The following is a 135871-nucleotide window of genomic DNA, read 5'->3' on the forward strand; positions in this document are numbered from 1 at the left end:
TCAGTAATCATGCAGACACCGGTTCCGTTTTTGTTGAAAGAGAATGTTTTGCCTCTTCGAGGTAAAATGCTAAAGGAGGACAAAGGGAAAGAAGAAGTTGTGAGGGAGCAAGGTGGATTTATGGGGAGACCACAATTCCGGGCCCGTAGGGACCCCATTGAGAAGCATTTGGGGTTCGATGATTTGCAAATCCCCAACGTAATAATTCTTGGTCCTCTTGCGACTTGAGTTATCACTGTGTTTGCCACAGCGTCCGCCTCCACCCAGTTCTTCATAATTTTCTCTCCGTTTTTCGCTTTATCTTTTTGTGATTCGCCATATCCCTATAGCGAAGCGGCCTTCCCCTTCTCCTTGTATAAGTTAGAGGTTTAGCGAAAAGCGAGAAGAACGCGTGGACGGGAGATGCGTTAAATCTGCTAGCCTAGGATGAGATTGTAGAGGGGCAAAGAGAGAAAAGGGGAGGGGGTGGGCTATAGATAGCGAAGCCGAAACAGAAACGTAGCATTGGGCCTGCAGCCCAGCATAGACCTTCTGCTAGAAGACGATGGCTGTCGGCCGCCGGAGAGCTGAAGGCCGACGGCCAGACACAGCTAGATCCGAGAGTCAGAGAGGTTTCAACAGCGGGTATTGCAGGTTTCTGCTGAGGGATAGCTAGTGTGGGCTTAGGCTAAGCCCCTCCGCGACCAGCAGCCAACACCGGCGGATCGGCAACCGACGATGGCTCAGTCAAAGGGAGAAATGGATGTGCGCTATAATGTACAGTGGATAGTAACTGGCTGCTCTCTTTGCTGTCGTTCAATCTAATTTTCCCCTGGTAACAATATAACATTCCTCTATCGGCTCGCCGAACCGACCAGGAGTAACCGCTATTACGTTCAGGCCGACTAGCCACATCTTACTCGTTCCTGTGTGGCCCTATAAGGCCAGCCCAACAACCGTTTCCCTCACTGTTCAGAACCGTAAGAACGAGAGATTCTACAGTGAACCCGGTGTTACGCCGGTCAATAGAATCTAGCCGCGGCAGACATTATCCGGTAGGAGTACGCGCGTTAGATGATAATCTGTAAGGGCGCATATGGCTGAAGTTGCTTGCCAACTTGAAGGCCCCCTTCGCCGAAACGGACCAAGAAAGGATACAGGTGGATTGGAATTGAACACTTTTGGTAGGCCTATCAGCATATCATGAATTCTAGTACTCTGTAACCCAGCGCAGATCAGACAGAGAGAGAAGTAGGGAGAGAATGAGGCAGAGCGCTGTCGAGATCAGCTAGGAAAATTGACTATTGACCTCTTACACAGTACATCGAAATATCGACCCATCCCTTGTATATATATATAAGACAGGGCATTCACAAATAAAATTAATAGAAAACTTAAACCCGCTTTCATCTGCACCCTCTGCAAGGTAGATACATATACCTGAGGGACTTCGCTCTGTTTTACAACATAACGAAAAAGTTTGTATGGAGTGATATACCTTCTGAATTAAAGATGAGAAATTACCTGAAAATAGACACAGGTTTAAAAGGAAATTTTTTTGGTAGTTTTTTTTAATATAATTTTTTAATGCGTTCTTCAACTTTCGATTGTTTGAGTCCCTAATTTGTTAAGTTTGTTTTGTTAGTTCCTCGTGCCGCAGCTACACAATAGATCGACACGTTCTTTCTAATATAAAAAAAATCGCGTACGATATGCGCATTAGAGGGCCTTGGAATTTAATCTTGCCCCTGTGTAAGCTTGGTGAGTAATATATTTGCATGCTGACCTTAGGGATACGTTGTGGTCTAGGTTCGAATCCAGTCAAAGACACGTTTTGCTTCGTGCTGGGAGCCAGTCAGCCGTTTCATGGAACTATGTCTAACGGCAATACCGGACGTAAAACTCAAAATATACAGTGGTCCTACCATAAAGAGTGTGCCGAATCTAAAGCAACGCTTTACGAGACTACTTTATTGACTGTCTTACTCGGCTGTTTGTTATATGTTTTCTATTCCTTGTTGCGCACCTAAAAACTTACATGAGATGGAGTTAGGCACAGGCCAAGAAAACCTCGAATGTTCGGCCTCTCGTATCGGTGTCGCACCGATAGCTTCTGGGCTGACTTCAAATGGAGTGAAAACAATTTGTCGAATAACAAAGACTTGATATATCCGTATTTACGATAGCAGATCGTTGTATTATATGGTGTAGATTTACTTATCTAGGGCCTAAGCATCAATTTCAAATATATCGAAGATATTAGATAAAAGTAAATTATAACAAAAAATATCATTTTCTGCAGTGAGCACAGCTTTATTGATTTGTGACGACATAATAATAATATTTTTTTCGTATCGTTAATCTCTGTCTTTGCGACTTTTCTTCTTTCCTCTTTGTGTATCATAGTCGATTCTCATTCACATGCCTACTTGTAAGTTTTTATTCCACTTATTATGATTATCATCACCTGTTCATTCGTCCATTCGGCTTCATTATCTGGAATTATAATCGGTCCGATTGTAAAGGCTGCTAATATACCTGTACATAACATAAATCACAGTGAACGCTTGTTGTCGATTCTTGCTCACAATTCACAATTTGCCTTTTTCTGCCTCTCTGACTGCCTGTCCCGGACCACCCCACCGCATTATCACCTCCCCCCACCCCACCCCACCCCACCCCCCACCCCACCCTACCCCACATTATGAAGACATACGCCTGGTCACCTACACTAACAGTGTCTGCAAAAGCAGCATTGCCTGTCTCAATGTTTCCTGTCAATTCATCTTTCTGATCGAACCCCATTTTCAACCTAGCACGTGTTTTATTCTCATCGCTATTTCTGTACATGTTTCTGATTTATCAATAGTTTATGCTAAACTTTTAGCGTGCGTTGTAAGTATCAGTTTTGTCACAGCGATGGTCATTTCGTGACGCGTCGAACAGTTTGGCCGCACGCCTGACGAACCTACACGATGAAGCGTTATTGATATCCGGTCATTTCTGCTTCCTTTCCTTTAATAGTGATTCACGTTGAATAAATAGCACGGAGACATTATTCGGTTTGGCACACAAGTCATTGGGCCTCTCCTGAATGACCACGGTCCCATTTATGCTCATCGCACAATCGGTTTGAGGTCTTGAGCCCAGAGCACACTCTGTAGATGCTCACCGGTTTTTGTTGAAGTGGAATTGTTGCCCTCTCTATGCCGGTCCCATCATATATAAATGCTTTCATTCTGGAATCGCTTTGCAGACGCTTTCATTTAGCATCAGTAAATATATCATCTAGCTCACGATGCGAACTACGCTTGTACGGCTATTAAATGAGATCGACGATAACTAAACAGTTTCATCTCAGTGTATATATATACTTATTTATATCAGTCTATCTATCTAGTATATGTTTTCGGTATCCAGTTTATATATGTATATCAATTTGCGTATTTGTCTTCGGTGTTCGCTCCGATATTCTTTGCTTCGCTGGCGAACCTTTCAATGACAATTACCTAGTGCATTGCATCTCTCGCTACCCTGAATTTGCGGACAAGTTCTACCCGCACCACTCACAAATCTTAACGAGCTTCAGTTGTAAGTGGATGTCTAAGATAAGTATTTATAGCTTTCCCTTGTCATTTTTTTTATGTGTCTCAAAGGTTTCTTTCCCTTGCGGGTATTTAATCTCAGCCCAGATTCCACTGATCCTATTAGTTTAATGGCTTTGTGGAAATCCGCTCATTCAACTATACTGTAATATACTATAAGCTATATAGTATAGTACTTCAGCCGTCAGCCCTTCAACATAATCGAATGCTACACACGCAGCTATTGAACCACCTGGTAGCACCGGGTTTCGTAGACGGATTCTGTGAACGTCTTGCTATAAATTTACGTTGTCTTTGCGACGACTATGTTTCTTCGGCTGCTCTTCAGACTATACTTATATGTATGCGGTAACGCGCTAAAATTCAGCAGTGTTTTTTTGCTGTACTTGATACCTCAGTAACACGCCCACGACGTTGTTGCTACTGCCGGTGCTGTTCTAGTTTCTGGAGTACTGCAGATATGATGTCTCTGTTGTGTGGAACAAATCTAGACGATTCCCGGAAGTTGCGGAGGCCGAATGGTGGCTGTAGGAGGGCTCCCTGGCGTGGCTGGTCCATCAGAGTGTGGCGGCGGCGGCGGCGGTGCCTGAGCGGCAGCGAACTGGTGGTAATACAAGGACGCAGGGTATGCAGCGGCAGCTCCAGCCGCCAAGGCAGCGGCCGCACTACCTAACGCCGAGATTGTTGATGGCGCGGTTAGTTGGCCTGTCGGAGGCGGTGAACCCCCGGCGGTCGTCGAACGTGCGGGTGAAGTGCGACCGGGTGCAAGGGCAGCAATAGTCGACGCAGCTTCGGTCAGTGCTAAACTCGCGGATGAGCTAACTGTAGTAACTGCTGAGGTGGGTGCACCCGGAGGAGATGCTGAGCTAGTTGGCATGACACCATTCGAAACGGTACTCGGTGCGGCCCCCTCGTGGTAGAGTAGCGGCACTCGAACCATGCCCTGAGCGGCCTGCGCTGCGGCGGCATGATGCGCCATATTGGCCGCCTCCAGCTCTGCTGCCAGTTGTCGTTTCCATTTATTTCGACGATTCTGGAACCATATCTTAACCTGCGTTTCAGTTAGGTGTAGCGATGCAGCCAGGCCAGCACGCTCACTGCTAGACAAGTAGCGTTTCATGTCGAATGTCGACTCGAGCTGAAATACCTGGCTGCGCGTAAATACGGTGCGCGTCTTTTTTTTGCGGCGTTGAGCGTTTTTGTCATCTACTCCACACTTCATATCGTCCTTGACGTCATCATCTTCGCAGTCCGAATCTAAATGGCTATGCTGATGCAATGAGTGTGTATGCGTAGAAACGGCACTCAGGCCTGGATGGTGAAAAATAGTGCCTGAAGGCCGACCTAAAGGTGATCCTGCAACCATCGATAATGACGTCTATTAGTTCATTGCCCCGCCACAAATATAAAACGAAAATGCGATTCAGAATTTGAGTGATATATAGTCTATACATGGCCCATTATGTTTTTTGGAAGTATGACATTCAGGCCATGCGCGAAACTTCGGGTGGGCTTCCCATATAGGAAATAGTAAACTTGTACTATATTTATTTAGTGCCTGTTTTCGCTGACGCTATTCAACCGTAAACCAAACTATAGCGGTATACATGCGCAAGCCGTACACATCCAACAGCTACAAAGCAATCCAAATTCAGAGCTCGCAAAAGGTAGGTAGTGCGCGATATCGACAAACAATTCGTACGTTTAATAACTATGGTATTTACCAGGAGACGCGGTAGAATTAGGTGGCATAGAAGAGCCTGCAGATACGGAAGCCGTCAGATGATGGCCACCGCTTGTTTGAATGGGTGGACTTGAAGTTGAGGAGGCTCGTGCGCTGTCTGCAGAAGCCGAGCGTTCTGGTCGAGGGTACGTGCTGCTTGGTGAAGCTTCCCGTTTGATCGCCTCCCCACCTAACAAACAGAGATAAATATTTAAATTAAAATAAATATACAATTATTATTGCTTTATTTTGTTACTAGCGCCTTGTTTGGTATTTTTAATCAGCAAATACTATCCCACTTCATAGAAACAGACCAACTGTTTATATTCAAATGAAACTAGGTACAGTGTGAGATCAACATGTCGGATTTTCTCAAGATCATTCTTTCTCTATTGAAGCGGCTGGCTAACTCGAACCCTATATCTTACATATTAACAGCCGAATCGAAAAAATTAGCAAATATTACGAAAGTCATATATATACATTTCCTACACTTATTAGCTTATTTCAACATTATCTCGTAATCGATACCCGTGTAGTCGCCTAGAATTTCGCTGAGATCTGTCGTTCAGCTTGTTGTACACTATTCTGCTTCGGGGAACAATTCGGGCCCTTGTGAGCCGGCCATGCTAGGGGTCTGTCTGCTTGCTGCGTTTCCACTCAGTCGCATATGCAACCGTCCGCAAATCTCTACAAAATCTCCAACCCTCCAAGACATATTGTCACCTCTTCGTCTTCCTACACAGATGCGCTAAAAGCCTAAACGCCCGAGGCAATACAGTGAGAGATTGACAAGGGAGATTTTACCGGAAATTTGCTTCTGATTGCCTGCTTTTTCCTATCTCATAATCGACTCAACGCATTTTCTTCGTCTGATCAGTTTCTGAGTCACACAAAGAGTATCTGTAACTATGCAAGTTCACCGAGACGAAAGAAAAAACATCCCTCACAGAAAAAGCCATAGGACTTCAGTTGGCGTCATAAAATATCTGACTATGGAAATATTTTCCCGATACAAGAACTCGCTTCATTGAAACACCTTTCCTGAAAGGCCTCGTATTCGCACTATCATTATACACTTGGCCATTTGTTTACTATTTGGCCATACATACAGTGCGCCATTCTATCGCACAGTCATTTGTCCTCTTTAGAATTTCATGTTTCGTTCGTGGATGGATATGATCACTTTAATCACGATCATATCCAAAATAATAGATCCATCTTGAACTTGTCTCCTGCGCTAATGCTTCCCAATAGATGATGTGCTTGTTTCCTCTTGTCGTTGAACACACACGCCTTTCTCATCCGGTTTTCCACCTTTGCTGGCCTGCTGTTTCATTGCTTCATCGGCCAGATAGTGTAAACGAGGCACGTGTCCTTATGTGGGTTACCTCGGCAGTCAGCCGGCCTGAGCCAGCCGATCCCGATAAAGTAGCTTTCTTGTTATCGTAGTTGTCGTGTTGTGTGAACTAGAGGGCTCGGCATGTCCATCTCGCAAGGCACGTGCACTTCCTTCAGGCCATTACCCACATACTAAGAGACACAATACACTCATATGTTGCTTGCCACACGTGCACGGAGAAGTAGAGCGTCGGCGGCCGAAAAACCTGGTGCTACAACACCCTACTACACCACTCGTCATCCATTCACGTTTCCAGTCGTCGTATCTGTACACTTACCCTGCAAACATAGGACAAAGGGACAGGGAGATAGACTGCGCAAGAGAAAGCGTGGACATGACCGAATCATCGGCCTATGCGAACTGGCAAAGCACCAGCGCTTCTGTTCAGGTACCAAGTGTACTAGTGAGCGCGCCATGTTCCATATCGTATTATGTCGGGCAAAAAGGAGCCTAATTCGCCAAATGATGGTATTCATTCGACACGTGCCGTTCAAGAGAGAACAACGCGCGGAAAGTGGAGAGAACTTCGGCAAAATCAACAGGAGCCTCGCGTCGCTGATACTTCATAAAGCACACATACATGCACACAGATATGCAGATATCTACCGGTGTTTTACTTGTGCGATGTTATCCTCCATGTGCTCATTGTCCACCAGAGATCATACACAAAGATTCATCCTATTTTCAAACGTTATCAATAGCACGGTACCCATCGCCGACCGTGTCACAGGCACTTACACACTAAGTATCTTTATATAAATATATATAAAGACTATATCGTAAACACGTATAATATATATTGTAGACAATATATTCCATATTCTCGATTGACCTAGCACTATCATAGGTCCCTATCATACCTTACGTTTTCTCCACGAGTGCTTATGGGAAACGTAAAGATGGTATACTTCCTAAACGATATGCGTGCTCTCCATTTGCACCATAGCGTCATAAATGGCATCCGTACAAGCACAAATAGATATTTGAAGTGAGATATATAGGATGTATAAATAGACTTATTAAATTAGAATACAAAGCTCGACACGATAGAAAACGAAGAAGTCAGTACACACAGTGTTAGACATGGTAAGCGACGATGCACCTAATGCGAGCCATTGAGCGCTTTGAGTTGTCGAATGTTGTTGTTGTTGAACTTGTCGAAGTTTTGGCTGTAAAAGCTATCCTTTCAGATTACGTCTGAAGAGTTGAATAATTATATATCACTAATAATAATAATAATACTCTTCTATACATATATGTGCGTTCCATTTCCTCTTTTCACTGAAACATTAGTGGCCAACGCATCAGTGGCCTGCATTCTGTCGACATCAGACGCTTTTCTGATATTATTAGGTGGCTACAGCGTAACTCCGCTCTATCCCACTCCTGCCACAATTTCTACTATACTAGCTTCTTACCTAAATGCTACGATCCTACAAGCAGTCGCAAATCTTTCTCTCGAGCTAAATAAATGATATTTACACCTTGGCAACAAGGGACCTCCTCTTCCATTGCAGCATTGTTCAATGGTGCTCACTGACAAGCGCCAATGGAAGAACATACTGTTGCTGCCCCCGCTTTCCCTTCGTTTTCCCTCTGTCTTCATAAGGACAGGTAGGGTATACGTGTGTGTGCGTCCTTTTTCTAGGAAGTAATCCCATCCAGACCACGGCTGCATTCGGTTGTGTTTATGATCCGACCATCCAACTGACCTCATGATTCTACCACCCATGTCCGCCTTCCTCCACTCCCTTCTATGTATAGACGACGTCTTCGCCCGATGACGGCAGCCAGTCAGCTGCACTCGGCCCGCTGCTGGTTAGTAGAGTCAACCTCGCGATGTATCGAGTGCAGCATGTGATGTCTACCGAGGGAGCCATCCTTATGACTCCTGACATACGACCAATGCTAAACCCATTGCCCGCTACAGAGTTACGTCTCTGGCAGCCTACTTGGTTCACAGCACTAGATGCCCTCGTTGTCAGCCCCCCGTTGCTGCCTTCATAACTCGTGGCTTCTTTCTTGACGGTGTTAAGTAGCTGCTGATGCAGCACAGGCAAGAAACGTTTCTTACCACTCTGACGGTCAGCGGCAAAGGTTGTAGCATTGCTATCGTCGGCAAAGCATCTATGAAAGCGTCTCGTGCATGGACAAATCCCATAAAAACGCTAGCACTTCAATTGTTCAAGATTCTATATGAAATGTTTACACCTATCTGCACATATTTAATGTGAATCTGGCTATCTCAACGTTTTCTGTGTGCCTGAACCGTGCATGTCATCTTCCCAGTGTAACGATTGCATGTTCTTCGCTTTACAGAATGGATAGGCGGTAAAACGGGTTGGTAGCGTACGAGAATGCGAATTGTATGTACATACACTGACAGAGAGCAACGTCACAGCCCAAACGGCGACGGATAAGAGTTGCTGCACTACGCTAGTGATGTTAGTGGTCAAACGCGATTTTCGAATCCGCTTGAACGGGCGTACCCTTTGCAACTGACGGGAACGTGGATGCAAAGCATTTTTAGGAGACGATGTCTGTTTTACCTCAGGGACCGTAAGAAACACTCTAGGACTATTGGCGCACGATGGAAAATACACGCTGAGCGCAGTTTGTAGGACCACCGACATACATATAGAAGTTGACAAGTCACTCTACTCAATCCAACGCACTGCGGACAGTAGGCCTTATGTTTTGAAAACGTTGCTCAAGATGTTAGTTTTATCATCTAGTTACTCTTATTACTATTTCGTATAGTAATGTGTATAAGCTATTAGACTTGATAATATGTCGAAGTAGTAGGTATGAATTCAGTGCGTCGTTCGAGCTTATTTCGCCCATTGCAGTGTACCCATTGGATGCCACTAGTACCCAATGGGTACACTCCAACTGACGACCCATTATCTGTTGCAAAATTCGAGTAATTTAACTGACTGGATATTTCCTTGTAAGTTACTGCAGGAAGTTCTGCATCATCGTCTTTTCCATCGACCACTATCGCTACTACAACAGATAGAAGAAGGAGAAAACGAAGCTGGTTAGATTGGTTTCCGATTGCTACGATTACTGGCATTGATTCAAAATGGCATAGTCCACTATCAGTGCATAAGGCAACAAGGTACCTATTTATCATACGTCTATTTGAGGAATACATTGAAGTCATCTCGGATTTCAGTCAGCCGCTCAATGTGAATGACATACGCGGCTCCACGACTCAACTACGCGATTCGAACTTCAAGCATCAGGATCAGGTCTGAAGGCAGTCACGAGACTTCCCTGACGACACTTGCTTAGCGAAGCGAGTGAAACATCTTCTCAGACGAATCCCTGAGGACGAGCGGCTTCGTGACTCGTCTCCGCTGTTGGGTCTCAGCTCACCGTAAGTGGACTACTGACTGGAGAGTGCTGCATAGCGAAAGATGGCTGTGGTCGGACCCCAGTGCTGCTTCTAGCTACTCGAAAAGACTCTTTTTTTCCGATCAAGACACTCGAATCGAACACGTCGAAGCCCAGAGTTGTTTAAAGACGAACGCGCACAGGGACCTCGAATCGAGGTGACAAAGGCTTTTTAACGAGTATCGCCGTTTGCTGCCAGCTAGTAGCCCATCAGCCACCGCTGCCGACGGACTTCTGAACCCACTTCCTGTCAATCATCGAGGCATTGCTAAATCCTTAAGTTCGACTCCAACTTCATATGAAGTAATGCGAACTCCGCTCGCTGGGCCACATTAAAGCTATCCGAGGAACGACGTTATGTGGACAGAGGATATCAGCAGTGGACATACTGGGCAAGGAAGGATTGATGCAATGCTGTCATGCGTTATCGAACGAGAGCTATCTGTTGAGTATTTCTATGTGTATATATGATTACTGCTATTTGGGACGCCTATCAAAATATGTAGTCTATAAGGTTTGCTATTCTTTTTTTTAGGTGTAATATTTGAAGTAAGTTACCAAAGACTAATTACAATCGTCCTCATCACTAATTTTACGCTAAAATTAAAACGAAGCATTATTATTTTTTAATATAAATGTGTTTCTGAGCATTTCCGGGCTGTTTAAGCGTATTCTGTTCTTGCTCAGACTCTTCTTCAGAAAAGAAAAACTTATGTAGGCACGTATGGAAATTACGTTCTGCTGTACGAAAGACTTGCACTAAAGCTAGATTAACACGAGCTCAATATTTCATTGGGATCACGCGTAGAGTACATGCACCTTTCAGAGTGACGAAAGGCGTAAACTTAATAGTACAACTGTTCCAGTTTGAAAGTTACTTTGAAAATACTGTAAGTTTTACTGTGATCTCTACTATTTGGTTATTGTATCATATGTAAGCAGAGTCTTCATTACTGAAAGCTTTTAGAAACGACAAGTATCCAACATCGGCAGTGTATTACGGCAAACCACGAGATGCTATTCAGTGACCTCGCATTCAATTCATTCCGAGAGGCAGAGCTTGTTATGCTGAATCTTTAGCTGAGGCAAATGCTGGTCACATGACAAGATCTGTCTTGAATGATGGCCGCATGCATCGGGGAAAGACTCCGGAAGTCCGTGCAATTTGAGAGTTTCAGAGAGGCATGATCCGACCGGATGCGATGGCTGTTACATAACTGGCTGATGCTTTCAACACTTCAACTGCGCTTAGATGATGCTTTGAATAGCTATTAGTATATAATACACTACGCCGAAACTGACTATTCTCAAAAGACATATGTTTCCAGCTCGCTTCACGTCGAAAATAGCCGGAGCTAATCGTATTCAAGCGTAAATTTGTAAAATTAAACATGTTGGAATATTGTTTGATGTGTTATTTTTTTCCTTCTAAAAATTTGTCCAAATCCGAATGAGGAAACAATGGGATCCGTTCCTGCTGCTCAGATTATAAAGGGCGTACGTGATGGTTCCGTGCAATGTTAAAAAGCGTACTTCCAATTCGCCTACTATTTTCTATTTACTAACTTATTATTTTTATAGTTGTAGAAAGTGTTATCACTTGTACATGTGTATATGGCGCTCGTATCTGTATATTTTTATAGCACGATTATCTAGGTTTGAGCATGTGTCAGAGCAACTTGATTTTGGCTTGTTTCGAAATACTGCACGTTCGCATCCGGAATAGGTAGGACTAGCTTCGCCAGCTGTGATAAAACCTCGCTAACGAATAAATGATGTATATATGACAATTAATTCACAACCTTTATGACCTACTAGTTGGCGCGCGGTTCCTGCGAATCGTTTTTTGCTTCTGTTAGGTAGGTCTTGCTCAGCCTATACTTGAAAAATTATTCGCTGTAGAAAGAGCATGCCATTGGTTATGTATCAGGTAGCCACGCCTGGCCACGAAGCAAATCGTGTACGATTATGAAGCCAATAGTGCGGGAAGGGGCGGACGCAAGCGCCCTCAACGACAACAAATCGTCAAGAGGGTGAGGAGTCAGAATTCAGCATTACCTCACTTCATTGCGTCTCGCTAAATTTCGACGCTTTACTTAGCCATGGCCAACGCCGGACAAAGCGCACGGTTCAGTAGCCGTTCTGACGTTGGTTTGCCCTATCGTACCCTCATAGGCAGTCTCATTAAGAACTCAGCTCAGAACTCCACGTTCGGGCCCGACTTTTGTTGTCCCCTTCAGCTTTATCCCATTCGGTTGTTTTATTCCACCTCCTCCTTTGGGTAGCTTTAGTGCCTCCGGAGTGTTCGGCCGCGTCCAGTTTCTCTTTTCGGGGAGTCTGAAGCTATTACAAGCGCTTCGCTCGCATCACCCGACGACTCAATTAAGCTGGCACCGAAGGTTAGCTTTGAAATTGAACATTAAATGAATCTTTTCACCAACTCAGTAAGCTAGTTGCTGATCCCGGCCGGCAACTTCAAAGACCACAGCAAAGGCAAGCTTTGAGGCGCGTCCTAACAGAGAGAGAGAGAGAGAGAGAGAGAGAGAGAGAGAAGAAAAGTGGGAGAGGACTGAGTGGGTAAGTGAGAGGGCGAACATTGAGCCAGAAAGGCAAACTTCATTCTTTTTTCGTTGCTTGGGCGATTGGCCGCTGGGTCGGTCGGTCGGTCCGCGATATTGGTCGTCATTCATCGTCGTCGTGTCTCTCGTCCCTCTGTTCATCGGCGTCGTCGTCGTCGTTGCTGCCATTAAGAGCGCTACACAAGAACAGCAAGTGCTATACGTTCACGGAAGGTGAACTTTTTAATGCAGACAAAAAACGACCGAAGCAGATTTTTAAACAAGAAGCATTACAGCCATTCAGAAAGGTACAGTATCGGTAGCTAGTAAACGCTCTGCTTCCTCGAATCACTTCTAATTAACGGCACTAACGCGCTCCATGGCTTGCCACTCTAAGTAATGTGCCACAAAGAGAAAAACAAGAAAATCAAACACGAAATCTATATATTTACTATTTTAGGTATGTCATATAGCAGACAAGCATGTTTACCGATGGACGGAAAAATCTGCTTAGGTTTTAGAGCCACTTCAGCCTTTTACATGCCTACCTAGACGCATGCAAAACCTCACAAAAGATATACAGCAAATATATATTTATTACATAAATCCCGTATGCCTCAGAAAGCGTTGCGCGTTGGAACAGTGGACATTGTCGATAGTGCCGTTTGGAACACTACGAATTTTTAAATGGAGCACAACATAGTAAAAAAAAAAAAACGAAAAGAAAGTGCACTGGATATTGTACAGCGCATTACCACCAGCGGGACCAGCATTACGTATTGTTTTGCGTTCGACTGTCAAGAGATTCTTCACGTACTGGGTCTGAACCATGGTTTAGCTTTTGTGCTAAGTGTTAAGCGCGTGCGACCTACTTCCAGACACTGGTTTACTCCTGCTCCACTTTCCCAATCATAAGAGCTCATCCTGCGCTATTTGTACCAACAATCCCAGAGATATCTCTTAATTGGTTCGAAGCTTCGCTTAGAATTGAATAGGAAGAGCTACAATGGCAGGATTCCCGTCGGGCAGCGATAAAAGCGCGAATCTGCAGTAGCATAGTCAGGATGATTAGAAAGATGCCCAGTGACAGGCATTTTTCCATTCGTTCCGCCGAGCCTTGTCGTGGGCCTTGAGCAATGTGTTTTGCCATTCTCCCATCTTTTCTTCACATATGGAAGCAAGTACGCAGGCTCTGCGTGCAGTCAGTCGACTTCTTCGTTCGCATAAGTCATGCAGCCAGCTGCCGGACATTCGTTTCGAGTTTCAAGATTCTTCTTGCGACGCCCCCACAGCGAGCAACGAACGAGAAGAATCTGAGCTCGTATTAGTGAAAGAGTCTGGGTTGAACTAAGAGCCGAGCTGGAGTTGTGATAACTGCCCATATAGACACGGAAGACCCATTCGACTATCAGTAGTTGTAGAAGTATTTTACTGTGGTAGTGGCTTCTTCACAACACTCATGCTGTCAGCCCCGGACATCCCTACGCTATTCTATTCCAGATAGCGGGAGTCGAAGGGGCAATCCACAGCAGCAGCAAATAGCATGCACACAGTCAGTCGACGGAAGAAGCAGCACATATACTTGTGTATAGTGTAATTATATAGGGGTAGTAGAGTATAGCAGGGCGGCGGCTGACGTGCCGCCAGGGTCGTGAGCCGGTTCTCGAGGGCCCAGAGCAGAACTTGCAAGCTGCGCTCTTACTGCGTCTTTTCTGAACTTCTCAAGCTGCTCTTAGTCCTCTCCCTGCCCTTCGCTCTCAGCTGCAGCTTTCGTATTTAATTAATACAATCACATAATACGCCAGCAAGCAATAGGCAGGGAGAACGAAGGGACGGCGCCGGTGAAACCGCATATACCCACACAGAGCCCTATATCTGGCTATACAATGGCTATAATGCCGCACAAGACGGAGTTGGGCGACGCAATAGAAGAGACGTTAGCAGTAATAGAAGGGACTAAGAACTGAACTTAAAAGCGCCCGTCCACATGTACGTTTATACAATCCCTGCTTTAACTAAAAGAGTAAGATCTGGGGGCGGGGAGGCGGCTAGCTATCTTTAACTGGCGTGAAAGCACTGATATGATTGCCCTGCCACACGAAAGATTGCATCGAGCGGTGGCTGGCCGATCAGGGTCTATTGGACGCCGCTAACGACAAAGATAGCAAAGTGTGCACGGTTTTATGCATATACATGTATGCATTTTATTTTTTTCGGATCTTTGACATGAAAACGCGCAGCTTGTAGTTGATGAACCTAATGAATGCTGAAGACATTCGAGCTATTATTAATCTTCGAATTCTTGATTGAATTCTCGAACCGGGCGGGATAAATTGTTTTTTTTTGCCATACATGGCGTGCTGTGGGGCTCCCTTTCGTAATCTGACGCACGTTACGGCTTTAGCTCTGACAAATCTAAAGTGACACGGTTTACTCTGGTATTCTTACATCCGTATGATGTTTAAAGCGAAGTTCCCAAAAAAGAAAAAAGAAAAACACCTTGAGTATATTTCCGCCATCCAGTAGAGATTTTGCCACCTGCTTCTTGTAAGTCATCACCTACATTTATTCGAAATACACAATGAAGAACATTCAACGCTTAAACCTTAGCTTAACAGATTTGGCCTTGTTTGAATTTTCTCGGTACAACGTTCCATATGCGTGTACACTATATCGTAGCCGATTCGAAAAAAGATGCCTACGTCTCTGCACCTTTTTTCCAACCTCCTATCAATTATGGCAATGAACAAAACTATCTGGACACTTAGAGCCGTTCAAACTTTCGCTACTAATCGACTTTGTTTCGTGGTCGAATGAGGCGTCCTGTCCATCGACAACGTATCTTTCCGGTACTGCTCGAGTTACAGATAGATGAGGGCGTGGTAGTAGTAGTAGCAGTTATAGGTGCAGCAGTAGAAACAGCAGAAGCAGTAGCGGTAGTTATAGTAAGTAGCAGTTAGATTAATCACCCGCTCCACTCGTCACCGCCGGGGGCATCGGGATTCATATGAGAGTTTCCAGCCTGTTTCTATCCGAAATCGCCATTTCATCAAAGACGATAAGCTAGCCTCCGAAAAAATGCTACGCTCATTCGTATGTTTATATGGACATACATAGCTACACAGGCATCTTAATAGGTAATAGAAATGGGGCGGGCGGTAGCTAACGCTGCGAAATCGGTACTTACTTAGCAATATTGATGGCTAACGTGGCAGTACTCCGTAGATGGCATAGAATATATATAAAGGCCATGCCTCGGATAACAGATACGAAAGGGGTGCTCGGGTTACCGGCTAGCGCCGGCTGATCTACTTTCTATGGTTCTATAAGGAAACGATGGCTACATTCATTACGAGTATTGCCATATGTTCAGGGTTATTCAGGTTGATTGTAAGGCAGTCTCCCTTTTCTCCGATGTCACAAGGCTGCTTCCTAGCAATTTGAGCGTGCATATATGTACGTAGAGTTAGTTTGGTGGTTGTCCTTCTAATAGAAGAATCTTTCCAGCATCGCAACTCTTCGAAATTATGATGGCCTGCTTCCTATTTGAAGCTTATTTTGCTAGATAGATAGTTTTTATAAAATGCACATAAAAAAAAATTATGTGGACTTTTGGATTTGAAAAGTTCACGTATCCTCTGGTTGAAGGGAGCTACTTTTTAAAAGCTTTTCAAAAAATGCCATAGAGTACATTTCTGGCGGTATACACAGTACTTTTTCTCTCGCTAAAATGACCAATATATATAACTATATGTATACATAACATCTGTAAAAAATAGCATAACCTGCCGCGAATTGTATTCAAGTTCGATTCCGCATATTCCGGGAAGCGTTGCGTGCGCTTCCATTGGTTGCCACAGCCATTATCATTCTCTCGCCCCATACCGAGGAAGAGGTTTTAATTAAGCTGGCCTTCTACATAAACGACCTCCACTTATCCTCTTTCCTATGCTACAGTTGGCCTAGCTCTCAGTTCAAATAGGCGCAAAGAGGACGTTTAGCTTGCGATGACTTACACTGCCACAGGACAGGGACAGGGATCTGTCATGGATACAGAGAAGCTACAGGAAAGGGCAGACGGCTTCTGCATGTCGGATGAACATGCTTTTGCCACTGTCAGATAATCGAACTCGGATGTTTCTCGGCCTTTGCTTACTCGATCCCAACGTGCTTGCTATCCGCTCCCGAAAAACGAACTGATCCTACTGGCAGTGTCGGCATTACCCGTTACACTTTTGTTTGACAACAACCTTTTGGGTCAAGCTTGCATGCAGCTTAGTCAACCAACAAATGGACGAATGATATACCTTAGTACGAGTGACCTATGATCCGGACTGCAAAGGGGGCCAGGCACTATCCGTCAAGATGGGAGCAATAACAAAGGCTGATATTTGGTAGGCTCCTCCCTTTGCCAGTAGAATCCCACCCCATTGTGCTCTCGATATTCTGATGGTGCTGATGGCACCAATGACGGTACGGCTATGCAGTAGAACAAACGGTTGCTAGCAGAATAGCTCGACCGCTCTTATCCTTGCTATTTGCCGTCGCGGAAGGCTATTATCCAACTGTATTAGCCCTGTCAGGTCGGCGAAACACGGTTACCCCCAACATGGTTGGGAAATTAGGAGAGAGGAATAATGCCTTAGTCACTTGGGCGCTGCTAAAGCGTGACATGCGTGATATTGGCCACCTACGTACCTTGCTTTGCAGGTCCATTCAGAGGACTCTGGCCGGTTTAGATTGCTGGCTGCGCCTGCTGAACGGGCGCTGAGACGAGGGCTCTGCGCCATCTTATTCTATGCGTGCTTCTCGTTGCCCACCTTTCTGTAACTTCTACAGCCCAGGGGGTCGGCCATCGCCCTCCGCTTGGCATGCTAGCCAACTAAGCGAAGAGTAGAAGAGACGAAGCGGAGGGGAAGTCGAACAGCACCAGGTAATTAACACGATCCGATTATCACCTCCATAGACGACAAGACGACAGACCTCCCAACTTCCAGCAAAGCCTAACGGAACCCACCCCAACGACGCGAGTCGGCGGGGCGACGCTACATGAGCACCCGTCTAGTACAATTTGGTCCTATAGTCGCTCTACGATCAGAGCAGGTCAGATCCAGTAGCAATCTTCGTCTCTTCGCCGGGAATACGCAGCCTTCCTGCCAAACCCGCACGTTTACGCTACTGGCAAACAGGAACAGGAGCAGCTGTAGCAGTTACTTAACCCAGCAGATGCTGCTGGTCCAAGGCACTTCCATCCGATCGCCATAGAGGGGCCGCTGCAGGCAGCACATTCAGACATCCTGTACATTAGCGCAGGCGCCCTCTTTGTGCTAAATATCGTAATCCTGTGGTGAGCAAATTATTGGCGACCGGACCGTTCCGGTGCTACACCGGGCGCAGGGAGTAGAGCCCTTCTCGGCTTTGCCTGGCGCATGGCAGCAGCTGAACCGAGCAGCACTAGACTTCCGTGCGGTGAGCAGCAGGCGATCGATCAGCCAGCTATTCTCGAGGATCCGACCGTTTCAACGAGCAATTGGCTTATCTAAGCGACAGGAGAAAGACATCGAGATCCTGGCGGGAAGCTGCCATCGGTACGAAGTGGTGTCATGCGCTCATATGGATGAGATCCGCCAGGATGGACACGGCCAGCCGGTTAAACAGACGATAGCACCAATGACACCCTACTACGCTGCCCTGAGCAAAGCTAACCCCCAGATGCGCCGAAAGCGCTTCAGCGCTGCAGTAAGCGCGTTAACGCACAAGCGTCACTCCTGTGGCGTGTAATGCAGAGAAGGGGGGCGCTGAAGGGCGCTTGAAGTCGAGGTCGAACAGAAAGCAACGAGCAGTAATAGAGTGTAGTCGATTATATTGTGAAATACATTAGATAGCCAATATCTGCGAAGCGGCACCGGTGCTAGCAGACAATGATGAAGCCTTTTATAGGTGCGGAGACCCATTCACAGATACCCCGCCGCGTCACCGGAAGCAAACAAAAATTTAGCTCGTGTTTTGGGAAGCCATCCGGCATTACGACACTCAGTCCGTGGCGCGTGGATAAAAGACACTGAAGGAGCGCGGGAAACAAGAGCCAATTAAGTTACGAATATGCGTTGAGTTGAATCGAGATGATGTATAGGGATTGGTCTAATTTATCCATTATCTGTGTGCCATCCACAACATGGGATGAAGGCATCCGGACATCTGCGGCTGGACCTAGAACATAAATTGGATAAAGAGATCTGGCAAAACCATTTTGGTTCTGATAACCTTCGTGGAAAACCTAAACGTGAAATGCGTATTTCCCAGCTGCTTAATTTGATAGCATTGCCGAGCAAATGTTGATCAAATCGTTTGTATCAGGATCAGAGGTAAGCGAACTGTTTTGTACGAAACGGTTGTCTTCCATACAAAAAACGTAGGCGTTTAGGTTTAAACTCAAAGTCGACTGCTCTGTAATGTACATAGCTATCGCCTGCGTCAGTAATTGCATTATGGGTAAACGAGCTATTCGCTCTGCTTGCATCAGGTATGGCACTTCATTAATCGTCGAACTGTTTTGCACGCTCAATGCTACATACAAAGATGATCGTCTACTTCCAGTGCATAACTTTGGGTGCATCCAAAACCTAGCATAGTTAACTGAAGTTCCACTCGGAACACGTAGTGATGATCGAGCCCCCAAACAACACTTAAGTTCGCTCGCCCAAATGCAGTACACCGGATGAACTAGAACAAACTAGCGTAGAATTAATCGCGTACCCATTTGACAGCTCTGACAACAACAGCTAAATAACTGAAACAGAATTCGAATAGATCTCTCTTTTGATCCACGGTTTTCAATTGAGAGTAGCGGGACATTTCAAACCGTAGTCTCCCACCGTTGTCGGCCCACTAACACAGGCCCATTGATGTCCTATCAAAGCCCGCCAAAGCGGGATGGCTTCTGAATGGCACTCCTTTTTAGCTACAAGTTGAACGTGTACATATATACAGAGAGTCCCATCCTATCATACGAGAGAGCCACCATCAATCAAAACAGCGCAGAGCGCTAGCAATGCAACATATAGCAGTGAAGTTCCTGAAAAGTCACTCCCCCTGACTGGAGTTGGGTGCCATGCGCGCAGAACTAGATTGATCCATTGTTTCGTGTTCGAGTCAGTCTTTGGCCGATGGGTTGACTTTGTTCTTGTGTTGAATAACGTGGGCATCGGAAAGCTAGGAGACTTAATAGGTTCAGAGTTAACGAGGTAGACCGTGGACCATTCCGGCCATTAGTCAACATCTACTAGAGATGCGTGAAAGTCAAAAATGAACGAACACCGCCAACGCTGATTTACTATACTTTAAATTATCCCACAGTTCTTACCTATTCATCTCTTTATATATCGATCCGTGTATCCGTGCTGATCTAATCATGTAGATATACTCGTTGGTTGAAGTGACCAGGCTCCCGAAAACGTAATACGTACATACCCAATCATTGTAATTCCGTAACTGCAACGTATTTGCCATTACTACTTCCACAACTGTTTCACGAACAGAGAAGTAGGTATCATTACACTGAGTCTTTAGTATCTGTAGAAATACAAGAACAAATATGAGATAATATTAGCACTAAGTCAATGTGTTGCGAACACGCTTTCTGATACAGTGTTACCAAGGGCAAATGTGGACACATATGTAGCACATGCACATTCTGCTGAGGCCGAACAGCGGTTGAAGGCTAACTTTTACTGGCTTTGCCTTACTAACCCTCTTTAGCAAATTATCTATAGTAAACTAAGCGTCCAATGTTACCCTCTGACGTTCTTGTTATTATAGCCCATAAAAAGATGGATGTTGTGTTCTTCTGGTGTTCCACCCATTATTGATGCTAGAAACCGTGCATTTTTTGTACACGCATTTCTGCTCTTTAGCCTGATTGATATCCGCTTCTAACCAAACCCCCGTCTGCGCCTCTTGCCGCTTCCCCTCCTGCTGTTTCAGAAACGAGACTTCGCTGCAATGACTGCCCCACCCCATGATGGGGTATACACTGTATTTTAATAATAATAACAATGATCAAATGTGTGGGCATACGCGAGCCACTGTCGCGCCGCTAGCACCAGCCGTTACAGCCGTCTTTGTTGATCTACCTTATTCATATGTCGTCCTGCCTTGACTCTCCGTGCCTGCCTCGTGCGAATATGTTAGACAAAGGCGCACCAGGCAGCAGGACGCGCGGATTGGAGAAGTCGGGAGAAATCGCCCACTCGTCGGGATCGTTTCATGTGGTGCGGCGGGTTCGGACGCACGGGTTGTGACTGTGTGTTTGCACGAACGTGCATTTAGACGAAACGCTACTGCACTTCTGCGTGGAGTAAAATTGCAAAGGTCGGATCGCAGGCGAGGAACGCAACGTTCCTCCACACATACACATACAAACGCTCACATACACACAATACAGGAACACAGAGAGGCTCACCGAAAACGACGTTCATTCGATATGCGTCTTGCGATAAGGGAGAGTGGTGTGCTACACATTGAGAGCAGATTGTACTTCAGAGAATTTATATTTTATGCCATCTACGTTCGCCTTTGCTGTGTATAGGTAAATATCGTTTCGTGTAGAGCAGCGACGAGCGACGGACGATGCAGGTTGATGCCATGAATAGAGAACTACCCTCTGACTCCGAAGCCATCGCCGAGTACCGGGAGGCATCCCGCTGATAGATTGGATCACAGTCTTAGCATGGCTGTATGCAGGCGCGGCTTTCACCGCCACGGGCGCAGCAGTTACCATACGAAGAAAAGCCAGTCCTTACCTGCCACGCAGTCAAGCGCCCTCGACATCCAATCGTATCTATTGTTGCGTCAGCGGCTCTAAATAACCTCCGAAATCCATCCGTTATGTATACGCGCTCCTTCAGTGGGCGTATCTATTCCACACGCATTCCCTTCCTATCAAAGCGTGCACACACACACACACACACACCTACACACAAAGATATAGCCGGATTCGTATAGTACCATAGATACAGGACACTCAATGCAGCGCACTTCGTTGACATATGTATCCTATGGTTGGAGCAGCATTCGAGCCTACTCTACGGGGAGTCCTAATCGTGCGAGTATGTTCATTCAACGTGGGAAGCCATGAGCGTACCTCTGGGTAGTTCATTCCAAATCGCTCTTCTGTCTGTATGGCGGCCCTGCGCGCGGTCCGAGATCCATGGCGCGATGGGGAAATGAAGATGTCCCTATGATATCTGCATCAAAGTACAACCCCCGCACCCTCGATGGGGTATCATGCGGTACTGTGCGGACTTGTTGCTTTATCGTTGCGGAGTGCGGCGATCTCCTAAAACTCATAATCACATCTCGACACTTAGGCTGAAATGCTTGCTTGATTCTACGCGGGGCTTTTAATTCGACAAGATTAGCCTGAGCGCCATGTTAAACAGCATCGTATTGGCACTCTGCAACGTAATAGTAATGATCACCTGTGCCCGTGCGAGCTCTATTTAAACAAATAAGTAATGGAGGTAGATGTCGTAGATGGAGGCAGACGTTACATTTCCTTCGCCTTCATAGTGAAGTCAATTTCATAAGAGCCTCGTCTATATTCTAGCACATTGCGTAGATTGGTTTCTGAGTATCGCACCACGTTTTTCCTCGTTCGCGAGTCAACGCGTAGGACAAATTTTATGTAACCAATATTGCTTGGACGTGCTAAATGTTAAACTCCGTGCGCCTACTGAGTTCCGCAGATGTAAAATGAGGGGAAAAAAGCTATCGATTGAAAGAATAGTTTTGTTGAAAGTGCAACAGAAGAACAATTGATCTCACGCTAAACTTGGAAGCATATGGCAGGTATGAGCTCGATCATATCGTATCGCTAGGTGCCATTAGAGACTTCCTCTTACTTTCATTTACTTGCCAACGAAAATTCCCATCGTATCGAACGGCACGCTTCTGGTAAACAGGAATGCATAGTAACACTGGCACCACATTGGCGACTTCATTTATTCGTAGTGAGGCCATCATATATATGTTCTATGTTTGTGCTACCTCGAATGTCGGTATCCCTGGGATGTTAGCGATGTAAACCGAGGTAAGCCTTTGCTAGCGTGCTACCGACTGGTCAACCAATACATTGGCGTATAGTACAATCAACAAACCGTCAACAGCGAATGGCCACAAGAGAGAAATTAAAGATTTGATATTATAGTTCAAGTTACTAGTCCAGATGTAATGTAGTTCAGGTGTTGATGACGACCACTTATGCACAGCCTTGTCCTGTCGCCTACAAATTCCCTAGTTGATGCCGAGAAAGTGGGGTCTTAAGGGTTAATACATTCATCACATATTGTGCACCTATAGAGCCTGAGCTATATGGGCAGACTAACGATGACTTCATTTCATTGCTTCCACTCTAGCCCGTTCTCTCTATTTTTCACGACCTGTTTTGCGCTCTCCAGCGATTATCAGTCCAACTTTCCCGAGATGCGTTACCGTGTAGGGTCTATTGGTGTGTAAGGACCGTAGTTTCCTCCCCACCCCCTCTCGCAAGCGGAGGCCTCCTTCAGACACTGGTACCGTATAGCGAGCTGACGAAGCTATACACATATACACACACACACTGAAATACAAGCAATGAATCGTCCATCCCCAGACGCGTTCCGGGCTGCGACAGCGCCACCAGCAACAACAATTCACCAGCGTAAAAGAATTTACACTCGTTAACTCTTGGCCCCATCGCATATCGTTAGTATTTCGTATCACGCGCACGCTCGTCCGCTCACGCTTCTCTCTGTTAAACGAATCCCCCAAAGTGCCATAACATCGATCAAGTTCAGTCCGATTTTACAATCTTCTTTGAAGGCGCCAATGGACGCCGAGCGGGTGAGCGGCGCATAGAGGAGACCGGGTGTCTCTTGGCGCGCCAGACAGACATATCGAACGACAGACAAGGAGATTGTTACGCGCTTCAACGAGATGCTGCTGCTGTTACGTTATGTTTCGTGTCATCTCTCGCCTCAGCCTCTTGTTCGACTAGAGAGTTTGCGCCCATTCAAGTTAGAGACGCTAAACGAACGCAACTTGGATGAAGTATAATTGAAGCTGAGCAGAATCGACGGCTACGAGAAGTTCGAAGTCGATGTAATGTTACGGGGACGGGGCCACTTCATGAGGCGCTTAGAAACCAGACGTGAGATAGGCTAGAGTACCACAGACCATGTGCCATTTGAGCATAACACGGCGACGAATGACCATGCTCCGATATCTGTAGGTAAATCTGTACAATGTACTGCCTATATGCGTACATGTGCATACGCGATTACTTGCAATCACATCGGCTTGATTCAAGTCAATAACAATGATAACTGTGTGTAGTTGTATATCGATGCTACCATAGCAGTCGGTGCCTGTCAAGACTGCTAATGGCGACGATGGGTGTACTGTTGTAGAAAAAATAATCATTTTCAAGATCGTTTCGGCGGGGAGAGATGACAATCGACTCCAATCTGCCGCTCGTCCTTTGATCGGGGAAACTGTTTTTCCTGAGTAGGGTGAGATTCTTTTGGGGGAGTAATGGTAGGAGGTCCAATAGATGGCCCTCGCTACAGCGGCCTTATTGCAACGACGGGACCCATTTGATCATAGGTAGAGACCCAGCAACCGACAATCAAAGTTGGAGCCTCCTTCAATCTGCCCGCTTATCCCCCTTCCAACTCTATTGTTCTATGCCAACGAACTGGTCCCCAGAAAACAATAGTAAGCGAATGGAAAAGACGATTAAATGAATTGAGAGCCGATTACGCTCTGATACAAGTTGTCCCTACATAAAGCTAAAAAGTATATACATATGTATATATTTCATGGATCATTGCGTCCACGAAAGCTGTTCTCCGTTCTGGACGGGTGTTTAAATGCGCAAAGCCAAGCATGTTCCACATATATGTGCATATGTGAAACGATTAGTTTTCCCGTGGAGATTAGCATCTGTAAGGAATCCTTTGAAGGAATTAGACCGACTTTCTCTCTATACAGATCTTTCCTCTGAAATTGAATCGGACTCCGCTACTCAATTAAAAAGCGTTTTCGTCGTTGTCAGCGTACTTTGTCGATGCCTTATATAGTCCTTGATCTGAAAGGCTTCCAACTAGACCCAATTAACTACCAAGTACACTTTTACCGAGCTCATATATAAGCTATACTCTCTTCGATACATACAACGGACATAACGTACATAATTGGCGATCGGCACTATTAGGTGGAGTGTATTCGGGAAAGATGTCCATCCCGGGAATACTTTATCGACCTTTGGGCGTAACAAGTGGTTTTCCTGTGGCCAGATAGATTGTCTTTATCTTTTCGTGCTATTTGATGTGTATGCCCATCTCATCACTCGATCGATTTCGTATTGTCCTAGTCTATTATCATCCGCCGTCAGTGACATCTCATGAATGTATTTGCCCACTCGTCCTTTTTGTTACCTACGATTAGACCTGTTCGACTTCAAGCAAAGCTCAAGGTAAAACTTGTTTCAACTTTCGTAAAAGGTACGTTGAGCGAAGTATGGCAACTTAACAGCGGCAAACCATACACAGTAAGATATACACTCATGATTTAAGCAGCCAATTTTAGCTGAATTCAATTAATTTACTAATCGATGTGTGCAATAGTCGAAAACATGTGCTTAGCACCCCCCTGGATAGGGGAGATTGGCCTCGTATACGCAGCATTAACAGGGTCTATCAATTTAGTATCGCTTAATCAATGTGCATGTCAAAATAATCGTGCTCATATCATTTTAACAAGCCCAGCCCAGATAACTTTTTAAGGCTAATAATTAAACCACACGTTGCTGGTAGTTGTATGGTTTGTCCGAGCTCTACGTTCCTCTCTGGAGATAGACAGCAACGGGGCCGTTTCTTCGGCCTGTTTCGTCTGCTCTCATTTGAGACGCTACTGGTATCCAGGCCGACATTCGCAACGTGTTAGTTATTTCTAACTGCGGCTGATGACTGGTTGGGTGAGCTAGCACCGGTAGCAGAAGCTATATAGTACAACAACCTGAGTCGTACCAAGGGGCACCTTTCACCCTGTTTCCCTAATAGGACTACGTCAAGTCGTCTTTCGTCGTCGCATTGCGATCGTCACGGCACTAGAAGCCAGTGGGCGGCTAGACCTTGTCAGGTAGGAGTAGCAGGGAGAAGCTTTCTCCGGAGCAGCAGCAACAGTCAGTTGACTGTTGCTGCTCCAGGTTGATCTGAGACTGCAGCGGGGGGGGGGGGGGGGGGGGGGGGGGGGGGGGGGGGGGGCAAGGGGGTCAGTAGATGGGTGAAGCGGCTGTCGAGCGGTCCTACGGGCTGACGAGCCAGAGGCCAGAGACCGTCGCTTGAGGAGCACTACGGGGTGAGGGAGCGTCCCTAATTAGTGATGCATTATTGACGAGCCTTTTGACGTGCGGGGGTCGCCGGAAAGGGAAACGAAGAAAGAGAGGGCGGCAGGAGACGTCGAATAGTGTCCCCCCCCCCCCCCCTGCCGCCCCGTCGGGCTGACGAACCTCCGGTCGGCTGTCTTCATGCGTGTGGGAAGGTGGAGGGGGTGCGTGGAGGTGGGTCTGTTTAGGGCTACATAGAAAGAAGGACATCGATGACAGCCGAAAATGACCACCCGCTCATATCGGATGGTATTAAGTGGCTCAAATTGGAACAACGAGTTGGGTCAGCTAAGCAGGACATACGCGTCCTGCAGCTGACGCCCAGTTGTTCCCATTAGGGATTCCAAATTTTTCGTGAAGATAACGAGTGTGACTGCTGTGAGTCTGTACGGATTTTGCTAAAATTATTTTCTCGCAGGAATTCCATCTTCTGGTATAGTATTTAACGAAGTGTTACCTGAATTGAGTTTCCTAAGGACTCGATCACAGAAGAGTATCTGCTTCATAGATTAGCACACCTAAGCTCGATATAGGCGACGTCGGCATGTAGTGAAACTTCGTTACAGATACCTGTTACAATCGCAAAGTCAATTGCGGATGCATTCAAGTAAGCACCATTGTACTCATTCGAGGCTATGTAAATGCGTACGCTTATTTGCTGTTTTCACCTAAAACCTATTGTCGCCTCGTTGTTTATTCGCGCTGGGTCACTTTAACGGCTCGATCCCCTCCCGCTAGCTGGCAGCACCTCAAGCCGAAGCCGGCTCAAGCAAGCTCCCGATGCTACTTATCCAGTCGTCGTGTTGTCAGCGCCTACTACAACGTAATTGCAGCTAGTTTGTTCCCCTACTATACGCTGTCAACCAGCGCCTTTGTTAACCTGTCAGAGATCAAAAAACGAGCAGACAGCTGTTACCGCCGATCTAGCGTTGCCTCCGGCAGCTCGTCGCACGGCTGCATATCGCTACAATGTGCTAGTAAAGCTCCTCAATGATTTGAAGTACCTAAGATCTGTCAGGTTCACCGCTACCAATAAACACATCACGCGCAATCAGTATCCAGTTTTTCTATCCGCGCTTACTTTTCGTCTACGAGTCAACCGCACTGGTGCAAGGCAACATCACATCAGAAGCAACTACCCCTCTACCCCGAAAGAGATGATCATTGCACAGAGAGGAGCAGGGGGTACGAGGAGAGTCACAATGAGTGCAATTGGAGCGGCTTGCTTTTTTTTTGCCAATCTGAGTTGAGAACAAAGAAGTCGCCGAATAGCTAAAGGCAGTTTTGATCCAATTGGTGAGCAGCAACCGTTCATTGTGCCCATGATGAGTGCTATTCTAGTAGTACTTAATGCTAGCCAAAATTGGAACAGTACTCATCCGGATGCACAACGCTTGTCTTTTATACGTCCTGCTTTCGCACTTCAACACTCGACAACGCGAGTACGAATGTTTTTATGATGATAATGATGGCAGGATGACGTTGGTGACGGGAATGGTCCTTGCGGGTCACAGGGAAATCTACTGATACACAGAAGTACTATTGCGGTGTTTTTCTACTAATTCTGCGATTAAACCCGGTGATTCTGCCAGCGAGCGGTGCCATTTGCTAAAAAACGTTCGACTATTGTATCGTTACCCATCTTAAATTTTCATCAGACTCGACAACTTGAAAGATAACGTTCGAAAGGCAATACCGTGGGTACTGAAGATAAAAGCGAAAAAAAAAAAAACTTGAGAACGGACTATTGTCGCAATGAGGCCAACCTTCCTAGGTAACAGGCGCACAACAACCCCTGCTGCCGATACTGAATGAATATGATAACGTGACCTTAACCCTAACACTCTATATATAAAGAACAGCATTTTATATCAAAAATAAAATGTCGCGCAAAGCGATTCTGATTGGTAACGAGTGCGCTTGCCAGCTTTCCTCGAGTCTCTCTGCCTTGTTTCGGTTCCCCATAGTCATGACTGTAGTAGATATGAAAGGTCGGGCAATGCATGTTTTGATGCGCAATACATTTCAGGTGATTTCAATGGCGGTGTAATAAAAAGAAAGAAAAAAGGACTCCGCATATTAGTTAAGTCCAATTTATCAGATCTTGGTTACGGCGTTCCAACTCGATCGATACGTGCCAGGATCGATACGGACATATGCTTTCTAGTCTTATACACACTGCTCTAGGTAATGAAGATGAATCATTGATGCCGCACCACTATGACTGTAAACTTACCTTCGAGGTAATATAGGGGTACTTAGATTGAATTGAAAATACTATAACATGTAAAGAAGCACGATCCTCACTTTTATCTAGTTTTTAATGAAAACAATGCAAAACTGATGATTTTTTTTTTTTGAGGCTTGTACCACGGCATGTGTGTCTGTAAGAAAAATCATTAAGTATCTTCTCGATTGCTGGGTAGTGCTGGTACAAATAAACTGTAAAAGGAGTTCGGTAAAGTTGGTTAAGGGAAAAGTTCAAAGGTTCAAGAGATGATTTCGACAAGAATGAACAAGGACTGCAATAGGCCAGCGATCCGTGAAATGTACCCGCGAGGACCACTCAAACAATTTCAGCACAAGAAGTAGATGAGAACGTTTGAAAAAGCTGAAAAAACTCTATAAATAATAACAGAGATATAATAAGGCCACTGGCGTTTGCAAGCAAAAAGGATGAATCCTATAGGTAGCCGACTTTGTGACTGGAGCTTACGTGTAGACAACATTTTACATTAGCATAACTTTGTTCACTATTAACAGGTGCTACTAGTCTGTCTGTAAACAACAGGAACTCAATGAGCCGGGTTCACAGAAAACAATAATGCTTCATGTAGGCACAAGCAAGGCTGAAGCCTAATAAATAGGTAGAGTGTATACCATTACGCTTCATATCTGAACGTAAAAAAAAGTCCTAGAGTGAATAAAACGCATTCAAAGACCGTTTAAATATGTTACCTAATATATAGACAGTCAATGCTGTTCTTTGAGGACGAGAGCGGGTGCTGCATATATGTATATATGTTATACTATATATATATATATATATATACAGTATAACATATGCCGAGAAGAGTAAGGCCAAGTTTGATGACAAACCTCTTAAGCATCGATTATGTCAGCTTTTAACCGTTGAAACGACAGCTTTTATGCTATCAAAGATACAGATTGTGGAAGCCAATGTGTAGCGACGCATACAGCTTTGTCCTTCATTAGCATAAAAGCGATGTTTTTGAGCCCCTGAAGTATTAAGAGGTGGAGGAATGGAGAGTCACTTACTCATGGTTTGCCACAAACCACCTGTTATCAGTAGCACTCGTTAAAGTGAAGACCGAAAATTCGAACTCGGCGAACTATTTGTATTCTCTCTCTAATGACAGGTCCTTACATCTGACAGACCGATGAGGCCTGGCGCGACGAGATCTTTGTCTGGCCGATCGAATTGTTCCCGACGACAAGGCCGACGTGTTCCCGTTGGAGCGCTTGGGGGTCGCGTGCAGGGAAAACGAGGATTCGGGATCTGTGTGTGCGTCGGTAGGGGTTCATCCTTTTCCACCTCGTCTCCCAGCACCAGCCACTAGCCAGCCAACGAAGCGGCCAAAGCCATTGGAAGGTGAATACATTCGGTAAGAGTATGTGCCGGTCGTGTGTTTGCTCTCGTATGGTGATAGCTGTGTATTGGGTTCCGCTAGCGTTTCTAGTAGTTTGCCTTTCTGTCTGTCTTCCTGGATGATGACGGCCGTGGTGTTTCCGCTCACTGATTTCGAGAAGCTAAAACTCTATCCAGTCCGCCCATCCAGCACCCGCCCAAGTAGCGTCAAACTATTGAAGACACCTGCTGTTGCTGCTGCTAAGCGCTACATCCGAACACTGCGCACAGCTGCTGTAGCTGGAGAAAGGCGGGCAGTAGCGAGCGATACATAGAAATCGAAGAAGCAATACCGACCAAACAGAAGGAAAGTCAGACAAGCGCAAGTGAGATTTTGTGAGAAAAAAAGTGAGAGAGAATAAGAGAAAAACCCAGTCCGGCGACGTAGCCCACCTCGACGATAGCAGTACACGATGTAGACAGATAGGCACACACTAGGACAGCGTTTATAGCAGAGGCAGTAGTGCGGACAAGAAGAAGTACCTGCCGCTCAACAAGTTTGCAAACACCTCACATCATCCAGCTCGATGATTCTGCAGGCAATGGAATACACGAACGACCAGCCGAATCGCTAATACGAACAGCTAACTCAGCGTCGTTTGTCGATAGACACTGAGACGCTTTGGTATGTAATGTAAAAAAGCAGCGGCATAGCACGAGAAGAAGATATCTTGGGTGCAAAGCTAATAGGCCCTGGGTACCATTCGTGTTCAGACGAGCTGACTGTGTGAAGTTGATTCCGACCGCACATCAGCTGTTCAACGCGGACATTATTATTCTCCTGCGGGCCAGGCAGGACGAGGACCCTTCAGAGAGTTACACTCCTGACCGCCAACGATGCATCACCAACGATCTACTGTCGTGAATGCAGCTACAGGCCAAACACACAAAGAGATGAATTTGAGGTCGAGGATGATTCGATCTTCATCAAGCGCGGGGAAAATCGAGGTCTCTACCCACGACAAGGTTGTGCGTGGAGATACTGACTATTTATTCTATATGTGCCTATTTTTGTGCATGCATTCGTATATACCATTTACAACGAAAGTTTTGAAAAATTTCAGGGAGAGCATCGTTCATTGTTGGCCCTTGGGAATGGCGCAAAAGTGTCTGTCTATGGCAGACCATACTTGATACTGAATTAAGAGGACTTTACAAATAAATGCAGAACATATTAATGGTACATTGTTCATCTAAAGTTCCTCATTCCTCCTAACGATATGTGTGTGGGGCAAGAACAAATCCCCAAGACAGTATCTAAAATGGGAAATTAGTATTTTTCTTACGAGAACAACTTTACTATTTATTTCTTACCTCATTGTTACTGGTAGTATTAATGTAAAATTTATATGACTATGTGTCTCACACGTTTAGCCTCGAAAGACACCGTCATGTAACACACATGTGTTATACTATATGATTTGCGTAAATGAGAAAAATATTCGAAGCTTCAACTTTCGGTATAGAGTAGTTTGATGAGCTTACATCAGTCAACGTATAGCAATATAGGCAAAGACGTCGTTGTTTTCAATTATGATGATGAGTGATGACTTTTTTTTTTTGTATATTTTTGTAAAGTCCTAAGTCAAGCGATACGTTTTGGTGGACGAAATGTAACGATGTCTATCTAGAAGTACGTGTGTTCGACTGTAGTAACAACAGCAGTAGTTGAAGTTGGTGTATTTGTCGATAGTTGACGCTGGTCTTGCCGGCCAGCAGATAAGTCGACAGATAAGTTGTTCGAGTAGTACTACTACCAGATGGTCCTTTTAAGGTCGAATAGAAATGAAGCAGGGGGCTGCACTGACTTCACATGTCCTCTTATCGCTGCCGATCACATCAGTCTAGAGCAAGCAGAAAAATAAGAAGCCCGGTCCGCTTGAGCTGCATTAGGACAAGGCCTCGTTGGATCAGGTATAGTAATGGCATTTGCTTCAAACTGTACAATTAAACCGATGAGGGAGCTCGCGCAGGTAGCCTCTGCCCGTTTATCATCTACTTAACATGTAGAATTGTTTAACTTGCTAAAGCTGTACGAAAATATATTTTTCGAAGGTAAAGGGCGTTCATTTGCACTCGCGCACTATGTCACACCATATCGAATAAATATGATCTTGTTCTTCTCCATCTTAAAAAAAAAACTCTACTTATTTGGACCATTATATTCCATTTAGGCCAGTAGCCTAAAAATTCCATTCGTATTCCATTACTGCATTCGACCGCGTGCTAGAGAACATGAATCTAGAGTACGAGTCGGCCGTTTTTCCCGCTCCTTGAAACGGTGATCAGGCGGGATGGATAATTTGGTCACGTGCGGGTGTCATCCGCCCACCTACAAGTCATCATCATTATTGTTCGACTTCTCATAGTAAACAGGAAAATAGATGAAGTCATTATTTGAAGGTCGTTGAAAGCGACGCCTCTCTATTGGCCAGGAAAATCGAAGGGATTCACTGAAGATCTGCTTTAGAGCGCTTCATGGGAATCCGCGCGCTGTTATAAACAGCTCAGTAGAGATGGGCTTTCGCTACCTTGGCTCAATAACGAAGAGCAGTGTGAAGTTTTACTAGAAAAAGAGCCATTATGAATTAGTCGGCTGCTCGGATCGGGAGGCTGGTTTGCAAAGCTTAGCAAAGTTGATTTATCGACTCTTATATGCGTAAGAAAACCAAGTCTGCAGACCTGATATCTCCAGTATACATTATAAAAATAGTAAAGCCAGTTTAAATGCGTACTCTAGGCTGGATAGACCTGCCACTGTGGACCTGCCCAAACATATATGAGATCCATTAGAACAGTTCGCATAAGGCAAACGATGAGTTATTAATTATGTGTCTTACTCTTCAATACTAACAAAAACTTGTCGTTTAGAAATTTTCAAGACCTCACATGCGACGATCGCTGACAGACTTCACTATGATTTTTTTTATCAGTATCATGAAGCCCTAAAGATATATAATGTAGGCCAAAAATTGGCATAACATTAGTACCATGTTTCCATTATCATCTTTTTATGCACGTTGGCTAATGTGGTACGAAGTCCATCAGCCATGCACAGGGAAAATTCAGGCCGATCGTTCCATGCTTGAGGATGCTGACTTCGCTAAACAAACAGCGCCTTCTAATTATTAGAAGGATCTAAAGGCATTGAAAGTGCTTCATTTGAGCACCTCATTGACAATTTTGATGGACCGACTTTTCAAGTGTGATGCTATATGACTGTTTCGAGATGTGGTTATCACAATAGCATAAATTTGACTGAATAATAAATATCACGTGATTCTTCCTCTAGCTTCCATTTTTGTATGGTTCCTTTGTCACGATCTGCATAGAAGTTTAAGCCTTTCCCATAATTGGATGTACGGTCATCAAGGAGATAGCACCGAGCGAGGATGTTCTGGCGTTCGTTATCATCTATCGAAGAAGAAGAAGAAGAAATGAATCATGTCTCGTCAGTTTGCGTATCCAATCGGGATTCCCTTTAGATGATAACGGATGTTTAAGTAGAATATGTGGACCAGTTAGGAATTAGGAGTATGTGTCTATACCTGAATATACATTGTATATTTGGTACCAACCATATGACTATGTATACGATCACGAAACGCAGCAAAAGCCCGAGGAAATTCAGCAAGCAACACTATCCGGCAGCCTCTATTGCTCATCTGTACTCTATAGACACATATATACATACTAAGCATTGGCCATCTTTGTACGCGACGTGCAGTGTACTACGAACAGTACGAGTGCTACGAGGTACATTCTACTTTATCTCGACTACAATAATATATAAGATGCGTAGCACGCCCAGACAGAGCTTTTCAGGCACTCTCCGTTGCTGACGCTGCACTTGCTAATCTCTGCTTGCGATCTTCGGCTTTCGAGAGCAGCTTCGGAACACGGAGGCTTTGGTTGACGGGCGATGCCAAATAGCCGCTGCCGTGGATTCTGCTGCTGCCTCTGGAGCGATGCAGAGCTCAAATACATGACAGTACTAGCAGCACCTTCAGATGTTTCCTCTCGTTGATCGGGAAGGCTGGCCGGCCGGTCCGCCGGCCGGCCGGTCGGTCGGTCGGCCGGTCGGTCGGTTGTCGTGCTTTCGAATCCTGAACAAGTCAGTCGAGATTGTCGTCCATCAGGAGAGTGGCGGCAGGCAGGCGCTCAGCCATCATCAGAAGTCCCAGGGGAGAAAAAGCTGCACTGTGCGAGGTTTCCAGTGACAACAGAGCTAGTAGCGACGCTAACAGCAGCAGCGGCGGCAGTAGCAGAACACAAAATGACGATGACGACGATGAAAAAGCGAACTCCTCTGCGTAGCACTGTATTTGCCATCTTCGTCAGATATCTTCCCCTCAAAACTCTCAGTCGTTTCCAAAGCAGCTCAAGGCAGGTTGCAATAGAGGACACGATCTCTTGCTCTTGTTGCAAGCAGCTTTACTCGCGTCAGAATAAAAATATGGTCCGGGGTCGATTTAGCGGCTGGTGCCAAGGCTGCCGGCAAAGTACCACTCACAGCGATAAACGGCCACATCGGCCGATCGCCATATCGTGAGACGACATGCATGTAGGTATGTATGTAGTTCAACGGCGTTCGTCATGCCAACGGGGGGAGAGGGGGAGGGGGGAGGGGGGTACAGGTTTAGTGGTGAGGAACGACACTCTGAGAGCGTTGAGTGCACAGCAAAATTCTCGGGCACTAAGAGTCAGGAATCAAGAGTCACGTTGCCACGCGTACAGGTCAGGAAAGTGGTAGTTGGAAGGAAGCGTGAAGTCGTTCGCAGTTCCAATTCCAGTAGGAACCATCGAATCATTGTCCTACCAGCAGCATTTGAATGGGGACTAGTGAACGGTGAGCATAGTTCGAAAATTAAGGACAAGATTAACGTTCCCTACAGCTCAAACGACAACAATAACAACGCAGGACGAGGTTATTGTCAGAGCGGAAGCACATAAGGTTGGCCTGTTCTTGTTGCCGCCATCAGCAGCGTCAAAAGCATGCATCATCGAAGGTAATAACAAGTGTCGGATTTCCCTCTGCTATCCGGCGCAGAGCTCGACAGATATTTCGTTCCTTTTCCTTGCTTTGTTCCTATCTCTGATCTATCAATGAGAAAAACGTTTTACTTTACGAGAGGAAATCGCTTAATGCGCTTTTTGAGAAATCCGGTGCTTTTCTTTTCGCAAAGAAAATGTTAGAAAAACAAGAAAGTAACAAAAAAAATCAGTTTACTCCAAAGGGAGTGAGTTGGTTGGGAAGATAAGCATTTCAGTGGAGGGGAGCCCAGAAGGCGAAAATACATTTTGAGGCGTACCAGGTCTCAAATTCTGTTTAAGAGTTAATAACTCGTATTTGTACGTTTTAGTCATGCTGATCATTTGATGCTAGATATACAAAGTAGCACGCTAGCTGCTGAAGAACGACACCAGTGTAAATAAATTTAAAATGTCCAAGACGTCTCAAAACAAGCGCTCATTGTCTCTTCGACTGCTTCCAAGCACCTCTCCTGGTCCCCCACGTCGACTATTCTAGTGACTATTTATTATAGAATAAGTATACGACTAATAATCACTAGTTATTTTTGTCCTTTTTTTCCTTTTTCTTGAAACTCCAGTTACGGACATTCTTCGGTCAGGTAGTTGTTAAGCCCTTCTCAATGCACACTGGACAGCCCGAATCGGTTCCATCGCATAACCGCAAAAATTATATGCGCTTCCCAATACGCACATCTACATAAACATTCCAATTTTATATTTAATGTACAATATTATTAAAAACTAGCGTCTAGGCAGAGTAAAGGCAAAGATTTGAACTAAGCATCTGATGCATCAAGTGAAAACGTTCACTTTAAGTTGTTCCTGGACTTTGTATAATCCTCTTTGCCCGCAATAAAAACTCAATTCGATGCAGTGTCCCACGTCTGAGATGTTTCTTACGGATTGTACTGCGGCCATGCTATGGCCCATCTATAATACATGACTTAGTCGCCTTTCGGCCTACCGACATCGCCAAAACATCAAAGCCGATTCGCTGGGAAAAATCGTCCGGCAGTTATTCCATCTAACCGGTCGAACGGTCGCGATTTACTAAGTACATACAATTTATTTATCTGGTTTGCTGTCATTTCCGTGCTCTGAAGCAGGCTGCTTAATGCTGTCAAACTGGTCAAACGGAATGAAACCTTCCAATCCTTTGAAGGTTTCCTTAATGGCCGTCACTGCAATCACCGCTTGTATCTCTGTTGGTTTGCAACAAATCATGAAGCAATAAAATAGTGACAGTAATAACAAGTTCGTTATGTACGTATAGTATTATAGCAAGAACAATGCCCTTAGTGTTAGACAAGGGGCTGTATCATTGTGTATGTGGACCAGTTTGTATATGTGCCCGACGTATGTTTCAGATACTCTATACATTCACCTACCCGAATGTCTAAAGAGACACCCATGCTTCACTTTCGGCTCTCTACATCTCATAGCCAGAGCTCGATCGCTCAGTGAGGTCTGTAAAAATTCTCGACTACACTATGCCGATGCGTTACGTTCGTCCTTAGGAACGAGCGTCACAATAGCCCACAAATACGCATATGAGATTCTTGTGGTTCTATGCCACATTGTGGGGATATGTAATGTTATACAATATGCCTATCTCAATAAAGAAGGACATTTCGAAAGAAAGCACGCGAAATCCAAACACGCGACCTATCCACGCGCCTCTAATTTAGGCCTGGCGGCTCGCCTGAACTATTGAGTGCTGATAAACGCGTACACGCATTGCACGCTAACCCGATGTAGCCGGGTAGGTGTGATACGCCGCTGATCACAGACAGATAGCATCCTCACAGATACTGCTAAATAAATTGCATTGAGGTAACATACAGCTGCGCTTTCAGCTTACTACAATCCCCTAAAAACTGTTCCGTTCGCACCATAAATAAATAAACATGTACTTATTGATTATATGTATATATACATATATATATATATAACTATTGAGTACATATATATTATAGCAGAATGTTATGGTAGCCCATATAATGGTGAACAGAATTCTTGATGTCATGTTCAGGTCCTAAGGTACAGTTGATTTCTTACAGGTCATCCAGGTGTATCGACCCTTTATATATACTTGGGTCCTGCAGAACTCGTCCATGAATGTTTCCCTTCGGAATTAAAAGATGCTGCTGCCACATCTGGTTGATGGTGGTAAATTGCATAGATGGATGCATCGGGTTGATACTTACTATTCAATGTTAGATCGAGTTACTTTATTGAAGTATTCCTGGGCCGGGTCGACTGTAGTCACTATCAGCGCTATCATCGTCGCTGCCGACTAACCAACTAACCTTTCTGTTAGCGTGCGCGTAAGCTTCTAATAAGCACCCGATCGGGAATTAGTCTCGATCTACGACCGTTCTGGGCCCTTGCACGCTTCTGACAGCGGCCTATGCTTTTGCTGCAAAGCAAAGCTTAGTTCGTACCAAGACGCCCTACTTCGCCACTCGAGTAAGCTATAAAATCGTCTATTAACGCTTAGTAGCTAGCCTAGTTGGGTGGCTATTGTGCAAAATTGGCCGCTTTCGCCAAGTGAGACCCTTCTAACTAAATATGCCACCGGGGGCTGGGCGTCGTCTACCCAACTGATGTGGCTAGAGCCACGGTTAATGTCAGAGTGGTCAGTTGGGAAGAAACGCATTTAATCTTTTGCCTTTTGTCAGTCTTCTTTTTTTTTGTTTTTCCGCTTGTCAACACTTTGTTCAGTAGCTGCTTCCTTCCCTCCTAGATAGCCAGTTGTTTGCTCGTGCAGCAACTCCTGGCCGCTTGGTAGGCAAGTGTAGTGAGTCGCACAACTAGCACAAGGAGAATAAGAAGGACTTGTTGGGAACAAGTGATCACATAGTAACAGGGACTGGCAGGGATCATGAGTGTTCCTTCTTTCTGCTACGTTTTTCGTAGGGGTGATACTACGGCTAAGTCTACGGCCGGTCAAGCGCCGGCTGCCCGATTCGTTCGGGAGGCCAAGTCAAAGGTGGCAAGCGAACGAGCAAATCAGATGGAGAAGCCAGTAAGAGGTCAGCTAACCAGCTCTCCTGGGGAATAGGCTTTGCTAAGAGAGTTTCATGCCAATTCTAGCTTAGTAATTTCTACCGCGGCGGTTCCCGCAGCTACATCGGTAAGGGCGGAGCTGCACAGGGTATGGCTGCTGAATGCACTCAGGGTTGATGTCGGCAAGTAACCCCTCACTTCATCTGTCTTTAGCTGTTCTTTGCCCCCTGGAGAACGGATCCAGCATTTTGTCCCTCTTTCTCAACCTCTTGTAGGCTATCTCGCCTTCTCTCTGTTGTGGATGCGTGCGTGTATCTATCTACCCTTTTTTTGCTACACACCAATCCAAGCCAGCCCATGAAGGGCTGAGCTTGCCGGGATAAAGCTGACCGATAATAGCTAGTCTGCACCCTTTTGAGCCACTGATATTTTTATACGAGAAAGTGGAGTACGTGTAGTATAATGCAATAATTTCAGAGAAGATTTCCGCTCTTAATCGACAATTCCGGCTCGGATTTTCAGAGTTGCAATGGCCTGGCTTCTACTGGATTGGAAGCCTGGACCAATTCTATTTTAACGTTGGCTTTCAATACTGAGATATGCATATACCGAAGTGTGGTCCTAAATAGGCTAAAGGCCGAATTTGTTCGTTATTTGAGTCGGACGTGTTTGCTTATCTGATGCGCAAATGATGATGAGCAAACGAAACAATCACAAATCTTAACGTTCATATTCGCGAAGAAAATAATCTCCTAGTGAGATTTTTTGATTAGGCAGATATATATTACGCTGCTAGATGAGCACATTTATAATTATAAATAACAGTAAGTTCATATAGATGGAATGTTACCAATCCGTCTAACATAGTTGCCTCGTATTGGCTTTTCGTTAGCTAGTACTTGCCTTTGCGCTTCTGGTTTGCTCTGTTTCAATGAACAATATGATTCTTTCGCGATGAAATGCCATCATACACGATCGTCGAGATCCATATGGCATACCTCTATATGAGAATATCAGTAAGTGCACTCAAATGAGTGTATCGCGTACGTTTCAACAGTTACGACTGCCTCAGCACGTACCTGCCTCTATTTTTATCCCATAACAGTTACCACTGCGGATCTTTCTCAAGCTGCCTTTGCTTGCCGGCGGATTTGTTGGATAGCCTTTCGAGGGACTATTCCATTCTCCCCTGTCTCCTCGTTGCTGGGCTGTTCACCGAAACCAGTAACCACGAGTCACACAAGTAAAACCAGACGCCCAGACGATTGGATCAAGAGAGGGAATCGAAAAAGACCGGACGGGGCGTGGAAGGGGCGAAGGAGAGAATGTTTGAAGCAGGTAGGCAGGAACCGAATAGGGGACACAGCAATAATAAATAAAATATCCAATTGGGAACAATATACGACACTCGGATAGCTCGCGCAGGATGCGATCGGATCCGATCCGATCCGATCCGATGTCGCCTGTCCCTGGAGACTCCTTCATCGTTACACTTCGAGCATGGACGAGGACGAGAGAGTGGCAGAATCACATACATAAGCAACTACTTAACGTTACCAGAGTTGCTGAAGATGCCCCTGTTGCTGTTATTGCATAGCAACGCATTGACTTGTTATTGCACCGTATAGACAGCTGCGTTTTGTACAGTATCATTCAATCGCTGACCGCTGCTATCACTGGCAGTTAGTCTCCGATAGATCTGGTACCCAGATGCTAAAACGACACTAAGTGTTAGCATCGCAGCAGCGGCAGCTGTCGAAATACACCGTTTAGATAGAATAACTTCCTGCTTCCATTCTGTTACAGTCGGCCCTATTTTCTGTATAGTCGAAAGACTGTCACCTGGGTCAGTACTATAAAATAGTAGAATAGATAGAACGACGCCTACTTCGCCCAATCACAATCATTTATATGATGGATTATTTTTTGTTCTTCTCCGGTTGAACGTTAAATATGTTGGATATATTCCTATCAGTGACAAAAGTAATACGTCAGCTTAAGCTAGAAAAAGCGGACCTAGTTGAAGTCAAGCTACCCCTTATGTACACTCACACAACGTTCTCAACAGCTGTGTAGCTATATCCGATATCATTGCACACGACGAATATTTTATCAGGCAATTACCCGCGTTCAGGAGTGCTTTTCTGTCTACACGAAGTCTACTTTGCAGATCTATAGACTTGTCTCGGTTTAATCTGACCAACAGGGTAACACTAGAACAAGACTCAAACATGATATCACCAAGAATAGCACATCCAAGTAGGATCGCTCTATACTAAGTATAGCGATCAAGTAAGCCGTCGCTCCTCCGAAACAGAAAGGAAACCCCATAGACCGATTCCGTAGATTGTTCCTTGCTTCAGCCCCATCTCCTTCTTTTTCTCCTTTGGTTTATTATCCAGTTAGTCATCTTCTCGTCGTCGACTCATCAAGACACAGCCAATCGTGATCCGCTATCTTGGTCCATATGGGCCTAGGGGATACGCGGGGGAGTATTATGGTTAATTATTCGTCGTACCCTTGAGCTGCAACTCTCAGAATAGGCCCAGTGCTGCTAACTGCGCGCGTTGCCTGTTCTTCCTCCAGCCGATCGGTTTCTTGGTAAGCTGGCAAGCGGAAGCCGTCCACAGGATGAAAACAGTGCGCTGTATGATCCAATGATGGGAACTGAGGCAAGCAGAATAGTCAAGGTACCCTATCAAGAGCACCGATACCCGACTTCATCGGTCGTCTGAACTGAGTCCGTTCGAACAACTATACGGCCTGTACAGTGTCCATCCAGACCCTCGAGCTTCTGATTAGAAATCGAAGGAGTAAGGATTCTGAGTACTTCTTAGTCGCAAAGCAAGCACTCTACAACGCCGTTGTCTAACCCATTGCAAACTCGGTTTACATACGACCTTGGCTTGTTTAGGCCAGGGCTGGAAGCCTTCTATCTGCATTATTTTCGCACCGAGGATGGAAACCCTAGGGAGGGCAGCCGTGTGGTTAATGCACAGCCCGATTAAGCGACCCACGGTTGAAACGGAAAACGGTTAGATCGTTGTAATTGTTTCTGACGACTCTCTCTGTTCCGATCGGCCTTCACGGTACAAAATAATAAGGGTTAGGTTCAGTAGAATCAGAGCACTATACAGTGCGTTTTTCTCCGTACACGTACCAAAGCATACCGTATTACCTACAGTCTCTTGAACTGCTTTAGTGATCTGTTGGCTTTCTTCAGTTGACCACATCAAATGCTAAAGTGAACGTAGTAAGGTAAAAATATGAAAATAGCGTAGAAATACGAGCGTATATAATAAACATTGTATTAAGAGGAGCTCTAGATGTTTCACCCTTGACCGAACGATATATATTTAGTCGAACTTTGAAAAGAAACGAGATACCACATCGCCTGCGAACTGACAGATTTTTAGCGTGAAATACAAGAATCGAAACACGAAATCCAACATCAGTGATCTGAAAGGTGCTAAATCTCAAGATGGCTCAGGTTCATGCGCCACACTAACACCGTACCACGGGACGCTTTATAGAATTAACCGAATAGAAAGCCATTACATTATAAAGGAACCCTTTACACATTATACAGACCTTCATTTGAAAGACTAAACATATTCGCTACTTCCGCTACCGATAGAGGTGCAGCTTTAGTATATATATACATTGTACGCGGGCGAACGTTCATCTAGGGGAGAGGACTATGGGGTACGAATAACGTATTATACTCTATGGGCTTTCTTCCACAATGAGGCCGGGAACTGGTGACTGTCGTCTGGCTACAATAGTCCCGCCATTTGTGAACGTAGCACTTATACGGTGTACAATTGGCTTAAATACATATTTTTTCTATTATCTGCTATGGATTAATATAATCCTCCACTATTGATAGTTGCCATGTTGACAGAACAGTGCTTACAACACAAAGCAGGAGCAGTAAAAAATATCACCTACTTCTTTCTCTCGTGATTAAGTACATACTTAATGGTGCACATACACAAACAAGAAAGATTATCACAGTATAAAACGTGTTTGTACCGTAAACAAAAAAAAAAAAAAAAAAAACTGCCAAGTTTGTAGTGTTCCCGTCTGATTGATTTCTATTTCATAGAAAACTGCATATGAGATTAGTGCAAAGGTGATTGATTTCGATGTGGGTATGTTTAAATCATGGAAATATATTTTTTACAGTTGGCATACTGTTGAACTCACCCGAAAAAGGGCCACAATCCCTTGGCGAGAGTTGACCCTGGAGCCATGGATACCACGGTGTTGGTTTTCTTGGCTGTTGTTGAAGAAGACCCACCATTGTCGGAAAGAGGCTAGCTGCCTGAAGAGCCCCTGCGGCTTGGGGCCGAAGCGCCGCCAACTGAGCATCCCAGTAGAGTCGTGCCGCAGCCGCCTGCTGTTCGGGGTCGGCAGTTGCGCTTGCAGTTGCGCTGACTGCCGCCGCATTGAGAAATAGAGCAGCTGCTGCTGCAGCAGCCTGTTGCTGAGCAGCTACCGCGAGACTAGCACCGTCCGCTTTCGTCGGACTCGTCGACGACAGCAGTGAGCTAATGGAGAACGCCGAAGATTTTACTGGGGCCGGCGAGGGCTTCACCGAGTTCGAGTCGTCGTCGTCGTCAACGGTCACTTCCGGCTCTTCTGGCTCAGATGCCGCCGGCGACGGCGCCTCACTTTTGGTCTGCGGTGGGGCGCCGGCGGCAGTGGGGTTCGCGCCTGGATTCGTACCCATTAGCAGCATCTTCAGTACTAGTGTCGTCGCTATCGTTGCAACTGTAGTATCTTTCACTGTTTCTCTGGCCAATTGTTGATACTAATCAACCGATGCTGGCGTCAGAGGTGAAGCTAACATTTGCTAACTAACAAACCGTCGCGTATAAAACGTGCCAATTCTCGTGGGAGACAGTACAACCGGCAGCGGCAACGAAAAGCTTATGTCGTAAAGTTTACAGCAACAAAACTATGAAGACTGTCATCGATCCCAGCCTGTTGGCAGAAGAGACGATAAAAAAAAACTGTGCTTTACCTCTTTCACAATTTCACTGTTCCCCGCTGCCAGAGTCTTCAGCCCAAGTACGTGCTTGATCCAAATACGCGTATAACACCTGTTTAAAAATACGGTCGGCTGGTTATGCTGCTTAATCACTGCTCACAAAGGTTTCTTCCTAGTTGTTTGCCATTCATTGACGAGGAATAGCGACGAACGATAGACACTATGATCATTTCACAAAATCACATACTGCGCACTTTTTAATGTAGCTGTTGTTGATACAATCGATTAGCTCGATAAGTCATCATCGTCAGAGAATCAGTGTCACCGGCATTCTGGCACTTCACAATCAGACTAGATGCGTTAATACTCAATAGCAGTATCACTCGTCAGACAATAACAGTCCGATAGCTTTCTTCGACGGTCATCGATTACCGAAATGAAAACGAGTGGACATCAAAAGCTTGTCAGCTGATGATTTCCGGCAAGGTACGCACTACACGATATCGTTGCGGTTCAGCTTGCGGCTGTAGCTGCTTGGCGCGCGTGTGCTGCGACGCGAACCGGGTAGCACAGATCTGCCGCGATGCGAGCCGACGGAGGAATTCGTCGTGTTGAGGTTTCACTAACCATGCAACTATCTGTCGCTAGCGAAAGATATATACCTGCAGCCGTATTCAGCTCTATGTGACTATCGGTCTGTTCCCGTCGCCGACTCAAACTGACTCTGAGCGAACGGTTGGCGGCGACTGACACTAAGTGTTGTGCTGGTAGGGGGCTGCTCTCCCGAAGCGGCAGTTAGCAAGCGCAGGACCAACAGGACCGTGGCTAGGACGGTTGAAGACTAGGACATCATGAACAAGAGAGGCTCTAGGACTTGCTGCTGCTGTGAGCGCGGAGCGGCAGCAAGTGGAGAGTAGTAGCAGCAAAAGTACATGATCGCTGCAGCAGCTGCCGCCGCTGCTTCTGTCGCTTCGGCTGGCGCAGCAGCGGCGGCCACCGAGGCGGCGGCCAAGGTGCCAGCAAACTGGAGGAGTGCTACTTTCCGCTCAGCTCACCCAGACCCACACGCAGGCATTTACAGATACAGACGCACACAGCCGGCCCGTCACAACCACATGCATACAGACCATTACACAGCGGTCCGATGACCGGGAGTTTCGCCTTGGGTGGCGACAGGCGGACGCGCACACTCACGAAAGCGACCGGCGAACGAGAACAAGAGGGAGACAACCGAACGCAGGAAGTCGCACGCACAGACGGCCAAACGACCAAGCAAGCGGGGTTAGGGAACGAACGCTTTGAGTCCGCCGCCGCGGCCGCCGTCGCCGTCGCCGTCGTCGTTCAACTCAATTCCACCACGACTCCCACCACAGATAACGTTGTCGCTAGCGTCATGATCACTGACGCCATCATAGTACTACAAAATTGGCATTGCCATCAACCTGCTAGCCAAGAAAGAACCCGCTGCTTCTCTAACATAATAATAATCGAATCGAATAGCTCTGCTGCGGCCGCCGCTGCAGTTGAAGCGCTGACTATTTGACTGCAGCGCCGCGATCGGCTGCTTTCTGCTCGGCTGCTCCGTCGTTTCGGCTGCCCTGGAGAGCTCGATGGGCGGACGAACTCGCACCGCCACTTGCTCTCGATCTTTGGACCCGCCCCTTTTTGAGGGAGCAGGCTCCACCCACTCGAGAGTTCCTCGAGAACGGCCTCCACGGTGTCACCGCCGGCGGCGCGAATGCACACACACGCCCACACACGGACTCAGTTTCACACAGGCACTCACAGACCGCACGCATTAACTTATAAAGAAACAGCCACACTAGCAGGCTGAGGCAAACGGATAGGGAAGCAGCGCTTGCCAGCAGAGCAGCGGGCCAAAGCCAGGTCAGGCCAGAGGAGGCCAGTCATACACGCAGCGCATCTGCGTGGCGTCCCCTTCTACTTCCACTTCTAGTGGCGCCGCCACCATCGTGATCATCATCACTATCATCGCCGACCCACTCACTTTAGTACTACTTCTACCGAAGAAGGGCAAAACAAGAAGCAGGAGAAACGAGGCAGTCCGTCGCACACTCTGAAATCAACCTCCGCCTCTTTCATTCGTTTATCCTCTCCTTCTCGATCGTGCGTATCTGACGGCCATTATTCTCTTGGACTTGAAACTTACATCGGTAGCCACGGTGGCAGTGAGTCCGGGACGGTGGCTGTCCTCGCCTGCCGATATCATCAACACCATTGCGGACTGGACCACCAGGACCAGCGTCGACACAGCGAAGCGGGTACCGTCGAACAGTTGACGGCAAGGCCTTACCTCCATTGTCCCCCCCCCCCCCCCAAGGGATGCTGTGTTGCCCGTGGAGCAGCTGCAGGAATCGGAGGAGACAGAAGCAGAAGTCTTTTGAGCGACAGCGGACAGAGTGAGCAGAGTAAGGGGATCAAAAATAAGGGGGTGAAAAGAAAACTGAATGAGCGCTGGGTACATTGTATTGTACAACTATGACAAAGGAGAAAAGAAAAATAGAGGAAGATCTCAGAGAAGAGCGTTAGTGCCAACAAGCTCTTTCTGTCTCCGACTTCTTTCTGCTGCTTCATCTGTTGGCCAAATAGCTTTGTATGTGCGTCCCGAGTATGGCGAGAACAGCCAGCTTAAATTCGTTTTGCCCAGGGCATTGGACTATGGTGGCAATCAGAATGCACACTGTCGTGGTGATGCTTACCGGAGAAGTATATTATTATTGTTATTATAAGCGCACGGGAAGCGAATATGGCAACCTTAATAGTAGTCTGTGTTTTCCCTACCGCCTGCTGGCAGTGCTATAGCGGGAGCGCTCTCTATTCCTCGAGATCAGAGAGCTGCTCTTGCTGCTTCGGCCGCTTCATCGACTTCTGCTCTTTCAAGCTTACGCAGAGGCTACGATGGGTCATGCGAGTAGCTCAGGGCCTGCCCGCTGAACTGTTAGAAAGGGAGGGTAGCCCTTAGCAAAGGAGGAGGAGGAGGAGGAGGGGGAGGAGGAGGAGGATGGGGATGGGGTATAAAGTCGGGAAACGTCAGGGCTTTGGGGAGTTCCAGCTCGCTCAACTCTCGAAGGTCGTTAAAGGAACATTACACAAATGTCTCCCCCGTTGTTGTCACCAGCAGCGATAGCAGCTGCTGTCCGTGTGTTCACTATGCCTAGCCCCTTTGCTTGTATTCGAACCATCAAAGTTCGTGGGGAGAGACAACATACACACACACACAAGGCACTATGTTTGTGTGTGTTTGTCTGAGAGGATCGTTCTTTTGCAAAGAAGAACGCGCAAAGACTACAGTCGCTGGAACGGGTGGGGGCTAAGTCCTTTGCCCCTGTGGGTTGAGATGTCGCAAAAGAGATCACTATCAAGCAAACCCGCCCAGATGGGACGTATTTGCCCTGCGTCCGTGTGAACTCCAGCAGGAAAACAGACAGAAGCTAGCTGGAATGATGATCTGCCGCTTCGGCTACGCCGCACAAACAAGACTCATACACTAACACTGATGATACGAAGCAATGCCAATGTCTTTCTCTAGTTTTTGCCTGTCTGCACTGATTGTTAGTAGCTAACATCGTTGGAATATCGTATGTACACATCTCTGTGTGAACACAAAAGCGCCTTTGCGTGAGCACGCCAGCTATCGCCAATGTTCCATTTGCTGTATTCGTTTGGACTTTTTCCTCGATTTTTCCCCGCTGTCTATCGACGATGATGTCTTTTGTCTCCTCCATTTTATGCTCCATGTTCTTTTTGTTTGTCACGGCTCGACACCATTGTATTGCTACCCGATATAGCGTTGTTGCAGACGGCACCGTCAAGTAAGTAAGAATTGCGTTTTTGCCCCTAGTACAGTGCTAGTTGCAAAAGATCATTCGCTGTTTCCATCTTAGACACACTCACACACAAGTATATGTGTATTCATATGCTGTCCGTTAGAGTGTATACAGGACATAAGTTGTCGATGCTGGCGGCGTCTTACCGAGCGACTGATAGATGATCTCGATGGCCTGGTTACCCGGTCGGCTTCCTGCTCTCGCCTTTCGCCGCTTACTGCATCAGCACGAAACTACCTCGTTATCACGCTGTTTTGCTACGGCAGACACTCCCGCTGCCGATGGCTATCCTAAGAGAGTCGGGAAGAATCACTTCCCCAATTGTAATGTATAATATTATAGCGGTAAGATAAGAATCTCTATCGCGGCGGCTACGTGATTTGTTCCTATATAATAGACACCCAAAGACACATAAACACGAGCACGTTGCTCTCCACACAGATCTGGTCGTGTGGCAGCAATTCTCGCGGGAACCCGCTTGGCTGCCCCGCGGAGGGCTTTTTTCCAGGAACTACTTTACTTTTCGTCTCGCAACGAAACAGAACGACGGACGTCAGTGGTGCCCTCTGTTACAAGACCGCAAGGTACTTGATAGCACGTTGATGTACTCATCCCACACACATATATATATATATGAACTATTAAGGCTGTGCTGGCGCTCAAGTCACGTCTTTCACCTCTTCTACCCCCGAGCTGGCAAGAACCAATGACACGACGGCTGGCAACCCCTCGTTGTTCCTGTAGTATCGAGAACGGCAGAACACGACGGCAGCTCAACAGATGTGAACCTCTATGACACAATGTGTCTGCATCTATACCAAGAATAGCAGATGCAGACGGAAGTACATGCGTAGATAGCTCATCAGCAACGGTAACTACACACTCAGACATGGGGCAGTCATAAATGAATGTGGGGTTTAGACAGATAAAGAGAATCAACCCATCTACGTACCCATAAAAAGAAGACACATATCCATTTCAACCTAAGATAGCGTTATTAGCGAGAGCGACAAGAGGAATCACTGTCCATGTACCTAGACATAGTCGAATGGAATGGGACTGTAATTAACTTATGTTTTATGAAGAATTCTTAGAAAGTTGCCAACCCACTCTGCCCCTTGCCAAATGACGGCAGCGATTGATGATCGATATGTCGCATTTGCTTTGTCTCGAAAGACCAATAAACGGTAAGAAAATAGTGTCTAAAAGGTATGAAAGTGAGCTGTTGTGTGCCTAACTATCTGACTTTTGTGGAAAAGCGTCGCTCAAACTGGGAGCCAAACTTCCAAGTTCTAATAGTTCAACTCAAGGCTTGGTGTCGCCTGGCATGACAGGGATCGTTAAGCAGACGGGGTGTGATTGTATTTGTGCTGGCCAAACATGGTAAAACACAGAAGACGAAATGATGTAAAGAACTTAAGAAGTGATTAAAAATTTCTAATGACTGTGAATCGGGCACATTTAGACTAATAGTTTTGTTATTGGGCCTTGTAATATTTCACATAAAAATCTATGAAAAAAATCGTCATCCGATAAACTCTTTCAATTGTACATAAAAATGTCTTTATCTTGCAAATCTATCCAGTGATTCTTATAACTTACTGGAGAGATTTAAATTTGCGTTATGGATGTTAAGTACAAGTCGAAATTACCTTCGCTACAAGTCCTGATTTAGGTCCTTGTCCACAAACTAGAGGTAAACATTTTTGTGTCATACATAAAAACGATATATACGAAAGCTTACTCTAAAAAGCCGACAACATTATCGTCCGTAGGTCATGAAAGAACTGCACCTGGAAAGGTCATGGCTACCCTAGGCATAGGTGTAAATAGAAATGTCTGATACATAATTTTTTTTTCACTCTTATCAAATGATTACGCGCCTGCGTCATCGGAAGCTCCTTCATAATTTGGATCTTCAAACCAGCAGATAAGCGTCTAGCTATATAAGTAAGCAGTAGCGAATTAATAGAACGATGCGAAAGAAGATGGCGATCACTTGTCGAAATAAAAAAAAACACAAGCTTTAGCATCTATGTGTCCCAAAGCGTTTTCGAAACTCTTCGGGGGACTCTTACCATTTAGTAGCTGCTTATATGGCATAATTGATCAATCGCCGAGAGTTGCTGCCTAATTTAGTGAAGTCAGCGCTCGCGACAAAGTCTCACGGCTTATGAAACAGGGAGTAAAACCCTACGTTCTTTTAAGCTTTGATCTTTGTTTGGTTTTGACCAAGATAAATTTCGCCGAAGGAGACGCACCGTTCGCTGTGTGATGCGTTTCAATGGTCGTGATGAGACTATGCTCCAAGTTGTCGGCTGGTACGTGTGCAACAGAACTTCGACTTTGTTTGGAGCTTCTTCCTCGAAATCAGGCAATTTGAAAGCGACTACTATTTGAGGCTTTGGCATCTTTTTGGACACCACTGGAAGAAGTTATCGAGAGCTCGCTTTCGACCTTGTTTGAGCCTATTCAAGAATTTCCATACCGAACCACACTGGGTGGTTCCTTAAGAATCCACTTTGTTTTGTTAAAAGTAGAATAGGCTACACGATCTGTAAGTATGCCTTTAGTTATTTCTTATTTCTCTAGTATGTGCATAGTTGAAAATTTCCGCGGTAGACCTAATGCCTCTGGCTAAGTACGAACCAATATTATATAGATTAGCCGGTAAAACGTAATGATACAGTGCTCTAATATTGATGAATTAAACTATTAAAAAAAAAAACATTTAATGGGAATCGAGCATTACAAGATTACGAGTAGATAGACTTTACGGTGGAATCTTTATTGGTTTTCGCTGATCATTAAATCTACTTGACTCTGAATTGCAAGATACTCGTTTCAGGTTTTACTCAGGTTTTACTGATTACCGGTACTATCATTGAATATTACTTCGGATGGCTGGTTCCCGGCATGACGCAGAATGTATCTACGCCAGGGTTCAAACTTAGACCACCAATTGGTTGGCTGAGACTTGGATCCGTTCAAATCTATTGGAAATATGATGGACCCTGTAAAAAGGACACTTAGAGCATCTCTCGGTTCACTCTCTACGTATCAGATAAAAGTGTACAACTCGAAGGGTCGACCTTGCGCGAGTGGAAACGCCTGAAGTGCTCACTATGTTATTTATTTATTATAGAGAGATCTTATTTACATAACTACAGCATTTTCGCACTATGTCAGTATTTGAGACTGAATCTCAGTTGCTGCTTCAAAAGCTTTCTTCAAGCGATAATGATCGTCTGAAATCGCAGTAACATGAGAGCATCAGCGATAGCAAAAATAGCTGAGCCTTCCGGAACACGTCGTTACGATGTCCTGTTTCGGACCACCGCTCCAGGTATCACGGGCTTGGCAGCCAACAATAGTATCAGTGCCTACACGACACCTATGATGTATTATATTAGATTACTTCTGTTAATCTTTAGAAATATGGGAAGTTTCTGGCGAAACCTGGGTTTATTTATCTACATACATATACTCGACGAGATGCGATACAGGCCAGGCGCAGAAAATTAATTGCATCATCTATTCTATTTCGCTTCAGCGTACCGGACCGCTTCGGAAAGATGCGTCTGTTGATGGATATGCTTGAGCGATTACCGATTGTATATAACTTTATACTACGGCGGTTCTATGGCTATGTATGGACTGCGTACGTAGTTGTCTGAGCGTGTCAGGCGGTCTGGTAAGTGGGGATAAGAAGAATACAAGACATTATTTAGGTTCATATATGACGGACGGATCCGAACCGCCGATGGGAGCAGGGAACGAATTGCGAAAAACAAGCTGGCCCCAATGAGAAAAGCATCATAGGGCCTTCTATGTATGTTTCTCTCTTTTTGTCCTTTACTTCCTTTCCCTTGTCCACTGGTGATAGGCAGCCGATACTTGGGCTTCATACACCTCTCAATCGAGTAGAGCCCTGGAGCTGCTACTTTACTCTGGTCTATTGCAGCTCCTTTGTCTGTCCGGAGCCGCGCAATCTTCTTGGGCTTCTTGCTATTACGGCAACGTACATAAGCACCAGATGCCAGACCCATGCACACGTATGGACACACTAGACGCAGACAAACAGATAGACGAAAATACAAAACCAGTCACACGTGGCTCACGTGGACTCACTGCATACACCGCCGTCGTATGCGCGGGCAGAGCCGTTTTGCCACTAGGCGGCTGTCGAACCGACCATCATTCTTCGTACCGATGGGGCAAACACAGAGGAAGGCTCGTCCCACCGATGAGGCAACGTTAGAGTCAACAGCCTTTGCTTCTGTTACGACTGTTCGGGCCTGATCCAATGGCGTGGAGCAGGCGACCGAGAAACGGTGAGAAAGAATCTAGGGAAGCTGGCCGACTGGACAGCTCGTTCGCGCGGTGGCTTCCAGGGGCAGTGAGGAGCAGTAGCCTGTCCGTTCAGGCAAAAAACGGACTCCCTTGGGGAACCAATCCAGGGAGTGGAGGATGTGAAGCATGGAGGGTGAAAACAGTCACGGGGCCGCACACCAAGATGGCGAGAAATTATTCGGCCAGAAAATAAGACAACGACCGGATCACATCGAAGCACAACAGGGCACACACAACGAGGCAGGGACGGTGGCGGAATGGACAGCCAAACAAATACAGACATAGACGGAGCAGAACCCCACACCAACAAACAGCCCGACAGAATAGTGACTCGTACTATCCGCTCGGATTAACTTTGGTTCGGCTGTCGCTCTCATCACATTGATACTTGATGGTTCAAGCACTTGAACCCACAATAGTTCCAATTTCCTATAAGAATTCCCAATACTCATTGTCATATGCAGCTACATAAAAACCATAGAGGCCAGGTTTCAAGATGCTGCGCACGCGCTATCGAGGCACGTAGAACTGTTTTGATCCATGCATACGTACGTAGTTCAATCAAAGGATTTTCAGTGTTTAGCCAAAAGCTGTAAAGTTCCAAAGAATTCTTAGCAGACGCTAATGAACGCAAACAGGGCCTTGAACTCGGAGTGAATTCTAGCAGGCTGTGGCGTAGCGGGCATGCGTTAATCTGCTATTCTTAGCACCAAATGGAAGCCACTTTTTTCTTCAAAAAAAACTTCGTTATGGCGAAAAACAGAGTATTGCTCTCAAAACTTAAGGGAAGGTTAGATCTTTTCCAATTCTTCCGCGATGGACGAACTCCCCATAAAGCTTCTTTTTTGTCCGAAATTGGCGGTTTACATCATTGAGTTTCCATGTCGCCTCTGCAAGATACGCGAAAGACTAAAATGAGGCAAATTGGAAAATTCTCAATAGGGTTTAGATCGAAAGGGTTTGGACATTAGTCAAAATAACCTAAAAATCTTTTTGATTCACCTAGATTTTCAATATAAAAAATATCGGTCTTCCTAAAGCGGAGGATATCAACTGGTAGACGAGCTATAACGGTTCCTTTTTTTTTAGAATTCCCGCGCCTCTTTTCAACTTCTGATGTTGTTAGCATTGTGAACCTTCGCACTTTTAGGACCTTTGGCCAGCTGTCAGGCCGAAATTTAATTCCGTTGAAACTTTTTGTGTGTAGCGTACTTGAACAATACTTTAACACTTAGCTTAACTTTTACACCTGCTCAAATTTCTCAATGCACAATAACCATTGAAACTTATTTTTACATGTAAAAAAAGGAGTATTCTAAAAAGACCTAGTTAGTGGTTTAGGTCCCGAATTGAAAGTGTAATCACGACAAACAAATACTACTATCAGAATTGACACTTCTAACAAACGAAAAAAAAATGTTGAGATTTTTGTTTGACGCCCAAGCTAAAATTCGGTCGTACTTAATTAGAATATAATGATAATAATTAGAATATAAATATCCAACAATAATAGGTAGAGAAATCATAATATTGTAAAATGAAGGTAATAAGTCCTTTATGAAACCGAGCCCAAAATCTATCCTCGTATTGGGGTTTTTATAGTTGAGGTATTTCTACTTCATCCCTATTGATGAGTCTTCGGCTAGAGTCCGATTTTGAGACCATGCCATACAATGACACTTGCATTGGGTGACTGTAACCTGTGTGCGGCTGTTGTAGTTGAAGTAACATTTCATAAAAATAGTGAAAGTTAGGATTTAATATGGCCAACAATGATTATTTCATATATCTGGATTGGCCCTATCGATCCGTTGTAATTTTCAGATACGTGCATGCATAAGAAGTTCTTCGAGATACAGATCCGTTGCAAGTGTTACGTAGCTCGACTTTGTTGAAAATGACAACAGTTGTACCAGGTAAATGATCACGATTTCGAACGTAAGAAAGGAGTAGGATATCTGCCGAACGGGTAAGTCCCGCGTTTCGCCTATTTGTCCTCCTATTATGCTTTCAACGTTGCGCTTTATCGACAAGCCAACCACAGCTTCATCTTGGTTATCTATCTTATTCTAAGCAATGGCAGAGCAACTACGGCGAGAAATACAAATAAGGTAGGTCACTTCTTTTTGGCAGAGGGGCGACGGATACAGACCGAGGGGGGGGGGGGGGGATCAAATCGATATAGTGCGTAAAAATGGCTAAACTATTGCCAAGTTGTTATTGGGCTGGGTTTGTGTTCTTTATTGTCCTTCTTGGCCGCTATAGTTGTTACTTCGTCTGGCTGTTGTATTCGTTCTGTTTAGTGGCAACTTCTGTCGCGAGGCATTTCAAGAAATTACTGCATCTCTCGAGGAGAGCTGCGATGTAGCCAAGAGCAAGATAATACTGGCAGCTTTCCGTAGTGTCGAACCAGCGTTCACCGTACTTCGACAGAACGAACTGCGACAACGCTATAATAGTCATCGAAGCGGGACGGCTGTCGTTGGTGCTGTGGAAGAAACTGCGCTCCTCAGAAGCGAGCTCTATCGAGCACTCGGTAACAATAGGGTCCGATGGCGAAGAAGAAGGCCAAGTCGGGCCGCCATCTCGCTGGCAAGAACACAGACAGTGTCTCAGTTGCAAAAGGGGAACGGGGTTCACTGTAGATGGGGTAGCCGTGGTCTGAGCTCGGCTGTAATAGACACAAGATAGTAGCAGCTGCAAGACAAATGGGCGGACTTTAGGGTTGGGGCTAAAGTCGCCGGAGTGGAAGGAAATGCCGCAAAAAGCGCCGAAACGAACAGGAGAGAAGGGATGAAAATCGAGGGAAGAAGCAACAACAGGAGAGAAAAGAAAAAACACGGCAGAGCTAAGGAGAACGATAATTTGCAATTTATAAGCAACTCGAATCTTGATAATGTGTTTGATTTTTGGCGGCGCAAGTGAAGATGGGGGGGGGGCTGCTTTCTCGCGCCACCTAGCGTATTTGTTTTGCTGTTGTGACAGCAGTGTTAGTGCACTCCTGCTCGGTACGATTGAAGGGAATTGTGAATGACAGAGATATTTCGGGCGTTTTCAACGCTTGTCGGCTGGGTGTTTCTTAGCCCTTACGTCCATTTTGCCTTGTCCGGTCTTTTGAGTTATGACAGCTGGCAGGGTGTGAGGCAGGCTTAAACAACTGTGTTTGCCTGAAATGGATAGATGAAGCTGAATAGGTGAACCTGTTTTATTTTATGGATTCGATTCACAGTTGTTTACCTGATTTATCGTCGCATCTAGCTCAAACGTAGGGCTTTGCATTGAGAGACTTTATTATTGTATTAAGCATTGTATAAGTACCAAGCGTCTTTTTCTTTACAAATATGCCAGGAATTAATTGCATTACATTAATGCTACCATGATATATTTAGCGTTATATTGATTTAATTTAATCTGTAAGGTCATCAACGTAAAGTTCTAAACCGTTTGTTCTAGAAAACGCCTGTGACGTCTTTTCCACACACGAAAACTTTCGGTGTTTTTTTAGTAAACTTCCTTTATATTTAAATACTAGATTCTACTTGGTTTCTATCTGGCTATTTTTTCCCATTTTCAATAACGTCTACCTCATCGTTGAACATGCGCAGTTGCCATAAAACGTGTGCTTTTTTTATACCTAAGCTTCACGTCATAGATTCCTCCATACCTAGCTTCTATATCTTGGTCATGATCCGCGTGTCCATCCAGAGTGTCTCGTTGAAAATTGTTCCCATTTGTACGATAGCCCGCCTCTTGACATTGTTTGTTTTCATGCTCGTACATCTTTTCAATTACACAAATTTCGACTGCCGACTTACTCGTGCCGATCTCCACTATAAAGGCTTCAACGACCAATGCAGTGAAAATATTCATCATTAGGGTGATACAGCTCATGTGAAAAGAACTCGCCCGTTACCATCGCGAAGCCTTCAGGCAGAACATGCTACTGGCGCACAACCATAAATGAAAACAGAAAAATAAATGCGGATATCGCATCACTGAAGTTATTCCCACAATAGCGACTCGTCAAAAACGACGAACTTTTAAGGTTTTCGTTTTATTATCGCAAATCTTACCGGTAAAAAGTTCCATACCAGTTATGGCAAATGCGCAAGAGGCGTCTTGTTGTCCTTAGAATGATTCGGAAACGCTTGATCGAGCTCATGATCTTCACTAATCGTAGACACCGTATGACGAGAACCATACCTTTGAACAAGCTTCTCAGCTTGTTCAAATCATATCCGTGACGCTGCACACTAAAATAGTGTCAGCAGTGATAAAGTCGAATATGTTCCGCGCTTTCCGAAAGTAGTTGATGCAGGCAAACGTGTACAGCTTAGCAATAACCTTTAGGATGAATGCTGTAATAGACAGAAATTCGAGCTGGTTTGTATTGTTCCCCGCTAGGAGGATAGCGTCGAGGACGACCAAGAGGTCGTCCTCGACGCTATCCTCCTACTACTTTCCTTGAACCGCTTTACGGAATGCAACCGACGGAGCGGAATTGTATACGTAAGGGAGTCGAACCTCGAGGATATTCGACCGTATTACGTCCTGCGTAAAGGATTTCGGTGATATTGGTAAAATGGTGCAGTATATCTTATTCGTTCCCGAACTGTCCAAGACTGAGCACCGTAACGGTTGCCCCTTTACGTATACCTATATGGTTTAGGATATTCTGAAACGTCTCGAATGTGATGTATTTCTTTGACTTATTAACTTGTTGGGGAATCGTTAGGTGGTGACAAGCTTTGCAGAGATTTTTCCGCCATCGAGCATACTTCGTTTCGTAGATGCTCCTTGTAGCTGTTGTCGACAACAGTAAGAATGCAATATATATATGCAGTGATATCAGGATTATTAGCCAATGTGACTAGAACATAAAGTGGAAAGAAGTTCTCGAAAAAACCCTTTGTAGGGTATGATTTACCGACAAAATCCGTTTTATTTTTGTTTTCGAAGAACCTGAGTGAGATTAGCGCGATTGTCGACATCGTTGAAAAACAAAATGAGGACATTGACGACCTTTGATAGGGTTGTCGAATGTTGCGTACAACACGACGGGTATGTTTGCTTTATGTCATGTTAACAACGAACAGCGGTCGTAATGCACGCGTGTACCGATGAGCATATCCGCCCACTTTTGTTGGCAATGGCGCACTGAACAAGATCAATTACAATTAGTCCTATGAAGTCAATGTTCATACGTATCTTCGTGTCTGATAGAAAGCGCCATCGGCCGACGAACGTCGGGTACCGAGCCAGCCGGAACGCAACAACATCGTTGTAACATAATCAGGCAACGTGGGACCATTGCCGACCGAGCTCTCGAACGAAATCAAAGCTTGATGCACGCAGATAAAGAAGTATCTCAGCATACATAGGACGACCTGACTGCAAATTGTGTGACCCCTCACCTGAAAGACAAAACGGCAGATTCATTACATCAGCTAAGTTAACGGCTTACGGCTATATATGCACACATAGATATTTATAATAGGTTAATACAATTGTATAATAAGTAATACGTCGCTAATACGCAAAAGACGTATTCTTTGATCCTGAAACAATATTCCATACTTATGTTTAGCGATGATCGTTTAATGACAGCGAAGCCATTGTTCACGTGAAGGCAGGCAAAGGATTGGCTGCACTGAATGTTGTCAGTGAAGCAAGCATGTGAAATATGGGCGTCCTTTTTTGTTCCAATCATTGCCTCGACCCAAGATTGGATGAGGTCGATATTCAGTGCACTTCAATCAATGAAAGTTAAACTTAGCCGCGAACGTTGATGGCAGGATACTCAACAAACATATTATGATACGAAGCTTTTGTTCGCAACGGCTTACACTGAACAAGCCACAATATTACATTGACATCATCCTTTGTGTTTATGGGTTCAGGTGATTCCCGATGCAAAGAGGTCCACGCCTATTCCACTATAGTAACTCCGCTTCTCTACAACATTCGAACGCGTAGGAGGCCATCCGCCGGAGCTATTTGACGGGTGACCTGGTTAGGAACACACGCTCGCGTATTGTCTAATGATGATATGGCACACAGACATATCGTATCTGTAATATTCTTATTGGAGAATGAATGAGATATTGCGATGACCGTCAGCAGATTTCAATACAAAGGGTGGCTACTGCGTAGAAATAACGTTATGTCAATTTTCTCAGTCAAACAGTAATGTTTCATGCATAAAGAAATTTGCTAATGGAACATCCGCTGAGCTAAAATAGATTTAATAGAGCTTTTTCCAAGATTGTCGCTCTGAAACGTTAAGTCTATGTGTGTAGATAGCTACGGTGACCTGTGACCACTTTTCTGAGCCTATATTTTGCTCTGCACAAAGAGCTAGCCGAGTATTCTATTTACTCTAGCAGCGAATATAAGAAATAGGAAAAGTCCTCATGACGAGAACGGGAAGTGTTTCATTCGTCACTTAAGAGTTACACGTGACTGGCATCCGTTGCGTTTCATTTCTGATCAGCGTTAATGTAACTGGTTAAGTTACAACTTGAAACGTACTCCGAAATTCGTTAGACGTGTTCTGACGCAGTCGTCGCTCGTAGGGAATTCCAACTTTGGTTAATCGGGAAAGTTTCCCTATTGCTTTATTAACCCCAGTACAATCCAGAAGAAGAAGAAGAACAGACTTGTTTCAGAAACAAAATGCACCGATTAAAGCTTCATCTTGAATTCGCTCTGAATTCCCTTGTGCGCGCCATCGACGAACACGACCGCTAAATTCATGGTGATCTCATCCCTTATTGCCGGGACCTCCTCCGCTAGACAGTTTCCCGCAGATGGCGATACAGGTGAGTCGACCTGTAGCCTCTCTAGTGAATCGTTGCCACTAGCCCTAAAACGCGTTTCACTTGCTAATGAATACAGTCAATATTGATTCTATGAAGATCCACAATTGGGATTTATCTAGGTTACTTTTACCTACTTACACGATGTCTGTCTTCAGGGGAAATAAAGAGCCGTTACTGAACCCGGCAGCCCGAATGTCGTCGATAGCACAAATGGTTCTTCAATGTTGTGCATCACTGAAGCTTCGATTTTTCAAAACGTTCAGCCCTAACTTTTTGAAAAAGTGCCGCCAAATGATCGTTACTGGCGTACCGAAAAATTCATACATCGAAAGATTATATTATCTTCAACCTATCGCTCTCTTTTCAACATAGTCCGCTGTATTCGTACATTTTGTTGTTAGATTTTATGCAGTCAATAATTCAGTAGCCCGATTCGATGTTTTAACTTTATTTCTCTGAAAATTGAACGCAAGAACTCACGCATGTGTTAACCCATTACGATCGTATTCCTAGTCAGCTTCACGCGGTACTAAACTACGCGTCCGGCGTGCACCTCGTTCAACAAAAGCCTTCAGATCAACCGCCGAGACCCTTTGCCCGAAATGAGCATCGTGAAGTTCAGATGAAGTTATTATTTTTGGCAGGATTTCTCAAGACAGGGTTTCTTGGTAGACATTCGACACCTTGTCGTCTGGATTTAGTTCCGATGGGTTAATTTTCTTCTAAAACGAAAAATCCGTGGGCAGAAAAGATAAAGCTATACTGTCCAATACCATTTGTTCGGTGGCAATATACTGAGGTGAAGGTAACATTGTGTTGTTCGCAGCTTAAGAAACAACGTCATATTTCATCGTAACGAACTACCGAGGGCTTACCATATTTCAGCAAAGATGAGATTACTATCAAGTACAAATTTCAATTAAATATGTATTAAAATGAGGAATCAACGTGCTTACGTAAGTTCTTTCTTCTTCGCAATCTTTTCCTTCAGACAGTGGTAGACGTTGCTGCTTCTAAGAGACTATCTCACATGATTACGGATTCCCTCCTTGCTAAAAGTGTAGTCAGCTGTATACCATGGATTGGTAAGTTATGAGCTATTCTATAATAGTTGTAAAGCGTTTTTAGTCTTAGTCATTGATCATTTGAGTCTGACGAGTTTTTCTGACAATGTCTGAATGTTTCGTGTATGAAACGTAAGGTTTTTTTTCGAGCTTACATTTAATACACGAAATATCGGCAATCGTACGAAGCGCTGCGGGTAGACTCTGATCGTTCGGTTCCCGTCAGAACCCGAATAATGCATTCAACGATCAACAAATCTTTGCACTGGCCGCATTTACTAAAGGATAATTTAGCTATGTTACACTTAACCGCACAGTGTCCTGAAAGGACCTGTGTATAATAGAGATATCCATTTTGTCTGGACCCTTTACAAGCTCGTACAACGGACGATCATTTTATTGATCTCTGCTCAAGTACCTAATTCTATTCTGAATGCGACAGCATCGCCCGATCTTACTCCTAATGAACCTAACGGCACAAGGGCGCTGAAAAAAATTATAATCCTCAGGCGAAAAATGCCTCTTTACGACCAAATTTAAATTTAAGAAGCTTTTCAACTATCCGTTATCAATTGTACGTTTTTTTTTTACGATTCAAATTCAATATTGCGTTACGATGATGAAACCAATATAGAGCCGATGGCTTTTATGACATCGCCTAGCTACTTAAACGTTTTCGCCTTAAAGAGCCACTGGTACACTCAGATAGCTTAAGAATTTTGCCATATACACCTATTAATAGAACTGAAATATTAAAATTTTACTCGGCCGTTGTTTTCTTAACGCTTACAGAACTAAATTGATCCCGTTCATTCATTACTGGTGCTTTATTAACTTGAGTTGAAGCCTTTGGACAAACATATTGAAAAACAAAATAACTAAATGCATTGCTATCACAGGATGTCGATAGAAAAAATTGTTCAATATCCTGCCATTGAGCTAGGCAGAAAATAGGGTGCGCTTCACTGGCCGCCGGAACTAGTCCCAATGATGAGTATGAGGCGAAGTCGTAAATACACCTATAGAGGATCAGCAGGAGCATACGGACTGCAGCAGAAAATTGATTTTCCTGGCTTTTTCTGCGTTTATATAACATCGATAGTAACCATCTCACATGCGTTGGCCTCGTAAGTTGCGGACTTCTTCACTTAGTAACTGCTCGACAGTCTATTGCTGAATTTAATATTATAATAGCGCGTAACATCTACAAGTTCACGTCACTATCGTTTATTTTACGCGATGCATGAGCATCAGATAAACACGTCAATGTAGTTGTACCAATAGCGTCAAGTGGAATAAAAGCTCTTCTTTTGATTGAAAATTAAATAGATAGAACCGATGTGATTAAACCAATCGTTCCTGTTGAAGCCTCGTGATAAATGTTCTAGGCAGAGCCTGAATAAAGCAGGAAAACATGAGAAGGTTCCAGGAAGGCGGAAGGAGGTGCAGACACAATTGAATTTCCGCTTAATAAGTTATTTAGAGTGCTCCCTTTATTAAATGTTAATAGTTGCCATTTTCACATCAATATCTAAGGATAATCAATAACTGGTAATTGAAAAAAACGTAGATGCAAACTAGTATTTAGTAAATTGTCAGATTTATCAAGTGCCAATTATGAAGTCGGAGAGACTGGCATTAACGCTCGTCTCTGAGATCTTCCGCTATTTTTTTTTCGCCCTTGTCATCGTTGTACGGTACAGTGTACGATGGGAGCCTGTTTCAGACAAAAAAAAAAAAAGGTAAACAGAAAACGAAGTAGCAACTGAGATACAGAATTTTGTTAACGGACTCTCAGTTCAATAGGTCGTGTCAGCCCAATATGCACACACCCTTACTCGGCATAGACAGCACAGACTACCGAACGTCAACGTTCAATCAAATAGTCCCAACTTTTAAAGTCAATTGCGCAGCACCAGAACGAGATCTTTCCAAGCGCTTTTTTCACGTATGAAGGCGGATTTCTTTTGTTTCACGCTAGTATCCCACATGTCTGTCAGGACATTGGCAAACTGCTTACAGGCAATGTGATCCAGTTGCAGACATCAGTATTTTGTGGCACGGCCTACTGCAGCAATAACTACCACCGCTTTTTTTGGTGGGGGAGGGAGGGGAGGGGAGGGGGGCATACTTCTCCTGTGGTCTTTTTCTGTCTCAGTCACGGGCAGGTCCTGTTGTCACATATGAGTGATTTTCCATGGAGAACTGGGACACTTTACCTCCTGTTCTTCCCAAACCCTTAATTTTACTATTTCCTCAACGTTCTCTATGACGTTAAGGTCTGCCGAATTAGTAGACCACCGCTGCACCTAAGTGTTATTGGCAGTGAGTGGCCTAGGGAGCTCTGTGGATGAAGGCGTAGTTATCGTCAGGAAAACATTCCGCTAGCTGAAGCAGCATCCTGTTAACCTTTGTATATTCCAGCTGCCCAAATATCCCCTGTGCGAGACGGATCATCCAGTGCCTTTGCCAGAGTACATCATACTCACGATTTTTGGCATGACGCAGTTTTCGTAAACTGGGTCGTCAACGTGTCTGAAAGCATAATGGGCATTTTTTCTCAGAATCTCAAAATGAGATTCGTCTGAGAAGCGGATTTTTTGCCAGTTCTCAGTTTTTGACTTGGCTTACTCAATAAAGATGGGCTCGTTTTATTTGAGCGTACAGCTGAGGTTTGTCTGGCAGGTCTACTGCCTTTGAATACAGCATCTCAAGCTTGACGACGAAACGTCATTTTAGGCACAACGAGTCCATGGTATCTTAATCTAGTCGGGAAGACATTATACAAGATAAACCTATTTTTCAAAACTCGCAAATAATGACACAGATCTCCCCTTAGCAGAAGTATTGTTTTTTTTTTGTTTATTCTTGCTACCGATCTTCCGTGTCAACAACAAGAGGTTTTCCCTCAGCTTACATGCTGGGAATTATGGAACACTCGCGTTGTGTACATTTATATAGACGAAGCAATGTTTTCTGCTCATCAGTGACATCTGCTTTCCTTCCTATACAAAAAATGATCAGAAAAAGCTCAGGCTAATTAATCTCACTTAACTATCACCACCTTAACATAGCTATCTCGACATTGTTCCTGTGTGCTCAAATTTGTTTAGTACCGATGACTGCTAGGTTAGTAAAGAGCATGAAATGTAAATACTGAATCCGTTAAAATTCGATTATAGAGATCTATCATGCCGGCGATCGTTGTTATTTATCGAACTATCATTAGTATTAAAGTTGCGTTTTTGTTAATAATGGGTACACAAACATCTTAAATCTTGAATAGACATACTTCTCAGTCTTCCACTAACTCGGTCGTATTGTTGTCATAAAAATCCTCCAGTGGGCTTATCCATAACACAAGATATCGTGTATAAAGATTAGCAAACGTCACTGGATTATTTTATAGCTGTTTTCGTATAATCAAGAGTAAAATCATGTGTTTTTTTTCTCTGTCTAGCCCAGCGCCAAATGTACAGTTAACCAAAGCATGTGTTGGGTATCTGACCTTTCTTTTTCGTTCACTCCTATAAACTTAATATCATCATCTAGTACGTACGTGTTAATACTGCGTAGATCCCTTGATGCAATGCATCCGAATGACAGAACTGAAGAGTAGGTAACTTGGGCCTCTTGCTTGCATGTTACCACTGCTAATATTAGCTCGGCATTAGGAAACGAATTGAAACCTGCTTAAGGCCCAGACCCGAAACCAGAGGAAAAGCTTCTTCGTACGAATGGGTGAGTTAGAAGGCCCGCCGTTCCGATAGACACGTACGTAGCTTAGCTTGTCATGGGGTCATCTGGTCGGCAGCGCGTGCTGCCATTATTGGTCCACAGAAAGCGCGGTTTTCACTGCTGATTTCCTCTGCCGTGACCGCCGCGATAGTAACAAAGGTTTACCGTACTGTTGCTTCAGCTACCGACGTCGCTGACGCGTCCCATAAGAACTAGGCTCATTACGGTAATACGCCAGGCAGTTGAGAGTTTCTTTTATCTAAGACAAATAACCTTCTACTTTATACGTATAATTTCAGAAAAAGATAGACTGATTTATGATTCTACGAGGGACATGACGTGGGACATGAAATCGACGTCGCCCGTTGTGAGGAGCGTATATTTAAGCTAGGTTAGAAGTTCGCGAGTGACCTGTATATGGATGGCCCTGCTTAAAAAGCATGTTCTCAGACCTCAACCCTGAGGCAGTTTTTATATTGCTTTTATTCAGGAAACGCCTAAGGGAAAACCATTTCTGTGGCTTAAGCCACTATATACAAGTCTATGTACTCAAACGTTATGAACATTTATCTAGTGTTTTCAAGTAGCATATTTGATACTATTATATATTGTTAGAGTTTTTTTTTTTAGCAGTTTCCAATGTGCTCAGATGGGAAATTTACATTTACAAGCGCTTCAGTCGATCAGCAATTGTACTGCTTTATGATAGATCAGTATTAGCCGCTGTTTTACGGAGCGAATCCTTCGGAGACGGCTTTAATCTACCACTTATATAGCTAGCATAGATTTAATCATGGCCATACCTGATAATTCTGTGGCTTTAATCAATGCCCCCCGTTTAGCAGTAATAATGGTCGAGTGAGCTGCAAAAATAGTCACACTTTGCACTGGTTACCTTCTAAAGAAGTCCATTTTCGAATTCTATTGGTTCACTATTGAGCTTTGCCACCGACCCACTATACTACACTGGTACCAAATACGGTAGCATGTTCGTCCTGGTCCCACATATTATGCATTAGGGATTATGCAGTTACAATCGATATCTTTCTGGGTTAGAAAAAATTCAATCTGTATAAGTGTATTTCGTAAGTTTTCCCGATACGCTGGTTTAGATGCGCGGGTTCTATGAACGACAACCAATGCATTATTTTCTGCGAACCCAATTCAATGGCTTGCTTATCTTAATCTTATAATATTAGTCGATATAGTGCGGTTTCTCTAACCATTATTACCGCGTGTTTTTTTCCACAACTAACTTAAATAGCGAACGATTCCACTAACATTCTGCTAGCCTAGTTTTTTTTTCTCCATATATTTTCTAGCTAATTTTAATAACTCTCTTGCTTTCAAATACAATCACAAAAACTACAGAAGACGTCTGTGACTGATTGAAGTCAACTGTAGTGATCAGGACTGGAGTGATGAAGTCGACTATATATAACTTCTCCTATTTACACAAATATGCTGTGATTCTATATGCGAAGTAATTTTTTGTTGTCTGTTTTTTTCGGATTTTTTGGCTTCTTCAACTTCTATCACTCTCTACTTCTTCAGCTAATATCTTCATTTAGATTTTTGAACGCGTGCGCTCTGTTTCAGTATATTGTAGGCTTATGTTATAGACAGTGGTGCTCTTCTGGAATCTACAAGCATATATTCTTCATCTGGAATTGAAAACGCACGGACTACTAAGGTCTACATTATTATTATAGTTTAATTTAATAACAGGAAAGAGTTGCCTTATCGACTAGATAAGCGAGCCTACATATTGTAGAATGCCACCTTTTCTTTTTTCTCTAATCTGTCTAACAAAACATAGACCAGCTTAACTACTTTGCAGCAAATCATGACATTTATACCGTGATTACCTTTGAACACTTGACGCTGTACCCGACCATTCAGCTGTATTCCTTAATGTAATGACTATGTTTTTAATAATCATGTTGTTTTTCTATCAGCTGTATATGACTGATACCGCTTCATAAGTCGCTATTATATCTTCGAACATTTACCAGGACCGATGGGTACACGGCTGCTAATCGGATTCTCACAACGACCCTCAGCGTTGTAGAATCGTACGCTGCCTTCACTTCATCAACTCACTACCTGTTAAGTAGTCCTAACACGGTAACGATTTCAGTCTGCAAAAACGCTGAAAAACACCGGGACAAATAGACAGGAGACGCTTGTTCTCTTCTTGTCGCTCCAACGGGTAGCCCAGTTCAATTTCGAGCGGCATTTTTCAGTTCGAACGCACCAGTGTTTGACATACAAAAACACACATTTCACTCTGTTCGTGAAGAACAATCAACATCTGGGTGTACTTGAGTAGTAGCAATCATCGCACCCGAACTGGGCGAGTGTGCTTGTGCAGATTCGGTAACCCTTCGGCAGGTATTGCATGTGTCTTCTGTGACTGGCCTGGCGGACGCACTGGCGTTCGTCCCAACCCTAAAATAGACACAAGGCTTTACGTTGTTGTACGTGAAAAGACGTGATATAATGCGATGTAATTGTATGCGACGACTACGGGCTAGCTTGACGGGACGCTGGTAAGCAGGAGCTGATCACGGTAGCCGCTACTGTCACTCTTACGGTCATAAACGCTTTTCTGACAGCTCTCACATTAAGGGATCGTTCGTTTGTGCTTGCTTGGTCCATCTTCTGCTAGTAAGTTCAACCAATAGCGAGGAAGATTTAACCGAGCAGAAGTCATTCGGCAACGGTAGCGCCGATAGGAACATTCGCTGGAAGGAGCTCTAGACAGTTACCAACTATGTTGCCCCACGAAAAAGCTTCACTCTGACAACGATAGCTCTAGCACCATTGATTGCACAGCCAAAGTTATAAAGGGCAGAATTTGATACGTTTTGCGCGGCGCTTCGCTCTAGTGTGGTTGCTGGGTTTATGACGATCGTCTTTCGGCTAGCGGCTGTTACCCTGCAAAGAAAGCCACTGAGATCCTGGGCCGTCTGAACCACCACCGGACATTCACGACTAATCGCGAAACACCTAAATGATTCAGGGAAAACAATGTCCTAGTTGCATGAGCTATCAAACTCGGAAAATTTAAAATTAGAGCATACACAAATTATATGTATCCCATATCCCAGTCCGATTTTACAATAAGACTACACCACATACATGTGAACCGCAACGAGTAAAACATAACGCCCACTAAACTGACCGTCTGCTTAAAGGCTCACAAATGTTCTTGTTATTTTCCGATGCTCATATCAATAAAGGAAAACGTACACTATCCCACGTAGATATCTAGAAAGGCGCACAGTCAATAGAAATAGATATTTATCAATTTAGAGGCTTCCATTGCGAAATTTTCGATGACAGTAATACTCGATATGACCGTATCAGCAGCAAATCGTTTTACTAGTTTCAGCATTAAAGCGTTTTGATACGTGCGATAAATTCTACAGCCAAAATTTGCACTCGCTCGGTGTTACATCCACGAGGAAACCTAAGCAATACTGAGATAAGACGACGCAGATTTTTCAACATTTTGTATTGAAATTAAAAAAAAATTTGACTAAGAAATTGAGGGTGTCAAGCCTTTCTTCGGGGGATTTCACACCCTCTAAACTGGAGGTAAAACCTGCAAGCAGAGTGGTTTCAACCCCTTTGAGGGGTGTTTAACTTGCTTACGAGCTATATCGGCTCATGATAAATTGTATAGTTGTTTTAGTTACTCTCAATGTATACAGCTGCCTCTGATTACATTGTGTGTAGTCAAGCTAACAAGAGTCAGCAGTGTGACGTGGGAATATAGCGGAATTAGCTAACAGATCTATATTTCAAGTATACTCTTCGACGAAACGCCTTCCACACGCCTCCGTTCGTGTCCGCTTAGCTAGATTACGTCACTATAAGACAGAATTGTTTAAACAATTTACAAAACTAAATGTTCAATACGTTTCCAAAGTTATTAAGAACTGAAAAAACATTATTACGAATTGAAAGATTTTTATAAGCACTTCGCGGGTCCGCTGATCGGGCCATTTGGCTTACGTTAGACCAGGTGAGATATACCGATGTTACTTGCGACAATTTCGATTTAATCAGCAGTTGAATTATTTCGAATTTCTAAAGTGCCGTTCACGGCAGTGAATTATAAGGCCCTAGGTTGGGATTGTTGCACGCTAGCTCCTTCCTTGGCATTATCGTACGCAAAATGTAATCTTCACATCATTGAAGCTCGATTATGCAACAAAAAGAAAAATATTAGTTTTTGACTAACCTTGTTCGTTGTTATATTTGAAATAGTTCCTCACGACTGGACTATTGATAGCATCGTCTACGGCAAATCGAATCATAATAAGTATATATCAGTCTGAATGGAAAGTAGCGGCGTCTCATAATAGCTCATTCCACAAAACGCCATATTTCATTAGAAATAATTAAATTTTTTCTTTCTTTACTATCGGTCTCGTTTGTTGACACAATCATAACTTTGAATGTTTAGACCTGGTAACTGAGAAACCCGTCAAGCCAAATTCTGAGACCCTTTTCACTGTCTACGCGTTTCATTTGCCAACAGTCAGCGCGAAGACTATGAAATATGCTGCGATCGAAGCAAACATCCGCTCAGATTCTAGCGGGGCGCCTTTACGAGAAGGACGACCTTCCGTTCTTTACCAGGTCCTTTCTCTTAAATAGAATAACTTACACCAGTTCTGCATATATTATTATCTACCATCTTGTTTGCCTTCTTAGCGTACAAAACCATTCCAGTCCCGCCATGGCCTTAATCAAATGGACTAACTCTAAACTAAGTCGTTGTTTTTGGAGTTATCGATTAATTTCTCTACTTCGTAACAACGTAAGAAATATAATCTTTAGTCACTTGTAAAAATTTTGGGCGAAATCGAAGGTCTTCTTTACTTTTGTAATCTGTTCGAACGGAGTGTTGTCAGACAATGAGAAACAGTACTTCTCTGTATGGTCCTTTGTAGGGCTTACGGGACACCTATGCTTTTTATTTTTGAGTGAATCTTATCGAATGAAGACGAATGATGATAGATCGAAGAAGATTCCAAATTTTCCCAACGACAGTTCTTTTCGTCCGTGAGAAGTACCCGGTTAGCGTTAGGCCCACGCCGAGTCGTCCAGAAGGTATAATTCTACGGTAGCTCTTTTTTGTAACAACTCAGAGGTGTACATATTATCCTTTAACTGCACTTGTCGTAAAAATACAGGGACATTATATAAAAATATGGCCTAGATTCGCCAAACAACGTAGCAGCTTACTACTGCAATATATTCGAAAATTAAAAAATGTGCCATTTCATATTTTTGAAATCCCAGTCATATATCTTCCATTAGAGGACTCAACCTAACACATACACGGTTGGTTATAAACTGTGGTGGTCTAAAGGTTAGAAATTGTTAATTAAAGTGTGCCAAAGATGCAACAGAAACAGTTCACTACGTAATACGCAACTTGATTTTACGCTTGAAAGATCCAGCTTGTATAATAAGCCGCAAACACTTTCGGCCGTTTATGGCGTATGTGGAATCTATATAGTACTTGAGGTAGAAACAAGGTAATTCAAAAAATGAAGGATATATAGAGAAAACGCGCTGTTCTTAAATGTCGATGTGAGGAATATAAGATAAAACTTCTATTAGTTCATTAACTTGGCCAATTTACAACTTGTATCTAGGCCGCCTTCTTCTTTGAAGAGTACTTTCAAGTAGGCTTTATCGATACCTGATGGTTAACAGGGACGAGATGCGTCCTGAAGATCCAAGATGCTATCATTACACTTAGCAAATAACTCTTGAGCGTGATATTTATATTATATTATTATCTCGGCAAATACAGTAGGAGTGGAAAATGCTTTCTGCTGTCAAGGACATCTAGCTCGGGAGCCTGAATTCGTTCAGCATGCAATATAACTATAGTAGACTATAGTTGACTATAGACGAAAAAAACGTATATAGAAGAAAATGTATATAAAAATCGTATATAGAAGTAAAGAAGTAGCGAGGTGATAAAAAGGAAACTAGCCATTTCATTGAAACTACTTCGTGGCCCCCTAAATACTTGTTTTGTCTCCAACTATACTTAGCAGTCGCAGATAAATAAAAGCGAACGATGTACGCAGAACTATACAATGCTATTTGGTGGATCCGATTGTCTGTATAAACGTTATCTATACACCTTAATATCAATATTAAATACAGCTATTAATGTTGCTTATAAATACCTGCTTCTTTGAAATTTTTTCAGAAAGCGGTATTTTCCAGTCGGAGCAAGCAATATGTCTGGTAGCCTCGTGTGCGTATCGATGTCCTCCATAAGTCACTCGAGCATTGCTAATTAATTCTGATGATTCTGCTTTGGTCGTATAGCATTCGTGAAGTCTTAAGATTCTACATGGACATAGAAAGCACTGGGTCCTCTTGTGAAACACATGCCGAAATCGATGTTTTTACAATAGTACTATCGTAGATACCTGTACATGATCCTTCCGCAACATCAAAAAACATATGTGTTTTTTTTTTACTATAAAAGCATCGTTAAGCGTTGATTCGTCGTATCTACATTTTGGTTATGGATACCATAACAAAAGGCTGAGTGTCCAGACACCTCACAGCCATATATATTACTCAAACCTGATCGCCACTGATAGTGGCAATGGCTAAGAAAGCTGCTAAAAGAATAAGTTACATTCATTACATATTCCATATTATACATCTATATTTTGAAAAAAAAATAGTTACCTGTTTGCCAGGTGCTGTGCTAGCTTGTAACGTTTTTATAACAAAAGACTAATTAAAAAAAAACTATGTGCGTTTCAATGACACACGGCCATGGGAATTCAGTGGATGGAGGAGGAATGACCGTGAAGGTGACACTTTCGCTAGCGCATATGAGTCACTACGTTTGCCCGAGCGTGTTTTTACAAACGTTAAGATGAGTCAGGGCAGAGTAATCGCCTTAACGGCATGTTAGATCAGAATCAACTATTAGGTAAAATCATCTGGTGACAAGCTGGCACTTCCATATCTACGTAAAATGTTACACCGAAAAATCAGCTGGATCAATTTATCTTAAGCTAAGTTTCTATTACCACTAGAAAAGGGGCGTATTTGCGAGATTGTGTTCTATTGTTTGATTACATTGGGCCAATTCAGAACGGTATAAGGAGTGGACTTTGATACGATTCTCTCATGTTCTAAGCAGCTTTTAATAATTTATTTACGATAACGATTGCGTACTGCCTCCTATTTGTGATACTCGCTCCCCTCTGGGGTGTCTCCAATACTGTGATGTGCCCAAAACAGCGTTAGTATAGTGAAAAAGATGGGACGAACTTTCCAGGAACTCTGTTGACACGGGAGCACGGCTTAAAATGTTTGCAGGTGATTGATTTAGATTGGAAAAAGCAGCAAATTCGATCAAAAATTAAGTCGAAATTCAAACTATATCCTTGAGACAATACGTCAGCCTAATCAAAGTTAAGAAAGATTTGCTCCATGACCGTGTGCTCTCGAATTCTAAAGAAAAGCAAAACATTATAAATAATTAGAATGAATGGTTCGTTCAATATGAGCGAGATTCTAGCAACTATTTGATTTCAACTCGTGTGGCTAAATAAGACCCAGAAGTGTTTAACAACAACAACAGCTGACAAAGGGAGCATTTCGAAAAAACGAAGAGACTATTTTCGAATCGAGCTGTCCGCAACAATACTTGAGTCTTGAAGATAGAGTTATAAATTCGAAATAGAAAGGCGTCGTTATGACTGCCAGACAACAGTTAAGAAATACGATATATTTACATAGACGTATATGAACCATACGACTGAAAACCTTCGACTCCTTTATTCTCAAATACACCGTTCTGTGTATCGAGGTCTGCGGATGATCCAACATATAAAAAGGCGTTATATAGTACAGCGATTGAATTGTATGGAGCGATGTTTTATGTAAACTGCTAGCTGATAACATCGATTTCCGACTCCATCTTAGGCTTTCAGTCACCAATGCGTTGTAAACGTTTGTGCACGGGTTCTGTTAAAATGCACCCATAGGTATCATATATTTAGGCTAACGACATTTTCCGAGTTCTACACTACCGATCAACATAAACTGAGATAGATGTTGGGCGAGAACGTATGGTGTTTGCTTCATTGAGGCAAACCATAGATACACAAACATCATTCAGCTTTTTTTGGATTGCTTATACTAGTTTGACAGAGTTCTTAAATGCCGCTGGTGAAAGATCGCGCGAAAAGGATATCATCCTGCGTCCCAAGCTGCCTTACTGATTGCTAAATTCTGCCGCATGTTACCCAGTTCCTTTCCAAAATGTCGGCGTATACCGCGATACGTAGATTGATAAATGATGCATGGGTCGAAGAAATCATTCGCAATTACACTAACTTACTTTTAGCTTTTCCCGATTAAGATACCCCTTCGATTCTTTCTATTTGGGATACATTTATTAATATAGGATTATATGCAAGCCGATATTTTTCGTCTCGTTGAAGTTTATAGATTAAAATTATCAGATATTAGTTAATTTTGCTTAGTTGTTTTCAATGGGCCATATATGTACTCGGTACACGCAATTCAACATTAAATTGCTAGCTTCAAATTAAGGAGAATTAAACTAATCGCACTTCAATTCAATTCAACTTAATTCGAGAGAAAGTTTCATAAGTTACACCTACCATTGTGTATCCTTTTGGGAGTAAATGGCTGTTTCAGAAGAGGAAAATATTTTAACGTGTTCCCTAATCTCTACCGAAACCATTTGTCGATTGTGTATACAAATAGATGTCCACCGGTTTAATAAGTTGCCAATGGTAAGTAAACGATATACTGTACTGTAAAAATACTTCGGAACTGATTAATACAAAACATTCAGTGCCTGCGGTGATCTTGTCGTACTCCACTTCACTTCATAGTAGTCAGTGACCGTATAAGCAAAAGCGATTTTTCATCACTGCACGAAACTTCAGAAATGAAAGCCTATTATCGTACCAATTACAGATTACGATTTAGCATTGGACTATAGCGTAGGCCTATCGTTGCCGTAAAATGCTTGCTCATCACTAATAAAGCATAGGGTAGGCCGAGTTGGACTGTATAGGCGTTGTTTCGCGTTGGCTTTTTATAGTCACACTATGATCACGACAATTGGAAACAGTCATGCTTTTACGAATTACAACTCCCTTAAGGCCGCGCGTCCCACATCACCGGGTAACCTCGTAGGCCAATTTATAGTAGTCCCGGGTGACAACGAACTCTTAAACAAAGTAACACACATTCGAAAATCACTTTCGTGATCAGTCTGCAATTTACTGCCGATGAGAGCATTGGCATAGCACGGATGGCCTTAAATCGTGCCTGTTCATTAGGCTAATGAGTAATCGAGGTTTTTTAGTACATCCAGATCCAATCAAACGTGACAAAACTGTGTCTTTAAAGTAAAGTTGTACTACCCGTGTTCCATCAAAAAGCGGCTATTTATTACTAAATAATAAATAGGAGGGAGAATGCTGGTACAAAGGTACGACAAGTTGTTTACTTAGCTAGGAAAAAATCAGTCTCCAATAAACAAAAATGTAGCTCATGCAGTACAGTTAAATCTCAATAACACTGACATTGAGGTTTTTATTTTTTCGTCCGTCTGGATGAACCTCTTACACCTTTGTAAACTACATACATTTTTGTTAAAAGTTTAATTCAGGAGGTAGCGCAAAATTTTAAATAAAGTTCAACCTCATTTTCTACGTTAACGTTGAATAATTTCTTTCGACGCGGATTGCTTTTTACAACTACGGATAATTAAGTTCGAATCTGTACCACTATTCAGCTTATCTCCGATCCAGGCTGGAGACCGATCTGACTATATATCTATCGATATCTGACTAAAAACAAGAAGATCCGCTAGATTCAACAAATGCCTTGATATTGCGCGTCTGATACCTCAAGTCACCTTAGAACCTATCTAGCCTGTCAAAGCAATGATTAAGCCATAAAAACTACGCTGTTTGAACTATCTGCCATCGAAGTCGTCCTGTTTAATTTCTGCAGAGTACTTACTCCGACTTGACATTTCTGCAACTCTGCACACTGCCTTCTGACCTATGTGCTGTCTCAGGATACCTAATAACAATTCTTACGATAAGGCTCAAATCGGCCAGCATCCAAGCCCTGCTCTCATGAGAATGAACATCGTTCTGGGCTTCTGTCATCGAAAACCTTCCACCAAGTCAAAGTTGAGCTTTACAATGCCCTCCAGTTTAACAACAGACCTAAGATTGTACAATTAGCTCAGAACGAAACCCTAATAAATTGTCAGTATGCTTTCTGTGAGATTACGCTATGGGAGTACGCAACAACAGCTTAGTTGATGGTACCCGCGTTTCGGCGGCTTATATTCTTTTACTGTTGTCAGATGTGCGTATATAAATTATTTATATTATACTAATATTGAAGTTCACACCTGCCGACTGTCAGGGTTTACCAGACAACGACTTCATCAATAATAAACATCGCCCCCAGCTGAATCGTACTTCATTTCCCAGAGCAATACCAGCAGCAAGTAACTAATATCATGGTAAACAATAGTAATCGTAAATCAGATAGACGATTGATTTTAAGTTATCAAAGTGCCAGGTAATTTTAAGAAAATCGTTCCATTCTTGAAAATAAGCTAAGCCATCGGCGACATTAAAAGTTCACGTAACTCACTGTAGCTTTTAATTGCATCTATTGATAACGATCGCTCAGTTAATGGTCGAATGCCCCCCGTCCTCTGGTTCTGGGTATTTTCGCTTCTTCATAGAAATATAACTGCTATATAGTTGTGTATTTTATTAGCAATAGTTAATGGTGCACTGAAGCCTAACGGTTATCGATAATACAAAAAAACAGTCTGAGGAGCATTTGTATGAGATGTCCTACGCCAAGGTTCTATGCCGAAAAAAATTAAGCCTTCAAACATGACAGGATGACTAGTACGTTTAGCATCCTCTATGCACAAACATTCATACGATGAGCTGGTACGTTTAGCGATGTATTTCTCTGTATGTATTGATTTTTTAAGCGTTAGTAGTATGTATAAAATTGCTATCAGCTGCTACTGATAGAGCATTGTTAGCTTACTTCTCAATATATGTTTTCGCTAGCAATACCAAGATGTAAAACAGCTTGTGTTCCTAGCAAATTAGCTAAATCTAACTCGTTATCTGTCCCAGAGTCAGAGTGCCTATTACTCCAAGCATTGCATCACAGGAGACAGCGTCGGTTCTACGAACCTAATTCAACACTACCTTAAAATTGTCGCGCAGATAGTATTTTTTTCTGCTGCGAAATTTTTGGTAACTTCAAATGATACAAGCTTTTGTGACCTCTGTTCATCGTGGCGAGACCACTTTGTTTCACCTCAGATACAACGTTTGAGGGTGATTTCAACTGATGCTTTGCACCTGATCGTGGATGGAAACTGCCAGCGGTCCGCGTAGAACGCGATGGCCAAGGGACAAAGACTAGGTTTAGTATAATAGAGTGGTTCCATTTCGAACGCGACTGTGAGTGCAGTGGGTGAGCTTTTAGCAGTGGCTGCATAAGCTGGTGGGCAGCAAAAGGGGAGCGAACGGGCAGTAAGCGACCCAAAATGACGAGGCCACACATTCAACGTGAATTCCTCAATGAAGTGTCTGCTTGAAGTACAGGAAAGGAGGTTTGTATGCACTATCAGAGCAGAATATGTTTAGGTCAGTCGAGCTAACTTAGCCGACAAAGCAGCTCGTTCAGTATCTGCTATTGAAGGAGATCTAATGTTGCATCCGACAGCGATAGGTCTCTCAGTTCTATGTTCTACTTTGTCGACAGGAGGAGCTGGGAAGCATTGCTCAAGGAAGATTCACTCCGGGGGGCTTTGCCTCGCCCACGAGCGTTAATATCTCAATATGCAACGAAGTTAGGGAGGACAAATTAATTCCCTATTAACTAGCATTAACCTCTCTGCCTGACCTATGTAACGCAGCGCCGACTATGGCACTCGGGAGAAAGACTTCGAACAAGCACGGAATTACCAAAATAGATCGAGCGTTCTAATGTATATAAAGCCTAAATACAGTAGTATTTAATATTGTGGTTGACCGGTACGGTTTAATACCTGTTGAAAATTTGGGTTCTTCTCAAGGGTATGAATACAACAGGAGCATGTCAATCGAGCAGCTAGAAATATGTTAAGCACAAGTGAAATTATCAATTTCGTTTACTCTTAAGGATACAAATTCATATTATTCGTATTATATAATTAGTATTACTAATGGTACCCATGATGACAGCAATGGATTTGCACACCAGTTTTAGACCGGTACAACTTCAATTATTATATCGCACGTTGATATATGGTTCTTTTAAGAAGTTGAGTCTGCTAAGTTTTTATGATCTGAAACGATTTGAGCGCAATTTCTCGCTTGCGTTAGCGACCGCGGGCTTTTTTTTATTGGGGTAGCTGTTAGTGTCGAAGTTGTTTTTTTTTAGCTATTTAGACTACTTGTACTATCGCGACAGACGATGCTACCCTCTCTACAGTGGGCGTCCTTTTTCAGCTATAATTCTACTTTTACAAGTTAAACTGTGTTCCGCCTATTTCTCCATTTGCTTTTCCGCGTACTTCGCAAGCAGCTTGTACAGTCGGTGCGAATCTTTATAAGTTTCAACGCGCAACACATTGCGATAACGGCAGGCTTAGGAGGACCTATCGCTGTTTAGGCAAGGAAACGTACTAAAGTCTGAAAGGGGGCGTTTCCAAAAGGTGTTCATACCCTAAAGCCAGAAGGCCAAAATAAGGACTGAAATCTCTTATAATTAATACACGAACTACGAGGGGATATTGGGGTAGCTGCACGGAATCAATTTTGGACATGTTAAGGGGTGGGGAGTATAGTGACGTTCAAACTGGCCAGACAAGTTGAGGCTGATCATTCATATATAGGTAGGCCATCCTTAGTTCGGTGGTCCACTCACCCCAACACTGCTGTAGTTAAAGCAAGAACCGTAAAGTCTTTGGTACCTTCAGTAACGACCGTTTACTATTTTTAATATTATTTATGGCTCCATTGAAAGTAAGACCGTTAAATATAGCTGGGCTGTATCGAATGCTGCAACGCCCCTCGCAGGACGACCCCTTTGTCTTACCCTCAGTTTCTCTCATAATACGTAACTTTATCACTTGGTGTATCTATGAATCGGATTTGACTACGCTCACATGTGGTGTTCCATAAAAATTTTCTGGCGGACATTGCATATAATTCCCCAGTCGATAGTTCTTGAGGCTTCTATTTTTCCACCATCGCTTAAGGCCTCGTAAGGGTAAACGCGGTACTCCAGCGTTCTGCAAAGTGTGCCAGCTTGGTGCTTCCCTTTTTAAGCAAAACTCGCAGTATGACATTCTCTGCCAGCGCTTGAACGGTCGTGCTTTCTGCGATATTTACACGTGCATCACCTGTTGCTGAGGTAGAGGAAGCGCCTTCGTTGTAACATTAGTTGATGTCGCGAAGGGCACTGACACCATCTTTCGTGTCTTTTTATAATCATTTTATTGTCGCTTGCGATCGGCTCAAATGTATTTGCTGCTCAACTATCGACACTGGTAACCCATTCGTCAATGACCACTAAGTAACACGTGGAACTGTACAGGGCTTGGCGATTTACGTTATCCTCTAGATTAATATACTGCCTCTGCGTAGCAGCGTCTCAGAAAACAGGTTGCATGCCATTTGTTTTATTGGCTACCCGACCTGTACAAAACAGATCTGCAAAGCTTCGCTTAACGTATATATCTGTGATCTTACAAGGGAACTGGCAAATATCGCGCGTAGCTATGATACGCTTAGCCTTTCTGTAAACATTATAAAATAATACTGTTTTCTTATTGAACCTAGCTATACCCCACCAATCTGGCGCACAACTCAATCAATCTTGTTGAAACAATGGTTCAGTTAAGTCCATTCACAACTTAACATTTGAACAAATGTTAAATCGAGGTAGACATTTCCTTAGATGACGTCCAACGTACTATGCTGGCTTTACTTCATACGGCCTCGTCGTCTTCGGGCTAAGAGTTTTTCCTGTAACATACTTCTGCATTTTGATAGATTACTTCTTGAAGCGATAGTTCTATAAGCGATCTATACGAAGCGATAGCTACTGTGATTTGGATCAGAGTTTTAATATGATATCAACGGTCCACCACGATGTCACTCGGATCGTCTATCATCAGGATACTCGAAAATCGAGCCTTTTTAATGGAATTGACATTATTTCATAATTATATATACTGCAAGCTATTTAACGGATGTACGACACCGTCAGTTTTCCGGATTAGAAGTGACCGTTAACCGTGCATAGGCATTACGTGGAAACGTCCTGAGCTATCATCACAGATTAATTCTGGATTCCTCGCCACTTTCTATCCGCTGTATATAAAAGCACAAAATAATCCCATCAAAGTCACTACGATTTGTTGAGCACCGCGTATAGTCAATTTATAATAGGATAGATGTGTTGTTGTGTGATTCCTGGTTGATTTCAGTGCTTTCAGACCGACTCGGCCTTTGAGCTTGTGTTTAAATTAAAAAAAAAAAAAAAAAAAGTTAAAAATTAAATGGAATTGAAAATTTCGAGCACTGCAGGGCTTCTGGCAAATCAACGCTCATCATTTCGTTGATTTATTTAAGTCACGCCCTGACCAGATTTAGCACCACAGACGACATATTGCTAAAACAAGGCAAAGTAGTATATCAGTTGGAAAAACGACGATAATATACGAGCTTTTTAAACGCTCATATATAAACACTAATAGAAACGCATCTTCTCTTAGTTAACGCGCTGTACGCGTCTGCCCCCGAGTGCGCTATTACTTATTACACAAGATGCGATGAAGAATTACGGATGCAAACAACTTGAAGTTCGTAGTAAAAGAAAACTAATCAAAAACAATACAATAGATCCTGTGTAAGAGAAAAAAAATATTATTTTTATAACTAATCATAACTCTGGTATAAATAAGCGCCTATAAAGCTACGTAAACTTGTTCAATATGAAGTATTGAAAATGTTGTTGCAGATCCTATTCGCGGATACCCACAGTGTGTTTTTGTTGCATGAACTGTGAAATCTCTAATCTAAACGGCTAGAGATCTATGCCAAGATCACGGCAAGTCTCTACGGATGATGCGAGGAAAATAAAAAACAATATGTCTTAAATGCTAGATTTTCTAGTGGGGTCATGTAGAGACACTGGAAAAGCGCGGTATCTATCATACTAATGTTCGCACTTAGTGCATATGCACAACTTATTAAGTTGATGGAAGTTCGAAATGGCACATGTCCGTAATGGAAGCGAAATGAACGCATAGCTTCCATCTATTTCTTTTAATTTCGTGTTTAGTTAAACATGGCTGCCAATTAGGCTGGCCGATTTCGTGTCACATTTGAACATTTTGAAGATTCTGAGCCTGAGCCAACTTAGTCGTATTCCGGAAAAAAGTCCTATTTCTTGGCTGTTATTTTACAGATTGCATTTACAGTCAAATACGTTATATATGCAGGTATCCCAAGATCAGAGTGAGTATAAGGTTCCATTAAAACATTTAGGCGTCATATCAGTTACACGAATCTTGTCGAGTTCGCAAAATAAACTTAAGAATGGTACCAGGTGGCAACGAGCGGCATGATATATCACTATTTTCCCGGCATCTCGAATTCTTTGATTTGTCCTTTTTCACTCGTCGTTCCTTGTCGCACCCGCGACGAAAAGAAATCTCCATGGATCTTTGCGAATTTTTAATCTCTTACCCTAAAGGTTTTCAAGGTTTCCGTTGCCAAGTGTTGAAAGCGACGATGTAGATCCTCGGACAGCAATGGCGAGCTGGTTTAGGAAATATGCAAGGCGCTCGTTCTGTGTCTTTTAAGGGAAAAGGTTTTAACGGGATTCACTTGTTCTAGGTGCCCCCGTGCGAGATCTTCGAAAGAGGTCGAACAAGCTGAGAAGGGTTGCGAGGGGCAAGCAATGAGTCGATCTGATCGCTCACGTAGCCGATACTGGCTTCCTGCACCTTTCGGTGACGTGAGCAGTGAGAGCTCCTACCGCTCGCGGAGCAGAGCAACCGCAAGTACGGAAGCCAATCCACATTAAGAAGAGGCGACCTGGTGAGTACAAGTTTTTGGCCAATCCTTAATTCGTGAGCACCGCGTGGAACCGGCTAGAGTTGGTTGCACATGAAACCTTTTTCACCCGTATATCACTATGTCATCTATGTACAAAATGACTTCAGCTAATGTCCTTAGTCATCTTACTTGACAAAGAAGGCCCTTCAGTACGATGGAGGAGAAGTTGTCCCCCTAGGTTGTCTGTATAAAAGTTCGGCCGTTCCGCATGGTTATTTTTTCCTTTGTAGAACATATTTACAGGGACATCGATCTCAATCAACGTGAGCATAATCTTACCTTTTGGCACCGAAGGAAAGACTGCCTTAAAATCCAACGCAACTAGTGTTCACTCGACGTCGGCTACAGTGTCCTACACACCGTTTCTGTGGGACGTATTTTTAGGTCCGTTGAAACCTTCCAAGTAGCTATTTAAATTTAAAATTAGCAAGCCGTAGAATAGCTTATAATAAATGTTCATGTTCGTTCTATCGCGGTACGTTTGGACCGCTTTTTCCTTCAAACATCACTTTCTGCACTGCGCTGGAAGTGTGCCTGAACGTAAACATTTATTAAATTGTAACATACAGCACGACTGGGTGCAAGAATGACTTGCGCCAATTGAGATCAAGTAATAGACCGAGTAAATGTGACGAGTAGTAGACACTGGGAGAAAGCAACGATTCCTAGTGCTAGACATTGCTATTATTGCTTTACTGCACCTCCTTGTAGCATGCGATCAAAAGATTCTACCTCTGAGTGAAAAAAGCTTCCCGAGATAGGAAAAATTGTTTACGTAAACGCGGGAGTGAAAAAGGGTGCGCCTTAGGGGGCAGGCCGTCGGTTTCTCTCAAACTTTATCGGCCCGTTTTCATAGGACTCATGTTGGGCCTAGTTCTACTGAAAGCGCATAAAATCTAACTAATGCCTACCCAGCTTTTAAGGTATTAATGCTACATTTTGATTTCCATTTATTACAAATATGCAAATGATTTAGCTTTAGGTAAACAATATAAAAAGTCTGAGCCTCTTAATCCAACTATGTGAAAATAGAGTGGAGCGGTTTTAGTACGAATTGTCATGATTGTCTGTGAGGATAAGTTGGTGCTCTGTCGGGTGCAAAACTGCATTTAGTAAAAGCTCGCCAAGGTTTCATCCATAGTTTTGTGATCATTGCTGAAAATTGGAGGAAATCTTTCAGGATGTGCGTGTTATCCGAAATGTTCATTTCGACAAAAACCATGGGCGCCGATGAAAATTACTTTAAGGGACTATTTCAGGATCTGCCTCGATTGTCTTATCACCGACAGCTATTAGGAGCAGAATCTCCTTCTGACCTCTGGCACGCCTGCTGGTGCGGTGAAGAAACGGTCTGGTGTCCTTAAGGAAAAGTTGAGACCCTTTCAAAATTCAGAAATACTTTCACGCTCACAGCAGAACTCCAGATGGTGATGATTATTTAGATTCCGCTTCGAAGCCCGCCAATTACATATATACCTATGACTCACAGCAGTTGCACCGATGTAAGGAACAAAGCGAATGTAGGCGTTTTCAGCCTTGACGGAACTCCTGTCAGGACATCATCGACTGTCTCATAGTTGCAATACCTCGGAAGAACTTGAACGCACTTGGAATTGATTGCTTTTTGGTCAGAGTGAGCATGGACAAATCGTACGATTGCTTAATTATCTTAACTGGAAGGTCTAACTACAATTTTTACGCACATTAATGTTCAGACATCAAAGGTTGTCCAGACATACTCAAGCCATCCGATTGATATAAACTAAGCTTGATTGATATAAGCTTTTATAAACTAAACAGTATCGATGTGTGAGGAAGAAACGCATGCGACCTAAGTACGGGTTAAACCAGCAAGTTAATCTGGCTCCAAGCTGTGACGCTTTTGAATATCTTTTCAGTTGGTATACATAGATATACACCTTGTTTGACGTATGTTCGACCACACTATCGTATACTCCTATATTTATTCCTAACGACATGAAACGAGTTATATGTATAGTAAATGCCGTTTAATCTCGAAACTTCGTATGAAGTTTCGCATCCTTATGTCTACTACTTGGAGCGATTTATAGGAGCGACGCAATGTCAATTAACAACCACTACAAAAGATACAACTTGTAATTTACAAGCTCTTATAGACAATTAACTATAATCATGCCGCCTAAAGGTCTTACTCAATAATGCCACATTTACCTTTTAAGTAGTCTATTTCGAATATTACCGAATATTAAATCCGATATCGCCGTTGAGCATTCGATTACGGTTAGTATCTACTCTGAAATACGTTAATTGATTCAACGAATAAAATATCTGATACCTGAACAACGATAAATCCGAAACAATTACAATGAAGAGTTTATTATTAACAGTTATCTAATAACTGTTTTTGATAAACTCATAATAATTTTGATTAAAGTGTTCAACTAATTACTAAATAAACATCCCTAACAAGCGCATTTTTATCTAGTATTTCCCACACTAAAATGGTTCACATTGTAACTTGCAATTGATATTTTCTAAGTAGAAGGGGTTCCCACGGACGCGTCAGCTTTTCTTATCCTGTCGTTTTTTTTTTTTTTCCCGCTGCTTGAGGATCCCCCTACCTAAATTATCACTACCTATTTATTAACTACTAAACTACCTAAATTAAGGGTGTACGCGCCTGCTACGAGGCCTACCAGTAAGATTAGATAAAGCTTGCTTTTGCTCCACTAACTCATACAGTAGAGTTACTAATTAATACAGTATAGGAAGCATATATATATATAATTTTAGGAGAACTGGCAACGTCTACGATTTACCGCCACTTTTCGACCCTGGTAACTTTCGACTCACGAACATCGAAGAGCAGAGCTGACATTAACATAACTATTGCTGATCCTGAGGTAGAAATGAGCGCACTGTTTTCCTAACAATTTCTTGTCTTCTTGCGAAAAGCACACATTGCACGATAAGTTGTGATCAAATAAAGAGACGTCTATAGCGTTTACCTAGTTTATTTTTAATTCTTAGCAAAAAAATATATCGCCATTGTCAACTAAACACTATCATCCGCATTTAGAATTTTTCTGTCAGTGCCCACAGCAGTGAATGTTCGTATAGCCATGTTGCTATGGCTTACATCTATAAAAAAAAATCCCACGTCCACACGCCGAACGGTGATTTTTTTTTATTGAACAAAAGCCGGAAGTTCCATTTTTTTGGTAAACTGAGTTGTTTTTTGTGGACTTTAAGTGAACGAAGAATCATTCCAAAGGTCAAAATTCATCAAAAGCGGTTTGCATTTCTATAATATATAAAGTATAAGAGAAAAAATTATCATGTATTGATTAAATTTAGTCTGTTATCTTGGTCTTGAACAACAAACTAGATCGAACGGATGCGGTTTAAACGAGGTCCGTTTTGTCGACTCTGCATCTAATTTAGTTCATAATTATGTATAAGTTGCTTAATAACACCAAGTTTTCCCCGCGCTAAATAACGCCTTCCGTTTTTGATGGCAAAATCCTTGTCCTACTAACCTTCTTAAGCCAGTAATTGCCAAACAGTAGCGCTTTGCCATGTTACAAGCATTATCACACAGCTATGGTCGCGCAATCTGAATCGGAGATCAAGAAAAGAGAGAAACACAAAACGAGAGGAAGATCGTTGCTTACACGAACGGTTTCGAATACGACGTTTTATGTATTGGGATTTGTAGTTCACGCTATATAAACACCGCGATGGCTTTGCGTCATGCTGAGTATTACCAATATATTTAGCTGCCGCTAGACAGCCAAAATGTGGCGAACATTTATATTAAACCCTTTTCATCCCGTCCGCGAGACAACTAAACTCTAATCGCAGTTGCTTCGGATAGGGTTAAGCAATCGTTACCTTATTGGTTTTCTGTTCTTTTTAGCTGTACCTATATCATAATCTCGAAACAAAGTTACCTACCGTACTGACATATTTGCCACTGTTGAATACGTACTACCGAACCGCACGCTTTCGAAAAATCTATACATTTTCTCACGAGAACATTTCTCCGAGCATGATACAGATAGCTCACCATGTAAACCCGTTAACGATTCACCCTCTCGTCACGGTGCAACCGGAGCGTCGAATGCATTTTACACCCCCCTTCATAGGGTCTGCTAGCCCCGCGTTCCCGCAATGACGCCGACTAGGTTACTTCCTTTGCTCACTCGGTAGGTTCTGGCTTCCAACGCTAGGTAAAACCGACTGTCCGCTCGCCGCCACTACACCTGACACGCGTACACGCGCAGGATAGGGTTGATTTGCTTGCTTAGGCAACCCTCATTGCTCAACGTGTGTGCGCGCGTTTAGTATCCAGATGCCTACTCAGATGGGTCGCTCGTTGCATCGTACCAGGAGCCTAAAGGTGGTATTCCTCCGGGAGTCGGTACGCGGAGGTTGCCTTCCACCCTTTGGCAAAAGCGTCGACCAGGCAGTACTAACCCGTTGAGTTGGCGCTGCTGCTACTGTCGCCGCGGCTGCCGATGGCGAAGAGGACGGTCGCGGCTGCAGAGATGCGGTCGGCAGGAGTTGAAATAGGCCTGAAGTAGGAGTCGTAGTAATGGCAGTACTCGACCAGACGCAGCAGTAGAAAAAGTAACGGTGGTACCAACAGCAGCAAGTCAAAAAGCCTCAAATTGAGCTATAAATTCACAGGCTCACAAGAAGCGGCGCTGAAGTCTTTTGAGCGCAAATAGAGCTACTCACTGTTGTGAGGGAGACGGAAAAAGGATAAAATAGGAAACGTTCAGTATGTGTTGAGACGGAAACGAACAGAAGGACGCAAATGATTCATACAAATTCCTTAAGCCACGAGACGATTACGCTAGATAACGTACTTGCAACGCTGGATACCTGTAAACGATACTTGCTACATATAGTAATCAACCTGCAACGAGTCGTGCAGAAATGACAAGTTACAAGGATTGCAAAAATAATACCTTTGCACCAATTGTTTTACTACGCGTGTTTATACGATTTTGAATTGTATCGGCGATAATCATGTGCATAGATGGAAAATCTTATGTTGGTATGTTATATATGGATTTTATTTTGTGTGTAAGTTAGAATATAACTGTAATATTAAGCCATAATGTCTTGGCCTGTTGTGATTTGGCCTATTCAGTAATGACCAGTACTACATACGTACAATGTCTGGCCGTTTCTATCATGTATTTTCACACACACCTACATGATTTCTACCAAGCATTCAAACTGGACTCCACCCAATATTACCCTATCGCCTTTTTCCAGCCTAAACTAAACTCCAACCACCGAACTATTATAGATGCGGTCCAACTCGGTCTGAGTTCGAGTTCCAAAGCCTAACTCGTTGCAGTTGCTCTAGCGTGATGTTATTCTATTCCTGGTACTTGATTACAGTTAGACTTATCTGTTCGTTAAGTTTTTCTATTAAGATGGATCAGTAAATCAGATATTTTTGTCCGAGTCGTGTTGTCAGGTTAGTGCATTCTCCCATTACCCTGCTTCGCCAGGCAGATTATATTGCTACTTTGATTCCATTATCTTGCGTAGACTGACAGTATCGTTTCCTAGTCGTCCCGTAACTTTGTAGCAGACGGCCCATAACTCTCTTTCAAAGCAGTCTTTATGGCACTGCCGCTTTATTTTTTATTCCCTTGCAATTCTCTCGCTATCTGCGGACGAAAAAAGAAAAACAAAAACACTAAGTTCCATGTAAACATAATAAGCGATGCAATAATATGGATATTTTTCAAAAATTGTCAACGATTTTTGGCCTTAGTGGCATAGAACATTAAATTTTCTTTCGAAAAAACTAAAAAACCTTTGCATTTGGCCTTACAGGCTGTTATAGATCCCTAATTGTTGCTAATAAAAGTGTCCTCTGTGTTACATTGGAATCTCAATAAACTATTCAATATTTTCAGAATTAAACAGATTTTTTCCGGATATGCCGTTCTCGTTATACGTCCTTTTGTCAACTCAAGCATACAAAAAAATCGCTAAAACCGTTAGTACGGATGACTCATGTATACAAGGCGTTCCAATGCCTCCAGTGAATTCGTTTAAATCGGAAGAAATTTAAATGCATCTAATAAAGCAGGGATTTTATAAATATTGTCAAGAAATATCAAGTACGGTAATTTGTTTATTTAAATTCGTGTTAGGAACGAATGGCTGAATTAACGCAATTGTAATACATGAAACTATCAGAGCAATAAAAGTAAGCCTGTCTTACAGTGAGAGATTGCTTATTATGGCAGTTTGGTATGATCTTGATGAGGTTTTTGTGACAAGCCTGAGAGGCTATTTACACAAGACTGTGCCTTACACGTAGACTAAAATGCTTTCTATGAAAATAAAGCTGAGCCCAGCAGCATATTTGTCATGATTTTTTTTCTATTGAGGATATCGAAGCATCCTGAATTGTGCATGCATAGATACAAAACTTTAAAAATTTAATAGTCCGAAGTTCGGACTATTAAATATAGATACGAAACCCTCCAAGACATAGCAGTTTTGTTTATTCCACCACTTCGACTGTTTATTGCTACCGTTACTATATTTTCCGTTATTAGGATCATCGAGATCCTCCTTAGAGATCATCTCCATATGATTCCTCTTTTCTCTGGTGTTGACAGTTCGATTTGGTTGTTACTCATATCTGCCTTGGTTCTTATCGAGCTCTTCGCCTTTCAAAACCCTTGTATAGGAACATATATACGTCCGCTTGCTTTCGGTCGTGACGCGACCTATAGAGGACGGGAAAGAATGAGAATAATTGGAAATCTAAGCGAAAACTGGCAGTACATCCATCAAACCAAATTGCGCCATCCATCAATACAATATACAACGCGACTACCTGCTGTGAGACGCTTGTACTCCCCATCTCAGAATAGGCTTGCACTGATCGTTCATGTGGGTGTACGTTCTCCATGTCGCAAGTGTGTGTATAAGAAAAATCTACTCCCGTCGATACTCATACATAAATGCATAGAATATCCTCAGATAGCGGTCAGGGGCTAAGCATAACAATGTATACCGGCCTAGGAATAATAACTTCTGACTAAGAGATATCATTGTGCAACAGATTAGATCGTACGACGACGCCGCAACTGCCAGTCACCAAATCTCACGTGGGATGATAGTGGCCCTTTGTTCCCAAAGTTCTTTTAAGGTTAAGCCTAATATTCTCGTGTCGCGGTCACGTAATACCAGCTGTCAAGCCAGTCTGAGTGCTAATGTATCCAATCGAAAATGCTCTCTAAATGTCTTTTATCTTCATTAGATGCAAAACGAGGTAATCCGTACGCTGTGTCCAAAAGGACGCTAACGAAACAACTGGAAATGACACCTCCATACGTCGATTCATCTATCCAGATTTGGTTGCGCCAAATCCAAGATAGAACGACTAGAAATTGAGCCTTGTTTGAACGTATGTACGTATCCTAAGCTTTAAGGATTTTTAGGGAATCGTTTAGAGAGGTGTGAAGAAGGCACGGTAGCGAGTTTGGGCACTGCAAGGGGCCCCATGGCTCGCAAGCTTACCGCCCCGACAACCCTATTTTCACTAGGCCAATGTGTGGGTGTACTCTACTAAATAAATGGTGATAGAGACTACCGGAGCTGAACGATGGAAGACTCAATGAGAGAAGTCCCTCCCCAGAGGGCTATTATTATTTACTTTTATTATTATTATCTACACCTTTCTTCCTCACCCCCAGAGCGCCCTCGTTTCTGCTGCCGACTCTCCGCCGTTTCAGTTCCCTTCCTCATCAGAGCTTTCACCGCGTGCTTCTTCTCCTCCTCCTCCTCCTCAAAGAGCGCCTTCTAGAGCCTGTCTATGGATCGTTTCGAACTCTTACCCCTACTATCTTTTATGCTACTGTTGTTTTCTCTTCATACCCCTAAGGACAATATCTCTTTAGAGAAAATCAGATCTCTTGCGCATCCTGTCCTGATCTGTTTGTCTGTTCCCCTGACGGGGCATAAACTGAAAGGGCAACGTATGTCAGCCATTTGCCTACCCAGTTTCGTCAAGTTTATTTTTCATTTTTTTCCTCTGGTCAGTCTAGCGGACCACTCCAAGTATACCCTTTCCCCCTTCTCTCCGAACTTGTATCGCTATCTAAAGCCATCTTCTAGTGAGTCTTCCATTCAGTTTAATAGAGGGGTGTAGGTGGCAGGGCAGGGTAGCGCAGGACAGGACAGAGCAGTCGAAGAATGGCTGCGCAGTCAAGGTAAAGGTTGGTTTGTTGCTTGGCTGGTTCTTCCTTCGGGCGGCGGTGAGCGGTGAATAACTTGATAGCTGCTGTACCTTCTGCTTTATAGAGTCACTAGCAGCCTCAGCAGTGGCTGGAGCAGCGGAGCATGGCGGTCATGTAGGTGATGGCGGAAGCAGCTGCTATTCGATAGCGGCTATCGAGGAAACAGGCAAACGCGGCCAGAGTGCCACTGCTAAAGGAGTGCCGAACTAAGGTGAAATGTGGTGTTAAGTAAAAGACGCCTTATTGATTCGTTGGGCCCGGCTGGGTTTCTCTGTTGAAAGGGTTGTGGAGATGAAAGCCGACGGGCGGGGGGGGGGGGGGGGGGGGCTGTAGCCTCTCCCTACAAGGTGACATCCTGAAGAAGCGGATAGGTGGGCGCAGGCTGCGCTATTATGGAGCAGGCGAGAGAAAAATCAGGGACTAGCGCGAATCGTGTCTCTTAAGTATCCTGTGTGTGCAAAAGTAAATGGTACACAAGACAAAGGGGGAGTGACGTCAAGGACACTCCTGGGACGCTTCGACGCGACGATGACAACACCCGAATGACGAAACAACCTAGGAAACTAGGCTTATTTTGTAGCGCCTATTGCACGGCGTGCAGCAGGCTCGTACCTCAGTCACAGAGTAATTGGCACTACCCGTTCAGGGTGGTAAAATTTCAAATGCCTAGAGGTAAGACTTCAGTAGGTAACGCTTTAAGCTGCTTTAATATACTTATCGCCTCGGAATAAAGCAATAGACGATTTTGCACACGAAGTCTGTAGAAGATCAACTATTTCTTTAGACACTGTAAACTCAAAAAATCAATCGAGCTAACAATTAATTGTGTAGTCGTAAATAATGGAACTATTTATAGCTTATATTAGAAGGAATTTTGTTTTTGTTTCAGTGGCTCCGATATTGTGCTTTGTACACTGGTCTGATAGAACGTTTTTGTATTGGACCATGTATCGACGAGCAAAAATAAGGTAAAATAAGGAAACAGCATGTGTCGTGACCTGTTCAGAAACTTCTAAGGATAAACACGTTTTTTAAAGGTTTCCAAAAAAAATGCTCAAGACATATGTACGTCCTGCATTTTCGTGTCTTGTTCTAGTTTATTATTACTTTGTCTAGTAAACATAATAAAATTCACGTATACTACACATGCAGTCATTTAATACTTAGCAGTAACTCTTTTCGAATACAACGGAAGTACTTTTTCCAGCCTGGTGCCAATGGCCGCTCGCCGTTCACCCATAACAACTTACACACCGTCAACGCTTGGAGATGGAGCGCGTTCTGTGAGGCGTGAAAGGTCTGATCTTTTCCGCGGTTGCAACGCTGCCCCCGCAATTTCAGCTACCTGTTCTGCGGCTGTTTGGCAAAGGACACTCACTGTCTACCTAAGCTCGTTTGATGAATCTGTGGCCCATCGTTACACACGCGTGCCCAATCTGCACCTGTCTCTACTCGAGAGCGACCTGCTGCTTCCTCGACGGGCGGCTTAGGGCTAGTTCAAGGTTCCTTCTTTCGCTAGCTTCGCCTTCACTAGATCTGCTGTTGAATCAGATTCATGTGCGACGTGGAAGAACTGTAACGCCTAGAGCTCGCCATAGGCCTCACACGAGTTACTGTTAGAATGGACTAACCTGGCGAATACACGATGGTGTAATTAACAATTAATTCGAGTAAAGCGCAACGCATTAATTCTATTGCTAAGCCCCGGAAAGAGGGGAAAGGTATCTAGCGGACACTGCACATTTGCACACTGCATCTCGCCGTATTTTCCACTCGAAGCTTCGTGCGGGCTCGTCCATAATCCTATTCCACGTATGCGTCTAAATCCCTTTGCAACCCGGAACTCCATCCTCACCCCACCAGACACTTTGAGATTTAGCCCACCTCACGGAATGAAAGGCAGTGCGATGCACCTGTAACTAGATCGGCATTTATAATCCATTCTAACTGAGCTAACATTGGCTATCCGCTTGTGGATTTGATACCTGTAAGCCGATTTTAACGATAAAAACTCCTAGCTTACTGTTTATTTTCGTTTAGAGTGTCTTAATAATAGAGAGCCAGTCAAAAAGTTGGGGATTAATCGGTGCACGGAAGTATATCATATTTGTTATGTGTATTCCATTGCCATCTTAGGATCTTTCGAACTGCCATCGTAAATATAATAGTTGACGGCGGTAATAATACACGTATGAGCATTCTTTTTTTCCCCTCTTTTATCGTTCCCATTATTATCTGAGTTGTATCACGTAATTTTTTCCATCAGTTTAAAGATATATAGATAGATAATTCACCGATTCCCAATTCTGGTTTTATCTAATCTCATTAAGCTTAACTTCTAGGAAAATTTTAATCTAGATAATCTTCTAAGATAAGACATCTCCTATCTAAACTTTATTTGCTGTTAAAGCGTCATATTCTAGGGGGCTGAAAGTTCGATAGCGTCTTGCTTCAGCAAAGCTTGCATAGGAAATCTTTTTTCTCATCGAGAGAAACGTACTTGAGAAGTATGAAATATTTGAACAACAAGCAACTTCGTATCGGGACCATGTCCGATGCTTTGACCGGTCATCGGCGTCGCCATCGACATCTTCATCGAAAGAAAAGATGGCCTGGGGCTCTCTAACTATCTGCTTCCCGGTGCTCGCTTGCCGACCATTCTGATCCTGCGTAGGCCGTTGGGTGATCTCATCGTCTCGGGAACGACGTGTTTAGGAGCGCTTAAATAGCTGTTTTTTTCACTTAACCACTGCATGCGGCTGGTACTTCCATTGCAAGCGACGCAGGATGTCAGCGTCTGTAAGGACAGCGTTCCTGCGGGCCTTTCATCGCGACAAAGTAACTTCCGATGTCTCGCTAACTGGATAGAAACGCGGTGATGCTTATGAAAGACAGAGAAAAACCTGCCTCAGACAATGGAAAGAGAGATACTATGGCACGTGAACATAATTATTGATACATATATATATATATATACACAGAGGCGAGGTAAAGATCCTTTGACTGTTAGGAAAAAAGTCATTACTCTAAATCTGTTAAAGTAGCTGGACGTGTATAAAGTAACAGAACAAGGAGTAGGTTTGTGTGGAACATTTTTGTCAGGGGTACCCTTATAAGCATTGTTATATTGCTAGAATGTTATGCTTCAATGCCATAGTGTAAGTGCAAGAGATGCAACAAGAACTTGCGGTTTGTAACACATGGTTTTATTGTCTACAATGTTAAAATAAGCCAGTTCTAGTTAAGTGAACAGGTAGCGCTCCTATTTTTCGAACCGTGTTGAAATAAAAAGTCAGGCATTTCAGTACGTTAGGTACGACGTGTCGAAATAAACTTTAATGATGAATGAGAGATATATGATCGCGTTTGATCCGCAGGTCTGCCAGCACTGGGTCTGGACAGAACGAAGGTAGTTGACTACTGAAATACAGAAACGTCACATATCTAAGAAGAGATACGACCGAGTCGGATCAGGCGGTATTACGCTGGTCAATTATGTTTTCCCACATACAATGCTGTAATTTTATGCTGTATTATCGAAGAAATATAAAAGAGCCCACAATATATTACGCCCATTATTGCAATATATTTCTGTATATTAGCTGCTATTCTCGCATATGTAAAATGAAGACTTTTCAGCTGTCCGTATGTTTTTTTTCCTCGTTCTGCACAGTTTCTTTCCGTATGTGCTTAGTATGAGTGAACAAATTGCTAATCTTTGGATTGTTACCGCAGTTTTTCTTGCATTGACTGTGGGTGTGTACGGGTCATAATCCTATCGTTGCAATAAAGAGATCGACGATGAGGTTTCAAATTAAAGAAGGTTCTTTCAATGCTACCGTCATAGTCGCGTTTTGATAGTAGGGACCGGTTTGGCGCTTCTGCTTCTGGGCTTCTATTCCGTTTCGCTAATACGAGACGCATTGTATTCTGTCAACAAACACATTGAACGTAGAAAGACATGTATGTCTATGTTCATCGATATTCGAGTGTGCATAATAACTATGGGACATGGTCATATGTTGACGCAGTGCGAGTATCGTTGAGGCCGGTGCATCAGTTACTACGTTTCGTTCAGCGACAAGATATTATCCCATGCCGAACGCTCGGCAGCGGCGGCATTCACCGCAATAACATTAGCAAACGATAGTACACTGTGCTACCAGCCTCTTTTCCGCTCTTTGTTAGGCGGTGTGCACACTGGGCTATCGGTCGTGACAGAATGCATATGTCATGAATATGCATAGCTTCAGATTCTCTCGCTATCTTTCTCGCTCCTCTCTGTGTGTGTCGCTTTTTATCTGATCTGATTCTACTGACTTAGTAGCTATCTAGCTAGCTAGCTAGCTAGCTAGCTGACAACACACAACAAGCATTGAATTTCGTATTATACGCTTTGGTTGATTCGGTCCGTCAGCATCCGTCCATCAAAACACTATCGCCATCACTACTCTAGCTAGCCACAACATACATATACGACCATCCTTATGGCTCCCGTGTTCCCCCTAAACGAACGTCCGACCGACCGACCGACCGACCGCCCGTCTGTAAACTCTCTTTGCCTCTAATGGGATTCCCCTGAATCGGTCCTCTATGAACCTCAATTCGTCTGTAATAATAGTGAGTGTCTGAAGGAGTGAGCAGCTTCTATTCTGTTCTGTTCTATCAATGTGCGACGAACGCGATATTTCAGTAGATGCTTTGATAGCTTGTGCTTTGCTTTCGGCGCTCCGGCGAGTGTCACCATATTGGTTTGGGTGCTATTGTTACCAAGATGCTGTCGTTGTTGTTACTGTGATTGACTCACTCGCGTAGAATCTACTGAAATCCCTATGGGGACGGCAATGATATGTAATATCACGACTGGGTTTTTGGTCTGAGACGATTGAACCGCTGTGTACTTCGTTGTACTGCACATGATTATGCCGAAGGATTTATCTGTACGATTGTGTGCGTACACTATGGTTAGGCATCGGTGAACCCGTAATGTGAAAACACGCCCAAGCATACTAAATGAATATTCTATTGACGTATTTTAGTACACGTTCTCGTAAGCGTTCAATGATACCTAACAACGATTGGGTAATTAAAATAAAGAGAAAGGCGTTTTTAGCTCTGGCGACAAAGTGATCGACTTCAAGCTCCACAGATCCCAACGACATTTCCAATAGCGGATGGACCGGTGTCTCGAAGTCCATCCACAGTGGCTGTCCTACGGACCAACGCTATTCATTAATACTGTGGCCCTTACAGCCGTAAGGGCTATCGTAAAGCAAGATATATGTGAACTATATTTGGAACTATTTGCTACACTTCCTACACTTCATTCGTTCTTCGAAAAGTACAAACGGGCACCCACATGAAGCAAACGTCAGATTGTAAGCATATATATATACACTGGAACAGTCTATCGTGGTGGGCAGGCCTTCATCTGTTACCTTATTCCTAGAAGAAATGGAAAAATAAGCTGAATTATGGGCGAATGAAAATCTGTTATTGTCCATTGCGTTTGCGTTCAACAAACCCCCATAGGAGTTGTAAACTTCTTTAACTACTCGAAACAGGTTTTAACGTACCGCCGGTAAAACATAAGCAGTTTCCCACGCACCGGAATGGGAACGTATGACCGGAAAGTTACAGCAGGGTTTTTTATGCACGTTTTAGCCGCTAAGCCGAACGTGTCAGGACCACCATTTTTCGAGTTATTCGCAAACAAACCCTATCAAACTGAAGCTTCTCGCGGACCATGAAGTCAAGGTACTTGATCACTATCACATACCGGTGGATTATTTCAAGAACGCAGGTCGTCTTCAGTTTTTCAGCAAAGAATCTTCACAGGTGGATACAAAGTCAATCGTAGAAGCTGTTGATAACCTAGAATATGCCTGTCGGCGAAAGGGAACTTTCGCTTAATGTTTATGTTCTGAGTATTGAGATGCATTGCAATGTCATCCTTCTTTTAGACGGGTATAGGCGTAAACACAAGAGTTTATTAGGATATTCTAAGAGTTGCGGTCAATCTCTGTGCGGTTAGTACGTCTACCTTTTTCTTTTTCCAGTCCAGTTGTACAGGCGCATTACCGCAAGCCTACGAAAACCGAAACAAACAATCATCTCCGCTCAATTATATTTCACTCCGTTCGCTGCAGCTGTTTGTGAATCGCTTGAGCTATACGTTTAGGCTAGTTCGAAGAAGAATCTGTGAGCACTTTAGACACGCGATTATAGCCGTGATCAAAACGAATGGCGGTTCAATTGAGTAATCAGCTCAGGTTCGAGCGAATGATTCATTAAGAAGATTTCTTTTAAACATCTATGTATATATATATATAGCGTGTCATCTTGTACGATGCTGAGGAACTATCCGGACTTCGTTTGAACGAACGCTGCACTATATATTAAGCTGAACTTTGTAATCGTCCAAATCGGCATACAGTCACCTACTGAACTAAGTGCACACCATTACGACTTGAACTGCGACAGCGAAACGCGATCCTGTGAAGTATTTATCACTGCGTTGCATTGTAACAGCGTAAAGCTGTCAGTAATTAGGAAGTGTCTCGAAACGTAAACAGGTAAATTAGGGGACATTTAACATGACGTCCTGTTAGGACTGAGCCTAAACACTCTGTCGACTAATCGCTGAACAGAATCGAATAAGTACGAATTGTTTTACAGCACCACATAGATGCATGTCCGTTAAGTTCTTAAACGTTCACTCTTAATCGTTACTCTATGGAAATTCATTGTAGATATTTGGCACTTTTGCGGCGCCTTATCCGTGCCTAGCAGGCCCTTTTCGCTTCTTATCGGAGATAAAAAAAAAAACTGTAAATCATAAACTGCTCTTCTACGCGGCTGATAAATTTGCGTCATTTACAGAAGGCTAGAGCCACACGCCGAGGGTAGGTTCCATTTTGGAGGAACCTACATGTCCAGATAGGGGAAATTCGCCTTCTGATTTCTAAATTCAGTTGACATCTATTGCTTAACGGTCAAGGGCACAAGACGCAGCGATCGACTCTTCAACCTGTGACTTGCAATTTTGTGACAGACCATTAAAACGTTCCCTCTCAAGGGCTTCATTCTCAATCAGCGGGATAATGTTCCAATCATATACGCACTGAAGTATTGGGGAATGAAAGACATAGATCCGAAACGTTTTTTAAGGTACACTCTACTGCAACCGAAGGACCTATTGGAATAACAAAACAACATGACCATGGCTCTGACACGGCGGTTGCCAATCGTTTCATCATACTAAATATCAGTGTCAAAGCCAGAATCAACCGCCAGAATGCCGCGTATTTGATTAGGATATTGCAAATGCTTATACTCGACGTTTGCTTCCATTTATAATCTCTAGTTTTCACAATAGCTTAATTTCTTTCGGGATAATAACAGTTCCCTGGGTATCCCCATCGTACTCGAGTGGTTTACGGTCGAACTTCACCCTTCTGCGGCGAGTAGGAAGAAGCTGGTCTACGCAAAAAAGCGCAAAAAGTACCAGGCAAAAAATGAAGTGTACCAGAGCTAGCTAACGGAAAAGCTGGAATCCAATTTCATTTTCTCAGCCTGTACGGATCGCCGGATGTTGTGCTTCCCTGAGTTTTTGACGGTGGAGCGGTAGCAGAAGCGTCGATGTTATATCTTGTGTCAATGGTGTTTGATTCTGGTGATATGTGGGTTTGTTGCTGCTATGAAGTTTTCTCTATCCCTTTTGGCACACTTTGTCACGTTCCCCGTTGCCGCCGTCTTTTGCTGTTCTCGACGGACGATGGCGGAGAACACAGGGTTAAAACGGGAGTCAACGAATTTCTGCGAACGCCATTGCGGTTTCGAATGCATCGTCATAAAGGAAAGCTAAGCGAAGCGTACTATTATTACATTGCCTTTGTCGATGGTTGCTCATTCTGCTGTTTTTTCTCGCGTCCTTTCGGCAGGACACGCAGAATACTGGCGCTCACGCACATGTGCATGCATAGAACGACATCTACGACAAGGCAACGAATGTGCAGAGAAAAAGGCAAAGATTTGACGATCGAACGTGTTGAAGGAGACAACGAGTGAAAAAGGCCCCACTGCTGCCGCCGTTGCGTCTGCAGAAGCATTGGAACAAGACGAAATGATAGGGCGAAAGATGAGTCACTAGGAAAGAGGCCGGGCGGAGCGAATGAACGTGAAATGGGAACATTGACGACGCACAAAAAGTCCGTTCGCCAATGTCAAGACGTCATTCACGGCCCTTGTGGGCTGGTCTTTCGGTATTGTTCGCAAGTTTTGCAAATGCTGCACTTCCGTAGGAAGAGTAAAAACTGTCGGTCGAGGACAGGCCGGCGGCCGGGAACGAGTAGTGGTGGATAACATAACACATGTTCAACTCATTGCGATGTATGAGAAAGACTTCAATGCTGTGCATCCGGACAGCCCCGCTGAGGCGAGGACCAAGACCGCTGAGGACAACGAATTGTGGAGAGAGGGTGCGGCCTCTGGCGTTGCAAAAGAACTAGTTCGTTATAAAGCCACCGGGGCAAACCAAACCAGTAGGGCGAACACACCACTCTTGGCCAAATAACATGCTCTTATTCAGACTGCTTTAGTTTGGATTGAAGAACGAGGGCAAGAACGTAGAACCTCCTGAGCGCACAGAAGTAGGAAGTAACTTATATTAGAGAAAAATGTTGTCATACCACAATTTAATAAAACTAGCTTTCCCAATAAGTTTTTTTTCTAGAACGAGATGGTTCCAGTTCAGGGTAAAGCGCGCCTCTTTTTTTTTTATCGCAAGGCTAACAAGCGCACTGACGTTCGCGTCTTTATCAACTTGAAAAAACTCAACAAACGATACTACTTGATGCTAATATCGTGCTATACAGCGACGCGACGTAAGTATATAATTAAGCTACTTGTAATTGTTACGTAATTAATTCATTTTTGTTTCGTAATTAAGTCGTTTTTTACCACTCGTTTCGACCACTTAAAAACGCGAATGCCAACATACAACCATCTTCATGCCAGTAAACCCTGGCCAATTAACTGGCAGCACATTATCCGTGCTGTGATGGGCATATGGCAGGATCGTGACACCGGCAGGGGCAAGTCGAGGGCCGAAAGCTTTCGGCGTTCGTCTTTCGCTAAAGTGTCACTGTCATTAGTTCGTTAAGTACGCTAATTGTATAATCTACAGAAGTCGACATGCCGTTGTCTTCTTCTCTGTCGAGTTGCCTCGCGCTTAGACTCCTCACTGTCCTCGATTCCGGTTGCCACTTGAAGCAATCAGTCTCAAAGCAAAAAGCATTCCTCTAGCCTGACTCAGGCGTCTCTTCCCTGCAGCGCATGATTCGGCCCTATCCGTTCGGCCTCCTCAGCCAACCTGGCGATAGTTCCATATCGACGAACGGATCCTACCGTTTCCACGATTCTCACCTCTATCCAATTCTAGGGCGATCACAATCTATTACAGTCGATCGGATCGCTCGGATTCCACCTCGTGTGGATCACTTCTTCCGGCCTTCCCACTCGGCAGTGAGATCACACTGTGCCTTACCTCCTCAACGACGTTGGCGCCGTTCAATTAGTGGTCTCTTCGTTAACGAGTGCATTTTAAACAAAATAGACCTGACGCCCCGCGTGGAGAAGAGCGCCTTTCCATCTCGCATTCAGCCTTTCCCGCTCTAGTAAACTCGCTATCCTCCTCTTTCGTTCATGCTCCTGGCTTGAATATGTTCGCGAATCCATCTGTATAAAGCTGCAGTATAGGCCAAAGCGCCAAGACAGGCTTCACTTCAAAAGTCTCTGGCTATTTATTCGTTTCTAAACTAGTTCCGACCTTTTTAACCAAGTGGGTCGACCGACTAACTGTCAACCGACGAAACTTCGATCCAATCATATAATTCACACAGGCGCAAACATCACATAAAGGCATTGCAGAGGAGAAGCGTCGAATGTGTAGAAGCTAGTCTAGGTCTTTGTTCAAGTACGTAGGCTAGGTTTCGCAGTTCACGTTTCCACTAGGTTTCCTGGTACAGGGATGACAGTATAAGGTAGGTTGAACTGCGCGCAGGTCAGATTTGCTCGTGATTTCCAACCTTAACGTCGTATGCTGAGTGCCTACGAAACTTGAGATATGTACGTTTTGTAAAATGTAACTAGATCATTTTTCCACGTCCACCAGACAATCACATTATTAGGCTGGATAAAAAGACCTTTTTTCGAAATGGCCTTGGTGTAGCGTCTGGAAAAAAGCGCGACCTATAAGGCAAAGAATTAACACAACGGAATAAAAGCGAATAATCAGACAAGTACTTAGCTAAAAGAGCGTTGAATTCTTATGCCAGGAACACTTTGGTCTAATGTGACACTTTTAGCAGGTTCCATATGGATAGACAGGGGATCGTTAAATGCACTCTGAAGTCAAGCCAAGGACAATCGAATTACGCTGTTTAGACATATCTAAGTGACAGGGTTGGTGAGTCAAAGTTACTCGTAACCCAACTAGTTGGACCCACATTATTACCCATCAGCTGCAACGTGGATAGGAGAAGAGGTTTAGAATAGTTAATGAGTGGGCAACTTGAGACAGTTTCAATAGGGAATTGGAAATATTGCATTTAGCCCGCTGTCTACAAGGCTGTATAGTGAAACGACTTTAGATTATGATTTTTTTTTTATATTGAGCGAGAAGATAATTCTTTAATATATTTTAGAGATAATTGACGCGTTATCGATTAACGGCACAACCGATACCTTTTTTTTGAATAAGCGAGCAGGTTCATTAAATTATATACCGCTAAAAGTATTTACATCCAACGTATACAGAATGTACAGCTTATCTATTACCATAGTTTAAATATATGGCTCGGCACATTATATACCAGGCCTGCAACATGTAATTTGTAGAAAACTTGCTGTTAGTTAATCAGCTTATTTAAAATTGTACGTCTAAAGGAATATGGTACTCTAGGCTTAGCCAGCTTACCTTGAACAATGAGACAAACAATACCTCCTCTCTTGAGCTACGAAATTTCCCTATTGCTAAACGCGATAATAATGAAGAATAGCAATGATTATAGTTTAAAAAAAAAACAATAGTTTCCTATTTAGTTTTTTTTTTTTCACAGACAGAACACCTGGCGAAACTATCACGCTCGCGGAGATTACGTCTGTTTTCCCGTTCCCGCTCCCAGAAGCCATGTACGAAAGAGCATGTCAATAAAGACAGATCACTCATTATCGGCTGCTTAGTGTCCTATTTACATGCCCCACTCATCGGCACCCTCACAGATATCACATACTTCCGTAGCAGCCATCAACGTGTGTGTCATTATCGTAGTGAATGGACCACTGGTGAAGGGGCGTCTTGTCGGCTGGCATTTGTAGTTATGCGAAGCAACGTTCGTTCGTCACGTTGCTGCCTGTAGATCTGACACGAGATAAATGAAACAACAATGGCGGCGGCCGCGTGGGTGACGGCCATGGCAGTAGCTCGTCGGTCTCCTCCAGCACCGACTTAGCATTTCCTGGGGCTGTTTGAACAACGACATGAGCAACTAACAAATGAATAAATGGCCTACCCCTGTCTCCTGGCAGGTAACCCTCCCCCGCACTCCTGCCGAAGTACATTGAGCAAACAGATCATGATGTCGCTTTGTAACAGTGGGTCGCACGACCGTATGTCACTGATATATAATCTTGTACGAAAGAGATCGAACAGGATTCGATAGAGAAGGCTGAACCTACGAATAGGACACCTCATATAGCTACAAGCACACTTTCGTCACAGACATTTTCGTTCTATAACAACGAGAACATTACTGGCACATTCAGGTAATGTGTGGCTAACGTCGAACCGAAGCTGAATGTGGAAATACTTCAAGGCGAACCAGCAATGTACATAACGACGATTTCGGAATTTGTAGCAAGCAAGGTTTGCTAGACGAATAAATGCTGGATTGATCCTAGGTTAGGTCGAAATGCTAAGTGAAATAGCATACCTTAGCACGAGTCGATCAGATTATTTGACCAAACGACCTGTTGACAACATCAGAGAAACCATAAAACATAGCTCGGTATCAGTATGCGGCTTGTATAGACCCACTAGTGTCTGTTGCGCAGTTGAAAGGAAAGCTGTGCTGGGAATGTCCTACAAAAAGGAAAAATAATTGAAAATATTTATATACATTTAGTTATGGAACTTACATCAATTAAAATCCAAAGAATGTTTGTCATCTTTTAAACGCTAATCATGCTATCATAACCTATGTGACTGGTTAGATGCAACATTAAAACCCGCATGATAAAAAATTTACGGCGGCACAAAAATGAGGGAGAACCATTTATGACGGCTTTATCTCTTAATGAGTCAAAGCTTATACTATTTAAACCCATTTTGACGACGACGCGCGGCTGCTTATATCGAGGGCATAAAAGTCCTCGACACAAACACGCAATGGCAACATAGAATTTAAGTTAGAGGTGTGGGAAAACCTAAAATAAAATAGTAACGGCACGTTGATATATAACCAATATTGCTCTCTAGTTACAACGCTGTTACTGCCAAGTATCTTTTAAAGACGGGTCCATCCAATTCCTACTGCGTCTAGTACGGGACTTGTAGGAACACACTGAGCGCTGCCATATTTGCATATGGCTTCGATATATGTATTCTGGGGTAATCCGTCCAAGTTTGTGACTCATCCTACATGCTACGTGGATTATACGATAATAATGAAAACAAGCAGCTCACGTTGTGAGGTTTTGAAGCCATTCGTGGAACGACATCGGCCAGGTCGCTTAAACTTTTGTGTTCCTCTGGAGGCCGGTTCGTACCAGAATCGTTAGATTAGTGGTAAATTTATGGCCATGAGTCGCTAACGAACTCCGACGAAAGCCTAACCCAAAATCGACAATTGCACTAAGCGAAGCACAATTAAATCGAATTTATTTATTTAGCAGCGCTAGAAGAGTCACTTCTAGTGGTCGTACTTGTTCAAAATAGGCATCGTGCGATTTTAGGATCTAAATGCGTATTAGGTAGTTGCAGCATATTCTTTCTTGAATCCATTAATAACGAGAGTAACCGTACGTTAAGCTATATGACTTAACGTAGACGTATTGTGATGTCGTTCAAAGAAAGCAACATTTTGACGGAATTACACTTTTTGGCTGGTTACTGGGTTTAAAAAATACAAAAACGTACTTAAAAACACAAATAGTTGTCGGTTGCCTGTGCGATGCAATTCACAGTTGACATTTTGCTCTTCGAAAAGGCCGCTATGTAAAAAATCCCAGCGTGTTAAAAATGGCCTTCAGGCCACTTTAATGAATCTATAAGCCCTTTAAATCTGAACTCTGCAGAGAACCTTTTGACTTGCCGCTTGGAAAGCATCAGCAGGTCTTTCAGAAATCGCATAAAAACTGGCAATATATTTCACGCGAAAAGAGTTATAGTGGAGCTCGCCCCGTATGAACACATTAGATAATGCCTGATCTGTTTTTGACCATGATGTATTTAGTTCCATAGAAAAGAGCCGGTGGAAATGAGCGAGCGAACGAACGCCTATCCATTACGGCCTAATCTATTACATCCGAATTTCATTCCGCATCTACATAATGATTTATAGAAATAATTTTTATTATGATATTCTATATAGATAAGTTACTACAAGATAAACGCTTAGTTCGTAAAATAGCACTAAATACTATTTCGGAGAACTGTTTGGTTAAATTTAGTTAAATAAAATTTGTTCTCCTTGTCAGGTGTCAAAGACTCGTGAGTCATTCTGAAACTATCGGAAAAAATATTTTGCCATAGTTAAGGTGCTGGTTTCCTAATGGGATCACATGGGACATTAGAGAAGCAACACATACCTACCACACCGCTGCCCGCGTCTGATATATTTACACATTTAATTTGGGTCATAGAGAATGGCATAAGGCTGAGGCTTATGGTAGAAACGATGCGTTGCGTACTTAGTTTTAAGATAACGATTTGAGCCGTTCAATGCATAGGTCAACATGGCTCTAGCCTCGTCGAATCCGTCCTCCATAGTTGTTGACTAGAACACAATGATTGGCGAAGTAAAACACCAAATTAAATCGACAATTAAATGATATGTTGCTATAGGCGACTTTCTTAAACTGCGGCTCCTATATACTACCCGTACAAAAAAATGCGTAGTACCTCCGCATAATTCTATGCCTGAAATATGCTCAGATCAGAGGATACCCCCCACCGATTAATCTTAGTGGTAACAACACAAAGAAAAATTCAATACGTCTCATTAGCGCAATAATCATATTCAAGATGTTACTTGCGGACGATACAACTGAGACCTGCTTCAGGTTGTACAATCACTAAAACAAAAAATGGTTGCCTCAATAGCTACGAGATACATGCATACCTCGGTAGCAGTATCAGCATGCAAATAAATGGGGCAATTACCAATATATATATAATTTGTCAAATTTACCATTCGATCGAGACATAACACAGTTAAATAAAGCGCGCCACTGACAACTACGACACCGAAACTATTCCAAGAAGAGCGCCCAATAATGAAACGCATTTTATGGGGCCCTATAAACGATAATAAGGAGCGATTCCTATTTCTAGGTGCAGTTCTCAGTTCGGGAAGCTTAACCAAAATTGTACGAGAAACATCGCAGGAGGAGACTACAGAGCAAAGATAGATAGTCTGCCTAGGGCATGTTATTAAAAAAAAAACATAGCCCGCTTGATGCGAAGAAACAGTAATTAGCCTTGCCATGGCAAAATAAGTCTCACGAGCGCTTGCCAACAGGCTGACTGCAAATGACATCGCTTAATGGACATATACATTCACAGAGCAAAAGGCATAAAATTAAGTAGAAATTTCACAAATAAGGAACAGACCGAAGGTATCACTCGTTTGCGGGCCGCTATGATACGATTTCTACAGTTACATTTCCAAAGGTAAGACATCCGCTAGCTCTCAAACATACGAGACAAAAATAACAAATCAAGTAACAGTAAATAACCAGCACAAAAAAACCCTATTAAAATAGTGTTGAAAATATATTCATAAATAAAAGGAGCACCCTCGACGCACACGTAGCTCTACGGCGTGCGTGTGCTACTAAACGCACAGTAAGCTTATCGATAGCTTATGTTCTTATACTTTCTCGGGATCTGCTCACTTTTTTTTTAATTGATTGAAAATAAAATTACTATTCCCCGAGTAAAGACTTGCATTTCTATTATGAAGTCATATATTTTTCTATATAAAATTTATCTTTCTATTAGGCAAAAATGTCATTATATTATGAATAGAAAATTATACAGCAAATTTGTTTTTCACTCTGTAAGCCTATCTTGCCTTACATCCAAGGCAAGTGATAATAAATATGTAATAACTCAATAAATAAACATCATACACAGAGTTCTCAGAGAAATTGTTCAGTTTATGGAAAATGTACCCAACTTCGGTCGATGCTGGTCGAAATCAAAACGTAGAAAAGAAAAAATATACTAACGATTTTCAAAGAGGACATCGTATATTGCAAAACGCTGACCAACACCAAGGTAGAAATTTGGCTTACTCCTAAACGTATTTTTCTTTCTTGTTTTAATTCTACCTAGACATCAATTTATCTCATAGGATTGCGTAACTTTTCGATCAGCCTGTATGCCCGTGTTGCCAACTCAGCTGTAGTGCTGTATTCAAAAGAAAACGTTTTACGTGATTATGTCACACCATGTCGTTATAAATCTGAAAAAGCCACGTTCACTATATGTGTGTTGTCAGCCCCATCTCAGTTACCTTTCCAAGGATAATTCTTTGCCATAAAAACTTCCGAGTCAGGAAAAGCAGCAGTTTCTACCTGTGAAAAGACGAACTGGATTGTTTTGGCGACCAGTATATGAAGACAGGACCGTGTCTTTTTTTTGAGACATGTGAAATTATGATATTTCAATTAGTATTTGTATTATTTGCTAAAAACACAGCGCTGTCTAAAATACTTGTATGGAGATACACGGTAATTATGTCCAGAACTTAAGCCAAAACCTTCACCAATTGAATTCTCTCAACGACCACCTTCTTTGCCCGAACAGCGAGTACATTATACAAAAACCACCACACCACCTACCCATAGTCACATCTAGCGAAGTTGTCATATGACAGAGGATCGAAACTAAGTCGGTGAAGTAGAAAATTCGTTTATGGCATCGTTTTGAATAAAAGGCGCGAGCGAATGAATGAATTGGCGTATCGATTCCATAATGGCAGCGACATCCCCATTCTGGACATCCAACAAGAATTAACACGCAAACATTTTAAGCATTTTCTATAACGGCTTACTTTTATCGAAAACATCTGCCATAACTTAGCATAGAACTACTTAATAAATTAATAAGTATTCGCTAATCGTAAGTATTTACATAGCAACGTCTTAAGTTTATATCGGAGAGCAAATTGGTGCATTGGGAAGGTTTGCTTCTTAATAAGGTCCGTTTAAATCAGTTTCACATCGTGGCTTAATTCAGGCCAATAAGAGTCTCTGTGGTAAGAACATTTACAACAAGTGATCAAACGAACGAAACAAACCGTGCTTTAGAAAATCGTGTTTTTAGCGTTCATACAAACCGTTAGCCGTTACAAACAAACCGTTAGTGTGTTGAAATCCATTCTCGAATCACTGGACCATCTCGGAAAGTAAATAAAATGCGCTGGCCTAGTGTTTTTTCTGTTACGTTTATTGTTAAACTCTAACCTGGATGAAATTGAGTCGAATGGAGGAATGTGCCTCTCAGAGTGTTTGTCAGCTTCAAAAAGTTAAACGGTAAATAGATAAATGACTTATTTATTCTACCGCGGTATTTTCATCTATAGTACAGTTGTGTGAGGAAACGATGTATCTAAAAATATACTTGTTGGCCACTAATTGTCACCACTGCATGCATAGAGATTAAAGCAATAGCAAAAATACCAGGAACTAGTAGTTTATATAACTTGTGAACGGTTTATTTGCTACGAGCGCTTTTTGCCGCCGCCTGGAAACGGGCTAAGAATATATGCTTTTTCCCATTAAGGGCTAATCACCATCTTTGTATGAACCAGAGCCATCTTTGTATGAATTGCCATGTCTAGGCATTAAACATACGCTGAAAACAAAAGAGGTTCTTGCTTTCACGCCCGCTTAACCATCCACCAAAAGACATAGAAAATAGCCTCGAGTAAAAAATTTCTAAAAATCTAAATTAACGCTCGTGCATTTACAGTAAATTTGGTAAAATTGGCTGATTTGTGAAACTTTCAGCGACCATGAAATGTATACGTATGCATAACGTACATATGGTCTAAACATAGGATAGTTACAAGGCGACAGTTTCAAATACGCGTAGTACGTTTGGAAATAAGGGTATACGTTTTTGCATTCGAAATGTTTGCACATACAACTTGTATTAAATGGCCAATTATTCTAATGTTTTTTTATCTTCACATGGCTGAAAACCTATATAAATGGAATATCTTCGAATTGTGCAAAGCTACGCGACCATTTCATTGCGCATTTCATTATAATGATATTGCGTTAGGCAGCCGGAAATTCCTGCTACGAAACTGATTACATAGACGAACATTAGAGGAGAGCAAGCGCGCGGGTGTATAAATCTAATGTAAAGCTAGCGAGTGGCTAGGTGAAGACGTCTGTCTTGTGACAAAACAACACGCTATGACGTTTTCACCACTCTGTCCTGCTCCACCTCCGTTTCTGGAGGTGTTATTGTACTGATACTGGTTAGCAACGGTCACGCATGAAGGCCACGTGATCTCAATTCGTCCAGTCATTCCCGCTACTTTTAACAGCTGTTAGTGCTTGATTTCACGCATGTGTTGAAGACCTGGTTGAGGTTTAGGCGGCAATTTACGTGGTTTGCTAGATGATTTGCTTTGCCACGCCATTGTTTATACGCTCATCTACCGATAACACACTTTCACTGGTGTTAGCAGACTTCGACAAAAGGGCCTACAACCGGTTTACAACCAAGGACGGGTTATTGCTCGTGCGCGACCACTATTTTACAAAATTTTTATATTGACCAATATTACCAAACTTTCGATAAAGATCGCGGAAGGCGTATTCAGAGTCGTGTTTTTAATGAGCGCTGAATGCAGCAAGTTCTATAATACGATGAGTACACATATCTTGTGTTCCAAAGACTTCTTTAGTTATGGAAATTCAATGAGCCGGATTTAGAAAAAAAAACAATTTTGACTCAAAATCGGCTAAAACAGAGGGAAAGCTTTGTGAGCATTTCAGGAACTTCGTGAAGGCATCTAAAGATGCTAAGAACGACTTAGATAGTAAAACGCGAACTTTATAAACCCCAAGAAAGCCAAGCAGCACATTGCTATCAGCGCCAAGTCTTCAGCATTCACAGATAAACTTCACACAGTTAAGTTCAGCATGCCAAACGACTAGTTCCATCGTGGACATTGGCGTGGCTAGCTTTACCACAGGCAAAAAGGCCGAAAATGGCGCAGGCGACGTGGCCAAAGACAAAAGGCGCGTTGGGTTTACAGGTGCTGAAAACAACGTACCCTGTAGCAACTGTGTCAACACCCCATGGTACGAATGTAAGCGAATGCTTACATCCCGGATAGCCTAGTGCACATGCGCTGTTCATGAAACAAAAACTTTCAAAAAACACTTACTTTTGTACAAATGTAAGCGTAAGGCTCGGCACTAAATCATAATTAGCAACTTCTGGTTAGCATTTCTAGTAGCAATTACCGATGTCGTCTCCAAGCTTACGTAGTCATGCCAAGACATCTAGGTTCTTACGATGTTCATATAGTTCATACAGGATTTTGGAAGCATGCACACCTCAAGACAGTGGCAATGTTACGTACAATGGAAGCTCGACGCGCCTTTTCTATTCACTATGGACAGATTATGAGAAGCAGCTCAAATATAACATACAGTATATCTAATAGTAATGATACCCATTGATTTCTACTTAACTATCATCACATCTCTGTTGCTCGTAAATTTGATGTTGCATCTGGGTATATAATAGATTAAATTATCTTACACTATACGCGTTTCCGGGTTGTTTGGGTTTCTTGATTCTATCGAATATTATTGGTCTGCCTCGTCTTTTTTTGCAGAACAAAAGCTTACAACGACTAATCTTTCTTTCGTTTGCCATCCTCTTCCAATCAACTAAAAGTCTTGAACAGTTTTGATAGCTTCAGTGTGCAAGCATCTCGGAAGGCATCATAGAGGACGTACGTAAATGTTGGGTAAAAAAAAAAGAAGGTTTTTAATGTACCTTACATACTATATCAGCAAAATTGAGAACTTCCTATAATTATGGTCACTGAAGTGGGCGCGACTAGTGTCGTTCTATAACTCCTAGAAACTGTCCAATGCGCCCTTTGAGGAGAATCTGCGCACGCATTTTTTCCAGGATTTTATTCTGGAAGTACGCTCACCTTCGTTCTTGTCCGATGAGGCCTTTCTTGTTGTCTTGGGTAATCGTATACAATCTCGCAGCTGTGTTTCGTCCAGGCCTATTTTAGCTTTTCTGCTCGTTGCGATTGTTAAATTTTATCTGTACCGTGTTCGTCATTTCATACCTATATATCGTTGATTTTAGATACATTAACGTTATTTCGCACAGATAGCATCATAGACTAATCCTTGCTCGACACACAATACATGATATACTGATTGATCAATGTTATTTATCTCACAGCAGTAGCTAATTCATCAAAAGATCATAATGATGATAGAACTAATCAATATGAAATCTTCTAAACCCAAGCTAATCCCAAAAACGTTACGTGCTACATGGGTTATCTTCTACGTTTTTTTGAAGACTGAAAACATGCTTAAATGCAAAAAATGCTTGAAAAATATGTAAAAATAATTTTTACTTTAACCAAATTCGTGTAAATATAGAGATAAAATACAAAAATAAACGAGAAATATAAGGACACTTGACAACGTTTTGCTATTAGAAGGCTAGCTATTTGAGCTACTAAGCTGATTAACTCATCTTACTCTGTCAAATTTCCCGGCATTATATCTAAAACACCTAGTTTTACAACATTTAGAAATGTATATCTCTTCTGTCTCGCTGTAGATTGCAAAGCTGATTAACTCTAATGAGGTTCATTTTATCTAGTGCAGCTCCAATGACCGTCAGTTATCAAGTAGTATAATATGAACAAACAGGTATTGGCCTTCTTCTCATTCACGAAGATGCGGTAAGTTTCTTACGCAAGTTCAACAGTCGACCCATACATTTAATGAACGATGAAATATCTGCCGATAATGGTTGAAATGTGCAAATGAAGTATCCACCTTTGGAACCCTACCTATCATTACTTAATCTTGAATACTTAACTTCACTCGGATAATTTGGCTATTGTAGGTTGCAATCAGTGCGATCTCCAGATTCAACAGCTAGATTTGCAATATCTTCCAGACTTTTTCTCGAAAGCCATTTTGGATTTCGACAAAGTTCAATTAAGGTACGTTATAGCTGATTATTTCCAAGCTTTCGCCTGTTCAGACGAAACGAACAAATACACAAGAACCTGCCTTTTGCTTAAACTTTGGTCTTCGCCTTATTTCTTTTTCTGGAAGCCGAGTTCTCAGGTATGGTTCGGTCGTGTCACTAGTATTTTTCATTCAAATTAGCTAACTTCTCTAACTTAAAAAGCACTATCATACTCCTAAGAGAGAAGTGCAAGTCGACTAGTTGAAAGGAAAGTTCCCGTGTGTGTCGCCCAAATACGGCCCCCCTAGACAAAAATTGTTACTGGCACTGTCGATGATATGTTTAAGAACGGCGAGAATTAAGCGGCACCTTGTCTAGCTGGGCTCCTCTTCTGAACTCCTGTGCATCGAATGCGCTCCAACGAGGGTTGTGTAAGCCGGAAGGAAACTGGTAGCATTAGAGAAAACCAAAACATCCCTTCATCTTTCTCCTAGATGAAACTTAAAAAAGTACTCTTTGAGAAGTTCTTTCCAGCAAGTTTTGTTACTGAGAACTTCGTCCAAGCTTTTCCCTTAGTCACCTTGGTGAGTTTGAATGTGATTAGATTTACCGTTAATTCTATCTTCGACAACGTCCGAGGAGTAAAATGTAAATGATGTGAAGTTCCTCCAACGGGACATCAACACCTGGCTGAAAATTATAAAATAAGGGATGTCGACGATGATGACAATTGATGATAATATAATCTACAAAAAGTCTAAGATATATTTTACTAATGAATAAATACGGATGCTTTACTTGCTACTGGAGTTTTCCCTAAAAAAGAATAACGTTTTGTGCGATGTTTCTCTCTGTGAAAAATGTTATGCCAACGTCCGGTATTTTCTGCCAGTAGCAAAGATATCCAAATAGTAGCGTGATAATGAGAAAATATCAATGGTTATATAGACGACGACGGTGATTAATAAACCCATAATTAATAACTGCGCATCGTGAAGGTATACTTCCAAAGGTATTTATTTCTAGAACCAAAGACGAATTAGATTAGGTGGCTGGTTATGAAATGAAACAACTCACTGTTAGTGTTTGGCCAACTCAATGCATTCAGTCTCAACTCTATACATCGTATGCAGCTATTTTCAGACTTTACCAGGTAATAGATCAGTGCCAGCTTTAATAGTTCAGGCGTTCAGCATTCATAGTCCTCTTTATTGTTGTGATAAATCGTAAATTCACGAGCCGTTTGCAGCTCTTCTCCCTTCAAACAGCCATCATTGAGTCGAAGGCTAATTCTAGAGGTGGATATAACCTCCAATTCGATGATGGCATCATAAAGCTTTGAGAATCGCTTTTGAGCTGTCCTTTCAAGTACGTAGTCGTATGTGCAACTAAACGCCTGAGTCTGGAGTACCGACGGTGAGCAGTATCACTTCTTCAAAAAGGAAGCAACAAAGGCTTTCGCGGCCGGAAAGCGAGACGGAATGGGCCTTTCACTCACGTTCAATGTGAATTTGGATAACGTCCACGTCGTTTGTCTGGAAGCTGCATCTGTTTGACTGACATTTTCTTCATCTACCAGCAGACACATCTTTGACGAGCTTGTTTGCCCAATTGGCCTCAATCTTGGATTTTGGCTTAGTGTGTAAGCTGATTACAAAACATATGTTTGCGAAATATATGCGCTCTAAATTAAATAGGCCCCCTGTGAAGTTATATTGGTATATCTGAACTGGCTGAAGTTTCGCTCAAACATACTCCGCGTAAAAATATTCCGCAGACGTCAAATTTTGGCCCGATAATTGGCTAGAAGATTCTAAAAGTGTAAGGGTCTAAAGAAACAAAATCGTGTACACTATATTTTCAATATCTGTTTTCAAAAATGGTTTTAAATTTGAAGATCACTAGAAATAGTTTTATATGCCTATTGTGGTACATATTTTGTTCTCCCTAAACAATATCTAACGTGGATCTACCGTTATGGTAGGCGAGCAGTGTCGCTACATTTTTCGGTAGATGTATATCGATCGGCAGTTACTGTTTGAGTTTACATTTTCGGTGCGGGTACATTTAGGCAATAGCTGATCTTCGCCAACGTACACTTGATCTAAGCCATGACAAATTTGCGGTTTTAACTTAGAGAGAAACTTAAGACAACAAACAGAACGCCAAAATGTATTTCCAGCCATTTTGCACTTGCTGCTTATTTTTACTCCGCCTCTATTTAATTTGCCTCATTAAGTACGCTACTAAGTCCATTTAAAAACAAATTTCCTACTTAGGACGGTTTCAGGTTCCCTTTATCACTGCTCGGTCATAAATATGGCCATACTCTTGGTTTAGGTTTGGCGTGAATCGTTAGGTGTACGTCTTATTTTGAGCCTTTTCAGATCGAATGGCTCAGACTCGAAAGGCATTGTTCTTTCTGCAATGGCGTGTCACCAATGCATGCATAGAGCGTTTGGTTAGTGACGTTCTGTTGCAGCACCAATAAGCAACCTGTAACATTGAAATACTAAATACATTACTGGGATTAGCCCTCGAATGCGTTTTACTTCGAAATCATGATCTCCCTTCTCTTGAACTTAGAGAACAGCGGCGTCGGGGCCGGGATATAGAGACACTTGCGGACACATGACCTACGACGAAATTACTCTTGTAGCATAACATTGGGTTTACCCGTCGTATTTATAGGGCTCTATTTCTGATAGCGATTTGGGTACTGGCCTATGCAAATGCTGTTGTTGCTTTTGTGGCCGTCGTCGGTTCAATATCGAAAGAAGCGGTCGTGTGTTCACTCGCTGTGTACGCCCTTCTGCGATTCGCCTTCAGCCTTGTTTAAGACCTCATTCTTGATTAATCAAGGTCCAGGTAAGCTAATGGGGAAGCGCGTCATGGGAGCTGTCAATATTATATGTATATATAAATTCTAATAATGATCGTTTGTCTGTTTTCACGTTAGCGATACATGAACTGATAACAAGCAATTGTTTACAAAACATACGAGTTGTTTATGTTTCCAATTGAGAAGTACTTAAGATTGGAAGAGGTCTTAAAATTACCCTGACAGGCTGCGAGAAGAGCTTGCCTTGAAGTGCTGATGTAATCTGGGTATTCGAGAGTGGCTTGCATAACGGTACGATTGAAGAACTTTAGCTGTATTAGCCCGATACGCCTAATTAAACGAATGTACGCAGTTCTTTTCAACCCATTACGAGCCCAGTGTATAGACAAAATGCTACAATATATAGTATCCCTTATGCAGTGTTTATGCAGGGCGTTAACAAGCAAACGTATTGCGGTGTACGGAAGTTGCTGATAGCTTGAATAATGGTTATTTTTAGGTTATAAAGCGTCACTTTTTATTGTTTGGTGCCGTCTTTAAGGCTAAAACGCTAGTAGTAAATCATAATTTTTCGTTTCCTTCCTAGTAGATCCAGTGACAGTACCTTTAGCTAGAAAATAAGACTACAATCTACAAAATGCTTCCTCCTTTTAATAAGATATTCTATTTTCTATTGTATCAAACTGCCTACGTGGAATCGACTTTTGTGTCTTTGCCCTGCTTTTATGAAATTACTCATCCTAGGTTCCTAATCGCTCAATGATATATAAATTTTTATAAATCTTAATTAAAAATATATATAACTTTATGTGCATCTACCTGCACGATTTTAGGTACAATTTTAGAGACCTGATGTAACTGTTTTATTGACTAACGGTAAAAGTAAGGGTAGTGGTTTTCTTCCTTTCAATGAAACTAATAAATATTAAAAGGCCAATGTCTGTGTTGCTATTTGTTCAGACACATTGACTTTGTCTTATGTATTTTCACCGATACCATCTTCGTTATCGTCGTCGTCGTCGTTATCGTCTGCCGCGCTATTTTTTTAAAGATGATTTTCAGAACGACCATCATGAGTAAGACGGTAATCATTTTTCTGCAGACGGATTGAATATGTGCTGCAATAAGCAATACGAAGTGTGATGTCTATAAAGGCAAGCAGCTGGCACAATTTGTCGTTGTCAAGGTGTACTCTCTTCAGCGATAGATCTATTACGTTCACAGAGATATTTATGATCATCACGAGGGAAGCAGTGAAGGGGCCACTTTCCGAGAAGCAACAACGCAGGCACAAGCGTTGGTACGGATGCAGACTCTCAACAACGAACATAAGGCATGTTTCTTTGGCATTTTTCCAGCAAAGATAGACAAAAAAAATCGAAAATCATTGTCTTCTTTTTTGGTACGGTATCGGGGTGGAAGACTTGAGAAATCCCTTAGGAACACAGCAATTTATGAACGAAAATTGGTCCTATCAATCATCTGCCAGATCGCGTCCGGCCTTGCACGGCATGAAAAAGGTCCTTGGAAATTTCAAGCCGTTAAACATCATCTTCAAAGAAGAAAATCGCGCCGAAGTAATGCTGAGAGATTATTGTCTCTCCCAAGAGTATCGCAGCGACCCTTCGACGCCCCTTCTATTTCAAATCAAAAGGGAGCTGATTAACTATGGGAGTAACGTTTAGAGCCCGGACGCCGTTTCTCGCTGCATCATCAACAACGACCGGCCGACGCATCTCGTAACGATAGAGTTCGTTACGCAAAAAGTAAAAATAAATCATCCTGATACTTTCAGGTTCAGGAAGACCTAGTCAGTCGAGTGCCAGCAAGTATTCGAACTTCTAAGTACAAAAATCCCGTTGACCGCTATACAGCCATATGTTACGCTAGGTAATTGTTACTGGACATATTTTCTGCAAACGATTTTTCTGGCTCATGTAAAACTAAGCACTGCATATTACTTTATCTTGCTTGCCTTATCGATGCGTTTTTAGTCACCACTACAATGCACTATTAAGTGATATCAGCTAATGGTGGTCTACGTGTCTTCGCGGTGCCATTAGGAGTCGCACTTTGATTTCTAATGCTGATATCGAATGAAGTTTAAAAAAAAAGTTCCCGACAAATATTCCAGATTCATCGGTATGGTAAAACGAAAAATAAGAAGTTAACTTATGGTAAAATATTTGTATATTATGCAATTTGTTTCTACGATTACAAATATGAAACAGGCCATCTTAGGAAAGTGTTGATTAGCAAAGGTTAGCGTGCCTCAACTTGTCTAAAAGTTTTTCAATTAAAAAAAAGGAATGTAGGTGTCGAGAAGTTTGCACGAAGCACAACTACTATTTAATGGTAGAAACGCATAGTTTTTATCTATGTAACAGCCTATTGATGAATTCCATCGTTAACATAGAAAATATCTAAGCTTAGCAAACAGCTGAAACTTTCAATGCCTAACATGTTGTTTGTATCGAATATTTACACAGTGATGTTGATCTTCGAAAGGAAACTTGAAGAAGTTGTTTGTATTCTTACCTCAAGAGCATTAGGGTCTGAGCTCTACAATACTACCATGTGGTAATATTTCTATGACTATGAAAAGATAGACGAGTACTTTTTCCCCCATGAACCCTAAAACTGGGTAAATAAGGATTCCGTTTTCTTTTTAAAGATATGGTTTTATCGTTTTGACGCCTATTGAATCTCGTTTGGGTAGAAAATAGCTTTTAGGCCCTTTTTGTCATAATTGCATTATATATCTATAAGAGGATAAGGCTATACGGGTCACTAATGTTTTCGTGAGAAAAAGCTTGTCATTTAAAAAAGTAAAGGGAAAAGGCATGTTATTACTACGCGGGCTGTGCTTATAATAGAAAATGCTTTTAAATAATTTACTACGTAACGTTTGTTTCATCTAGTGCTCACAAGTTCTACAATCCAATGTAAAGCCGGATTTGAATGGCCTAAATACAAGTATATCAATGATGTGCATTTTGTTCGAAATGTAAGGAGCAACACTAGCGACGAGCGCACCGTACTTTAGGGCCAACTTGGTCGTACTTAAGACTGTATAACTATCGTGTATAATTATGGGATAAATAACTATTCATCGTAAATTCAAATTCATGATCGTTGGTGCAATCATCAGCGGTATGCCGACCATATTGTCTTGTCCGAACGACGTATTATGCTTATGAAATCTTACGGTACAACGACTGAGCAACTTGACACATAGAGTCCTATTTCACGCTGACCCATTTTGACCGTAAAATGGTCATGTAATCTAACGCAATCCAATGAGTTTAATGAAGCATCACTATTTCTTTATCGCACAACAAAAGTTTGATAAAATGCGAAAAAACTTTCAGCATTAACTTTTTTAAACTTTCGGTAATTAAAGGAATCCAGTGAGGCGAAAAGCACTTGATTGCTGACCCAGATGCATGTGGAAGATTTTGTGCTACGGAAATGTACGGCGAATTGCCCAAGCTTGACTTGATTGCCCAAGCATTGACAAGCTTCAGCAAGCGGCGATACGAAACAAATACACTTGAAGGTTAGAAGGTCAGAAACTTGCAGTTTTCTAGGATATAGACCTGCCTGAAACTCGCAGTATGCCTTCGAGGTAAACTGAGGAATCAAGTTTGAGGATCTATTATTAGCTCTGAGGCAGCTCTGAACGACTTAGTGCATATCGCTGTGTTGTATATTGCTTCAAGAACCTTTAAAGTAGAAAAAAAATTAAGGGGCATAAGACAAACAACTATGCCAATTTATGGGCTTATCGATCTACACATTGATTCATACCATTGCCATACTCATCATCAGACGCAATATTCGGACACTCCAAGCCCAGCTGTTGACACCACGTACAAAACTGTTGTACGAAGTCCTCGTATATACATTTAGCAATGAAGGCCAACATTTCAGGTGACTCAGTGCTAAGTTTCGGGTAATCCGCATCAGCAAGTAATTCATTTCTCTCAAACGGGGAGAATTCTCAGAAAAAAAACAATTTTAGAAAAACGTCATAGTGCTACACGACAAGTGTATAAAACTTTAATTTTACATTAAGGTGTAGGGCTTCTGCATAGTTTTATGATTTTTTTTTAAAATTAGTTTGGTAGATAGCGCCTTTCTATAAGTAAAGTCGAAACATTTCTTTACATCTTTTTTTGTCGAAGCGCACCTCTCTCTCTGTATCGTAACACGGGCTGTAGGGTAGTGCCTGATCGGCGTTTATATTCAGTTGATATGGACATAAGAGGGAAGGGGCACGTCTAAACGACGCGCAAATAGAAAATTTCATTATTCGTGTTGTACGCTGTTTATATAGAGTAAACATCGTCTGCAACATTTGTATTGACACTTGCCAAAGCTGTTCTATTGTAACACTGATATGGACGAATCATCGGCTTGGTAAGTAACTACTGTGAGTTATTTTATATAAAATTTACACTATATCATTTAATTGTCGGCCAACTGTATGAATAACGAAGGAAGCAGGCCACGTTGAAAACACATTTGGATAAGAAAATGATTCTATTTAGAAGATTTGTTTTTAACATATCCTGATGTTTTTGTGCTATCATTGAGATCAGGTTTTGTCCACTTTGTGCACATAGTGAATATATACAATATATATATATATACAAACAAGGTCAAAACTTTAATATATTATCGGCGCTTTTGCACGTTTCGTACAAATATACAAAGCTATCACGGTAGGATTACAAGCTGATTGCCACGCGATCGGTGCTGATTTGCCTTTCAGAAATAGTTTACTCATCATTAAATCAGTTCCGAAGAGCTACGGTTGCCACTCACTTCTTACAAACAGTGGCCCAGTTATCGGGCTTCACTGTGCGTTCAATATATATTTAAATATAATATATTTAAATTAATGTGACAGACTGTATTTATAGCTCAGGTACACACCGACAACTATCCTATTATACTTCTCATGCTATGCGAGAGTCATTCTTCAGTCAGAATATTTGAATTTCCCTAGTGAAATAGTTTCAATGACCTCATGATGATCTTTGTTAACCACTTCTATTGAAAAGTTTCTGTAACCTCGTGACTTTTTTTTTCTTTTTTGCAATTAATCCATCCGTACCCTTTTGTCGAATTTGTTCTCTACCGTTTACATTAACATAACGTTTACCCGTTTTACACGAGAAAAAATAACCAAAGTTTACGCGCAGGCCATTCCAGGACAAAATGCCTAAAAGGTCAACTCTTAATATTTAGAGTGCTTTTTTTAAAACAATTCTAACATTTAATTCTTTTTTTTGGGTAGAGGAAATCATTACTTTAACAATAAGTTTGTAAATACAGTGACCGCACCGATCTATACTTTTGCTAGGCTATTTTTTAGTTATTCATTAGATACGCAGTAGTAGCTTATTTTTTTTATTTCGTCGCAGTCAGTATCTCGAAGTTTCAGCAGTCAAAATCTTAAAGCAATAAAGCTGTTTCTCGCTGAACCGCCTACAGGCAGATAATTCATAATAAGTTCGAAAATTCTTACGTTTACCGTGATGTATTTGATTATATTAAAAGAAAGCGTCTTCTCTATGCGTACCTTTGTTCATCCAAAGTTGTAACTGTCATTAGTGATATAAATGATATACTGTTTTGGGGTGGATTCATGTTTAGATATCGTCACGTACTTCGATTATAGCGAGCTCCAGGTTTCGAATGGCCTATCGTCTACCGAAAAAAACAACTGCAGAAAATTTTGGCCATGCCTGTACTCAACGTTCGCGATAAGGATTGCATAACCCCTCGGTGCCATAAGGGGCTGAAATATACGATGTATAAAACGAACTATTTCAGTCTCACCGTAGCTGTCAAATTGTTGAAGGTGAACGCTCGGTTGAAGGACAAATTAGAGCATCAACAGAGATTACGATACCTCAAATATGAGCAAATGCTACAAAGAGAGAGACAAATGGTACAGCAAGCCCGTGCACGAGTCGCACGACGTGCCGATCGTCGCGCACGAGCCCGAGGACGAGGGGGAAGAGGGGCCGCCGGCCGAGGACGGAGACGCGGCCGAGGAAGGGCCAGAGGAGGGGCGGTAGCCGGTGAAAGAGATCCCGAAGAAGCCATAGGTGTTAACGAGGAACCTGGAGTTGATGAAGCCCCACCTCCGCCCAGAGGAGCTGGTAGGGGATGGGGACGTGATCGAGAACGCGCGGGAGGACGAGGAGCGGCTGACAGGGAAAATGTCCAAGAGGCCGGACTCGTCAACGGAGACCCTATGGCGGCCTTAAATGAACAAGCAGTGGTTCGCCGACCGCAAGCACCAGTCGTCGGGCAGGGAGCGCCATTGTTGGATGAAAACGTTCAAGACCTTCTTGCTCCATTGATATGGGAAGAGGAAAGACTGCTCCAGCCACCACCACCGCTCAAAGACGACCTCATATCCCAGCTGCAAGCTCTTAGCCATGAAAATCTGGCACGCTTCATAGGGATATTTGCCGTATATACAAAGGGCAAACAGTATGCCAACTGTCCATGTTTCGAGTACGGAGAGGGTAGGGGACTTGAGAAAGCCCTCGGCTCTCATGAATTGATCCAGGCGAAACGGAACTACAGTATTATTTTCCAGATCGCGTCCGGCCTTGAATATCTCCATAGTAACGGCCTCGCCCACGGATATTTAACGCCTTCTAATGTCATCTTCAGAGATAAAGAACGAACCCGTGTAATGATTACCGATTTCTGCCTGCCTGAAAAGTATCATATTCGGTTTTCTTCGCCCTATTTAAATCGGACCGTGGAGGAACCCTACTCATCTGTATGCGATATATACAGTCTCGCGGCAGTCGCTGCTAGTATTATCCAAAATGAGACTTTTTTAGTTATTCCGAATCGAGGGCGCCTCCTAATGCAACAGGCTTTTGCAGACCTGCGTCAGGTGTATCGTCAACGCTACGACGTTATAATGAGCGGTTTGTTTGAAACCGATCAACTTCGACCCAGCGCAACAGAATTTAAAGATGCGTTCGCTCACTGACTGGCTTTTAAAATCCGACAGGATCGCCAACTAATATCAACTTAGTATCGCCTACCAGTATTGAGCTGGAATCGACAATAAAAGGAAAGTCAGGTCTCGACGATTTCAAATGCTCATAAATCTCGTACACGCATAATGGATACGCATATAACATCGGCTTGATATCATACCCCTAGGGTGAGCTAATTTTCGGTATGTAAAGGCGGCCAACGTTCGTACAATGTACATGTGTTATTGTGCAGTGGTCACAGGCAAAGTAGTTTCACTGGGTAAAATGCCACTTCATTTCAAAAAGTGTTTTTGTGTGAAAGGAGAAAGGGGGGCTTCTTTAAATTAGTTTGTCTACATACTAATTGTCGGAAATCGTTCAGTTTGATATATGCAGTAAGACCGTTTGGAGCTTGTAATGGCTCTTGCTGCTTTTTCGTTCTGTATTTTTGCTGAACAGATAATCCATGGAGTAAAGGATAGAAATCGTTTATTACGTAATCACGTTTGGTCTTAGAAGAGTTGTGTATGTCTAACCGTACTTATACTGAGTAAGTGACTAATAATGTAGATTATTAAATAAAATTGAAATGCACGCAGCTGGGTATTGATTGAAAATTCAAATACTGTCTCGTTTCTTTAGTCTATGCAATATATATGTCGCTTCTCAAGAAATTGTTGGCAAATATGAAGCGATTTTGGCCGAGGCAGTTATATTGAACAAACAAAGCTGTTACAGATTTTTCTGTCGACAAATCCAAGAACGGTTACGTGAACCCTATTTTCGTTTAGGAGTAGCCTATGAATAAGGGGCACAAAGCGCATTCAAACCTATTTAGATCAGAAAAGACTCTATTGGTTAAACGGCTGTGCTTTGTGGGCGCTGACTTGCTAGTGAAAGAATGTTTTGACTCCTCCTTGCTCCTTAGCAGTGATTTTCTTTAAGTATCACCGTATTTAGTTGCGAAGTTGGATATCAGCACGTACTTGTAGTTGGATCGGTACATTAAAATGTCCACAAATGTAATTATCCTAAAAAATACCACATATTATCGCCTCGTATCTGAACATCCAAAAATACTAATACACACTAGGTGCCTATAAAACATAAACAACAAAGATACATAAAACATTGTCATTAAAAAAAATTGGGACACCGACATTTTAATACGCTGAGTGAGTCGGAAAGTCAAAAATATCGTACCATGCAATTGAAAATCTCTTAAGTTCGATACAAAAAATAATGGAAATTGTGTTATTACAGACATTGTCTTAGATGGCTTTCTGCTATGTATCCTATAGACGCTTACCATAGTTTCCGAATTCTGCTTTAGATCTAAAGCTCATTATTGAGTCTCTCAAACTACAAAATTAAATACAGAAGAAGTTAGAAAACAGAATATTCTACATCAAATGTTAGACGTTCAGCCAGCAAATCGTAAAGCCACTAAAGAAAATATGGAAGACATGTTGCATACTTTAAATACTAGTGCCAGAACGCTTATTTTTTAAGTTACCAGACAGGACCTTGCGTTACACTGTACAAACTTTGATACAATATGCGAACTTCAGCATCGCTATTGATGCACACTAATGATTGCACAATACGGCGTACTCGTCAAGTGTAACAGTTCATTCGCGGAATCATAAACGATAACTTAAAAATTCCACCATACTAATAATCAACTCAAGCAGCTATTATCACTTACTATATTCAACAATAAGTTGCATTACCTTCTTTCTTCAGCTCGTTACGCTATGACGTAACATATTCGGTACGTATACCGTACCATAAACCGTGTGTGCATGTATGTGTGTCTGTATTGATAAAATAAAGGATTAAAAATTACTCCTGCTTTACGTAAAATTACTGGATCTTCTACTGGATTGGGAAAGATGGGCGCATATTAATTACAAATAAAAAAAATGTAAGGCTACTGTTGACGGCTAAACAGATCTGAACGGCAAGCTGACAAGTTGAGCGAAACCTCGTGCTTAACAGGCAGGTTCATTCCTTCAAAACTAGGTTAACAGGTTCCAGGTTCTTATCGTCTCAAATCGACTGACCTATATAACACGCTCTTTAGGCGTCGTGACGTAAATCCGTCTTTTGTCTATTACTGGTCAATTTAAACATCCTAAGTCTCTGTCCTTAAGTGCAAGGTGACTTACACATAGCGCTCATGCACGTACTACAGGTTTCAGCTATTCTTTACGTTGTAGGCTTTCGTAAGGGTCCGCTGACGCCCAGAACGAGTTACGACGAATTGTTCCAATTTCATGGACAAACCTGAACAAGTGGCAAATTTTTCTTCTTCGGTTCTACTTGTGCTGCTTGGTTGCGCAAACTCAATTTGCTCTTCGAATCCCGAAGGCCAACGAAAATCCACCTGTTCTTGCTTATTCTTAGCCTCGTGGTTGGAATAGAAATCAGATATTGCTATGAATCCCTGTGCCGTTGGTTGCAGGGCATCTTTCTCTAACAGAATTTTCTATGTGACTTCATAACGTTTGGGATACACAATCGAAGTTGGAATGAAACGATCAAGTATAATGCTGAGCTGTTCAATACGCGTCGCAGCAGAATGCTATCATGGCAAGCTAATAGGTGTTGGTAACGTGACTACGATCACCATCGGTGAGTGACTGAAACCTTGGACATTCGTGAGGATATCAATAAGCGGAGGAAAAGAAATCAAATGAGATTTCCATAGTAGCTGCGAGTGAACTGGAAATAAGCCTATTGCCAATTCTTATGTTTTGTACAATAAGAAATGAGGTGTAAAAGTGTTTTGTGTTTAATAGGAGTACAGCTTAATTATTATTGAGTGGGTGCTCAGAGAAGGTGAAAAGCCTGTGTCGTTGTACTGTTCTGTTGAACCGAAGCTCTTAAGAGTCTAGTTGTTTGAGAGAACAACTTAAAGATGGTGGTAAATTTCATCAAAGGCTAAATATATGAAGGGACTAATAGCGAACAAGTACCATGATGGACATTCGTGAGGAAGCATGGCTGTTAGATGATTTTCTATTCGACTGAAATCGACAATGGTTACATAACAAAAATTCGCATCCTTGGACAGAATATCGCTCGGCTTGAGGTTGTTGTGGATAATATTTTTGCCATGAAGATATACCAGACCCGACGCAACCTAGAATATAATCGACTTGCCAAGCTGGCTGTTGCTAATCTTTCGACGTTGCAGAGTTTCCTCGAGTGATCCACTTGGGGCAGCCAGAGTGACAGTTATCAAAGTTTCGGTTGACTCTAACCGCTCCAGGTAAGCAAATCGCGTTGTCGTGGCGCTTCAGGACCTGCGCGTCGTGTGGGATGTCATTATTCAGGGCTCGGTACTTCGGTGTGTAAATTTTTTTACGCGTAGCCCCGAATTTTCCCCAAGCGACCAACAAGCTGAACTTGGTTTGTACCATATTGGGACCTCTACTAGGCGTCTTGTTCACATCGCCACCTATAAGCTATAAACAAATTATAACTTAGCAAGTGCGAATAAAACTAACTATATATGCAATTGACGCAAGAACGGATATAGGTGGCTAAATATCAAGTAGTATTAAAAAATAAACCTGTAGTGCACATTGCGATAACATTATATGTATATATATATATTTGTTGGAACGCAGTTTAGCTTGTAGTTATATCGTTCTTATAGCCAAAGCAACCGCCAGAGAACCGTATAGTTGACATACTATTCAAAGAAACGATCAAAAATATATTCAGCAGTCCCTTAATAATTGGACGAGAACATATTCTAAAAAAAGCCATTTGCTAAAATATAATGAATTTATTATTAGTTAATTTGCAAATTTTGCGAAAATTTGTCATGCATAGTTAAAGGTCCGTGGATCCGTTACGTATTATTTGCCAACAAAAAAAGCCGTCTCTTTTTTGCTTCGTTGCCAATCTTAGGGCAGTCGTTTTCCTCAGCTCCTCACTGACACTCTCTCCCACATGGCCGCTGCCGCGAAAATTCAAACAGAGTTATGTCGGGAAAGAGAAGACAACATATGATAGCGTTAGCAAGCACGTGTTTCAAGCAAGCACGTCGCCCCAACAAGTTGATTTTAATCATTTGTATACTGTACTCCGTTTGTACAGTGAGTAAATGAAGGTAGAAATCATTCTTTGCTACTATTGTTGTACAATGTAGAGCAATGCTGCACATGTGCAATGAGTGATTGGAAAAAGGCACCACATAGCTTACTTATAAAAGAAAGCTTAAATACGGCCTCGTAATCAGCTGTGATTGATTTGAATACGAAGTGACTGAAACCGCTTTTAAATGATCTCAATTGAATGTTTTTTTTTGTTGCATGTTTAGTTTATTTCTGATCTAGTTTATCGATGTATTCCTGAGGAAATAACCTACATATGCTAGGCTTATAAAATGGCTACATACCCAAGCAGGCATGTACCTATCATCCGCCGTATCGCAGCACGTTCAGCCTACCCGCATAGTGAAAGCAAACAACATCGAGATATTGAACGAAGCAATTTTTTTTCCAAAGACGTAATTCATACGCATATCCTGATTGCAGATTTTGTCCTGGTCGATAATTGCGGTTACGCGAGCTACGCAGGAGCTAATTACTATCGTCGTATCACCGTCGGACGAAGGATACGACCGCAGTAAACTGCTATAGGATTCAAGCGAAAAGAACTATGCTAAATATTGGACCATACGTAGTGTTCACTCTGCTGGTAGATCACAATATAAAGTACTTCTGTATATTCAACTGTTCAAAAGCTGTTTTGGTATTAGGCATAGTATCTATTTTTATAGGCAACTGACGACCTCAACTGGCCACAGTTAGACGAACCAATAGTCATAAACGGTTCAAGCAGTTAGTTATCGAATGCGGAAACATTAGCATCCGAGTACCCTCGTCTTGTCTGACGGCAAGCTAAAATCAGTGGAATACTATCTGCGCCAAAAGGTTCAATAACATGTTACCTATACACTGATCGTTGATTAATTAGAAGCGGCAAGATAACTTAGAACTGCCAACAATTACGTTTACTCAAAACGTACACTGCTGATTGTTCAAGTACTATCTTTAGAATCGTTATTATCATTAACAAGTCTTTTTATCAGTTAACACGTTGCATTACAACTAAGCATGAAACGAAGTTTAATTTAGCTTTATTTGTGTATTGTAATAGATGAAATGGTGCTTACTAGTTGTGGTTAGTTCATCAAAAGTGTCCGGGCACAGACGATTTCGTTCAAGAAAGCTGAGCGAAAAGTAAGGCGATAACGAGTCTTAAAGAGAAACCTTGAAACCCGGCAACAGCTTAAATATAGTTGTTCTTTTTTGTGCCTTAATATTTCATCGTTCATAAAAACCGATGTCATCAATATCTGAAGCTGGAAAAGAAAAAAAAACTGTAGAACTTGGGCGCATGAAGTTCGCTTTTATATCTTCCTGCCTCGTGTCGGCAGCCTGCGGTAACGACAGCCGGGAAAGAAAGCATCTAGCACTAGGACTTCGGTTGGCTAATAAGTTCTGGAGTTCGTCATATCTGATTCGATTCTGTTCACTACTTGACGCTCTGCTGTAGCAGACCGCGACGTAGTCTTTAGGAGTATTTGCTGTTTCCCTGAAAGTGTGCATCGTTAAATGTTATTCGTAGGAGTCAAACACAATACCCATGCACAGCATCAGTCAAAGCAAAGGGGGTCTTTTCTCGTACTCGCATGGGTTTGTGCTTTGTGTTACATGAGTTAGCTGTTTTTGATGCGGTACAAAGGTTTCTTCAAGAGAGGTGCAAAATATGAGGCAGCCTCACACTGCCTTCTACATATAGACAGCCCAGTGCATGTATGCAATTAAAGCGTTCTCTACTTAATAAACCACTTAACCCATTAAGCCAACATTTCCATGTGAGCGAAGAGAACATTTGGTAGATAAAGTTGTTTCTCTGCGGCGACAATTTTTGGGAAACAATAGCTTGTTTCTAGGTTCGCGACGAAAGACGCAGATCAGATGCATAATGACATTTCTTTACACTTCTATTTCAATTCAGTTTGATAATTTCAAGTTTAACGAACTTCATTTATTGTCCTTGTGCAGCAAAGTTACCTTATCACAATACGGTGCTTGGCGAACAGGTATTTGATTAGTTGAAAGTCGCTGTTCGGGTATTTACTTGTCGAACGCATATATATATATATATATATACATATGTAAAAACAAAATAAAAATATTTAACGTACGGATCAGTAACAGGGTTATAAAAGCAGATCCTGCGTTCGCTTCACTACTATGCAGTTTTGTACGTTGTCAGGAGAAGGTTCAAAAATAGCCGTGTTATAGACACAAACAAAGACGTAAATCCTTCGTCCTTTACCACTTACTATGGAATCCTGGTATAACACACGTTTATTATCAAAGTCATATTTGAACTACGTTGTTGGAACATAAAATTTAAGGACAATAGAATAGACAAAAAAATGAAATAACGTCTTAATAAATTGTAGAAATAGTTGTCAGGGTATACTCGCTGACAGTCCTTCTTCAGTAAAACTACAGCTATTTCAACGTAAACGACGAAAAATTTTGCAAGAAACCGCATTGCCGAATCTAAATTTCACAATTACATTCAACATAATCCAAAATCTATGTTGGTTCATGGTCGACGTTGTCATTACGAAATCATGCATTCTCCTTCGCTATTTACGATACCGTTTACTGTAGAATGTTATCTTTGTCGATACTTAAATCCATTTAGGTTCGCACATAATGAACTCTTCAGTGTCATTTAAAGAAGGATTCCTTCTCTAGCAAAATATACCGGGCCCCATACTTTACAACTGCGGCCCATTACAAACATTAAACTAAGTTCGATCTGATAGCATTCACGGCCTCAGATCGAATGATGATGATCGAGTGATGAGGCCTGTACATAACGAGCAGATATAATTGCTTAATGACAAGTCGCCAACGAATGCAGACAGTTCAGTGTAGAAATCTACATAGGGGGTGACATCAACCGGCCCCATTGCGGTGAAGTACACATTGCAAAATGCAAGATCCACATTATTTGCGGTCACTATAAAGTGCACAGATTATTTGTCATTACTTGTGACAACGAGTTGCAAACGAATCATTTCTAAACCGGTATATCCAAGTACAATTCTGAACTGAAACTTAATGAAGTTTTGAGTACTTTTATAGCAAATACTGTAACGGGCAGAACTTACATAGGCCATGTGTGAATCTGACTTAACAAAAACTATTGATTCATGCCCTCGAAAACGAAGCTGTGTTTCTTTGCAGCTAGCTGTTACGTGGGCAATTGAACACAAAGACAAGTCTCTCCGTTCGCCAAATCTTGTTTTCTCTCGCAACATAATTTTCTCGTATGTGGACACAGGTCGTCGCAACAATGCTCCTCGTCTAAATCGTTGTTGACATGTTAACCTGTAAAATAGACCTGTAATATAGAATGCATGCCTCCCTATTCGAAACAGAAATAGGAAACAGAAAAGGGTTGCTGACTCCACATCTGATAAACATGGTGGGTGGTCAGCTAGATTATAACGTAGTGACCTGTATAGTGTAAAGCGGTACGTCAAGCAATCGTAGAATAACACCTTTTTTTATCTTGAACGCGGGTGCTTTACTGCAATTTCCGCCAAGTAATGATGTGTAATATACCTCCATGATCGTTTTCCCATTATTCAAATTAATCGATTATCACAACTCCATGACGGTCCGAACAAACAGGGGGCTTGCTTAGCTGTCCGCCTGGGTAGCTAGTGCGCATCTCCTTGAGTGCGTTGGTATGGCAACAATGATTACACGGCCATCGCGAATCCGGATTTCGGCGATGGCAAATGGTGAGTATGGATTAAATCAGGTCACTATATAGTTATATAGGTCTACTAGGAAAACCGCAAATGACTTCAGCAAAATCTAGGACCTTCCTTGTCCTTCATGTTGCAGCTTTTCAAAGCTGTAAAAATAGCCATTTACGTTTAAAAAAATCTTCCGGAATCGTTCAAATGCGTTTTTAATCCAGAGTGAGCGAACGCGACATCCAACGTGCGGTTAATCTCTGCATGTTTACATCTTGTTGTGGCAAACGCATTGTTTCAGGATGTTCACAGTTCTTACCGTTCCTGTAACCTGAATTTAATGGTCGTCTATCATCATTTGGTAAACCTTTCCGATGTTATCAGCAACTCATTGGCCAGCTCACACCCTCGTCGTTAATTTACCTGCTACGACCACGTCAAAATTCCATTGCCCGAAATTTGACGGCAGCAAATAGTAGTGCAGAGATGCCGTAAGTGTCGTTCTAATTCGCATAAGTTTGCTGCCTTTTAGTGATTATGATAATTGTTTTTCAAGAATTAGAACTAAGTGACGACCTAATATTTATTTTTTCCCATTTGTGTAGGGAGGCTGACATCGATTGACAAAGACGACCGTTCGACTATTCTATATATGCACATCTATATAAACAAGATATTTTTCATAAGTAGCGTGATCTTTATGCCAATTTTAGGAATTTTTCCTCGTATATCAGTTATTGAAACCGAGCTTGATATATTAGATATCGTAACGTAAGCACATAAACCATTGTATGATTAACTGAATATTAACAACACAAACGACATTATTTTTTTGATGGGATCAGTTCAACATGTAAAACACTCGAGACTACTATATACATATATATATAGCATAGCTAATTGTTTAGGGCTTCCGATTCAAGTTTTGAAAATCTCCTTGTATTGGTGATGCTGGCATCAAGTACGAGTTTATCGCTTCGTAATAAACTCTTTGTTTAGCATATGCACAAAGGCGACACGTTGAATTCTCTTGGATATAATGAGTGAGGTGCGATATCATTGTGAAATGTATCAAACCGTAACTTGTATGCAGATTTGCTTGCGTTAAGTGCGCACCTATACGGTGTTGCAAGCTGAAAACTATTGCAAATCTGAAGTCGAATAAGGAAGACCTACCTATTGTCCATTTTCGCGCTTCGTCTCGAACCCTAAGCGACAGCAAACGAAGAATGTTAACCCTATTATGTCTGAATAAGTAGTCTAGTGCTGTGGAGCTGTCAAATGGCCACATACAATACAATGTAAGCAAGTGCAACTGTTTCTGCACATGTCAAAACTTTGCCTCTAGTAACTGCGCATCAGAAGACATGAATATTCTTATGTTTTCAGTTAGTGCGTGAGTGGAAAGAGAGACTTCTTTCTCACGTAGCTGGATAGAAGTCTGTCGCCAAAATTCATCCGGACACGCTCCGAAGCCTCTGACGATATAGGCCTTGCTAAAAGTGTTTCGCTCACCGTATTTCCGGCATTTCATTAACGTCTCAAAAGTAGCCACAATTAGGATGGCTCATTTTTAGACATATCTACTTGATCATGTGCATCCCCGTTATCGTCCAGTATTTTTCTTCAGTTACCTCTCATTTCTTAACACCATCAAAAACGCCTATTATTATTCGCTGTTAAGTGGCCATCGGGCATACGACTCAGACATTGCTGCTAAACGGGCGAGCGGTATGAAGCTCACAGACTGTGATCCAGAGAAAGTGATGCGTCTGCAGTCAATTGCTATCCAGCTTCAGTGCGCCCCTAAGTAACTACGAAGCAACGACCCATTATCTGTACAGAAAAGGGTGAAATGTGTCACACTTTCTAGGTTAGCGGAATAGAGTAACGCACGATGACCTTTCACAGGTTGCCGTTCATACAAATGCTCTTATCATTCAGCAGTGTCGTTTAGCTCCGTGACTTCAAGCCATAGGCCTAAATGACATCGTTAAATCAAATGCAAGGTTTCAAGGATGCTGAATCAGGTCGTAGTGCAGAATACCTGCATCTGCAATAGTTTTGCTAAAAACTCGACCAAAGCAAACGGAGGCCGGGTCTTCATTCCGCAGCTGGAGAGTCTGTCGAGAAACATGTATGTAGCTTCTTTTAGATAACTGAATCATAAATACTAGTTGAAGTTACAATGATCTACAAAGAGGCTCGATAACTATGTATTTGAGCCGCGTCGAATACTACCAATTTTCAAATATTTACTCTATTCGTACTTTGCCAAATGCTTTTCTACGGACCGATCGATATTAGATCAAGCTGCAACAGCCTATGTATGGCATGACCATTTGGAAATATAATCGGCACTTTTCAAGCAGAAAAAATTACCGGGCGTCGCTATTCGATTACTGTTAATACGCAAAATCAATTTTGAGCATGGGATGGCATGGCCTCAACTGTTACCGGTGAAGTCTTCTTTAAGCTATCAACGAGAGGACTTAAACGTCCATTACGTTTTGCATATTACCAGCTAAACTTACTTATGACTTGACTCCATTGTGACGTTACGTTATAATCAGTAGTCATTGCTATTTAATGCTTTTTTTAGAAAGGCCAAACAGAAGGAAGAGGGAAAAAATTAATTCGCTGGGAACTCTTCAAGTCATCTGCGCTGCGGGATCGACTCAAATTGTTGACGCCATTTCCTGTGACGGTGACCGGCTTCAGTTGCGCAGTCATTAAGAAGTGGGTCTGTGCGCTCGATCTTAAGTGAAAAAGCTGATTTATGTATACGGCGTAAGTGTCGTTAAGTTAGATAGGTCGGCATAGATGACGCCGCCACCTATGATCGTAGGTTGATAATAACAGGTTAGCTAACTGAATTGATATCTAAATGTTACATATTATCGTTTGGCTACCCAGAAGTTGACTAAAACATGTTGTCTCATTGTAAAGGGAACGTGGGTTGTAAGCTAATCGAGTGCAAGCGGCCAAATATCATCAATGAATTTTATTAAATAAAAGTAAACAGTCTTTGCATAAAATGCTGGAAGAGCACAATCGTGTCCTGCGGATTGATTCCACTTTTACTGTTCATTCAATACACGCTGTTCACCTGCGGACATTGAAATATGATCAATTCTGATTGATACTTGGCTCCCCTTTTGTTAACAATTTGAAAGTTGTTTGGCTGAACTCATCTTTTGCGAGGAAACTGAAGGGGCTCAGTAGTCGAATGAAGCTAAATTCAAATCAGCCTGCTCGCCGGTTTTAAGTACAAAGAAAAAACACATCGTCTTGAACAACTCCGCTTGAAACGCCAGCTAGAATGCATCAGAGTGTTTACTTAGAATTCTGCTCAAATATATCCTCCTAGTTCAACATACGGTTTTCTTCACTACGCGAAGCACGGCAAAAAAATTTGAATTCGTATTGATTAAGACTAGTAAATGAAGGTAACACAAATGGAAAAATAATGGTATAACAATGGGATAATCTTCGAGGTAATGCTTGAGGCAAGTTGAAATAACGTCGCCTAATCGAAATTACGCTTTGAGCATTTGAGGCCTTTGGCCATACCCGTCAACCTAATCACCAAGAGCGGATTCAACGACATGTTTATAATGTTCAGAAGTCTTGGAAAATATGATGTTGTTCTTTAGATAGTTGTGGCGTATAGCGGAGCTGCCATCGGTGAGCGACACGGTGAAAAATCATTTTCTAGGTTGAATAAATAACACCATCTGCAACACCGTGTCATCTTTATGAATGACAAGCTAAGGGATTGTCATAAGGATGATAACTTTTTTTATTCGAGAATTCTGTGATAAGTAATATATTTATTTTTGAGAATACTTTTGCAGTCGCTCAGTATTGGTAAAGAATTTGGTCACGTCTCTAAACGTCCGAAGGTACATCGAACGAAACGAGCTGTTTACGCAGAATACTTGCATATTCATTACCCTACTATAATTACATGTCCTCGGTTCGTTGCATTTCTAGAGATAAATACAGATTTTTGTTAGCTCTATAAATTATCATCGATCAGTTACGAGGTTTAGGTCCGTTGTCGTCATTAGGCATAATTCCATCAGGCGGTTGGCTGGCATTCCCATAGCCGGGTTCGAGCCTAGGCCACAACATGTCCCTAGGATTAGCACGTCAACTTATCGCGACCAGATTAACACAATCATCTCCGTTCCTTTATAGATATATATCCGCATATGAAGCGCTAAGATATGCAGTACCATTGATAAGGCTAAAATTTTCTTCAAAGAATATTCACAAATCAATATTAAATCAATCGTCCTCAAAAATATATAAACGATTATATGATTGTTGTCGGCTTTTTTAATTCCTGTTAAACCCTAAGCAAAAAAGAAACTCTTTCCTTTATATTGTGTGCTAATTGCAGACTTAATTTTATTAGCGTTACAAAGAGCAAATATAAGCTATGATTTGTGAGTAAAATACTCAACATCAGAATAGGTACTGGATATTAAACGAATATTTTGAATACGTACTCTGATTTACTGTTTGGGTTTACTCTAAGAATTGAATTTGTTTTTTAGCCATATATCCCATGCATTGATTTGTTTATGATATTTCGTTGAAGATTAATTGACACATATTTTGTCCCCAGTGTCATAATGACTTAAATGAAAACAATATATAACAGTTTTAAATCCTGCTAGCTTTCATGTAACAAAACCTAACATTACTTTTCCTGTTTAGTATAAAACTTTTTCAAATTCCTCAGATAAAGCTCTCGAATTGAATTCACTCAAAAAGCATGCAGCTCTCATAAGTGCAACACTGAAAATGAAGACAAGGCCCGAAAAACAAAAGGTACATTTCTAGAAAAATACTATCAGGAAATGATGACAGCTCCATTGCCGTTGGTGTTTGCTGGAACGATCTTTAAGAAGAGCTCTCCACTTCAAGTATCGCTCGTTACTGATGTCACGACGGCTAGCGGAGCTGACGTGTGGGTCCACTTCGGATAGCTGAGTGTCACCATGTGCTCGGGTGGGACCTCCGAAACCTTATGGCAAATGTGTGATTTTTATGAGTCGTATGCTAGAGTTGCCTTGGAAGTCTTAAAGCTAATGTTGTCCCATTTTATTGCATAAAAAATACATTTGCGCTTAGTTTAGACATGCTAAATGTAGAAGTGGAACAAATGTCGGATAGCATGCAAATATCATATAATCCTTTTAGAATTTTTATGTGATGGCATGACACAGTGCAACCATATGTTCTGCACAACGTACCGAGTACAATATTCAGAATAGGGATTTAAAAGCATGTTTATAGTTTTGGACGGAGCAGGTCCGTGGCTAAAAGTGGCACAGGGATAAGGATAGGCTTACAGCTGAAACGGCGTAACATCCATATAAATAATGCTTACTTGTGTGTATTCGCTATCATATGACCATTGCGCAAATTATCACAATCAACCTAAAAGTAACGCTAGATTCCTTGCAATCGTTAATTTGTGTTTATTTTATCAGGTACAGTTTGCAATTTCAATATGTAATCACTGAAGTCACTACCAAACCTGAAGGTGGAATAGCTATGGTACATACGATGGATCCATATTTGACACATTCTCTCAGCTGACTTCCTTCTACGCGGCCTATCTAGAAGGCCACTGTTTCCGAGATTGAGTCAATTGACTTTCTATGCTACGAACCTGTGTGCACGCTATAATGATTGGCATCTACGACTATACTTGCTTCCCATTGGAAAATAAACTAGATTCCACAGAACGAACACGTAGATAGACCGATGCCACCAACTGGTCGATAATAAACTCTGTAGCATTCTCAATCATGTACACGGCTCTGCATAATTAATACTGTGATGCCACTCTATAGAATAATATTAATCAATACTTGCTGTGTGCATACATCTGTTAGAAATACATTGAATCGCGGCGGCCCTACCTGAACTTCACTTTAAGGCTACTTTAATCTGCGCTCTGAGGTCGACAGCTATTCACATTTTTTTTTTGCTTGTTGTCATGCTTTCATGTTTCTATAGCACTATAGGTAGGTAACGTGGGACGATTTTATTTTAATCATTATTAAAAAAACACGAACTGACACTATTGTGTACTGACCTTTCGACATACTCCTGTCACCTGCTCTGACGACTCACGAGCGGGTGACACTGTCGTTTCTTCATTTTCGCAGTCTGAACGCGTGTCCGGAATGGAACGACAGAGGCAATAAAGGTTAGGTTTGCATTGCCTTTCAGGTCGCATCCACTGAGAGGAATTCACAGACGATTGCTGGCATTCATCACACGACTGACCCTCATCTACACAAATATCAGAACCATTTATTTTTCCTTGTTTAACAAAATTGTATCACTGAGTTTAGTTAATTAACAGGCCGTTCATGTGTTGCTTACAAGAAGAATCTCTAACTTGACGTGAAAGTTTTCGATATCAGGTACGCTAAGACGACGCATTAATACAATTTTTCTTTTTTTGATTTCAAGAAATGTAGTAATTTCTCATCCAACAATGGGAAAGGTATATTACACAAACATACTTTTTATCGTACCACAAAGCAGTAAAAAACAGAGGTGAAGCTTGAAAAAGCTTAGTCAACTTTTACGTACAATCGAGTCCAACCAAAAGACTGTAGTCACAGCTACGATATATCGAGGAAAACTGGTCAGTGCTGTAGCCACAGATCGGTTGCCTATGTATGATAATACGAAGGTGCCACGCACTGCCAAAAAAAAGTTGGCAAAGACTGATATTTTGATCGACCTTGAGTTGGGCCTAATCGAAAAGGACGGCGCAGATAGGACTAAAACCGTAGGTATCGAGAAGAACTAAAACAAAATATAAAACTGAATTATGTCTAGGCAGGTCAAGTCACTGGCCATATATGGCAATAGCCTAGGACCATTAAAAACGGATTTAACATCGCCTCTACCAAGTCTAGACGTTCTGAAAGCGTGATGCTACTCGAAAAAGGCGCAGTAAGCTTAGATCCGTTCAGAGTGTCCATCAAATAAGAAAAGTTAATTCAAGGATAATCTTTTCTGACCTAAATAGAAACTCCAGTTGAAACGTAACCACAAATAGCAACACGATAAAGAAAACATGAAAAACGCTCAACGTTTGGCAGTAACAACAGTCGTAGCTGTCTGAGTATTTCCTTGGTGCGAATCTAGACCTACGAAAGCTGACAGATTGGGGTTAAAAACTAAGCCTCGTCTTACCGTCAGTGCAGATTCTGGGCAAATCATGCTCTACGAATCCATGCTGAGTGGTTTCACTGATTTTTACTTTACCTTAACCTTTATATACATTAAATGGAATTCACAATAATGATTTTCTTCTCTAATTAAAACTTAGCAAACACTTGAAGGGAAAACCATTTGAGACGATCGTAGAAATCAAACAAAAACGAACGAGAGCTGAAGACAAGCCCTATAGTTGACTTTAAAACCTGTTTTAACATTTCAAGAAGGCACTGAACCCAACGGGACTTACTTCAAGGAGGACAACTCGAATTTGAATGATCTGAAATTTTTAGTTGATGCAGATACAATAATCGATACTTTTTTAAACATAATATTACAAATATTTTTCTGTAACTCGGACATGTATTTCACAATTTAGTACATTCTGTTGAATCTATTATTGTGGCCTCGAACTATGCGCTTTTACGTGGATCTCTTTTTTAAGTTGAATGTTTAGTGTTGAAGATACATGCATTTGTAATGCATGTAGGCCCTCACAGAAATCATTGACAACTATTTCGTCCTAGCGTTCCCTGGTTGGACACTCTTACGATTATCTCGAAACAGGTTGCCATTTTAATAAACACCTAAATCTATTCTAATCTCTTTTATTCCTTTTGCCCAACCCAGTAGGCTATATTGCTTGGCCGTGTATACTTCAAAACAAGGATCGCGCTTTGTGGAGCGTTTCATTCAACACGTATTCTTTCGAACCCATATACTATTATCAATGGAAAATCTCTCTTGAAATGTAACTTGCCAAATAAGCTGATCGAGACAAATGCCCTTCAGCAGTTCAACTCTATGGAAAACTTTTCTATGGAAAAATCGAGCTTCAGGAGCACATGATAACAACAAACAACGTGACGAAATCTTCTAAGAACAAAAATTTGTTCCATGACAGATCCACACAAAAAACCCATGACAGACCACGATGCCTTTTTGTTCTGAGAAAACCGTTCGACAGATGCTGATTATACTCATAGAGTATCTACGTTTAATAATCTACAATTCATATTTTTAGACTCCTTGATAAATAAGTGAAGTAAAGGGTGAAGTGAAAGAAGTAAAAAACAAACATTTCCTGAATCCACTCGTTGTAACTGAGCACAGGAGGTTATTTCAGATAAACTGAATAAAGGGATGGCGAACATGTATTTCAGACGATTAGCGTTAATAAATAATGTTTTTATATGCGCAATAACTGGCAAAAAATACACAATATCATATTTTTATGTGTCATATATATATATATATATATATATATATATATATATATATATATATAAGGTTGTTTTTAATAGAGCTTTATTTTGAAAGAAAAACTCGTATAATTGGCTTGATGACTTGCAATGACTTTTAGTTAATGCAATTATAGTACTTGCTTATGAACAATTGATATAATGAAAAATATGTACCTCTGAATCACATACTCATACTTTTAACTGTTAGAGCGTCGCACAAACCGCATTTCGCGTATAATGGTAGGTACCACCCGACACTCGCTTGACACCGATGCCTTGTTGTTATACTTAATAAAGTATTTTGGAAATAAAATTTGGAATAAAATATTTGGAAAAAATGCACATCACTTAAATTCATACCTGTCATATTATATAGAAATCAACTTAAAATATGGAATTCAAAGCAAGCTAAAATCAATAATGCAGCTAAAAAAAGGTTAATGAAAAGAAAGGAGTTAGCAGAAAGCTTACCAATGAGCGTTACACAAATTGGGCAGCAGTTACACACATCGAGGTAATCATCAGACCAGAGTCGTGGTAGCGGGCAGATTTCTGTCATGTTTTGACACGAAAAGCAAACTGTGGGGCACGTAAAAGCTCTCACTAAGCTTGTGCACACCCCAAAAGCCAGTATAACTCGTTGAAAAGTTAACGACATTTTTGCAGTATGAGCAGATTCATACTACGGCGTTTTCCGCTACCACCAAGCGTTGTGGAGCCGGGCGATAGAACTAACAGCCGAAAGGGTTTTCAGTCACGGTATTGAATACAATTGGATGAAGGCAAATGCCTAAATTGTTCCATTCAAGTGAATCTATTGTTAAATAACGTCACATACTAGAGAATAAAGTCGATAGTAAAACGTCGTTCGCCGCCGGTCCATGCATTTAGCTTTAGGGCTCGGTCACAGACAAAGAGCTGAGGACGAAAGTGCACAAATACCGCCATTGCGCGCATTCGCAAACTTATAATAATAGCTTTTTCGAAGACAGTCGCGATATTGTCGGACGAATTTGAAGGTACCTATACACAACGGCCGTCCTTTAATAGAACCAAATGGTAATTTTGCAAGTGTTGTTTTTGCTAATCATTGAAATTTTCAGTTCAATTGTCAGGAGCATTTTGCGAACGAACGACGAAAATACTGAGATTAAGCATATAAGGTTAAGAAAAAAAATTCAATGAGGTTCAGCAATGAGGCTAAAATGTCGATTTTCGCACAGCTAGGGAAGTTCATGAGATGGCTGTTTTGATAATTCGTACCGCTAATAAAAAAGCTAGTTACAGTACAATAAAGAGCAAAGTGGGAGGGTCCTGCGAATTTAACCCATAGGCAAAAAATGTATTTCAGTGAAAGGTGTGTAAAAGTAGAATAAACTTAACCAATTAACTCATATAAAAATAACAACTTCTCTTCATATGTGTGTTGAAGCATTCGATTCAGATGGCCAACGAGTTTAGGCTCCCGTCGATACCCTTGCACCTATTGCAAAAAAGTAGTTGGACACCACAGAAATTCACTAAATAAATACACAATTTTGAGTTTAACGTTCCTTGTTGCAGTTAACCGTTGCTTTTAGCTGACCTTCACCACGAAATTAAGTATGTCAATGCCTGGGTTCGAATCTGAAACACTTCACGAAATTACTCCTAGGTTTATTAAACTGCGTCATCACCCCGTAATAACATCACCATACATATTATATGAATTATGTTCGTGTGAGAGCATATGTCAATGACATTATCTTCTACTGAAAATCAGTTTTATGCCAAAATCAATACATTCTATATGAAATTAGTAATTTTTTAAGACCGTTAATGAAGCAAACTTTCGTCCAAAATTATATGTAAAACTTATAAAAGACATCTTTAAGCACCCTTTGTTGTCAGACGTTGTTTATATGTCTGCCTGGGCGTGTTCGTGGACTTAAACGAACATTTTTAAGGCTTAAGCATAGCAAAGTGGTAATCGGATTAGATAGGGAACTCCGCGTAATTACAGCTATGGTGCTCCATATGTAAGCATATGGAAAAGCGCAAGAAAAACTTTGCCTAAAACCTGTGCAAGGCGTAATCAACGCCTAGAAGCTATATATATATATATATATGTA

The 135871-nt window shown here is 42.3% G+C and overlaps 3 protein-coding genes and 7 long non-coding RNA genes across 12 annotated transcripts; 6 read left to right on the forward strand and 4 right to left on the reverse strand.

Annotated features, from left to right (window-relative positions):
* Nucleotides 1-2675: 2675 nt before the first annotated feature.
* LOC111254769 (uncharacterized) lies at nucleotides 2676-43688 on the reverse strand. The gene is made up of 3 exons (XM_022815956.2): nucleotides 41994-43688; nucleotides 5309-5497; nucleotides 2676-4940 (listed from the first exon to the last, which is right to left on the reverse strand). Exons 1-3 carry the CDS (start codon nucleotides 42526-42528, stop codon nucleotides 4072-4074), a joined length of 1593 nt encoding a protein of 530 aa, XP_022671691.1. The 5' UTR covers nucleotides 42529-43688; the 3' UTR covers nucleotides 2676-4071.
* Nucleotides 43689-55468: 11780 nt separating this feature from the next.
* On the reverse strand, nucleotides 55469-69581 carry LOC147754614 (uncharacterized). The gene is made up of 3 exons (XR_015317554.1): nucleotides 69346-69581; nucleotides 68829-69089; nucleotides 55469-56395 (listed from the first exon to the last, which is right to left on the reverse strand). It is a non-coding gene; the product is annotated as an uncharacterized LOC147754614 (long non-coding RNA).
* An 8662-nt stretch (nucleotides 69582-78243) lies between these two features.
* LOC111254215 (uncharacterized) lies at nucleotides 78244-81757 on the forward strand. The gene is made up of 3 exons (XR_002674972.2): nucleotides 78244-78803; nucleotides 79052-79205; nucleotides 81597-81757. It is a non-coding gene; the product is annotated as an uncharacterized LOC111254215 (long non-coding RNA).
* A 5861-nt stretch (nucleotides 81758-87618) lies between these two features.
* LOC147754615 (uncharacterized) lies at nucleotides 87619-88406 on the forward strand. Its single transcript, XR_015317357.1, has 3 exons — nucleotides 87619-87760; nucleotides 87978-88056; nucleotides 88296-88406. It is a non-coding gene; the product is annotated as an uncharacterized LOC147754615 (long non-coding RNA).
* Nucleotides 88407-88674: 268 nt separating this feature from the next.
* On the forward strand, nucleotides 88675-90652 carry LOC147754616 (uncharacterized). Its single transcript, XR_015317358.1, has 2 exons — nucleotides 88675-89075; nucleotides 89499-90652. It is a non-coding gene; the product is annotated as an uncharacterized LOC147754616 (long non-coding RNA).
* A 5385-nt stretch (nucleotides 90653-96037) lies between these two features.
* On the reverse strand, nucleotides 96038-103197 carry LOC147754617 (uncharacterized). Of its 2 annotated transcripts, XR_015317356.1 has the most exons (4): nucleotides 102889-103197; nucleotides 99082-99118; nucleotides 98067-98613; nucleotides 96038-97339 (listed from the first exon to the last, which is right to left on the reverse strand). It is a non-coding gene; the product is annotated as an uncharacterized LOC147754617 (long non-coding RNA). The 2 variants fall into 2 exon arrangements; XR_015317355.1 differs by lacking the exon at nucleotides 102889-103197 and having other exon boundaries at nucleotides 99082-99266.
* An 11500-nt stretch (nucleotides 103198-114697) lies between these two features.
* LOC111254135 (uncharacterized) lies at nucleotides 114698-118063 on the forward strand. Its single transcript, XM_022814688.2, has 2 exons — nucleotides 114698-114843; nucleotides 116086-118063. The coding sequence occupies exon 2, from the start codon at nucleotides 116174-116176 to the stop codon at nucleotides 117449-117451; it is 1278 nt and encodes a 425-aa protein (XP_022670423.1). The 5' UTR covers nucleotides 114698-114843; nucleotides 116086-116173; the 3' UTR covers nucleotides 117452-118063.
* Nucleotides 118064-120728: 2665 nt separating this feature from the next.
* Nucleotides 120729-123953, forward strand: LOC147754618 (uncharacterized). Its single transcript, XR_015317247.1, has 2 exons — nucleotides 120729-121566; nucleotides 121994-123953. It is a non-coding gene; the product is annotated as an uncharacterized LOC147754618 (long non-coding RNA).
* Nucleotides 123954-125191: 1238 nt separating this feature from the next.
* On the forward strand, nucleotides 125192-126263 carry LOC147754619 (uncharacterized). Its single transcript, XR_015317948.1, has 3 exons — nucleotides 125192-125298; nucleotides 125558-125747; nucleotides 125862-126263. It is a non-coding gene; the product is annotated as an uncharacterized LOC147754619 (long non-coding RNA).
* A 3373-nt stretch (nucleotides 126264-129636) lies between these two features.
* On the reverse strand, nucleotides 129637-135818 carry LOC111254195 (uncharacterized). 2 transcript variants are annotated; one of them, XM_086975239.1, is made up of 3 exons: nucleotides 134232-135818; nucleotides 131375-131448; nucleotides 129637-130294 (listed from the first exon to the last, which is right to left on the reverse strand). In XM_086975239.1, the coding sequence occupies exons 1-3, from the start codon at nucleotides 134416-134418 to the stop codon at nucleotides 130190-130192; spliced, it is 366 nt and encodes a 121-aa protein (XP_086831365.1). In that variant the 5' UTR covers nucleotides 134419-135818; the 3' UTR covers nucleotides 129637-130189. The 2 variants fall into 2 exon arrangements, with proteins under 2 accessions (XP_086831365.1, XP_022670530.1); XM_022814795.2 differs by having other exon boundaries at nucleotides 131375-131574; nucleotides 134232-135793.
* Nucleotides 135819-135871: the final 53 nt, after the last annotated feature.

This window comes from Varroa destructor, unplaced genomic scaffold (genome assembly GCF_002443255.2).
Source record: "Varroa destructor unplaced genomic scaffold, Vdes_3.0 BEIS01000007.1, whole genome shotgun sequence".
Lineage (NCBI taxonomy): Eukaryota > Metazoa > Arthropoda > Arachnida > Mesostigmata > Varroidae > Varroa > Varroa destructor.

Bases quoted from the DNA above. Each gene is read 5' to 3' on its own strand.
- LOC111254769 (XM_022815956.2), bottom strand. From the start codon at position 42,528: ATGCTGCTAATGGGTACGAATCCAGGCGCGAACCCCACTGCCGCCGGC. The intron at 5,498-41,993 runs GTGAGTTCAACA...TCTGTTTGTTAG, and splicing joins GGATTGTGGCCCTTTTTCGG to GTGGGGAGGCGATCAAACGG. The intron at 4,941-5,308 runs GTAAATACCATA...CGATGGTTGCAG, and splicing joins TAATTCTACCGCGTCTCCTG to GATCACCTTTAGGTCGGCCT.
- LOC111254135 (XM_022814688.2), top strand. From the start codon at position 116,174: ATGCCTGTACTCAACGTTCGCGATAAGGATTGCATAACCCCTCGGTGC.
- LOC111254195 (XM_022814795.2), bottom strand. From the start codon at position 134,418: ATGTCGTTAACTTTTCAACGAGTTATACTGGCTTTTGGGGTGTGCACA. The intron at 131,575-134,231 runs GTAAGCTTTCTG...ATATTTGTGTAG, and splicing joins AATTTGTGTAACGCTCATTG to ATGAGGGTCAGTCGTGTGAT. The intron at 130,295-131,374 runs GTCAGTACACAA...ATTTGCCATAAG, and splicing joins TGACAGGAGTATGTCGAAAG to GTTTCGGAGGTCCCACCCGA.